Here is a 121896-nt window from a genome sequence, read left to right on the forward strand (position 1 = left end):
AGTGATAAAGATAGGGGACGCAGGACGCATGCGTCATGCGCCGATAGCTCCGCCTACCGACGGAGGAGCGGCAGGGGGCGGGGCTTAGCGGCGGCCGTGCGCAGGCCGTCGCTGCGCTCAAAAGCGCTAATGTGAAACTAGCCTAAGTCACATGCTGTTCATTTCCTTGGGATCCTCCTTGAGATGGTTCTACTCCTTCATTGGAGTCCAGCTGTGTGTAATTAAACTGATAGGACTTGATGTGTAAAGGCGCACACCTGTCTATATAAGGCCTCACAGCTCACAGTGCATGTCAGACCAAATGAGAATCATGAGGTCAAAAAGCTTGTGTGATGACTCTTGGAGTGGACCCTCACCCAGGGTGAGCTGGCCTAGTGAGGACCACCCCCTATACAGGGAGTGTCAGGGGCAAGCTGAAGGGGTAAGGTACCACGACTGCTGGAACCAGATGGCCGGCTCGCAGGAGACACGAAAGCGTGTGTCTGCAGGATGCAACTGGGAGTGTGCAGGAAAACAGGAGTGTTCAAATAGTGGACACAGGGGTACGCAAGGTATAGCCCAGTACAGGGCATGAGCACGGAAGTACGGAGGGTTCATGACAGTACAAGACATGTACACAATAGCACGGTGGGTACAGACCAAAGCAGAGCGCGTGTGGGAGAGCACGCCTGGGTACAAGGCTAGGCAATGCACGTGCTTGGAAGCACGCCTGGGCATAAGGCAAGGCAGAGGATGTGCTAAGAAGCACGACAGGACACAAGGCAAGACCAGAGCGTGTGCTAAGGAGCACGACAGGGCATAGTACAGAGGCTGAGCGCGTGCTAAACAGCATGGCAGAGCATGTTACAGAAACAGGGCTTGTGCTGAGAGAGCACGACAGAACAGAGTGCAAAAATGAAGCACAAGGCAGAGTACAGGCACGGAGGCATGGAGCTCGCCCTGGGTGGGTTGGTCCCATGATCCAGAGGGTCCACTCCAGGAGTCATCACAGTAGCGACTGAGCAGAGACCAAGCAGGCCCAGCAGGGAAGCACAACAATAATCAGGCGCCTCCCATAGGAAGAGGCGGCCTGATATAGGGCAAGGGCACAGGAACTTCTGGGTTCGGTCCTCCAGGACCACAGAGATGGCGTGGCTGCAGGCAGAGCAGAGAAGGGCACGCACACGCGCTGGGCATAGCCATCCAGCCAAAGGATTCAGTGTAAGAGGTGCACGTGCGCACTAGCAACAGCGTGCAGCCATAGGGCTAAGTGCGCGAGGTGCATGACAGCTCGAAGACAGAATTGTGGCAAGGCACAGATCTGGCCAAGGTTACAAAAGAATTCCTGTAGTACTAAGGGTCTGTGCACATGTTGCGGATTCTGCTGCGTTGTACAGTACCTTTATAGTCAATGGAAATTGAAAAACACAGTGCACATGCTGTGGATTTTCCCGCGCGGATTAGCTGCGGTTTTAAATCTGCAGCATGTCAATTCTTTGTGCGGAATCCGCAACGGTTTGACGCCTGCTCCATCACCAGGTGGCAACATGCAGGGGAAAACCGCAGGCTAATCCGCACTAAATCCGCAGGTCATTTGACCTACGGATTTAGCTAAATCTGTGCTGAGAAATCTGCAGCAGAATCCGCAACGTGTGCACACACCCTTAAGGTTCGTAAGAGCACAGTGGCCTCCAGAGTGTACATTAATGAGAAAAAATGAACTTTTTTGAATTTCCCAATTGGCTGCAATGAAGCAAAGAGTGAAAAATTTAAAGGGGTCTGAATACTTTCCGTACCCACTGTACGTCCTTCTAAAGAACCTAATCACTGTAAGATACAATATTGTTACGCTCCAGGAAGACATCCAGGCCTCTCTTGAACCCTTCGACTGAGTTCGCCATCACCACCTCCTCAGGCAGGGAATTCCAGATTCTCAGTCAGTCAAGAATCCTAATAAAAAACAGCATTTTGGTTTGGGCTCAATCTGGAAACCATACGTTCGCTGTGAGAATGCCCCGTTTCCTAATCAGAGTGCTTCCCTCCCTCCACAAAGCTCTGAGACATTTCCGTGACGAGGTTTAGGAATTCTTTTGTTACTCTTTATGTAATTGTATAGATCGTATTGTTCCCATTTTGTGTCATCTTTCTGGATTAAACACATACAATAGCTGTTCCTCTTGCTCTGTAAACTGCACCCCTGGTGGCAGCGGTGTCATCTGTGACAAACTGGTAACAGTGATGAGATCTGCGTGCCCCCATCCCCGGCTTTTAGTCTTGACAGCGGGCATTACATTGAGACTTATCGTCCATTCGGTAAGGGGTGGCAGCATTGAGCGTGTTGGGTGCGTGGACTGGTAGGAAGAACACTCTGCGCTCAGTCAGTAGCCTGAGTGAGGGGTGATGTGGACCCCATATCGTCACCCCAGCTTCATGGAGGCTAAGCACGGGCCAGATGGTGACAGATCCAAACAAACATTAAGGTAAACGTTTCTTCATGTTGTACAAGACCTGGTGAGGATTCTGATCACAACGTAGGGAGCCGATTTTATATCATTATCCGTAAGAGAAGGAATCCAGACAACTGCATCTCCCACTGCTCCAGAAACCTTAAATAACCAATAACTAAATTGTTCACCATTAACGTTACATCAGCTCATTACGAAGTTATTACTGTTCTTCAAATGAGCCATCATATCAGAACGACTATGTGACACACGGTTATCTGTCAGCTAGAGCCTAAGGCTGAGAAGTGACTGAGGTCTGGCCATTGCTCAACCCCACAGATGGAGGACGGTAACAATTGTGTAGACAAATGTCCGGAGCGCGGTCGGTTGTGGTAACAGCTGCAGCTATAAACTCTAGCCTTTAGTCTAACATTTCCATTAGAGGTCACTTTCTATTTCCACAAATTTTGATAAAATAAACTACATGGTCATCCCTTTTCTAACTTCTACCCCATAATTCTGCTTTGTTCCTACATGGGCGTTTCTTCCCGACGTTTGACAGGTGGCGTGACATCAGCCAATCTCCATGAGATATCACCTTACAGCTGTTCCTTGTGAACTAAGAGCCATGGCGCCTTTAAGACCTGTCCACAACATAAAACTGCAGCACAAAGAGTGTGAGAAAATATTTTATTAAAGAAATATTCAGAGCAGGAAGAGTCCATGGAAAGTAAAACAAATCTGCACATCTCGCCGTTTCCTACACTCATCCTACGCTCGGGTATGACGCCTTCAGGGTTTATGGCCTCATTCACATGTCCATGTTTTACATACGTGTACCTTTTGGGTTTTTCAAGCACAGAACATGTATCCATTATAGGTTATGGGGCTGTTCACATGTCTACATCTTCTATGTTTTTTTTTGTCAATTTTTGGTTCAAGTTAATTCTGCTAATGCAAATCAATGGGCATGTGAAAAAACCGCATATGTACACCACTCTTCTGTCATCTGAGTGATGTCCGGCTTTTAACAAGTATGAGAAGCAGCACTGATGGTAAAAAGACGGCGCACTGACCAAAAACAGAGACATTGAATGGAAAACACTGATGAAAACCAGTCTGTTTTCTCAAACTCAAAAAAAGGACATGTGAATGAGGCCCAAGTCTCAGACCAGGAGACCCTAGACCATTGTTGTTTTCACCCAATGAATAGCCCTTCACTACTTTTTATACTTTCCCATCCATGATTGACATCTGTAATATGCAAATTCCTCTTTCCAGGGTCTTGCAGCTGATGTGTAATGAGGTCCCTCAAATTTTTGGATTCCAAGCCATTAACATATGTGGACTTATTAATATTTGATCATCCTTCAAACCGTATGAAAAGATAAAGGAAATAGAAATGGGAAAAAAGTAGTAAATCTTCAATTACTACAAGAGAAGTCAGCACGGCGGCTCAGTGGTCAGCAGTCAGTGGTTAGCACTGCAGCCTTGCAGCACTGGAGTCCTGGGTTTAAATCCCACCAAGGACAACATCTGCAAGGAGTTTGTATGTTCTCCCTGTGTTTGCGTGGGTTTCCTGCGGGTTCTCCAGTTTCCTCCCACACTTCAAAGACATAATGATAGGGAATCTTGCTTGTGAGCCCCAACTGGTACAGCGCTGCGGAATATGACGGCGCTATCTACACTGTGTTCCAAATTATTATGCAAAAAATACTTCCTATTTTCTCTAAATTACCTTTATGAATTTCAGTCATTGTTATTTTCCAGTCATCTACTATTCTAGTATAATTGCAATGTTTTTGAACAATCTGCCTATGAAAACAGTATATTTTTAAAAATAAGAAACACTCACAATGCAGGTTCCAAATTATTATGCACAGCAGAGTTTTCCACCTTTTTATTTTGAACAAAAAATGGTGAATTGTGAAGTTATAAGCATTATCAGCTTATTACAGAATGAAATCAAACAGTTTTCAGGTCAAAACTTTCTTCTCGGTGATGTTACATTTGCACATAGGAGCCTTGTTGGAAAGAAGCTTCTGAACTCTCTCGTCCATTGAATTTGTCAGTTTTTGGATGGTTTGTGCTTCCGTTGTTTTGCCTGTGGACAGAATCCCCTCCCAGAGCTGTTGCTTAGATGTGAGCTGCCTCCCGCCATCATAGACGCTCCTTGTGATGATGCTCCAGAGGTTCTCAATGGGGTTGAGGTCAGGGGAAGATGGTGGCCACACCATAAGTTTGTCCTCTTTTATGCCCATAGCAGCCAGAGATGCAGATGTGTTATTTGCAGCAGGAGACGGCGCATTATCAGGCATGACAATGATCTTGCTGTGGAAAGCACGGTTCTTCCTCTTGAACCATGGCAGGAAGTGCTGTTTTAGAAACTCCACATAGATTATGGAGTTCATCTTTACCCCTTCAGGGATCCTAAAGGGGCCGACAATCTCTCTCCCCATGATTCCAGCCCAAAACATTACTCCACCTCCTCCTTGTTGGAGCCTTAGCCGTGTTTTCATGGGTTGTCCATCAACCAGCCATCCTCCACTCCATCCATCTGGACCATCGAGCGTTGCACGGCACTCATCAGTCTTCATGTCTCGTTTGGCCACTGGAGCCGTTTCTGCTTGTGTGCAGTGGATAGAGGTGGTCGACAGGATGGCTTACGCACAGCTGCAGACCTCTGAAGGACCCTGCATCTTGTTGTTCGGGGGCGTTGGAGGCACCAGCAGCTTCAAAAACTTGTCTGCTGCTATGACCAGGCATTTCTGCAGCTGCTCTTTTAACCTGACGCAATTGCCTGTTGGAAAGAGTCCTCCATTTTTCCTTATCAGCCGCACACGTGTGCTGGGAATCAGCGACATACTTCTTGATTGTGCGATGATCACGATGAAGTGTCTTGGCAATGTTTATTGTAGTCATGCCTTGACCTAAATACTCCACAATTTGTTGCTTCTCAGCAGCCGACACATCCTTTTTCTTTCCCTTTTTGGCAAAAAATGTCGGCTGCTTAATAATGTGGAACAGCCTTCTTAAGTAGTCTTGCCTTTATTTGGACGCATCGGCCAAACTAATCTGCACAGGTCTCTGCAATTGCTTTCAGTGATATAAAGAGCCCTGACACACATCACCAGCAATGAGTGTAAATGACAAAAAAAAATTCTAACCTTATCACTCCGAAACTCTCTGTGCATAATAATTTGGAACACAGTTTGTCAGTTAAATGAATAGGGAAGTCGCACTATTCACCTCCACAATGGGAATCCGGTGTGTCTGAGCAGCCAGCTTAGAATAGTGATAGGGTCGGGGCTCAGAAAGAGACAAGCAGCTTCTCATTCCTTACGGCAGTTCCCAAGTAATTATAGAGAATAAAACCACTGTTAAAGTTAAATAAACGATTAACCGTCTGGAAACCTTAGCGATCGGCACGATGCTGTAGGCTTCTCACTGCTGCAGTCACCAGGAGATGGGTAGAGCCTGAACCTTGCTAACATGCAACAGATTGCTGGCACAGTTTTCTGAAACTACAAATCTGTTCTACATAACGTCACAGGGTTGTTTCTGAACCATCCACAACATTTCTGCAAGCCCCATTCCGATGAAGGTAACAGATGTATAGGGCATACGGCTCAGGTTTGTTGGGTCAGCTTCACTACATCGAGGCCTGGGCAGCTTTTCATCAGAGGAACTACTCTATATTCATTATTGTTCCAGAGCCAGTGGAGATAATGTGAAGTGACAGTGAAAGAGTGAAGCTCAGCTCAAAGCAGATTCGGCAACATGGCAAAGAGCTCAAGCCTGCCAGTAAACCTGTCAAGAAATGGCTGGAGAATAAAAGAAACATTAGGCTCTCAATCCCATCAAGATGCATGATGTTCATGGAAGAGCGGAAATCCCACAGACTGCCGGCAGTAATGGTAGGCAGTGAGTCCTCATTCACACTTGTATATTCTGGCCGTTATCTTGCATTGTTTAATCCAATAGTGGAAACAGATAATAAACAGAATAATGGGGAGATTTTCACATATTACACATGAGAATACGGCCTCAGATGCTGAAGGGGAAGATCCAGGAATTTGAACTACAGGCAAAAATCACCGATCAATTCTGGAACATATTAAGATTCAGTTTTCTTCTCACCAACTGCATCACCGTTATCTTTACACATGTAATTGAGGATCTGATATTAATAAGTCCACGTTAGGCCTGTTAACATGGGGTGTTCTTACTTTTCATGGAGCCACTCTACAATGAGGGTATGAGTACAGTAATAAAAAGCAAGGTTCATAATGAAAATTCAGCGTCAAGGTTTGGAAAGTAGTTCTTTTCTTCCTAACGACCTGTTCACACCGTTTCTGCAGTGTGTTTGGGGGTTGCATATGACACTACCTAGAAATGGGATTCAGATGAACCCTCCATGGGGCATGGACTACTGTGACACAAATGCAGTTCAAATTATCTCCACTTGGGCTTTGTTTCAAAAGTGTTCATGTTAACAGATGGTCACAGGAAAGCAGATCAAGGTTCTGTGCCTGGCTGAAAAAACACACATGTTCAGAAAAAAGAACCAACTGAAGATATGTCACTGCAGTCTATGACTCTGTCAGGGGTTTGTCGGAATCCTGTTTAAAGGGATCTAGCGGGAACCCACAAATGCAGTGTGAACAGGGTCTTATAACCACAATACCTGGTCTCCAGAGATCACAGTTGATGTCAGGTAAATACACTGCTCAAAAAAATAAAGGAAACACTTAAACAACAGAATATAACTGTTATAATCTGTTCAGCTTGTGACTATCTGCCATTTTCTTGTATTGTTCTGACTGCTGGTCTTTTTCCCCTGGTGCTGGGTTTGTCTTGGATCAAGTGATTGTATAACCCTTTATTAGCTTGCGCCTGAATCCCATTCCTTGCTGGACAAGTGTTAATCTGCTTGAGTTCTGGCTTGGAGCCTTGCTTTCTGTGTATATAATTAGTGCAGTTCTGGGACCTCTGGTTCTGCTAGTCTTAGTTTCTGTTTTGTTTGTTTCTGAAGCCTTCTCTTTATTTTAGGAGGTGACCTGTTTTTGCACCCAGTCCTTAGATCTTTCAGGGACCCACTTCCCCCTATCTATAGGTCTTCGCTTGAGATTAACCTAGGATCATCGGTGGGTCTATTCCCAAGGAATGGGTCGTCCACTCCATCGTAGGGTATCGGCCTAGTTGCAGTGCAGGGTCAGTTTTCCCCCTCCTACCCTAGTCCTGTGCTGCAGATCCATAACAATAACTCGAAGTAAATTAAACTTCTGTGAAACCAAACTGTCCACTTAGGAAGCAACACCGATTGACAATCAATTTCACATGCTGTTGTGCAAATGGAACAGACAAAAGATGGAAAGTATTGGCAATTATCAAGATACCCTCAATAAAGGAGTGGTTCTGCAGGTGGGGACCACAGACCACATCTCAGTACCAATGCTTTCTGGCTGATGTTTTGGTCACTTTTGTAGGTTGGTTCTGCTTTCACACTCAGGGTAGCATGAGACGAACTCTACAACACACACAAGTGGCTCAGGTAGTGCAGCTCATCCAGGATGGCACAGCAATGCGAGATGTGGCAAGGTTTGCTGTGTCTGTCAGTGTAGTGTCCAGAGGCTGGAGGCACTACCAGGAGACAGGCCAGTACACCAGGAGAGGTGGAGGGGGTCGTAGGAGGGCAACAACCCAGCAGCGGGACCGCTACCTCAGCCTTTGTGCAAGGAGGAACAGGAGGAGCCCTGCAAAATGTCCTGCAGCAGGCCACAAATGTGCATGTGTCTGCACTAACGGTTAGAAACCGACTCAATGAGGATAGACTGAGTGCCCGACGTCCACAGATGGGGGTTGGCCTGCCTCCTGGTAGCGCCTCCAGCTTCTGGACACTACACTGACACAGAAAACCTTCTTGCCATAGCTCGCATTGATATGCCATCCTGGATGAACTGCACTACATGAGGCACTTGTGTGGGTTGTAGAGTCCATCTCATGCTACGAGTATAAAAGCACAACCAACATTCAAAAGTGACCAAAACATCAGCTAGAAAGCATTGGTACTGAGATGTGGTCTGTAGTCCCCACCTGCAGAACCACTCCTTTATTGAGGGTGTCTTGATAACTGCCAAAAATTACCATCTGTTGTCTATTCCATTTGCACAACCGCATGTGAAATTGATTGTCAATCAGTGTTGCTTCCTAAGTGGACAGTTTGATTTCACAGAAGTTTGATTTACTTGGAGTTATATTTTGTTGTTTAAGTGTTCCCCTTCTTTTTTTGAGCAGTGTATAATGTGAGCGTTGGTCTGATCCAGTCACATTTCACCCCACTCCTCAAAATAAACAGGTTAGTTAATAACCTAATGAATTGTTTGGACAGTGGTAAATATTATAAAAACACAATTCTCTACGGAAATTATGTGACGAGCTACCAAATTTGACTTTCTTGTAAAATATTTTCCACAACTCAAATACAGAAGATCAAAAGGCTTCTGCTCTGAGTGACTTCATTAATGAACCCCAAGGTTGGCTTTGGTGATCAAGCATTTAAGACCATTTACACATGAAAATCACTTCTGTTTGTGAATTTTCTGATGTCTACCAAGACCTGATTTAATTGTAAAAGATTTTCCACATTCTGCACATGAATACGGCTTCTTTCCTGTGTGAATTCTTTCATGTGTGACAAGATGTGATTTATTTGTAAAACATTTGCTACATTCAGAACAGGAATACGGCCTCTCCCCTGTGTGACATCTCTCATGTGTAACAAGATCTGACTTGTATATAAAACATTTTCCACATTCGGAACATGTAAATGGTTTCTCTCCTGTGTGAATTCTCTGGTGATCCCTAAGTTTAGCTTTAGTGATAAAACATTTCCCACATTCTGAACATAAATACGGTTTCTCTCCTGTGTGACTTCTCTGATGTGTAACAAGATCTGATTTACTTGTGAAAGATTTCCCACATTCTGAGCATGAATATGGTCTCTCTCCTGTGTGACTTCTCTCATGTGTGACAAGATTAGATTTATTTGTAAAACATTTCCCACATTCTGAACATGAATACGGCTTCTCTCCTGTGTGACTTCTCTCATGTGTAATAAGATGTGATTTATTTGTAAAACATTTCCCACATTCTGAGCATGAATACGGTTTTTCTCCTGTGTGGATTCTCTGATGTTTAACAAGATCTGATTTATTTGTAAAACACTTTCCACATTGCGAACATGAATATGGCTTCTCCCCTGTGTGAATTCTCTCATGTCTACTAAGATGTGCTTTATCTGTAAAACATTTGCCACAATCTGAACACGAAAATCGCTTTTCTCCTGCGTGACTTCGCCCATGTTGATAAAGACCTGATTTACGGGCAAAGCATTTCCCACATTCTGAGCAGGAGTATGGCTTCTCTCCTGTGTGAATTCTTTTATGTATAACAAGACCTGAGCTTTTAGTAAAGTGCTTTCCGCATTCACCACATTGAAACCTTTTACCCTCTTTCCGATCTTTACTTGCATGAAAAACCTGTGGCTGGTCCAAAGAAGATTTTTCATGTTTTGAAGGTTTGTATAATAAATCTGAACTGCGATGTTGTAGATGTACATTATCTACGAGGTAGTTTTCTACAGTAGAGTGCTTCATGACAACGTCAACTTCTGATTTATAAATTACCGATGACATGAAGATTCCCTCAGGGCTCTTGCCAACAAATTCTGTTAGGATAAAAAATGTTATCACAAATTATTGAAATTCATAACATGACTATTAATCTAAAAATTTTTTTAGAAACATTGTTCACCAGCTGAAAGACTGATTGCATTCAGTAAGGGAAACAAATTAATCTTGTAGATATGAGACCTTAACCAGGACAAAAACTGAAAGCAAGGATGAAGTCTCATCACCACACAATTACAGGCAAAAGACCCATCTCCCTGTGGTCAAACATTTCTGTGCCCCAGGACACAACATAATCCAGAAAGTTGTCATACTAAAAAAGCAGCTTTACATCACTAAGACATGGAAGGGTGTGTGAATACAAATCTATGACAGTAATTGATACATGTACCATGGGAATAAATGTGTTGCAAAGTTTTGTCATTCTACAACATGAGGAATCTGGCCCAAAAACAGCAAGGATGTCAGGTCTGAATCCTACATCAAATTAGAATCATATAATGTTAAGTTGGAAGGGACCTCCTGGGTCACCTGGTTCAAACCCTGCTGAATGCAGGAGTCACTAAACGATCTCAGACAGATGTCTGTCCAGCCTCTGTGTGAAGACTGCCATTGAAGGAGAACTCGCCACCTTCATCACAGCCTGTTCCACTCATTGATCACCCTCACTTTCAAAAAGTTTTTTCTAATATCTAATCTGTATCTTCTCCCTTTCAGTTTCATCCCATTGCTTCTTGTGTTTCCATGTGCAAATGAGAATAATGATGATCCCTCTACACTGTGACACCCTTCCGATATTTGTAAGGAGCTATTAAGCCTCCTCTTAGCCCTCTTTTTGAAAGCTAGCCATTCCCAGATGCTTTAACCGTTCCTGATAGGACATACCGTGTTTCCCCGAATATAAGACAGTGTCTTACATTCTTTTGACCCCCAAAAGTCCCACTATGTCTTACTTTCGGGGTATGTCTTATATTAGAAAAAAATCCCACAGCCTGCCATTGTACAGTATCCCACAGCCTGCCATTGTACAGTATCCCACAGCCTGCCATTATTGTACAGTATCCCACAGCCTGCCATTGTACAGTATCCCACAGCCTGCCATTGTACAGTATCCCACAGCCTGCCATTGTACAGTATCCCACAGCCTGCCATTGTACAGTATCCCACAGCCTGCCATTACGGTATGGTACAGTATCCCACAGCCATTGCTTACCGGATGGCGATTTCTCTGCGGTGCGGGACAGAGCAGGGCAGGCTTCTTCTTCCTCGTGCAGGGGGACACTGGCCAATGAGCGGTGACGTCAGGGCGGCGGCCGGGCTCACAGAAGCCGCTGGGCCAATCAGAGAGGCCCTGACTTCCGCCCGGGGGACACAGGGGGACACAGGCACCGGTACCGGTATGTTAAACCTAATGCATTATACCGGTACCGCACAACGTCTTACTTTCGGGGCACCGCTGATCCGCTATGTCTTATAAACGGGGGATGTCTTACATAAGGCATCCCCCATTATTCCCCTAGTACGTCTTACATTCGGGGGTGTCTTATATTCGGGGAAAGACGGTACTTTGCAGGCCGCTCATCATCCTGGTTGCTCTTTTCTGAACTTGCTCTAGTTTTTCAACGTCTTTTTCAAAATGTGGTGCCTAGAACTGGACACAGTATTCCAGATGAGGCCTGATCAAGGAGTAGAAGAGGATAATTTCCTCACGTGATCTAGACTGTATGCTTCTCTTAATACATCCTACAACTGTATTTACCTTTGTTGCTGCTGCATCACACTGTTGACTCATGTTCAGTCTGTGATCTCAAAGTACACCCAAGGCTTTTTCACACATGCTGTTGCTTAGCCCTATTCCTCCAATTCTGTAGATGTAATTTTCATTTTTCCTGCCCAGATGTAGAATCTTGCATTTGTATCTGTTAGGCTAGTTTCACACTAGCGTTTATTCAACGCAGCGCACGGCGCCGCTAAGCCCCGCCCCCTGCCGGCTCCCTGCCCGCCCCATCCGGTCATCGCCGCCTACTATCGCACATGGACGCTTGCGACCTGCGCACCTTCAAAAGTGCACAGCGCACGTCAAAATCCTACTAGCGCACGGCCAGCACACGATCTGCGCACCCTATGCTAAAGATAGGGTGCGCAGATTGCAAGCGTCCATGTGCGATAGTAGGCGGCGATGATCGGATGGGGCGTGCAGGGAGCCGGCAGGGGGGCGGGGCTTAGCAGCGCCGTGCGCTGCGTCGAACGCTAGTGTGAAACTAGACTTAAATAGCATTCTTTTAGTCGCTGCACATTGTTCAAGCTTATCTAGATCCTTCAGAATCCTTTCTCGGTCCTCTCTTCAATAAATTACTGCCTTCGCTGAACGTTTCACTTTCACAAGGAACAATAGGAGAAAACCGCCACATAGCTTCTAACGGAAGGTGTGGCCCTATACTGCTATTTGGGCACATGGCAGGGCTTAGATGCGAACAAAACAGAGGTTTTGGAGCATAAATTTTTAATGGAAACATTTTCAGGCACCAGATCACATCTGCAAAGTCCCTTGAGTACCAGCTCAGCCCCAGTTTGGAAGTTACAGGTGTTTTTTAATAACTCAATGGGTTCTGGGTGGTGCTGACTAAAAATCACAAACTTTTCACAATTATACCATTCCAGTGCTCAATATGTTGTACCTGCTTGTTCTATTGGAAACAAACTCCATTAACTGCTTTGGGAGTTAGTTTGTACAGTAATACCCAAAATGTGATTGTTATCTGCTCCTAGGACATAAAGTAGGAAGAAAATTCTAACCATGTGATGTTAAAACACAAATTTGGCTATTTTGATTTAATTTTACCATGATTAAAGAGGCTCACAGGTGTCAAAATATTAGAAACTGTATAATGTCCACAATGTCCAGCCTTGAATCTGTGTGCCCATCTTATGCCACCAATTACACACCCCATAAGTGGTTATGTGTGGCTGCCCGAGTTATGTGGCTAAGGCCAAGAGGGATGGATTGTCCTAAGCCCATTGGAGCTCAGACTTTGCAGGAATGTTTTTTGGGCACCATGTTGTAGCTGCAGAGTTCCTGAGTAGACCGGCAAATCAAATTTATATTGAACTTTGAAAGACTTGTCAAAGTTGGCAAATTTGAATACTTTGTAATTTACTTTTTAAGAATTACCAAAAATGGCTGATAGATGGAAGAAAATGGACAAACATCTCATGGCTTCAGGTGGGTTACAGCAAATGTGTCCTAGCCACTATACAAGTGGAGAATGTGAATGGGAGGCAGCTGCAAAAGTGACCTCAGATTATAATGTCCTGGGGAGAGACACGTAATACCGTGTTTCACAGAAAATAAGACAGGGTCTTACATTATTTTTTGCTCTGAAAAATGCTCTAGGCTTATTTTCAGGGCATGCCTTATACAGCAATCCACATTCTGCATTCATCATAACTCTCCAAACCCCGAATTCCATCATGGAACATATCCGTTTATATCTACAGTATATCTGTTTCTCATGTTTAACAATCCACATTAACCGGTATTCATGACCAAAAATCAACATTTATTCAAACAGTCATGTCATCATCTGTAACATCACAACTATATATATGTAGGATTAGACAAAGACAGGAGGGACCTGCTTTACTCTGCACTGATCACCTACTTATGCTACAGGAGCCCTGAAGTCCCAACCGGGGGAAGAAACGAGTCATGTGCACACAGGGAGGGTACAAAGCCTCCTTATTAGGGCTAGTTGTAGACTGCCCTTGTCAGGGCGGGAGCTTTTGGAGATTCTGGCTAGTGTAGTCCCTATAGGGAAACACTGTATGCCGTATATCCTGGATGGATTCTCACCGGGATTGAGATCGCTTCCCTCTACGTGAACGAGCATGCGTTGGGTGAGGACATTCCTATTTTCCTTCACAGCTTGGTTGTTACATGCCATAAACGGTTAATAGGCAGGCACTACTGTCATGCACGCTGTACTCACTTCTATCAGTCACTAGGATCTAACATGGGCGCTGTGGCTTGTTTCTCTACATGATGATTTGTGATTGCCAGAAAGACTCTGTTACTAGGATCAGCATCGACATATCGAAGTGTGTGGTCAGATGTCTCGCCGTTGTAACCCTACCTTGCGTGGTTTTTCGGATACTGGATTTCACTAGTGGATGATGGACCAGGATTTGAATTTTTTTTTTACTCTCGCATTTTATTATAAATGGGTGGGCCTCCATCTTATGGTAAAGGTCATACACCCTAGATAGAGCACGTTTTCCTTTTTTTCATTTTAGTGACCTAGTAAAAATTACATTTTAATATAAACTCTCACATTTTGCTGTATTGTACTTGACATTGTGAAGTCCTATGAATTTTCAGGATGGCATTTATTCCCACTCTTACTTTTTGTCACTTGTATGTGGTGCCATCTACTGAATATATACAGTATTTACAGCATATTTAAATTTCCATTTTTAAATACACTATTCTCCATCTACCGTTTAACACCCCCCCACAAAAAAAGGAGATATCCCCAAAGAATTGCATTTAGTGGACCCTAAACAATAGAATTGGCAAGTGAATTGGCTCTTACATACAGATCTGCACCGCTGTCAGGTCTCCCTGCAATCCACAGCAGTCAGCTTTGTGAGAGCAGACTGATAGTAACATAGTAACATAGTAATTAAGGTTGAAGGGAGACTTTAAGTCCATCTAGTTCACCCCATATCCTATCCTAACTTGCCCTAACATGTTGATCCAGAGGAAGGCAAAAAAAACCCATGTGGCAAACAGTAAGCTTCACATTGGGGAAAAAAATTCCTTCCCGACTCCACATACGGCAATCAGACTTGCTCCCTGGATCAACGCAATATTAAGGAGACTAGTGTATATACCCTGTAATATTATACTTTTCAAGAAAGGCATCCAGTCCCTTCTTACATGTTAGTAGAGAATCACTCATTACATCATATGGCAGAGAGTTCCATAGTCTCACTGCTCTTACAGTAAAGAATCCGCGTCTGTGAGTATGCTTAAACCTTCTTTCCTCCAGACGTAGAGGATGCCCCCTTGTCCCCGTCACAGGTCTAAGAGTAAAAAGATCATTAGAAAGCTCTTGGTATTGTCCCCGCATATATTTATACATTGTAATAAGATCACCCCTAAGCCTTCGATTCTCCAAACTAAATAACCCCAAGTGTAATAACCTGTCTTGGTATTGCAGACCTCCTAGTTCCCTAATACCCTTGGTCGCTCTTCTCTGCACCCGCTCCAGTTCAGCTATGTCTCTCTTATACACCGGAGACCAGAACTGTACACAGTATTCTAAGTGTGGTCGCACTAGTGACTTATATAGAGGTAACATTATGTTCTCCTCCTGAGCATCTATGCCTCCTTTAATGCATCCCATTATTTTATTTGCCTTTGCAGCAGCTGCCTGACACTGGCCACTAAATGTGAGTTTGTCGTCCACCCATACACCCAGGTCTTTTTCAGTGACTGTTTTGCCCAGTGTTTTACAATTAAGCACATAATTATACATCTTGTTTGTTCTACTCCAGTGCATGACCTTACATTTATCCCCATTAAAGCTCATTTGCCATTTATCAGCCCAAGCTTCTAGTTTACATAAATCCTCCTGTAATATAAAATTGTCCTCCTCTATATTGATTACCCTGCAGAGTTTAGTGTCATCTGCAAATATTGAAATTCTACTCTCTATGCCCCTTACAAGGTCATTAATAAATATGTTAAAAAGAAGCGGGCCCAATACTGACCCCTGTGGTACCCAATACTGACCCCTGTGGTACCCCACTGCTAACTGTGACCCAGTATAGTATCTCTTAGAAAACCCTCCAGGATTTTTCCCACAGTTGAAGTTAAACTCACTGGCCTATAATTTCCAAGTTCAGTTTTTGTCCCCTTTTTGAATATTGGCACCACATTTGCTATACGCCAGTCCTGTGGTACAGACCCTGTTATTATGGAATCTTTAAAGATTAAAAATAATGGTCTATCTATGACTGTGCTTAATTCCTGCAGTACTCGGGGGGATCCGATCTGTATGTGGGAGAGCAAACTGATACTGAGATCCAATCTGTGTGTGGAAGAGCGGACTGATGCTGGGATCCGATCTGTGTGTGGAAGAGCGGACTGATGCTGGGATCCGATCTGTGTGTGGAAGAGCGGACTGATGCTGGGATCCGATCTGTGTGTGAAAGAGCGGACTGATGCTGGGATCCGATCTGTGTGTGAAAGAGCGGACTGATGCTGGGATCCGATCTGTGTGTGGGAGAGCGGACTGATACTGGGATCCGATCTGTGTGTGGGAGAGCGGACCGATACTGGGATCCGATCTGTGTGTGGCAGAGCGGACTGATACTGGGATTCGATCTGTGTGTGGGAGAGCGGATTGATACTGGGATCCGATCTGTGTGTGGGAGAGCGACCTGATGCTGGGATCCAATCTGTGTGTGGGAGAGCGGACTGATACTGAGATCCGATTGTGTGTGTCGGTGTCATGGCTCAGGACAGGATTTCTTTCTCCGTCCTGGGCTTGTGAGGGTTAATTCTGCATGGCCTCCCTTTGGTTTGGGAGGGCTATTTTTACCCGCTCTGGAGTTGGTTCTTTGTCAGTGATACTTCCGTTCTCGGCTGAGCAGCTGTCCTAGTGACTCCGGTGTATACCGATTGTTCCTCTGTCCACACACCTGGTTACCGCGTTCCTGTCCGGTTTCTGACTTCGGCTTGTATTGCACCATCCTTCTGTCTCATCCCTAGGCTCCTGCGTTACCCTCCGGTTACAGCTGATCTCAGCTTGTCCGATCTCGCTCCCAGCTCCGACAGCTTCTGCTGTCATTCTCTCTCCCGTACGGGAGTTGGAAACACCTCTGGCCACTCCCCCGGTGGTCACGTGTCTCAGGTCCTGCTCTTGTGCGGCTCACACTTAGCGTGCGGCCGCACGCTCTGACTCTAGACTACTGCTCCCTCCTTGCTCTCCCTGGTGTTCGTCACAGTGGGAGAGCGACCTGATATTGGGATCCAATCTGTGTGTGGGAGAGCGGACTGATACTGGGATCCAATCTGTGTGTGGGAGTGCCAACTGATTCTGGCATCCAATCTGTGTGGGAGAGCGGACTGATAGTGGGATCCAGTCTGTGTGTGGGAGAGTGGCCTGATACTGGGATCTGATCTGTGTGTGTGGGAGAGCGATCTGATATTGGGATCCGATCTGTGTGTGGTAGAGCGGACGGATACTGGGATTCGGTGTGTGTGTGGGAGAGTGGCCTGATACTGGGATCCGATCTGTGTGTGGTAGAGCAGACTGATATTGGGATCCGATCTGTGTGTGGTAGAGCGGACTGATACTGGGATCCGATCTGTGTGTGGGAGAGCGGACTGATACTGGGATCCGATCTGTGTGTGGGAGAGCGGACTGATACTGGGATCCGATGTGTGTGTGGGAGAGCGACCTGATATTGGGATCCGATCTGTGTGTGGTAGAGCGGACTGATACTGAGATCCGATCTGTATGTAGGAGAGCGGCCTGATACTGTGATCCGATCTGTGTGTGTGGGAGAGCGGCCTGATACTGGGATCCGATGTGTGTGGTAGAGCAGACTGATACTGGGATCCGATCTGTGTGTGGTGGAGCGACCTGATATTGGGATCCGATCTGTGTATGGTAGAGCAGACTGATACTGGGATCCGATCTGTGTGGGAGAGCGGACTGATATTGGGATCTGATCTGTGTGGGAGAGAGAGGACTGATACTGGGATCCGATCTGTGTGTGGGAGAGACGCTTGATACTGGATCCCATCTGTGTGTGCCAGCTGCAGCGCAATGCAGCTACAACGGCGAGGGACCTGACAGTGACACAGATCTCTGCGGAGCCCATCCATCGTTGGCGCTTGCTTGCCGTAACTGTTCAGTGTCTGGTAAGGGTAATTTTTTTTTTTTTTGGAGGGGGGGGGGGGGGAAGAGGTGTCTGCTTTCTTTTCATGGTGAATGCTTTTTTTCCCATTAAGAGTCCTGATGAATTAACTTATTTAGCCGTCTAGACACTTCCTCATTGAACCGCAACTATGGATTATTTTTGAAGTAGGGCTTATATTTCAAGCCTACTCCAAATAGGCCAAAATTTCCTGCTAGGGTTTATTTTTGGGGTAGGGATTATTTTCAGGGAAATAGGGTACACAGAGTATACTACACAGATAGTGATTGAAAGCAGTGAGGAATAGTGTGTCAGCCTGGAGAAGAGAGTAATACAGATTTACTACTAGGGATAGATAGGATAGACAAAAAGGGTGCGTCTGACTCTCTGTTAGACAGTTGGACCAATAGCAGTAGTGAATGCTGTAACACAGCTGCTCACTTGGGAGCAGTTTCTATTGAAAAGTCTGACTGTTTTATTGTAGTCCTCACAAACCACAACATAGGAAACTCAAATACAGCCCTTGTCCAGCTCAACGTACAACATAAAGCAAAAGTCCATACAATAGTGCTGGTTAGCCTGCCTGCTTAGAGTCCAGCTTCTTACTCCTTTAGCAAAGGCACTCAATCCAGGAGATCTGCACACTTCCATACACACAGTCCTCTGTGAGGCAAGCAGGTCTTAATTTACAAATTGACCCATACCCAGGGGTGAAGCTTTGGTGAGCAGCTGTCTCTCCCAACTCTTCAGCTGCTCACAATCAAACTCTCATGGCCATTTAACCCCGTTTAGTCCTATATGCGCTAAAGCATTTCACCAGATTTACCTCCCATCCACTAGGTGTCCTACAGTCACTTTACATACCTCTCCCTCTGCATAAAGTGGTGGCCTTAGCACCTTCTACCACTAATCATGGAATTCTTCAGAGGATTGAGGTATTACCTTGTAACTCCTTGTTCCACATGGGAGTGGAAATTTTCCTCCCTCTTCCACATGAGTAGAATATGGTCTGACACCAATAAAATTTTTCGCCCTAATAGATAGTTCTGCAATGTGTCCACCGCCCACTTTATGGCCAAGCATTCCTTTTCAACAATGGAATATTTTTTCTCATATGCTGATAGCTTCCTACTCAGGTAGAGAACAGGATGCTTCTCTCAGTGTATCTACTGAGAAAGTACTGCTCCTAATCCGACTTCTGAGACCTCTGTTTGAAGTAAAAATTCTTTATTAAAGTCAGGAGCAACCAGAACCGGCTTACACAGAGCTACCTTCAGTTTTTGTAAGGCCATCTCCGCCTTCGTTTAGCTTCTAATAATCATTACAAAATCTTCATTTTCCATCGTGTTTTGTATCAAGGACAATCTGGTTAGACCACCCACTCTTAGATTCCTCAATGTCTCAAGCGATTCAGCACACGCTTCACTTGCTTGATGATCAGTTCTTGGCGGGCCTCTGCAATTCAGTTGGGCTGCGAATTCACCCGCATATGGGGTTCCGTCAGGATCTCGTGTTCTCTTACATCTGTATACCTTGGCAAATCTGAGAACAGGTCTTGGTTCTGCTGCAGCAATTCCTGAAATTGCTGTTTTCAGGCCTTAAAGAGCATCTTAACTATTGTGACGTCTTCAATATCTCCTTCTGCTTTAACCAGCAAACATGGAGTTTCAATGGGGTCTGTGTCTTGCGATCCCTTGATGGGTACAAGGGAATTTCGGAAGTGAACAGTGGAACAGAACTTGAACTACCTTAGAATTTCATGGTGACATCAGGGCCAATAGAACCCCCATGAATAGTTCTTGGGGTTTTTTCAACACCCAAATATCCACACAAAATATGTGAATGGGTCAAGTCCAACACCTTGCCCGTCTATAGTGTCCTGGTACCAACAATTGTTCCACTACTTCTTCTCTGACCTTAGTAAACCGGTACAATAAATCCCCACTCATCATAAAATAAGGAAATCTGGTGTCAGCCAATGGCAGCATCTGTGCTATTCAGATTATAATGGTCAACTTATTGAATACTTCAATGCAAGAAAGCGGACGGCACCGCTGTTACCGTGCTAAGGTCCGTGGCTGGCAGCAGGCGGAGAGCTCACGTCCAGGACTCCCGGGTGCTTGACCTCGTAGCAAGACGATTGTAGTTTCCAAGAGAAAAAGGTCGCACTCTGCGGGATAATGATGAATGTTTATTGACACTGAATTACATGTCACGCCGGAGACGTGAAGGAGAGTGTGTCAATGACTGACTACGGCCGTTTCACGCTACTCGAGCGCTTCCACGGGTCAAAGTGCAGGAGGAAATGACGGATACTTATGCACACCAGTCACTCCTCCTGCCAGCCACTACAAAAATAACAAGTGAAACAGACAAGTGTATGTGCAGACATATAAAAACATACAATTTACCGCCTCAGCGGGAACAATACCTTTACATGTAAAATTACAAAGATTACAAGGAACAATAAATCATTATCAGTGTTACTGGTTAACCCCTATAATTAAGTTAACTCTTCTGGATAATCTATTCCGGACCAAATATGTGCTCCCATTAAATATAATATAATTGTGATATATTGCGACTATGCCGTAGCTCCTGTCACCAGGATAAAAATCACTGACACCTATCTTATTGCCATTTATATTATAATAATATCCTAGAAAAACTATTTTCTCACGATCAAAACGGATTAAGACAAATGTAACTATGTAGTACAAAATTAAGCGAATAATAAACTGCCCCAATTTTATATAAATTTTTTATCAAGCAAAATACCACGCCGAATGTCATAAATTTATATACCTCCCAAACATGATTCTTGTGTTATAATCTCATAATATTAAGCAAAATACATTTATATGAATCCGTTATCATAAAAAAATGGCCATATCTACTTTATCATTGAAACCTGCGGGACCCGTCGCCCGTGTATCCATGATCCATTTCGATTCCCGCTGCAATAATAATTTTATATAGGAAAGACAATACGCCCGCTTTATGTTCGATTTCGGGAGCACTTCAAGTCGATAAAATCTGGGAAAGGAGTGCCACATCTCATTGACCATGTCAGGACTGTACATGGGACGGATCCGGGTGTCCTTACTTTTGCGGGTATTGAAAAAGTGATGTTACCCCCACAAGGGGGGAACTTGCATAAATTATTATTGCAGCGGGAATTCGCTTAATTTTGTACTACATAGTTACATTTGTCTTAATCCGTTTTGATCGTGAGAAAATAGTTTTTCTAGGACATTATAATATAAATGGCAATAAGATAGGTGTCAGTGATTTTTATCCTGGTGACAGGAGCTACGGCATAGTCGCAATATATCACAATTATATTATATTTAATGGGAGCACATATTTGGTCCGGAATAAATTATCCAGAAGAGTTAACTTAATTATAGGGGTTAATGATAATGATTTATTGTTCCTTGTAATCTTTGTAATTTTACATGTAAAGGTATTGTTCCCGCTGAGGCGGTAAATTGTATGTTTTTATATGTCTGCACGTTACACTTGTCTGTTTCACTTGTTAGTTTTGTAGTGGCTGGCAGGAGGAGTGACTGGTGTGCATAAGTATCCGTCATTTCCTCCTGCACTTTGACCCGTGGAAGCGCTCGAGTAGCGTGAAACGGCCGTAGTCAGCCATTTGACACACTCTCCTTCACATCTCCTACGTGACATGTAATTCAGTGTCAATAAACATTCATCATTATCCCGCAGAGTGCGACCTTTTTCTCTTGGAAACTACAATCGTCTTGCTACGAGGTCAAGCACCCGGGAGTCCTGGATGTGAGCTCTCCGCCTGCTGCCAGCCACGGACCTTAGCACGGTAACAGCGGTGCCGCCCGCTTTCTTGCATTGACTTCATTAGCATTTTTGTTTCTGGACTGAGCACGCTTGGTTACCGGATTGTTAGTTTGGATTATCCAGACGCAGCACATGAAGTAGTCTAACCATGTCTTTGGACATGGAGGCGGATACAGCTACACTGGGACAGAGCTTACAGGCTGGTCGGGAGGATGTTGATAATTACTTCAGAGTGTGAAACGTGTGATGAAGTGCAGGCTTTAAGCACTAAAGCTTTGGAATTTAAATTAATGAATTTGGCTGAGAGGGAAAAAGTTATTTTGGACCAATAATTCATTGAAGTCCTACAGAGACTGTGGACGAGTACCCCGCGGATTGAGAGTGTGGAAGGAAATTTCTGAGTTCAAAGGTGATGCTTCCTTCAGAATGGAATGGGAGAAAATTCTACTTAAATGTTCGCAAGATTTATTGCAATTGGTCTTGGATACCAACTTGCGTAATTATGACACAGTTAAAGAGGATTTAATGAAATCACAAGAAGAGTTAAAATCGAGAATGACAGATAATCAGTGGCTTATATTCAATAACAATGGAGGCAGAGATTAAGTCTAGAAAACGAGACAAATTTTTACGAGACAAACATGATTTTTTGAATGGCCAGATATTCAGTTGGAATAAGCGAAGAATGAACGTACATACTGGACAATCAGGACAAGGGAAATATAAGCGCCATTACCGTAAACAGAATCAGGCTCCACACAGGAGAGATTATTGAACAACGGATTCCGATTCAAGCATGGGAGAGGGGCCAGTTCATCCATGTCTGCAATTGGCCAGCAGATATCAGCAGAAGCCGGTGTGTCTGGACATAATATCCCTTTAGGCGGAGGATCAGAAGAGGAAGGAGGAAGGCCGTATGGACAAAACCGCAAGAGAAAGCAAGTCTCATGGAGACCGAGACGATAAGGGACACACTGTCGCAGGCAGTAATAAATTTAACTGATCATGTGTTGAATGATTCACATCATTCATTATTAGCCAAGGGTCTGAATTTTTGTATACCAGATAGTTTTGATTTGACAGAATTTAAGATTGATTTATTTAAATCCATTAGGAAGATGCATCTGCATAAGCAATTTTTACTACAAACCCCCATTAACACTCCATTATCAGGGGAGGTGCAATGTGAAGTGGGTCCTTTGGGATTTATGGCAGGAGTAGGTACATTGGCAGAAGTGCATGAAGATGCTGCCCTATTGTTGACTATCACTGAATCTAGGGGTGACTACCCACAAACGATTTATACACCTTTTTTAGGGGGGGGAACATCACAATATATGCCCCCTGTCTCCCCAGGAAATCTTATTGATTTATTTGAGACGTTAGTCATTAAAGATGTAGAGGCATTAGTATATCCCACAGCTCCCTCAAATTTGACAGTGGCGGAGAAGTCAGCATTGAGAGAAATTAGAGAATGGACAGACACAGTGGTGAGACCATCAGATAAAGGAGGGAATACAGTGTTATTGCCGAGAGATATGTACCTAGCAGAAGCCCACCGACATCTATCAGATACAGTCACATATACGAAATTGATGGGGGATCCTACCCACAAATTCATAAAAGATTTGAGGTCCTTACTCAGGCAATATGTCATAAAAAATATTATTTCTGAAAAAAAGGCAGAAAAATTGTTGCCTGACTTTCCTACGCGTCCCCATTGGTACCATGTACCTAAGATACACAAATCCCTATCCTGTCCTCCAGGTCGCCCCACTGTTTCTGGGATAGGATCAGTGACGGAGGCACTTTCACAAAATGTAGATTGGCTATTACGGCCAATGCTTATTCAGATCCCGTCCTATATAAGAGACACTGAAGCTTTTCTAGAAGTAATACATGGGTTTGGGTGGCAACCTGGTTTCTTTTTAACATCAATAGATGTAGAAAGTCTCTATACAAGAATTCCTCAACAATTGGGAGTTGACACTATTAGGGAAATTTTAGGTACGACAGGGAAAGAGCAAGGTTTCATAGACTTTGTTTGTGATGCATTGAGTTTTATCCTAACACACAATGCTTTTACTTTTGATTCGAAATGGTATTGTCAAAATGTGGGAACTGCGATGGGCACGCCGGTATCTTGCACGTTTGCGAATTTGTTCTTGGGAGCTTTTGAGGAGAAATATGTTTATAATATGCAGAGGTATTTCAGACATATCAGATTATACCTCAGATATGTGGACGATGTGTTCATAATCTGGGAGGGTACAAAAGAGACATTTGTTGAATTTGTTCACTATTTAAATGACATGAATCACATGAACATGGTGTTCACATATAATTTTGGAGGTACCAAATTGGAGTTTCTTGATGTCCTTTTGGAGATACTATATGTACATCGGTTTTTAGGAAACCTATAGCCACCAACTCCGTATTGCGGTTTGACAGTTATCACCCCACACATACTGTTAATTCATTACCATATAGTCAATTTTTACGAATATTTCGTGTCAATAATACAGTGGAGGGTCGGGAACGACAATCCAGAGAATTACATGAGAGATTGAGACAACGAGGGTACCCTGACCATTTATTAGATACTACACTTCAAAAAGTGAAATCACAATGGGATGACAACAGGAGATGCATAATAAATCAACAGAGTAAAGAAAGTAAGAAAGAAAAAAGATTTACCTTTTGTTTTCGTTATGGCCCCATGGATAGACAAATCAGATCCGTAATAAGGAAACATTGGCATGTTTTGGAACAAGACAGGGAATTGATTGATATAGTGTCCAGAGGACCTTTGATTTCCAATAGACGCAGTACAAGGATTAGGGACGTTTTAGTCCAGAATCGTTTAATAACTCAACGTGACACATGGTTAAATCAGGGAATACCTAAAGGTAATTATAAATGTGGACAATGTCCCTATTGCAGGTATCATTGTATTGTTCAACATCTTTATCAACGATTTAGATGAAGGAATTGAGGGTAAACTGATTAAATTTGCTGATGACACAAAGCTAGGAGGGATAGCTAATACTAGAGAAGAGAGAGAGAGGATTCAAAAAGATTTAAATAAACTGGAGAAGTGGGCAGCAACTAACAGAATGGTTTTTAACAGGGAGAAATGCAAAGTACTACATCTGGGCAATAAAAATGAAAAAAGCATATACAGAATGGGAGGAATAGGGCTAAGCAACAGCACATGTGAAAAAGACTTGGGTATACTAATAGATCACAGACTGAATGAGTCAACAGTGTGATGCAGCAGCAAAAAAGGCAAATGCAATTCTAGGATGTATTAACAGAAGCATACAGTCTAGATCACGTGAAGTCATTATTGCCCTCTACTCCTCTTTGGTCAGACCTCATCTGGAATATTGTGTCCAGTTTTGGGTGCCACATTTTAAAAAAGACATCAACAAACTGAAGCAAGTTCAGAAAAGAGCAACCAGAATGGTGACCGGTCTGCAAACCCTGTCTTATGAGGAAAGGTTGCAGGATTTGGGAATGTTTAGTTTGCAAAAGAGAAGACTGAGAGGAGACTTAATAGCTGTCTACAAATATCTAAAGGGCTGTCACATTGTAGAAGGATCAACTTTATTCTCATTTGCACAAGGAAAGACTAGAAGCAATGGGATGAAACTGAATGGGAGGAGACACAGATTAGATATTAGAAAAAACTTTTTGACAGTTAGAGTGATCAATGAGTGGAACAGGCTGCCACGAGAAGTGGTGAGTTCAACTTCAATGGAAGTCTTCAAACAGAGGCTGGACAGACATCTGACTGGGATGATTTAGCGAATCCTGCTTTGAGCAGGGGGTTGGACCAGATGGCCCAGGAAGTCCCTTCCAACTCTACGATTCTATGATTCTATGATCGTACACTGCAAATGGGTGCAGTTAGACATACGGTGTCCAGCTTTATTACATGCAAGACTGATCATGTGGTTTATGTTATCTTCTGTACATGTCGGTTTTTTTATATAGGAAAGACAATACGCCCGCTTTATGTTCGATTTCGGGAGCACTTCAAGTCGATAAAATCTGGGAAAGGAGTGCCACGTCTCATTGACCATGTCAGGACTGTACATGGGACGGATCCGGGTGTCCTTACTTTTGCGGGTATTGAAAAAGTGATGTTACCCCCACAAGGGGGGAACTTGCATAAATTATTATTGCAGCGGGAATCGAAATGGATCATGGATACACGGGCGACGGGTCCCGCAGGTTTCAATGATAAAGTAGATATGGCCATTTTTTTATGATAACTGATTCATATAAATGTATTTTGCTTAATATTATGAGATTATAACACAAGAATCATGTTTGGGAGGTATATAAATTTATGACATTCGGCGTGGTATTTTGCTTGATAAAAAATTTATATAAAATTGGGGCAGTTTATTATTCGCTTAATTTTGTACTACATAGTTACATTTGTCTTAATCCGTTTTGATCAGGAGAAAATAGTTTTTCTAGGATATTATAATATAAATGGCAATAAGATAGGTGTCAGTGATTTTTATCCTGGAGACAGGAGCTACGGCATAGTCGCAATATATCACAATTATATTATATTTAATGGGAGCACATATTTGGTCCGGAATAGATTATCCAGAAGAGTTAACTTAATTATAGGGGTTAACCAGTAATACTGATAATGATTTATTGTTCCTTGTAATCTTTGTAATTTTACATGTAAAGGTATTGTTCCCGCTGAGGCGGTAAATTGTATGTTTTTATATGTCTGCACGTTACACTTGTCTGTTTCACTTGTTAGTTTTGTAGTGGCTGGCAGGAGGAGTGACTGGTGTGCATAAGTATCCGTCATTTCCTCCTGCACTTTGACCCGTGGAAGCGCTCGAGTAGCGTGAAACGGCCGTAGTCAGCCATTTGACACACTCTCCTTCACATCTCCGACGTGACATGTAATTCAGTGTCAATAAACATTCATCATTATCCCGCAGAGTGCGACCTTTTTCTCTTGGAAACTTATTGAATACTTTGTTTAGCGTTAGATCCCTATGTTGGACAGACCCAAACTTTTCTCCGGTCACCCCTGTCTCAGGAATGTTAGCGTCAGATGATACTACCTCTTCATCTCGCACCATTACTCAGAAGGGAGACCCGTCAGGCTCTCTGGTTGGTGAGACTTTAGGGCCAACCTGTCACGAGTTTAACGTGACAGAGAGGAGCCAGAAGATGGTAGCGTCTAATTACTCCTACTCCTGCACTTATTAGAAGCACTTCAGCTTCAGCCCCCTCCTCTTCTCCTTGTACACTGCCCCTATTGGTCAAACAATCAGTAGATTTGGTTTCCAGTACCATCTCTATGCTGATGACACCCAATTATACGCTTCTTCTCCTGACATCACGCCAGCCTTTCTAGAAAACACCGGCGATTGTCTAAACGCTGTGTCTAACATCATGTCCTCACTATATCTGAAACTGAACCTGTCAAAGACTGAACTCCTAGTGTTTCCTCCCGCTACTAATGTACCTATACCCGACATTGCCATTTCCGTGTGTGGTTCCACTATTACTCCCCAGCAACATGCCCGCTGTCTTGGGGTCATACTTGACTCCGAGCTTTCCTTCGCCCCCCACATTCGATCACTGGCTCGCTCTTGTCATCTGCACCTCAAAAACATTTCAAGAATTCGATCTTTTCTTACTTTTGACTCTGCAAAAACTGTTACTGTTTCTCTTATTCATTCTCGTCTCGACTATTGTAACTCTCTTCTAATCGGTCTCCCTCTTACTAAACTCTCCCCTCTCCAATCTGTCTTGAATGCTGCAGCCAGGATCATATTCCTCACCAATCGTTACACCAATGCCTCTACCTTGTGCCAGTCATTACACTGGCTACCCATCCACTCCAGAATTCAGTATAAACTTATTACCCTCACCCACAAAGCCCTCCATGGCTCAGCACCACCCTACATCTCCTCGCTTGTTTCAGTCTACCACCCTACCCGTGCCCTCCGCTCGCTGATGACCTGAGGTTAGCATCCTCAATAATCAGAACCTCCCACTCCCGTCTCCAAGACTTTACACGTGCTGCGCCAATTCTTTGGAATGCACTTCCCAGGTCAATACGATTAGTCTCCAATCCACAAAATTTTAAGCGTTCCCTGAAAACGCATTTATTCAGACTGGCCTACCACCTCAACACATTAACCTAATCTATCCCTGGGTGGCACAGTCAAAAGTTTTACCATAACCAGGTTCCCCGCATCATGTTCCCACATGCTTTATGCATCCATTAGCCCTCTGTGTCTGTACTGATACACACTTAACATTATGGCTGGTCCATACAATCAGGGCAACTGTTACCACCCACCTTTCGTGTCTACCTCTTTCCTCATAGACAGTAAGCTTGCGAGCAGGGCCCTCACTCCTCTTGGTATTTGTTATAATGTATGTGATTATTGTTATGCTGTAATGTCTATTTTCTGTACAAATCCCCTCTGAAATGTAAAGTGCTGCGGAATATGTTGGCGCTAAAGAAATAAAATTTATTATTATATTAAATGGTGTAAGTTTTTTTGGGCAGTGCAGAAGTTAAATTGCTCTATTGAGAGCTCCAGGAAGCTTTCCTGCATTAAGCCTCTCAGCTGTGCACTGTTAAAACTCATGAGTCTGATGATGTGTCACACACCACATGGCCAGCTAAGGATGTTAAATGTTAAAATGACATTTCCCAGTGAATGCATTTGTCTTGGTTGAAAGCAATTCGAAAGTTCAAAAAAGCATCAAAAATGCTGCATGTGAACATAGCCTAAGTGGTGGAGGAACATTTTTGTTTGGGGATAGTTATTTTGCCTTATATAAAAGTCATTACCCTGAAAAGGATGAACCTTAACATATTTCCCAGCAAAATCCATTTTGTTTATGTATGTTTTATTGTGCACCTGTAAAAGTGGGGTAAGAAGACTCTGACAACATTGTTCACAGCAGTGACCTGGGAGTCAGAAATGCTTCCAGGGGTCTTCCCCATGATGTTCTCATGTCATTTGAACACTGTTCCCATCGCTTTCCGCCATTTTTAGACCCTAAAAAGACCCCCGGGGGCCGCGGCTAAAATGCTCGTATTTCCCATGGACTTACATTGGGCTAGTTGCTCGGGTTGAGCACCAGAGCATTTCACTAGTGGTCCTCAAGGTGCTCACGACTTCTGCAGAGCAGTCAGGTAATCCCTGCTGTAGATTTCAGAACTTTCTCCGATATGTAGTGGGTGGCCAAGGCCTCTTTTATAGAGTCATAGTCCCCATCTACCTGTGGTGAAAGGTCAGCAGAAACTTCTAAAGGCTCATACTCATATGCAAGAAACTCGGACGAGTCTCTCGCATCAATAGCAGGCACTGCCGCCCCCGTTACTCGGATCGGAGCGTTCAGCTGCATAGACATATATGGCTGCCATATCGGTAATTAGCCTTACAACAAATAAACAATATAAAATAAAACCAGGAAGGAGAAACTGCAGATAGGTCTGAGCAAGCACAGAGATGGACCTTGTAGAATCGGTGCACTCCTCGTAGGTTACCAGCTCGTTAGTACAAGGAATAATTGCACAAACCAAGTACTAATGATCTAATAGAAGTAAAAAAAAAATCTCCAGGCATCGTCTGACACAAAACTTCTTTTGGCCAGGGGTAACCTATGATGTTCGTCAGTACTGCCAGACCTGTGACAGTTGCCAGCACATTGGCAAGAGGGGAGATCGCTGCAAGGCCATATTACACCCCCTCCCCATTGGGGAGACATTTAGCCAAGTAGAAGTCAATCTGATAGGTCCGTTAGCCAAACCCAGTCCGTCAGGGAAAAAGACATATATTGACAGTGGTAGATTATGCCACACGGTATCCAGAGGCGGTTGCATTACCTAACATACTGGCAGAGAAGGTGGTGGCCGCCTTGCTCCAGGTTTTTTCACGGGTTGGTACCCAATTTACAGCAGAGGTGACCAACCAACTGTGGAAACTGTGCGGCGTAAAGTCCATTAGAAGCGCCCCGTACCTCCCGCAAACCAATGGGTTGTGTGAACGTTTTAATTGAACATTAGAACAACTCATTGGGACTTTGCCTATCGGGAGGTGCCCCAAGAATCCACGGGGTTCTCCCCGTTCGAACTGTTATACGGGAGGCGGGTAAGGGGACCCCTAGACTTAGTGCGAGAACACTGGGAAGGGAACCATGGAAGGGATACCTATTGTGCCCTATGTGCTGGAATTCCGGGACCGCCTACAGGAGCTGACTCAGGCTGTACGTGTGAACATGCAGGTGGCCCAACGGCGCCAGCGCGTGTGGTACGATCGGAGGGCCAGAGAACGCACTTTTGCGATAGGACAGAAGGTCCTGGTGTTAGAACCAACTAGGCAGAACAAGTTCAAAGCTGCATGGCAGGGGCCCTACCAGGTAGTGGGGAAAATAGCCGACACCACCTACAATGTCACCGATTGTGACGACCTCAGGGTTATCCGCGTGTTCCACGTGAATATGCTGAAGCCCTCCCGGGAGCGCCCTGAAGAGGTAGTGGCCATCTGTGCACCCGAAGCAGAGTATTTAGCAGGACTCCCCTTGCCTGATGTCGTAGGGGAGAGGACTCAGTCTAAAACATGGGAACAGTACACTTGGGAGAAAAACCTAGGGCCCCGGGAGAGACAGCAGGCGGAGGCGTTGTTGAGGCAGTGACAGAGGATGTTTTCAGAGTGACCGGGGTACACCCGTCTGGCACAACACAAGGTTGAGACGCAGGATCAGACCCCCCTGAGACAACCCCCCTTCCGCGTCCCTGAGTCTGTACGAGAAGGGATGCAACAAGAGATCTTGCGTTTAGGGGTCATTGAAGAGTCAGATAGTCCCTGGGCATCCCCCGTAGTGTTAGTACCCAAGAAGGATGGGACTACCCGGTTTTGTGTAGACTATCGCAAGCTAAATGAGAAAACGGTGACGGATGCGTATCCCATGCCGCGTGTGTATGAGTTGTTAGACCAGCTGGCGGGGGCAAAGTATTTGATCACCATCGATCTATGCAAAGGCTATTAGCAGATCCCCCTAAGTCCTGACGCTATTTCCAAGTCTGCATTTGTCACCCCGTTCGGCTTATTCCAGTTTCGAGTTATGCCATGCGGGATGAAGAATGCCCCTGCGACCTTCCGGAGGCTGGCTGACCGTGATTGTGCCTACCTGGATGACATCGCCATCTACAGCGCGACATGGGATGAGCATCTAAATCACCTAGAGACAGTATTGGACAGGATCCACTAGGCCAGAATCACCTTGAACCCCAACAAGTGTCACGTGGGCAAAGCAGAGGTTCAGTATTTAGGACATTGGGTGGGAAGTGGGAAACAGCGACCAGAACCAGCCAAGATTGAGGCCATAGCCAAATGGCCCACCCCACGCACTAAAACCCAGGTCATGGCGTTTCTAGGGACAGCAGGGTATTATAGGAAATTTGTCCCCAATTACAGCAGCATAGCCAAGCCCCTCTTTGATCTGACCCGTAAGAACCTCCCCTGCCAGGTAACCTGGACCCCCGAGTGTGAGGAAGCCTTCCGCCAGCTAAAGGACGCCCTCACAAATACCCCGGTATTGGCCACACCCGATCCAACTAAACGTTTCCTTGTTCACACAGACGCTTCTATGTTTGGACTGGGGGCAGTGCTGAGCCAAGTCGGGTCGGACGGCCAAGAACACCCGGTAGCTTACCTGAGTCGGAAACTACTGCCCCGTGAAGTAAGCTATGCGGACATCGCGAAGGAGTGCCTGGCAGTAGTATGGGCACTCAAGAAGTTGCAACCATATTTGTATGGACGACAGTTTTCCCTCCTAACGGACCATAATCCCCTAGTCTGGCCTAATCGGGTCTCCGGAGACAACGCCAGATTGCTGCGGTGGAGTTTAGCCCTACAACCTCTGGACTTCACCGATGGACTAAGTCGACAAACGGAACTTGTACCAACCCCATAGACTTCGGTCATCCCCAAGCTGATCCGTTAAGGATCAGACTGTGTATGCCGATCGCGTTGCTGAAAAGGGGGAGCTGTGTTACAGAACCCCCCAGCACCCCGAATAGGAGATGCATGTATGATAGGTGCAATGTGAGATGCATACCCCTAATGCAGCAGCCGACCGGCTGCGACCCCTGGGCAGAGGTAAACGAGATATCCCACTTCTGACCTCCCCCCACCTTTGTAAATCCCACGGTAAATGATCGGGGGTCGCTGGCCACCTGCGGCTATTGCAATGTACGTCTGGCGTCTTAGTCGTTACACCGATGCCTCTACCTTGTGCCAGTCATTACACTGGCTACCCATCCACTCCAGAATCCAGTACAAACTTATTACCCTCACCCACAAAGCTCTTCATTGCTCAGCATCACCCTTCATCTCCTCCCTTGTTTCAGTATACCATCCTACCCGCGCCCTCCGTTCTGCTGATGACCTGAGGTTAGCATCCTCAATAATCAGAACCTCCCACTCCCGTCTTCAAGACTATACACGTGCTGCACCAATTCTTTGGAATGCACTTCCCAGGTCAATACGATTAGTCCCCAATCCCCACAATTTTAAGCGTGCCCTGAAAACGCATTTATTCAGACTGGCCTATCGTCTCAACACATTAACCTAATCTATCCCTATGTGGCACAGCCAAAAGTTTTAACATAACCAGGTTCCCCCGCATCATGTTCCCACATGCTTTATGCATCTATCAGCCCTCTGTGTCTGTACTGTTACACACTTAACATTATGGCTGGTCCATACAATCAGGGCAACTGTTACCACCCACCTTTCGTGTCTCCCCTTTTTTCCTCGTAGACTGTAAGCTTGCGAGAAGGGCCCTCATTCCTCTTGGTATCTGTTATTATCTATGTGATTATTGTTATGCTGTAATGTCTATCGTCTGTACAAATCCCCTTTATATTTTTATATTAAAGCATAAAATCTTTAAGTTTGATCCTTGGATGCTCTAAAAGAACCATAGCCTTCAGAGCATGTGTGACCTTTTGATTGACTGGCAGTAACACATTTTGGGGACTCATCACCCACTGTTATTGATTGGTGGCAGCTTGATAAGTTATCGGGGTGGGCGGACTGTGTTGGGGTGTGATTTATGGTCCCTTTATAGACTAAAACAGAGGTTGAGAGCTAGATTAAGTGAGAAGAGATAAATTAACCCTTGCAGGTGCACACCACATTACATTTGACCAGCTTTGCTTTTTCTGAAATTGCCTGCACTCCCGATGACCAATGTGCAAAAATGTTTCACGGGCCAAGCTAGTAACTCCATATTCTCCTTATGAAATTCCCCTCTGACTGGACACAGCAGTTACACAGCGTGGGCTCCACAGGAGGGCATCTTGTATGAGCTTGGAAGATAGCTACACATGCTGAAGGAGGATTGAAAGCTGCCACTAAATTCCCAAATATTCTTCACAGCTCAGGTCACTGACGTGATAGTCATCACTATGTGAAGGTATCTTGGATATGGAGATATTTTTCTGAATATAAGGCATTATTCCAGGAAGCTAGCGTCCCTCAAACGTTTCACAGAATTTTAGACTTTGGTGGTGAACACAAAATAATAATAAAATCACATTTTCTCAAAAACACAGTTTCAAATGAAAATGTTTCATTTTTTAAAGGTGTACAGGACTAAAATCCCACAAACATTTTACGTAATCTGCTGCTTAGACATATGGCCAAAATTACTATAAATGTATAATTACTTACCGGTAGTATCATCTCCTGGACTCTCCTCCTTCACGTCACTCAGAAACGGCTGATCGTCCATCATCTCCATTTCCTCATCCTCCACTTTAATGATGGTCAGATCTCCGCCCTGATGTCACATATATAACAGCTCAGTACAATACAGCAGACATCACTAGAAGAAGCCCCCAAATCTCTGAGCACCCCCCATATAGATGTGGTGGAAGAGAAGCTTAATCTACCTGGACACTCTCTGGACAGTCCTGGGAATTCAGTGGAGCCAGACATCTATCCGGGGGATTTCTTATACCGAGTCCATCTGTAGGAAACAGCCGGACAAGAGAGTGTTACAGGAGATGATGGGAGTAGTATCTAGGTGACCCTCTAACAGACATGAATGTCCCCCTCCTTACACTGCTGCTCGGCCATGAAATCCGTCTCTTCTTCTTCATCTACGACCTCAACCTTAATATTAATCAGATTTTCACCCTAAAACAAAATGTGAAATGAGCCACAAATCAGTGATTTATTATTGTATGTGGTGTGAAAGGAACATGCATTTTTGTGATAACTCACCGTAAAATCCTTTTCTCTGAGACGCTCATCGGGGGACACAGGTACTGTGGGTGTATGCTACTGCCGCCTGGAGGTTGACACTAAGTGAAAAAAAGAGGTTAGCTCCTCCTCCGCTGTATACACCCTCGCCCCAATTGCAGGCGGAAACCAGTTTGGTGCAAAAGCAGTAGGAGATCAAACAAAAATCAGACAACATCAACCTTAATGCAGGTAACAACAAGTCTAGAAAATAACCACCCTAATTTCATACAGAAAGCATATTAATTAAATAAACAGAAGCCAGCTTGGCTCACAGAGTGGGTGCTGTGTCCCCCAATGAGCGTCTCGGAGAAAAGGATTTTACGGTGAGTTATCACAAAAATCCATGTTTCTCCTTCGTCTCATTGGGGGACACAGGTACTGTGGGACGTCCTAAAGCAGTCCCTGGGTGGGAAGTTGACTCACCGATCCAAGCTACATGCACCTCTTGTCTAAAGGTGCACCTCTTGTCTAAAGGTGCGCCACCACTGCTTGGAGAATCCTTCTACCAAGGCTCGCATCCGCCGAAGCCCGAGTATGGACATTGTAATGTTTAGTAAACGTGTGCAGGCTGGACCAGGTTGCTGCCTTGCAAACCTGTTCCGCCGAAGCCTGGTGTCGAAGCGCCCAAGAGGCGCCGACTGCCCGACTAGAGTGTGCTCTGGATCCCTGATTGAATCGGCGCGCCTCTGACGCGGTAGGACTCCTGAATAACCAAACGAATCCATCTGGCTATCGTCGATTTTGAGGCAGCGAGTCCCTTCCTGCAACCCTCAGGTAGCACGAACAGCGCGTCTGACTGACGAAAGGGTGCCGTCCACGACACGTACCTCCCGAGAGCTCTCACCAGGTCCAACATATGAAGAGCCTTTTCTACACGGTGCACCGGTGCTGGACAGAATGAGGGCAAGACAATATCCTCATTAATATGAAACGAGGAAACGACCTTTGGTAAAGGAGGAGCTGGTCTAAGAACCACCTTGTCTTTGTAAAAGGTCAGGAACGGGACTCGGCAAGATAATGCTGCCAGCTCTGAGACCCTCCTGATTGATGTTATGGCTACCAGAAACACCACCTTCCAGGAAAGGTATGACAAAGAGACATCCTGTAGCGGCTCAAATGGAGCTTCCTGCAGAACACTTAGGACCAGGTTAAGGTCCCAGGCGTCCAAAGGTGTCTTATAGGGAGGTACCAAGTGGGAAACCCCCTGGATGAAACCTTAACCTGCAAGTTGGTAGCAATCCTGCGCTGAAAAAGGACGGATAAAGCCGATATCTGTCTCCTGAGAGAACTGGGAGCCAAGCCTGAGTGTAAACCAGACTGGAGAAAAGCCAAGATATTAGGGATGGAGAATCTCAGTGGCGAACAACCGTTGCCCCGACACCATTCAAAGAAAACCTTCCAGGTGTGGTGGTAAACTCGTGCCGAGGTAGGCTTTTGGTCGCTAACCATCGTAGCAACCACCTTGCGCCCGAACCCTGCCTGCGTCAGAATCCAGGATTCAATGGCCAAGCCGTCAAACACATGGCCCCTGAGTTCGGGTGGCAGATCGGCCCTTGAGAAAGTAGATCTGGGCTCTCTGGCAGTCGACGAGCAGCTGCACTAGATCTTCGTTCCACGCCCGACGAGGCCAGTCTGGGGCCAGCAGAATCACTGGCACCCCTTCTGCCTTGATCTTCTTGATGACCCTCGGAAGTAGAGGCAGCGGGGGAAATAGGTATGGGAGGCGAAACTGATTCCATAGCAGAACCAGCGCATCCATGGCGATTGCCTGCGGGTCCCGGGACCGCGCGACGAACACTGACACCTTGGCGTTCACCCTGGACGCCATCAGATCCACATCCGGTGTTACCCACCATTGTCAAATCTCCTGAAAAACCTCTGGGTGTAGTCACCATTCCCTGGATGCAAGCCCCTGCCAGCTGAGGAGTCTGCCGCCCAGTTTTCTACTCCCAGAATGTGGACTGCAGATATCATCGAGCGGTTCCTCTCGGCCCAGCAAAGCACGTGCCCTACTTCGCGCATGGTTGCCCTGCTGCGGGTGCCCCCCTGGTGACTTATGTAAGCCACCGCCGTGGTGTTGTCCGACTGAATCCGGACGTGCTAGAAGGTGATGAAACCGTTGCAGAGTCAGCCGGATCGCCCGTATCTCCAACAAGTTGATCGGGAGGCGTGCCTCCTGCGGCTACCACCGTCCCTGGGTCGTGTGGTGGCGAAAAACCGCTCCCCAGCCGAGAAGGCTGGCGTCGGTTGTGACTACCAGCCACTGATCTGGGGGAAAGGGTTTCCTCTGAAGAAGGGAGGAACTGATTGTCCACCACTCTAGTGACTGTCTGACCTGAGAGGACAACCGGCACCGATGTTCGAGCGTGAATGGGTTCTTGTCCCAGGCTGACAAGAGGGAGTGCTGCAGGGGACGAAGATGAAACAGGGCGAACGGGATCGCTTCCATCGCTGCCACCATTTTCCCCAGAATCCTCATGCTGAAACGGATGGTGTGAGGGACTGGTTGGCGCAGTACTCGCACCCCCTGCCGGTAGGGCTAGGGCCTTGTCTCGAGGGAGACTTACCAACCCTCGGCAAGTGTCGAAGGTCATCCCTAAAAAGGAAATTCTCTGAGCTGGAACAAGGGATGACTTCTTTACATTGACCAACCACCCTAAGCGGGCAAGAGTATCTAGGGTAATGCTGACACTATCCTCGCATGCCTGCCTTGAAGGGGCCTTGACCAAGAGGTCGTCTAAGTAGGGGAATACGACTATGCCCCGGGAGTGCAGGATGGCCATGGGGACTGCCATGACCTTTATGAACACTCTGGGGGCAGTGGCTAGCCCGAAGGGCAACGCTGCAAACTGAAAATGCAGACCGTTGATGACGAAGCGTAGAAACCTTTAATGCGGAGGGAAAATGGGGATATGTAGATAGGCGTCCTGGATATCGATAGAGGCCAAGTACTCTCCCTTCCCCATTGCCGATATGACTGAACGGAGAGATTCCATCCGGAAATGTCTGATCCTGATAAATCTGTTCAGGAGCTTTAGATCCAAAACAGGCCTGACCGTCCCGTCCTTTTTGGGGACTGCAAACAGGTTGGAATAGAAGCCCTGCGTCTTCTCGTTTTCCGGTACTGGGATGATAACTCCGTTGTGGCTGAGCTAATCGATGGCTTCTAGTAGAGCCTTTGCCCGGGTATCCACTTTGGAAAGACGGGAAAGAAAAAAATCATCTTGGGGGGCACCTGACAAATTCTATCTTGTACCCTGTGGACACCAGCTCTCTCACCCATGTGTCGTGTGCAAAATTGAGCCAGGCGTGGTGAAACCGGAGTAGGCGGCCGCCTACCCTGCTGGTGCCGCCTGACAAATGCCCCGAGTCATTTGGCTGAAGATCTTTGGGACCTGGATCCTCTCGACCTGGCCTGGTTAGTACGCATCCTCCCCAATGGGTTGGCTCTATATGAGACCTGTCGGTCCCTATTGTGATTGAGACGCCCTGATGCGGCAGAATTAGCCGCTGTCGTCCACCCGGGGTTGCGAAAGGCCCGAAAACGTGCCTGAAACTGGTGACGAAACAGCGATTTGGCCTTTTGTTGAGGAAGAAAGCCGCTCTTGCCTCCTGTGGAGTCGGAGATGAGCTGATCTAACCTCTCTCCGAACAGGCGGCCACACTGGTATGGTAACGTTGTCAAGGACTTTTTTGAGGCTGAATCAGCCCGCCATGTCCTTAACCATAGCGCTCTCCTAATGGAGACTGCATTTGCTGCTGCAAGTGCCGTGCAGTTGGCCGCATCTAAAGATGCATTAATCAAGTAGTCCCCCACCATGGCTATCTGATTTGGGATTTCTGATACTTCCGCTGGTAGGTCTAGGTCCTGCAAGGCTCTATTCAAAGTTTCTGACCAAGAAATCATGGCCTTGGCCACCCATGTTGCTGCGAAAGAGGGAGAGAGCGCTGATCCTGATGCCTCAAACACTGAGTGTGCCAAGTTCTCGATGAGACGATCAGTGGGATCCTTAATAGAAGAACCACTAGGCACAGATAGTAGAGTTTTTGTAGCCAAGCACGACAACGGTGGATCCACCGTTGGGGATTCCGTCCACTTTTTACAGAGATCCGGGGGAAAAGGGTACTTCGCCTCGAGGTCCCTCTGACCCGAGAACTGCCTGTCCGGCCGTTCTCTGTGCCTTTGCACTATGTCCTCAAATTCAGGATGAGAGCAAAATACCCTATGGGGACGCTTGACACTCTTAAATGACACCTTATGGCCCGCAGCCAGAGTGGAATCATCCTCAATCCCCAGATTGGTTGACGGCTTCTATGAGACTGTCAACTGTTTCCTGACCACCTGGCGTATCTAGGTCAAGGGTTATATCCGAGTCGTAGTCCGAGCCTTGCTCGCTATCGAATGCTGGCGACGGGGAGCGAGAAGCAGAGCTCACGGATGCCGAGGCACCGGATGGACCTGGAGACGCCGTGAGTTCGTTTCCCATGCGCCTGCCTGGAGTGAGAGCGGCCCCTACAGGCCGGAGGCTCCTGTGAGGTAGAGGACCCCTCTAAGGCAGGAGAGCCACTGTCCCTGCCCCTATCTGGGGCCCGAAGGGACTCGATTGCTCTCGTAAGTGACGCCATAGATTGTGACAGTGATAACGCCCATTCCGGAGGACTTGGTACATTGAGCTAGGTCGCAGGGGAGGGATCCTGAGCGCGTTCGGACTCGCAGGCTTCGCATACCCGCTTGGTCTGCGCCCGTGGAAAAGCCGACTGACAGGAGATGCATGCAGCGTATAGGAAAATATGTGTCTTAGATTTTCCTGACATGTTGTACCTGTCAGGTCTCCGTGCTGACAAAAACCGCCGGGGGAGGGCACTCTTTGTTCTTGATAGCGTGGCCTCTCCGTGAGGCTGAGGGGCAGCACTTACCTCAGTCCTGTGTCATCAGCGTGCGAGGTGTCACTTTAATCTGCGCGCCAGTACTGCAGGCTGGCCCCCGGAAGAAAAAGAAGGATCCTGGGGGCGGTCTTCTCTTTGCGGCCTAGTTCGGGGCCTAAATTTCCTCCGGCGTCCGCCCTGGCCACGGGGGGCGGGGCCACCGTGACGCGATGCCGGGGACTGAAGCCGCGGCCTCGGTTTATTCCCCCATCCACCCTGGGGGGGGGGGCGGAACCGCCGGACCTCCAAAATCACGCCGCAACCGGATCCCCGGACGCTACAGGAGCCCTCCCTGGCCATCCACCTCCGTTCCTCAGGTAGAGGGGGGCCCTATTCGATAAGGACGGTGCAGGCACCCTAGCTCCATCTAACCCCTTGCAAGGGTGAGGAGTGGGACCGTTCACCACCTTGCCCCCCGCAGTCCTTAGCATTGGTGGGGCAGCGGGGGCCGCACGGACTACGCTTGTGCCTCTGTGCAGCCTAGGGCTTCAATACCAAAGGGTGGACAGGGCTAAGTCCGGCATCATGTCCCACGGTGCGGGAGAGGATACGTGGAGGGACACTCACACGTGCTCGCCCATTGTTGTTTTGGGGAGATCGGACCCCTTCCATAGGGTCCGTCGCCTGTATCTCACCTCCGTGGTCTAACAATATCCCACGTGGCGGGAGAGGATATGTGGAGGGACACTCGCACGTGCTTGCCCGTTGCTGGTTTGGGGAGATCGGACCCTTTCATAAGATCTGTCGCCCCTATCTCATCTTCATTGTGAAAAAATGGAACATCCGGAAAAAAATCCCCGTTGCGAGAGAGGATACGTGGAGGGACACTCACACGTGCTCGCCCGTTGTTGGTTTGGGGAGATCGGACCCTTTCAATAGGGTCCGTCGCCCCTGTCTTATCTTCATGGGGAAAAAAAAAAAAAAATCAGTCTTGAGACAGACGGACTTGTGCCTCCAACAGATACTAAGCAAAAAAACTGGTTTCCGCCCGCAATCGGGGCGAGGGTGTATACGGCGGAGGAGTTAACCTCTTTTTTTCCACTTAGTTTCAGCCTCCAGGCGGCAGTAGCATACACCCACAGTACCTGTGTCCCCCAATGAGACGAAGGAGAAAGAATCAATTTTGAGTAAGTGATATCCGGAATGTGTTGTAACTCCTGTGTCATAATGATCAAGTAACACTGATGGGCATGGAACTTTCATATTTCACATTTCTATTCACACCAATACAGTTCCTATTGGTTCATAGCCCAGAGGGAGCTTATCCTTTGTCTGTGGCACCTACACGTGCTAACAAGAAATCCTGGGTACACCATACAAGGCTAAACAAGAAATCCCGAGTACACCATACAAGGCTAAACAAGTACACGAAACAAGGCAAAACAAGAAATCCCGGGTACACCAAACAAGGCAAAACAAGAAATCCCGGGTACACCATACAAGGCTAAACAAGCAATCCCGGGTACACCATACAAGGCTAAACAAGCAATCCCGGGTACACCATACAAGGCTAAACAAGCAATCCCGGGTACACCATACAAGGCTAAACAAGCAATCCCGGGTACACCATACAAGGCTAAACAAGAAATCCCGGGTACACCATACAAGGCTAAGCAAGAAATCCCGGGTACACCATACAAGGCTAAACAAGAAATCCCGGGTACACCATACAAGGCTAAACAAGAAATCCCGGGTACACCATACAGGGCTTAACAAGAAATCCCGGGTACACCATACAAGGCTGTGCTGTAATGATTTTCTGAGCACTCATAGAACATATCTTATTTATTTGGAGTTGAAAGGCATAGAAGAAAGTGCATTTCACCCACAGTGAGGGAGACAATAGCATAATCTACCTGAAAATTCTCTGGGACATTGTCCTCTGGGCAGTCTTGGGTATGCAGAAGAGCTGCACATCTCTCTGGGGAATTTTTCCTCCTGGATCCATCTGTAGGAGACACACAGTGACTGATTACAGGACACCTGTATATCTACATACCAGACTCAGTGATAACATGACCCTTGTACATCTATATACCAGATGGTGACCGAGTACACGACGACCTTCGTACATCTATCCAAATAGGTGTCCGATTGTTGGATCAGGAGACACATGACCACTAATCACTGTCACCCCGTTCATCTTCAGAAATGTGATATATGTGTATCTTGTATCATTGTCATTTTGTAAAAGCAATGGTGGCATCTTCTCTCTCATTGTAGAGCAGCACGTCTTTGAATTCATGATCCCATCAATGACATGCAGCCCCACAAAGGACACGGCCACCACCAGGTCTCACTGTTCCATGCATTTTTCTTTGTATTCTTCACCTTAATAATGACAAACAATTTAGAAACCAGCAGATGCAATAACCTTTACCTTGGCCTCATCACTCCAGAGTACAGAGTTCCAGTAGTCTTCATACATTTCAGCACGGGCCCTGGCACATTTTAGGTGGATTTTTCGTGCATGGGATTTAGGAGCAGGTTCCTTCATGGACTTATAATCACCTGTCTGCTGGACACCAGGTTAACAAATAAAGGGAACTGAAGGTTTTATGAGAAATCTGCAGTGGGGTGGACTCATTTATCCTGAGCACTGTATGTAAAAAAGGCAATAGTCCTTACAACTGAGATGACATCATTACTTGGTACAAAAGTAATACAGTGTAACAAAACAGCTTGTACCTTTAAATAGCAATATAAAAAAAAAAAAAAACGTTCCTTCTCACCCCTAATGGGGTGGTTTTTATTGTCCTTTCTCATTCTTGGGTCCCCTACCAGAGACCTGCGAATTTGAAGGTTCTGCACATTGCGCTTTTCTGGACAGAGAGCTCAGATTTTGCTCCTGGGATCTGTTGTAGCCATTCTTCCAACTTAGGGGTCCCTGCTCCATGTGCTCCTATCACCACTGGAATCATAAAATCATGGAATGGTAAGAGTTGGAAGGGAGCTCCAGGGCCATCTGGTCCAATCCCCTGCTCAAAGCAGGATTCACTAAATCATCCCAGACAGATTTCTGTCCAGCCTCTGTTTGAAGACTTCTATTGAAGAAGAACTCACCACCTCTCGTGGCCGCCTGTTCCACTCATTGATCATCCTAACTGTTGAGAAGTGTTTTCGAATATCTAATCTGTGTCTCCTCTCATTCAGTTTCATCCCATTGCTTCTAGTCTTTCCTTGTGCAAATGAGAATAAAGATGATCCTTCTACAATGTGACAGCCCTTTAGATATTTGTAGACATTCCCAAATCCTGCAACCTTTCCTCATAAGACAGGGTTTGCAGACCGGTCACCATTCTGGTCACTCTTTTCTGAACTTGCTAGAGTTTGTTGATGTCTTTTTTAAAATGTGCCCAAAACTGGACACAGTATTCCAGATGAGGTCTGACCAAAGAGGAGTAGAGGGAAATAATGACTTCACGTGATCTAGACTGTATGCTTCTGTTAATACATCCTAGAATTGCATTTGCCTTTTTTGCTGCTGCATCACACTGTTGACTCATTCAGTCTGTGATCTATTAGTATACCCGTCTTTTTCACATGTGCTGTTGCTTAGCCCTATTCCTCCCATTCTGTATATGTTTTTTTTCATTTTTATTGCCCAGATGTAGCACTTTGCATTTGTCCCTGTTAAAAACCATTCTGTTAGTTGCTGCTCACTGCTCCAGTTTATTTAAATCTTTTTGAATCCTCTCTCTCTCTTCTCTAGTATTAGCTATCCCTCCTAGCTTTGTGTCATCAGCAAATTTAATCATTTTAACCTCAATTCCTTCATCTAAATCATTGATAAAGATGTTAAACAATACAGGGCCCAGGACAGAGCTCTGTGGTACCCCACTTGAGACATTCTTCCAACTGGATGTGCAGCCATTTACGACCACCATTTGGGTCCGATCACTAAGCCAGTTATGAATCCACCTAACAGTTGCCTTGTCCATTCCATACTTAGTCATTTTTTCAATGAGGATTGTGTGAGATACTTTGTCAAATGCTTTGCTGAAGTCAAGATATACTATATCTACAGCATTTCCCTGAGCCACCCAGTCAGTGATTCTGTCATAGAAGGAAATTAAGTTAGTCTCACATGACTTATCAGTTACAAACCCATGCTGACTCTGTTTAATCACTTCATTCTTATCCAAGTACTGACATACATGTTGTTTAATAATTTGTTCAAAGATCTTTCCTGGTATAGAAATCAGACTCACTGGCCTATAGTTCCGTGGGTCCATTTTCTTCCCCTCTTTGAAGATAGGAACATTTGCTCTGCTCCAGTCTTCTGGGACTTCTCCTGTTCTCCAAGAATTTTCAAAGATTATGGAGAGTGGTTCAAAAATTTCTTCTGCTATCTCCTTCAGTACTCTGGGGTGTAATTCATCTGCACCTGGAGACTTGAATTCAATTAGGTTAACTGTTTCCTCAATATCTTTCTGTTTATAGATATCCTGGAATCTTCTACTCCCTTAATTGAACAGTGACGATCAGTTGATGTTACATTTCCTTTCTGAGAGAGAACAGATGCAAAATAGGAAATTAAAATTTCAGCCTTGTCAACATCCTGTCTTACCATTTCATCATTTTCATCCTGTAAAAATCCTATAGCATCTTTGACTTTTGTTTTGACATATCCCCCAAATCCTTTTTTATTTTTTTTGACGTCTCTTGCAAGCGTTAATTCATTGTCAGCTTTAGATAATCTGATTTGTGCCCTGCAGGTTCTGCAGACAGCATTATATTCTTCTTTAGATATGCCTCCCTCTTTCCATTTTATAAACATTTCTTTCTTCCTTTTTAGCATGTGCTTAAGTTCTGTGTTCATCCATCCGGGTTTCCTTAAATGCTTCCTATTCTTCCTTCTTTTCGGAATTGTTATCGATTGTGCTTTGAGAATTATATTTTTCAAGATTTCCCATCCTTCCTGGACATTTTTGTCCTTAAGGATATCCAGCCATTGGATCCCTCCAATTCTTTTTCTGAGTCCCTTAAAATCTGCCTTTCTGAAATCTAACCTTGACGTCTGAGTCTTCACAGGTCTTCCTCCGCTAGTTACCCAAAATTCTAAAATAGCATGGTCGCTTCCTCCTAGGGTCCCAGTCACTTTTACTTCTTCAACCATTTCCTCCCTGTTTATGAGGATTAGATCCAAGGTAGCAGTTCCCCTTGTTTTCTCCCCTACCTTTTGGAAGATAAAGTTGTCAGCAAGAGAGGAATAAGAATTTCCTTGACCTGATAGTTTTGCCTGAGATTCCCAACAAATGTCAGGATAGTTGAAATATCCCATGACCATTATGTCATATTTTTGGAGAACTTGGCCATTTGATGCATAAAGAGTTCATCCATATCTTCAGCTTGCACAGGCGGTCTGTAGTAAATGCATACAATGGTGTTCTTTCCATTGTTCTATCCTTGTATTCTTACCCAAACAGTTTCCACAGAACTCCCAGTCTCTGAAGCTTGGATCTCTGTGCAGATATACGCATTTCTAACATAAAATGCGACACCTCCTCCTCGTTTATCAAGTCTGTTTCTTGCAAATAAGTTGTATCCTTCTAGCCTTGTATTCCAATCATGTGTATTGTCCCACCAAGTTTCAGTGATTCCAATGACATCATATTTATTTTCCTGTGTTAGATCCAGTTCTCCTTGTTTGTTGCCCATGCTTTGTGCATTAGTATAGAAACATTTTAGTTTGTGATTGGTTTCTCTTTCTCCAATATTTTTATTAGATTCTTTTGTCTTTGTTCTTCCTTTCCACTTCTAATAGCAAAGTTCTCAATAGCATTTGTCAGGTGTATGGCTTTTTCTGGTCTTTTGCTTCCCTTCCCACATTGTTCTAGTTTAAAGCTCTCCTGATGAGTGTAGCAAGGCGACTTCCAAATACAGGTTTTCCAGTCCTCGGAAGGTGCACCCTATCTCTAGCAAGTAGTCCATCGTATAGGTAATTCACTCCGTGATCCAGAAATCCAAATCCTTGCTGACAGCACCATCAACGTAGCCAGTTGTTCACTTGCAGAATCTTATTCCACCTCCTTGTTCCATGGCCATCCACTGGGAGGATGGAAGAGAAGACCACCTGCGCTCCCAGTTCTTTCACTTTCTTACCTAAGTTTTCAAACTCTCTGCAGATGGTTTCCAGCTCGTTTCTTGCGGTGTCATTTGTCCCCACATGTAGTAGCAGGAATGGGTAGTCATCTGTAGGTCTGAAGAGTCCTGATATCCTGTCAGACACATCTTTAATTTTTGCACCTGGAAGACAGCACATTTCTCGAGGTTATATCCGGCCTGCAGATAGCGGCCTCTGTTCCTCTCAACAGGGAATCCCCCATGACCACCACTCTGTTTCTTCTTCATAACATTTTTCTTTCTCCATCCAGGAGGACTCTGAAGGCGTACAAGGTTGGTGTTTGTGGGCAAAGTCTTAGCCTGATGTATTTCTTCATTGTTCTCCTGTGTAAGAGCCTGGTACTGGTTTCTGAGCAGTTTGGGCGCTGACTGCCTCCTGATCCTCCTGCTTCTCTGGGTCACATATCTCCATTCCTCTGTTTCTTCAGGTGCACTTCGAATTTCTTCTTCACATGTCGCTCGCATGTCGGTAAGGTTTAGGAGAAAGCATTAGAGGAGCTTTCTTAGTTTGTCTTCTTTATTCCCTTGTTCTTGCGGTTTTCTTTTCTCCTTTCTCGTAGCAATGTGCCGAAACCCTCGCTTGAGGTGTCAGTTCCGTCCTGAGGGCTTATTTCTCTTAAGACAGATCTTGATTTTTCATATGCTCTTTTATATGCACATTACCTGATATCGTCTTCATCCACTCATCTGTATACAAAGAAATTTATTCAGTCTCTCAGCTTCCGATTCAACCTATTTCTCCACCTCTCCTCGGCCCAAGTACTTACATGATGTCTGTGATCCCATGTATCTGAAATGCGTTCAATTTCCCCTGAAGTAGCAATGAACATTGAGAAACTACTTTACTCACTTTGCCTGATCATACTTCTCTTTAATCAGCGTTCTCTTCAGTCACAATCCACTTTTTCAATCTTCTTCAGTATTACAAATCGAAAATTGCAATAGATTTAATCTGTCAATAATATCAAGTCAAGGGGGGCGTGGCTATGTAGCAGCGAATGAGGACGTGTTTCTCGGGAGCTCCAGCCATCCTGTATACATCCGACCGGCAGACCCTTACCCGTGCAGCGTGTTTGCCTGTCCTCTGACCCCTCCGGACTTGGGGGCGCACCTGGACCCCCGCGGGAGAGCGGGGCTGGATTTTTGAGAGCCCGCGGCTGCAGAGGTCCGGGCGGCCGGCGGGGCCTGCACAGGGTGGCGGCCATATTGGAGGCGCGCGCTCAGCCCGTAAGAGACGCGGCGCCGGGCTCCCTCGCTGCAGCGCTGGAGGAGCAGCAGGACGGTGAGAGCACATTTTGACTGATTGAGGGGAGCAGGCGGTGTGCGCCCTGGAAGATTGGGCCCCGCGTTCCCCTCTGCCATATTGCCTGCCCTGCCAGCACCATCATTATAGGGACCTTGAACCCTTTTCTGGCTGTTGTCCCTGTGGGGTCCTGGGGGTCTCTCCCTGGGCTATAGTGGCCCTTGTCTGCCGCCTGGAGCTGGACACTGCCTTCCTGAGTGACGCTGCGGGTCTGTGCTGCTCCGGAGACCCTGCAGCCACCATTTCATCATTATACCCGTTTGTAGCCCTAACTCAGGGGGGCCTTGAGTGCACTGTTTCCACTGCCCGGCTGTGCCCTATTGTGCTAAAATGAGCCGCTCCAAGGGATCTGGAACAGCGGCCGAAAGGCTAAAGGAATATGCCAGATTAGACCATGCTGAGGGCTCAAGATCTAATAAAAATAATCCCTCACAAGCTCAGCGTAAGTGTCGCCCCTCTGAGGGTGGGAAGGAGAGTGAGCAGGAGGAATTAACCCTTTAGCAGGCGTCTGAACAACTCATGCAGGCCATCGCCCTAACCAGGACATCTCTGTGTGGGAAAATAGAGGATGTATACACCGAGGTGGGACGCCTCCGACAAGATATGCAAGCCATGAAGGGCCGCATTACAGAGGTAGAGACGCGGGTATCTCAGGAAGAGGACACCATCACACCCATGGAAGCTAAACTAACAAAAGTGGCGGGCTCCATGAACGCGTGGAGGCAGAAAGCTGATGACCTGGAAAATAGGATGCGTCGGAACAATATCCGAATTATCGGCCTGCCGGAGCGATCGGAGGGACAGCACCCGGAGCAATTCCTGGAAGAATGGCTTAAAACCACTTTGGGCGATGAGTTCTCCCCGATCTTTGCGGTGGAAAGGGGTCACAGAGTCCCTACTCGGCCTCTTCCTCCTGGAGCCCCACCTAGACCCTTTCTGGCGCGCCTCCTCAACTGCAGGGATAGAGACGTGGCTTTACGTCTGGCGCGGCAGAGGAGTCCTATCAAGTTTGACAATGCCACGATCTCGATTTTCCCAGATTTTTCAATGGAATTCCAGAAGCAGCGGGCACAGTTCACGGAGGTCAAAAGACATCTCCGGGAGAGAAATGTTGTGTACTCGATGATTTACCCGGCCCGGCTCCAGGTGGTCTACGGGGGTTCTACTTTGTTTTTTACGGATCCAGCGGAGGCGGCAGAGTGACTGCGATCCCATGGAGGGTCTGCTGGAAAAGAATCCTAACGCATCTATGCTAGTTGGTATTTTTCTATTAATCGGCGGATTGGAGCTTTCCTCGAAGACGTCCAGGTTATCAACAATACCAGACACTGGGCTCAGTGATGGTATCCCCTTGTTTGTTCTGTGATGGGAGTACAGAACTCTACTCCCATGTTGTTTGCTGTTTATTTACTTTGCTTTTTTCCGTAGTGGTTTTTGGTATTTTTTAGGTTATAATCGCAGTCGACACCAATTTCAGTCTCTAGGTGATGTCCTTAGATTTTGCCCGGGTAATACTATGCACCATGTCCAGTGGAGTAAAATATGGGGTCGGAGTTAATATGTATGACATGGAACGTGAGGGGAATAAACTCCTCGTAAAAAGATCAAGGTCTTCTCACAGTTCAGACAGTACCGTCCTCACATTGTGGCCTTGGTGGAGACGCACCTGACTAGGGATACGGCGCAGTGTGCAGAAGCCCTGGGTACAATGGTCTGCCCATACATTCTATACCAGCTAATCGAGAGGGGGTCTCGCTGTTGGTACATAAAGACGTCAGATGGGAAGCGAGAGTCGTTTTATTTTTGTCCATGCATTGATAAACACCAGGAAATATGTGGTCTTATGTATTTATAATCCTCCCCCGGCTCGTATATCCATTCTGCAGAAGGCAATAAGTTTTACCCTTAATTACCCAGACGCAGATGTTATTTGTATGGGAGACTTTAATAAGGTCATGAACAACCGCCTTGCAATTTGAGGTTGGATGATGAAGCGACTGGGGGGTCCTCTCCACCGACTACAACTCCGTTGTCATCATTTATAGGGGGTGGCGGGTGGTTGGATTTGTGGAGGGTGCGTCACCCTGAGTTAAGGGAATACACTTGCCACTCATCCACTAAACGCTCTCTATCACGCATAGACTATATATTTGGTTCTAGCGGTCTGGCAATGTGGGTTGCTGATATAGAGCATGGCAGTAGGGGGATCTCAGACCATAGTCCGGTCATTCTTAAACTCAAATATGGGCAAGTAAACAGTGGGATAGCTTGGAAGTTGAATCCTTTCTGGTTAAAACTGATAGGGTCTCCTGATAGAACGATTGATCAGTTGAATTGCTTCATTGCGTCCCACCCGGAACCTCAAGATATTAATTTATTTTGGGATGCCCTTAAGGCATACCTGAGGGGCTGTTTGTCCTCCACAATCTCTTATATTAAGCGGGTAACTGCAAGAAAGGATGACGAGGTGGAGCAACGACTGAAAGACGCAGAGGCAACATATGTATCTAACCAGACTAGCGGGAACAGGAGTGAGTGGCTGGCTGCCCAGAGGCTATATACTTAACATGTGGATACTAAGTCTAAGCGCAAATTATTCTTTACCTGACAATCCTATTTTGAATTGGGGAACCAGACGGGCAAATTCTTGGCCTATCTGGTGCGCCAACATAACACCTCTAATACAATATTACAGATTCGCAGGGTAGACGGCACACTGGTGTCTTCGACCGAGGAGATTCTTGGTTGGTTTCAGGACTACTACAGGTCACTACATGAATCTAAAAGTGACTGACACTTTGGGATGTGTAGACTATTTGTCAGATATATCATTCCCCACACTGGAGGAGCAACGGGCCCTTATGGACGCTGTGTTCACCGCAGAGGAGATAGATAATGCTCTAGCAGATAAGGCCTCTGGGAAGCCCCCTGGACCCGATGGGTTCCCTATTGAACTATATAGGAAGTATCGGGATATATTGACGCCACTTTTGGTGAAGGTATTTCGGGCAATATGGGAAGGGAATTCTATGCCTGAGTCCTTTTATGGGGCTAATATCAAAGTGCTTCGGAAGGAGGGGAAGGACCCTTTAGACTGTGGATCCTATCATCCCATTTCGTTAGTAAATGGGGACTATAAAATTTTCACCAAGATTACAGCTACCAGAGTGTATTCAATTATATTGAATCTCATACGTCCAGATCAAACGGGTTTTATGCCTGGTAAAAGCACTTCAATTAACATCAGAAGAGTCCAGTCAATAGTCCAATATAGCTCCCTGGTGCCAGATAATAAATGGGCATTGGCAACGTTAGATGCTGCCAAGACTTTTGACTCTCTTGAATGGCCTTTCCTCTCCGCATGTTTGCAGAGGTATGGTTTTGGCAGTAGATTTATAACATGGATCAAAATATTATATATGAAGCCTAAGGCCCGTATTATAATAAATAATTCTATATCTGAGTCTTTCACGTTGCATAGGGAAACCCGTCAGGGTTGCCCTCGTTCCCCGGCTCACTTCGCCCTTGCGAAAGAGGCACTAGCAATGCGTATAAGGTCCTTCCCTAATATCCCAGGTACAGATATAGCAGGTCGGTTAAATACCATAGGCCTACATGCCGATGACATGGTGATACTCTTGAATGATGTGGAGGAAACTTTGCCACAGGTGATATCCCTTATAGATAGATATAGTGAATATTCAGGTTTATACATAAATTGGGAAAAATCTGCCCTGTTACCCCTTTCCCATACCCCGATGCTCCAGCTGGATGCTCTCTCCTCGCTGCCTATTGTGTCTAGTTTTAAGTATTTGGGTGTCCACATCTCTAACAATAGTACGCTTGATCTACAACTTAATGTCCACCCGTTGTTAGAACTAGTTAAAGCTAAGTTTGCGTCTTGGAGTAGGATCCCATCATCTGTGGCTGGACGCATTAATCTGATTAAAATGATATTACTCCTTAAATTTAGCCATTCGCTCCAGCACAGTGCGGTAGCGGTGCCCAAGTCCTTTTTGTCAATCTTAATTCTTTGGTCACGTCCTTTATTTGGGGGAAAACTAGGCCCAAACTTAAATTGTTCACTTTACAAAGACCAAAGAGGGGAGGTCGGGCGGCGTTGCCAGATTTTTTCCTATACTACATAGCTGGGCAGGCTAAAGCTTTAAATAACTGGATGCCGGGTAACTGCCTCCCTAATTCTGAAAGCCACCTGCTTCACGCTGCACGAGCGGAGTGCCCATTAGGTTTCCTTGAGTTGGAAAAAACTAATGCTCCACGTCTGCTGCCCCTGCTCCGGCTGGCACGATTAATATGGAGACAAATCAAGAAGGTAATAGGGTTTAGGCTGTGTGCACACGTAGCGATTTTTAAGCGTTTTTGCCGCGATTTTCGACGCGAAAACGCTTAAAAATCGTGTACAGAACGCCCCCCATGCATTCCTATGGTATTCCGCACATGCTGTGCTAATGCTGCGCTTTTTTCCGCGGCGGAATCGCATCGCGGAAAAAATCGCAGCATGATCATTCTTTTGTGCGGAATCGCAAAGAATTGCCGCGATTCCGCACCCATAGGAATGCATGAGAATCGCTTACTTCCCGCATGTGGCTATGCCCACCATGCGGGAAGTTAACCGTCTCATGTGCGGTTGGTACCCACGGTGTGGAGGAGAGGAGACTGTCCTCCAGGCCCTGGGTACCATACCCCTGTAAAAAAAAGAATAAAAAATAAAAAAATCGGGGTATATTTACCTTCCGGCATCCCGCGCTGCATTCCCGGCCTAGCATTCCCAGTAATGCCTTGCGGCAAGGCCCTGTAATGACGTGGTCTCACGAGATCGCTATAGCAACGCGAGACTACGTCATCACAGGTCTCGCAAGGCATTACTGGGAACGCTGAGGCCCGGGAATGCAGCGCGGGACGCCGGAAGGTAAATATACCCCGATTTTTTTTTTTATTTTTTTATAATTTTTAACATTCTATCTTTTACTATTGATGCCGCATAGGCTGGAAAGAGGTGACTACACTACTGACGTCCCTGGTGCAGGCCCCTGTCCCTCTAGAGCCATTGGTCTGCTTGTTTGGGGTGTGGGAGGAGGAGATTTGGGATCGCCATGCTGGGGTCTTCTTGCGAGAGATGCTGTTTATGGCGCGGAAGGCGTTGGCACTGAGGTGGATGGGGAGCTTAGGTCCTTCCCTTAGATTTTGGATCAAGTTGGTGAATTCAATTGTCCCATATGAGCGCACGTTATACCAAAACAGGGGATGCCCGGGTAAATTTGAAAAGATCTGGGAGAGGTGGAATTCCTCTCACCTCACGTTGCAAGACTGAGACCTCACATGCGACATAATATGATAGAGGAAACCAGGCTGCGGAAATAGTGAGTATTAGTTGACGTAGTGGTAGTTGTAGTTTAGGAGTTTTAGTTCGTTCCTACTGTTGCATGATATGACAAGGTTTGTGAAATTGGATTGATATACATGTGGGGAAATACATAAGCAATTATCCTTTACATATGCTAGGAAGGAAATATACATGTTACCTTGTTTACCTATAAGAGTGTGCAACTTCTTTGTATTACATTTTACTATGGACGGAAACATGTGTGCCATGTATAATGCTTGTTATCAGAAGCCATTGTGTACGTTGTACATTCTTTGTACTCTGATGTTTAATAAAACAATTTAAAAACAAATATCAAGTCAAGACACCATTGCACATCAGACATCCAACTATATGTGCCCACTTGTGAGCCAACTCCCACCTAGTCTCGTGGCTGGTGGAGCAATTCCTGCTGGACCGCTTAATGAAGGCGTGCGCTCAGATTTACTGAATGATAAACAGCAGCCATTATTTCTCACAGAGAGGGGTGCCCACTCTACCAGCGAACACACGTGGAGCAGCGATTATGGACATGGATGTCACAGGTCATTAAGACTCACTAAGCTAATGTTTGGAGCAGCAGTGATGAACTAAAGACTAGGACATGTGGAGATGCCTCCACGGTTGGCATTAAGTCTGGTTCAAACACAAGGCAATGCTTACACACTTCCTCCGACATCACTCCTGCACACTCCTGATGGACAACTTCCCATCCCCAACAGGGCAGAAGACGGCTTCCACTCCAGGCCCTCAGACATGGAGTTCTTGTAAGCTCAAGCGCTCCCATGATACATTGCGGCTTTTGGGTGACAAGATCCATACAGTGAAGATGTTCTCTTCTGTGAAGCTGGATGGTCTAGCCCACATGGGCACGGTAGTGAGACTTGTCCACACATGATCCCGGCATGGGGCACACACTACACATGACCATACATCTAATCTACTGAGCACCATTGCTTCTTCACGGGCCATACTGTCTACGTGCAATGGGAAATACATTTTACAATTTCTACAACTAAAATGTTACTGGCGACAAAAAAAAAAAACCTTTCGACTTTGCGGTCATGAAATAAGCCAAGGCTTCTCCACTCATGTCACCCACCGAAAACGAACCTCAGGTAGTGAGGAGCCGGCCAGAATAAAATGTGCTATTTCTTATTTGTGGTCGTCACCGCCCCAAGATACTTCAAAGCTTTTCTCAAACAGCAACAAAAGCTTTTTACTGAGCGACTCTCCGTTAATTCTTCCATTCTGTCGTCGGAGGCCGATTATGAGCCATTGTTTCATCACATCATTTTTCTCATTAGTTTTGGTGTTTGGAAAGAAAAAAATAAATATTTTGTTACTCACCCCAAAAAATATATATTTCGGCGAAAAGCAATGGCTATAAAATGATACTGAGCCCCGGCTTCTTTATGGACCAGCTTCTCCACTATATAAACAAAAGTCAAACCACTTAGCGCCTCTCAAAGAGAACAACTAAGCGTTTACCATTCTTTATACATTATTTCACGGCAAACAGATCGGTGGAGGTTCAAGTCAGACAACAGACGGGAGAAAGATGGCAAGAAAACAACAAGGGCTTATCACAGTCACCAGAAAAATAGGGGTCCTAACACAAGTCACCATAACCCAGAGTCTCCTCTTACCTGATGACACAGGAGGCCGGCGCTCCGCCATCATTACCTCCTGGTAGAGATCCCCGTGTCCTTCCAAAGACTCTGACTCCTGCGCAAAGAAACAACCAATGACACCAGCACCACCAAGAATCCCCCAGGGTACACTGCATAACCTCCCAGAAATCTTCTCTCATCACCCAGAATCCCCCAGTGTACACTGTATAATCTCCCAGCAGTCTCCTCTCATCACCCAGAATCCCCCAGTGTATACTGTATAATCTCCCAGCAGTCTCCTCCCATCACCCAGAATCCTCCAGTGTACACTGTATAATCTCCCAGCAGTCTCCTCCCATCACCCAGAATCCTCCAGTGTATACTGTATAATCTCCCAGCAGTCTCCTCTCATCACCCAGAATCCTCCAGTGTACACTGTATAATCTCCCAGCAGTCTCCTCTCATCACCCAGAATCCTCCAGTGTATACTGTATAATCTCCCAGCAGTCTCCTCTCATCACCCAGAATCCCCCAGTGTATACTGTATAATCTCCCAACAGTCTCCTCTCCTCACCCAGAATCCCCCAGTGTATACTGCATAACCTCCCAGAAATCTTCTCTCATCACCCAGAATCCCCCAGTGTACACTGTATAATCTCCCAACAGTCTCCTCCCATCACCCAGAATCCCCCAGTGTACACTGTATAATCTCCCAACAGTCTCCTCCCATCACCCAGAATCCTCCAGTGTATACTGTATAATCTCCCAGCAGTCTCCTCTCATCACCCAGAATCCTCCAGTGTATACTGTATAATCTCCCAGCAGTCTCCTCCCATCACCCAGAATCCCCCAGTGTATACTGTATAATCTCCCAACAGTCTCCTCTCATCACCCAGAATCCTCCAGTGTATACTGTATAATCTCCCAGCAGTCTCCTCCCATCACCCAGAATCCCCCAGTGTATACTGTATAATCTCCCAACAGTCTCCTCTCATCACCCAGAATCCCCCAGTGTATACTGTATAATCTCCCAGCAGTCTCCTCTCATCACCCAGAATCCTCCAGTGTATACTGTATAATATCCCAGCAGTCTCCTCCCATCACCCAGAATCCTCCAGTGTACACTGTATAATCTCCCAGCAGTCTCCTCCCATCACCCAGAATCCTCCAGTGTATACTGTATAATCTCCCAGCAGTCTCCCCTCATCACCCAGAATCCTCCAGTGTATACTGTATAATCTCCCAGCAGTCTCCTCTCATCACCCAGAATCCTCCAGTGTATACTGTATAATCTCCCAGCAGTCTCCCCTCATCACCCAGAATCCTCCAGTGTATACTGTATAATCTCCCAGCAGTCTCCTCCCATCACCCAGAATCCCCCAGTGTATACTGTATAATCTCCCAACAGTCTCCTCCCATCACCCAGAATCCTCCAGTGTACACTGTATAATCTCCCAGCAGTCTCCTCCCATCACCCAGAATCCTCCAGTGTATACTGTATAATCTCCCAGCAGTCTCCCCTCATCACCCAGAATCCTCCAGTGTATACTGTATAATCTCCCAGCAGTCTCCTCTCATCACCCAGAATCCTCCAGTGTATACTGTATAATCTCCCAACAGTCTCCTCCCATCACCCAGAATCCTCCAGTGTACACTGTATAATCTCCCAGCAGTCTCCTCCCATCACCCAGAATCCTCCAGTGTATACTGTATAATCTCCCAGCAGTCTCCCCTCATCACCCAGAATCCTCCAGTGTATACTGTATAATCTCCCAGCAGTCTCCTCTCATCACCCAGAATCCTCCAGTGTATACTGTATAATCTCCCAGCAGTCTCCTCTCATCACCCAGAATCCTCCAGTGTATACTGTATAATCTCCCAGCAGTCTCCTCTCATCACCCAGAATCCTCCAGTGTATACTGTATAATCTCCCAGCAGTCTCCTCTCATCACCCAGAATCCTCCAGTGTATACTGTATAATCTCCCAGCAGTCTCCTCTCATCACCCAGAATCCTCCAGTATATACTGTATAATCTCCCAGCAGTCTCCTCTCATCACCCAGAATCCTCCAGTGTATACTGTATAATCTCCCAGCAGTCTCCTCTCATCACCCAGAATCCTCCAGTGTATACTGTATAATCTCCCAGCAGTCTCCTCTCATCACCCAGAATCCTCCAGTGTATACTGTATAATCTCCCAGCAGTCTCCTCTCATCACCCAGAATCCTCCAGTGTATACTGTATAATCTCCCAGCAGTCTCCTCTCATCACCCAGAATCCTCCAGTGTATACTGTATAATCTCCCAGCATTCTCCTCTCATCACCCAGAATCCTCCAGTATATACTGTATAATCTCCCAGCAGTCTCCTCTCATCACCCAGAATCCTCCAGTGTATACTGTATAATCTCCCAGCAGTCTCCTCTCATCACCCAGAATCCTCCAGTGTATAATGTATAATCTCCCAGCAGTCTCCTCTCATCACCCAGAATCCTCCAGTGTATACTGTATAATCTCCCAGCAGTCTCCTCCCATCATCCAGAATCCTCCAGTGTATACTGTATAATTTCCCAGCAGTCTCCTCTCATCACCCAGAATCCTCCAGCGTATACTGTATAATATCCCAGCAGTCTCCTCCCATCATCCAGAATCCCCCAGCGTATACTGTATAATCTCCCAGCAGTCTCCTCTCATCACCCAGAATCCTCCAGTGTATACTGTATAATATCCCAGCAGTCTCCTCTCATCACCCAGAATCCTCCAGTGTATACTGTATAATCTCCCAGCAGTCTCCTCCCATCATCCAGAATCCTCCAGTGTATACTGTATAATCTCCCAGCAGTCTCCTCTCATCACCCAGAATCCTCCAGTGTACACTGTATAATCTCCCAGCAGTCTCCTCTCATCACCCAGAATCCTCCAGTGTATACTGTATAATGTCCCAGCAGTCTCCTCTCATCACCCAGAATCCTCCAGTGTATACTGTATAATCTCCCAGCAGTCTCCTCTCATCACCCAGAATCCTCCAGTGTACACTGTATAATCTCCCAGCAGTCTCCTCTCATCACCCAGAATCCTCCAGTGTATACTGTATAATCTCCCAGCAGTCTCCTCTCATCACCCAGAATCCTCCAGTGTACACTGTATAATCTCCCAGCAGTCTCCTCTCATCACCCAGAATCCTCCAGTGTATACTGTATAATCTCCCAGCAGTCTCCTCTCATCACCCAGAATCCTCCAGTGTACACTGTATAATCTCCCAGCAGTCTCCGCTCATCACCCAGAATCCTCCAGTGTACACTGTATAATCTCCCAGCAGTCTCCGCTCATCACCCAGAATCCTCCAGTGTACACTGTATAATCTCCCAGCAGTCTCCTCTCATCACCCAGAATCCTCCAGTGTACACTGTATAATCTCCCAGCAGTCTCCTCTCATCACCCAGAATCCTCCAGTGTATACTGTATAATCTCCCAGCAGTCTCCTGTCATCACCCAGAATCCTCCAGTGTACAATGTATAATCTCCCAGCAGTCTCCTCCCATCATCCAGAATCCTCCAGTGTATACTGTATAATCTCCCAGCAGTCTCCTGTCATCACCCAGAATCCTCCAGTGTATACTGTATAATCTCCCAGCAGTCTCCTGTCATCACCCAGAATCCTCCAGTGTATACTGTATAATCTCCCAGCAGTCTCCTCTCATCACCCAGAATCCTCCAGTGTATACTGTATAATCTCCCAGCAGTCTCCTCCCATCATCCAGAATCCTCCCGTGTATACTGTATAATCTCCCAGCAGTCTCCTCTCATCACCCAGAATCCTCCAGTGTATACTGTATAATCTCCCAGCATTCTCCTCTCATCACCCAGAATCCTTCAGTGTACACTGTATAATCTCCCAGCAGTCTCCTCTCATCACCCAGAATCCTCCAGTGTATACTGTATAATCTCCCAGCATTCTCCTCTCATCACCCAGAATCCTTCAGTGTACACTGTATAATCTCCCAGCAGTCTCCGCTCATCACCCAGAATCCTTCAGTGTACACTGTATAATCTCTCAGCAGTCTCCTCTCATCACCCAGAATCCTCCAGTGTATACTGTATAATCTCCCAACAGTCTCCTCTCCTCACCCAGAATCCTCCAGTGTATACTGTATAATCTCCCAGCAGTCTCCTCTCATCACCCAGAATCCTCCAGTGTATACTGTATAATCTCCCAGCATTCTCCTCTCATCACCCAGAATCCTTCAGTGTACACTGTATAATCTCCCAGCAGTCTCCTCTCATCACCCAGAATCCTCCAGTGTATACTGTATAATATCCCAGCATTCTCCTCTCATCACCCAGAATCCTTCAGTGTACACTGTATAATCTCCCAGCAGTCTCCGCTCATCACCCAGAATCCTTCAGTGTACACTGTATAATCTCCCAGCAGTCTCCTCTCATCACCCAGAATCCTCCAGTGTATACTATATAATCTCCCAACAGTCTCCTCTCCTCACCCAGAATCCTCCAGTGTATACTGTATAATCTCCCAGCAGTCTCCTCTCCTCATCCAGAATCCTCCAGTGTACACTGTATAATCTCCCAGCAGTCTCCTCTCCTCACCCAGAATCCTCCAGTGTATACTGTATAATCTCCCAGCAGTCTCCTCTCCTCACCCAGAATCCTCCAGTGTACACTGTATAATCTCCCAGTAGTCTCCTCTCATCACCCAGAATCCTCCAGTGAATACTGTATAATCTCCCAGCAGTCTCCTCTCATCACCCAGAATCCTCCAGTGTATACTGTATAATCTCCCAGCAGTCTCCTCTCATCACCCAGAATCCTCCAGTGTACACTGTATAATCTCCCAGCAGTCTCCTCTCATCACCCAGAATCCTCCAGTGTACACTGTATAATCTCCCAGCAGTCTCCGCTCATCACCCAGAATCCTCCAGTGTACACTGTATAATCTCCCAGCAGTCTCCGCTCATCACCCAGAATCCTCCAGTGTACACTGTATAATCTCCCAGCAGTCTCCTCTCATCACCCAGAATCCTCCAGTGTACAATGTATAATCTCCCAGCAGTCTCCTCCCATTATCCAGAATCCTCCAGTGTATACTGTATAATCTACCGGCAGTCTCCTGTCATCACCCAGAATCCTCCAGTGTATACTGTATAATCTCCCAGCAGTCTCCTGTCATCACCCAGAATCCTCCAGTGTATACTGTATAATCTCCCAGCAGTCTCCTCCCATCATCCAGAATCCTCCAGTGTACAATGTATAATCTCCCAGCAGTCTCCTCCCATTATCCAGAATCCTCCAGTGTATACTGTATAATCTCCCAGCAGTCTCCTGTCATCACCCAGAATCCTCCAGTGTACAATGTATAATCTCCCAGCAGTCTCCTCCCATTATCCAGAATCCTCCAGTGTATACTGTATAATCTCCCAGCAGTCTCCTGTCATCACCCAGAATCCTCCAGTGTATACTGTATAATCTCCCAGCAGTCTCCTCTCATCACCCAGAATCCTCCAGTGTACAATGTATAATCTCCCAGCAGTCTCCTCCCATTATCCAGAATCCTCCAGTGTATACTGTATAATCTCCCAGCAGTCTCCTCTCATCACCCAGAATCCTCCAGTGTACACTGTATAATCTCCCAGCAGTCTCCTCCCATCACCCAGAATCCTCCAGTGTATACTGTATAATCTCCCAGCAGTCTCCTGTCATCACCCAGAATCCTCCAGTGTATACTGTATAATCTCCCAGCAGTCTCCTCTCATCACCCAGAATCCTCCAGTGTATACTGTATAATCTCCCAGCATTCTCCTCTCATCACCCAGAATCCTCCAGTATATACTGTATAATCTCCCAGCAGTCTCCTCTCATCACCCAGAATCCTCCAGTTTATAATGTATAATCTCCCAGCAGTCTCCTCTCATCACCCAGAATCCTCCAGTGTATACTGTATAATCTCCCAGCAGTCTCCTGTCATCACCCAGAATCCTCCAGTGTACACTGTATAATCTCCCAGCAGTCTCCTCCCATCACCCAGAATCCTCCAGTGTATACTGTATAATCTCCCAGCAGTCTCCTGTCATCACCCAGAATCCTCCAGTGTACACTGTATAATCTCCCAGCAGTCTCCTCCCATCACCCAGAATCCTCCAGTGTATACTGTATAATCTCCCAGCAGTCTCCTGTCATCACCCAGAATCCTCCAGTGTATACTGTATAATCTCCCAGCAGTCTCCTCTCATCACCCAGAATCCTCCAGTGTATACTGTATAATCTCCCAGCATTCTCCTCTCATCACCCAGAATCCTCCAGTATATACTGTATAATCTCCCAGCAGTCTCCTCTCATCACCCAGAATCCTCCAGTTTATAATGTATAATCTCCCAGCAGTCTCCTCTCATCACCCAGAATCCTCCAGTGTATACTGTATAATCTCCCAGCAGTCTCCTCTCATCACCCAGAATCCTCCAGTATATACTGTATAATCTCCCAGCAGTCTCCTCTCATCACCCAGAATCCTCCAGTGTACAATGTATAATCTCCCAGCAGTCTCCTCCCATTATCCAGAATCCTCCAGTGTATACTGTATAATCTCCCAGCAGTCTCCTCTCATCACCCAGAATCCTCCAGTGTACACTGTATAATCTCCCAGCAGTCTCCTCCCATCACCCAGAATCCTCCAGTGTATACTGTATAATCTCCCAGCAGTCTCCTGTCATCACCCAGAATCCTCCAGTGTATACTGTATAATCTCCCAGCAGTCTCCTCTCATCACCCAGAATCCTCCAGTGTATACTGTATAATCTCCCAGCATTCTCCTCTCATCACCCAGAATCCTCCAGTATATACTGTATAATCTCCCAGCAGTCTCCTCTCATCACCCAGAATCCTCCAGTTTATAATGTATAATCTCCCAGCAGTCTCCTCTCATCACCCAGAATCCTCCAGTGTATACTGTATAATCTCCCAGCAGTCTCCTCTCATCACCCAGAATCCTCCAGTATATACTGTATAATCTCCCAGCAGTCTCCTCTCATCACCCAGAATCCTCCAGTGTATAATGTATAATCTCCCAGCAGTCTCCTCTCATCACCCAGAATCCTCCAGTGTATACTGTATAATCTCCCAGCAGTCTCCTCTCATCACCCAGAATCCTCCAGTGTATACTGTATAATCTCCCAGCATTCTCCTCTCATCACCCAGAATCCTCCAGTGTATACTGTATAATCTCCCAGCAGTCTCCTCCCATCATCCAGAATCCTCCAGTGTATACTGTATAATCTCCCAGCAGTCTCCTCTCATCACCCAGAATCCTCCAGTGTATACTGTATAATATCCCAGCAGTCTCCTCCCATCATCCAGAATCCCCCAGTGTATACTGTATAATCTCCCAGCAGTCTCCTCTCATCACCCAGAATCCTCCAGTGTATACTGTATAATATCCCAGCAGTCTCCTCTCATCACCCAGAATCCTTCAGTGTATACTGTATAATCTCCCAGCAGTCTCCTCCCATCATCCAGAATCCTCCAGTGTATACTGTATAATCTCCCAGCAGTCTCCTCTCATCACCCAGAATCCTCCAGTGTACACTGTATAATCTCCCAGCAGTCTCCTCTCATCACCCAGAATCCTCCAGTGTATACTGTATAATGTCCCAGCAGTCTCCTCTCATCACCCAGAATCCTCCAGTGTATACTGTATAATCTCCCAGCAGTCTCCTCTCATCACCCAGAATCCTCCAGTGTACACTGTATAATCTCCCAGCAGTCTCCTCTCATCACCCAGAATCCTCCAGTGTATACTGTATAATCTCCCAGCAGTCTCCTCTCATCACCCAGAATCCTCCAGTGTACACTGTATAATCTCCCAGCAGTCTCCTCTCATCACCCAGAATCCTCCAGTGTATACTGTATAATCTCCCAGCAGTCTCCTCTCATCACCCAGAATCCTCCAGTGTACACTGTATAATCTCCCAGCAGTCTCCGCTCATCACCCAGAATCCTCCAGTGTACACTGTATAATCTCCCAGCAGTCTCCGCTCATCACCCAGAATCCTCCAGTGTACACTGTATAATCTCCCAGCAGTCTCCTCTCATCACCCAGAATCCTCCAGTGTACACTGTATAATCTCCCAGCAGTCTCCTCTCATCACCCAGAATCCTCCAGTGTATACTGTATAATCTCCCAGCAGTCTCCTGTCATCACCCAGAATCCTCCAGTGTACAATGTATAATCTCCCAGCAGTCTCCTCCCATCATCCAGAATCCTCCAGTGTATACTGTATAATCTCCCAGCAGTCTCCTGTCATCACCCAGAATCCTCCAGTGTATACTGTATAATCTCCCAGCAGTCTCCTGTCATCAACCAGAATCCTCCAGTGTATACTGTATAATCTCCCAGCAGTCTCCTCCCATCATCCAGAATCCTCCCGTGTATACTGTATAATCTCCCAGCAGTCTCCTCTCATCACCCAGAATCCTCCAGTGTATACTGTATAATCTCCCAGCATTCTCCTCTCATCACCCAGAATCCTTCAGTGTACACTGTATAATCTCCCAGCAGTCTCCTCTCATCACCCAGAATCCTCCAGTGTATACTGTATAATCTCCCAGCATTCTCCTCTCATCACCCAGAATCCTTCAGTGTACACTGTATAATCTCCCAGCAGTCTCCGCTCATCACCCAGAATCCTTCAGTGTACACTGTATAATCTCCCAGCAGTCTCCTCTCATCACCCAGAATCCTCCAGTGTATACTGTATAATCTCCCAACAGTCTCCTCTCCTCACCCAGAATCCTCCAGTGTATACTGTATAATCTCCCAGCAGTCTCCTCTCATCACCCAGAATCCTCCAGTGTATACTGTATAATCTCCCAGCATTCTCCTCTCATCACCCAGAATCCTTCAGTGTACACTTTATAATCTCCCAGCAGTCTCCTCTCATCACCCAGAATCCTCCAGTGTATACTGTATAATCTCCCAGCATTCTCCTCTCATCACCCAGAATCCTTCAGTGTACACTGTATAATCTCCCAGCAGTCTCCGCTCATCACCCAGAATCCTTCAGTGTACACTGTATAATCTCCCAGCAGTCTCCTCATCACCCAGAATCCTCCAGTGTATACTGTATAATCTCCCAACAGTCTCCTCTCCTCACCCAGAATCCTCCAGTGTATACTGTATAATCTCCCAGCAGTCTCCTCTCCTCACCCAGAATCCTCCAGTGTACACTGTATAATCTCCCAGCAGTCTCCTCTCCTCACCCAGAATCCTCCAGTGTATACTGTATAATCTCCCAGCAGTCTCCTCTCATCACCCAGAATCCTCCAGTGTACACTGTATAATCTCCCAGCAGTCTCCGCTCATCACCCAGAATCCTCCAGTGTACACTGTATAATCTCCCAGCAGTCTCCGCTCATCACCCAGAATCCTCCAGTGTACACTGTATAATCTCCCAGCAGTCTCCTCTCATCACCCAGAATCCTCCAGTGTACAATGTATAATCTCCCAGCAGTCTCCTCCCATTATCCAGAATCCTCCAGTGTATACTGTATAATCTACCGGCAGTCTCCTGTCATCACCCAGAATCCTCCAGTGTATACTGTATAATCTCCCAGCAGTCTCCTGTCATCACCCAGAATCCTCCAGTGTATACTGTATAATCTCCCAGCAGTCTCCTCCCATCATCCAGAATCCTCCAGTGTACAATGTATAATCTCCCAGCAGTCTCCTCCCATTATCCAGAATCCTCCAGTGTATACTGTATAATCTCCCAGCAGTCTCCTGTCATCACCCAGAATCCTCCAGTGTATACTGTATAATCTCCCAGCAGTCTCCTGTCATCACCCAGAATCCTCCAGTGTACAATGTATAATCTCCCAGCAGTCTCCTCCCATTATCCAGAATCCTCCAGTGTATACTGTATAATCTCCCAGCAGTCTCCTGTCATCACCCAGAATCCTCCAGTGTATACTGTATAATCTCCCAGCAGTCTCCTCTCATCACCCAGAATCCTCCAGTGTACAATGTATAATCTCCCAGCAGTCTCCTCCCATTATCCAGAATCCTCCAGTGTATACTGTATAATCTCCCAGCAGTCTCCTCTCATCACCCAGAATCCTCCAGTGTACACTGTATAATCTCCCAGCAGTCTCCTCCCATCACCCAGAATCCTCCAGTGTATACTGTATAATCTCCCAGCAGTCTCCTGTCATCACCCAGAATCCTCCAGTGTATACTGTATAATCTCCCAGCAGTCTCCTGTCATCACCCAGAATCCTCCAGTGTATACTGTATAATCTCCCAGCAGTCTCCTCCCATCATCCAGAATCCTCCAGTGTATACTGTATAATCTCCCAGCAGTCTCCTCTCCTCACCCAGAATTCTCCAGTGTACACTGTATAATCTCCCAGCAGTCTCCTCTCCTCACCCAGAATCCTCCAGTGTATACTGTATAATCTCCCAGCAGTCTCCTCTCCTCACCCAGAATCCTCCAGTGTACACTGTATAATATCCCAGTAGTCTCCTCTCATCACCCAGAATCCTCCAGTGAATACTGTATAATCTCCCAGCAGTCTCCTCTCATCACCCAGAATCCTCCAGTGTATACTGTATAATCTCCCAGCAGTCTCCTCTCATCACCCAGAATCCTCCAGTGTACACTGTATAATCTCCCAGCAGTCTCCTCTCATCACCCAGAATCCTCCAGTGTACACTGTATAATCTCCCAGCAGTCTCCGCTCATCACCCAGAATCCTCCAGTGTACACTGTATAATCTCCCAGCAGTCTCCGCTCATCACCCAGAATCCTCCAGTGTACACTGTATAATCTCCCAGCAGTCTCCTCTCATCACCCAGAATCCTCCAGTGTACAATGTATAATCTCCCAGCAGTCTCCTCCCATTATCCAGAATCCTCCAGTGTATACTGTATAATCTCCCAGCAGTCTCCTGTCATCACCCAGAATCCTCCAGTGTATACTGTATAATCTCCCAGCAGTCTCCTGTCATCACCCAGAATCCTCCAGTGTATACTGTATAATCTCCCAGCAGTCTCCTCCCATCATCCAGAATCCTCCCGTGTATACTGTATAATCTCCCAGCAGTCTCCTCTCATCACCCAGAATCCTCCAGTGTATAGTGTATAATCTCCCAGCAGTCTCCTCTCATCACCCAGAATCCTCCAGTGTATACTGTATAATCTCCCAGCATTCTCCTCTCATCACCCAGAATCCTTCAGTGTACACTGTATAATCTCCCAGCAGTCTCCTCTCCTCACCCAGAATCCTCCAGTGTACACTGTATAATCTCCCAGCAGTCTCCTCTCCTCACCCAGAATCCTCCAGTGTATACTGTATAATCTCCCAGCAGTCTCCTCTCCTCACCCAGAATCCTCCAGTGTACACTGTATAATCTCCCAGTAGTCTCCTCTCATCACCCAGAATCCTCCAGTGAATACTGTATAATCTCCCAGCAGTCTCCTCTCATCACCCAGAATCCTCCAGTGTACACTGTATAATCTCCCAGCAGTCTCCGCTCATCACCCAGAATCCTCCAGTGTACAATGTATAATCTCCCAGCAGTCTCCGCTCATCACCCAGAATCCTCCAGTGTACACTGTATAATCTCCCAGCAGTCTCCTCTCATCACCCAGAATCCTCCAGTGTACAATGTATAATCTCCCAGCAGTCTCCTCCCATCATCCAGAATCCTCCAGTGTATACTGTATAATCTCCCAGCAGTCTCCTGTCATCACCCAGAATCCTCCAGTGTATACTGTATAATCTCCCAGCAGTCTCCTGTCATCACCCAGAATCCTCCAGTGTATACTGTATAATCTCCCAGCAGTCTCCTCCCATCATCCAGAATCCTCCAGTGTATACTGTATAATCTCCCAGCAGTCTCCTCTCATCACCCAGAATCCTCCAGTGTATACTGTATAATCTCCCAGCAGTCTCCTCTCATCACCCAGAATCCTCCAGTGTATACTGTATAATCTCCCAGCATTCTCCTCTCATCACCCAGAATCCTTCAGTGTACACTGTATAATCTCCCAGCAGTCTCCTCTCCTCACCCAGAATCCTCCAGTGTACACTGTATAATCTCCCAGCAGTCTCCTCTCCTCACCCAGAATCCTCCAGTGTATACTGTATAATCTCCCAGCAGTCTCCTCTCCTCACCCAGAATCCTCCAGTGTACACTGTATAATCTCCCAGTAGTCTCCTCTCATCACCCAGAATCCTCCAGTGAATACTGTATAATCTCCCAGCAGTCTCCTCTCATCAACCAGAATCCTCCAGTGTATACTGTATAATCTCCCAGCAGTCTCCTCTCCTCACCCAGAATCCTCCAGTGTATACTGTATAATCTCCCAGCAGTCTCCTCTCATCACCCAGAATCCTCCAGTGTATAATGTATAATCTCCCAGCAGTCTCCTCTCCTCACCCAGAATCCTCCAGTGTATACTGTATAATCTCCCAGCAGTCTCCTCTCCTCACCCAGAATCCTCCAGTGTATACTGTATAATCTCCCAGCAGTCTCCTCTCCTCACCCAGAATCCTCCAGTGTATACTGTATAATCTCCCAGCAGTCTCCTCTCATCACCCAGAATCCTCCAGTGTATACTGTATAATCTCCCAGCAGTCTCCTCTCATCACCCAGAATCCTCCAGTGTATACTGTATAATCTCCCAGCAGTCTCCTCTCCTCACCCAGAATCCTCCAGTGTATACTGTATCATCTCCCAGCAGTCTCCTCTCCTCACCCAGAATCCTCCAGTGTATACTGTATAACCTCCCAGCAGTCTCCTCTCATCACCCAGAATCCCCCAGTGTATACTGTATAATCTCCCAGCAGTCTCCTCTCATCACCCAGAATCCTCCAGTGTATACTGTATAATCTCCCAGCAGTCTCCTCTCCTCACCCAGAATCCCCCAGTGTATACTGTATAATCTCCCAGCAGTCTCCTCTCCTCACCCAGAATCCCCCAGTGTATACTGTATAATCTCCCAGCAGTCTCCTCTCATCACCCAGAATCCTCCAGTGTATACTGTATAATCTCCCAGCAGACTCCTCTCCTCACCCAGAATCCTCCAGTGTACACTGTATAATCTCCCAGCAGTCTCCTCTCCTCACCCAGAATCCCCCAGTGTATACTGTATAATCTCCCAGCAGTCTCCTCTCCTCACCCAGAATCCCCCAGTGTACACTGTATAACCTCCCAGCAGTCTCCTCTCATCACCCAGAATCCTCCAGTGTATACTGTATAATCTCCAAGCAGTCTCCTCTCCTCACCCAGAATCCCCCAGTGTACACTGTATAATCTCCCAGCAGTCTCCTCTCCTCACCCAGAATCCCCCAGTGTACACTGTATAATCTCCCAGCAGTCTCCTCTCATCACCCAGAATCCTCCAGTGTATACTGTATAATCTCCAAGCAGTCTCCTCTCCTCACCCAGAATCCCCCAGTGTACACTGTATAACCTCCCAGCAGTCTCCTCTCATCACCCGGAATCCTCCAGTGTATACTGTATAATCTCCCAGCAGCCTCCTCTCCTCACCCAGAATCCCCCAGTGTATACTGTATAATCTCCCAGCAGTCTCCTCTCCTCACCCAGAATCCCCCAGTGTATACTGTATAATCTCCAAGCAGTCTCCTCTCCTCACCCAGAATCCCCCAGTGTATACTGTATAATCTCCCAGCAGCCTCCTCTCCTCACCCAGAATCCCCCAGTGTATACTGTATAATCTCCAAGCAGTCTCCTCTCCTCACCCAGAATCCCCCAGTGTATACTGTATAATCTCCCAGCAGCCTCCTCTCCTCACCCAGAATCCTCCAGTGTATACTGTATAATCTCCCAGCAGTCTCCTCTCCTCACCCAGAATCCCCCAGTGTATACTGTATAATCTCCCAGCAGTCTCCTCTCCTCACCCAGAATCCTCCAGTGTATACTGTATAATCTCCAAGCAGTCTCCTCTCCTCACCCAGAATCCCCCAGTGTATACTGTATAATCTCCCAGCAGCCTCCTCTCCTCACCCAGAATCCCCCAGTGTATACTGTATAATCTCCAAGCAGTCTCCTCTCCTCACCCAGAATCCCCCAGTGTATACTGTATAATCTCCCAGCAGCCTCCTCTCCTCACCCAGAATCCTCCAGTGTATACTGTATAATCTCCCAGCAGTCTCCTCTCCTCACCCAGAATCCCCCAGTGTATACTGTATAATCTCCCAGCAGTCTCCTCTCCTCACCCAGAATCCCCCAGTGTATACTGTATAACCTCCCAGCAGTCTCCTCTCCTCACCCAGAATCCCCCAGTGTATACTGTATAATCTCCCAGCAGTCTCCTCTCCTCACCCAGAATCCCCCAGTGTATACTGTATAATCTCCCAGCAGTCTCCTCTCCTCACCCAGAATCCTCCAGTGTATACTGTATAATCTCCCAGCAGTCTCCTCTCATCACCCAGAATCCTCCAGTGTACACTGTATAATCTCCCAGCAGTCTCCTCTCATCACCCAGAATCCTCCAGTGTATACTGTATAATCTCCCAGCAGTCTCCTCTCATCACCCAGAATCCCCCAGTGTATACTGTATAATCTCCCAGCAGTCTCCTCTCCTCACCCAGAATCCTCCAGTGTATACTGCATAACCTCCCAGCAGTCTCCTCTCATCACCCAGAATCCTCCAGTGTATACTGTATAATCTCCCAGCAGTCTCCTCTCATCACCCAGAATCCCCCAGTGTATACTGTATAATCTCCCAGCAGTCTCCTCTCCTCACCCAGAATCCTCCAGTGTATACTGTATAATCTCCCAGCAGTCTCCTCTCATCACCCAGAATCCTCCAGTGTATACTGTATAATCTCCCAGCAGTCTCCTCTCATCACCCAGAATCCCCCAGTGTATACTGTATAATCTCCCAGCAGTCTCCTCTCCTCACCCAGAATCCTCCAGTGTATACTGTATAATCTCCCAGCAGTCTCCTCTCATCACCCAGAATCCTCCAGTGTATACTGTATAATCTCCCAGCAGTCTCCTCTCATCACCCAGAATCCCCCAGTGTATACTGTATAATCTCCCAGCAGTCTCCTCTCCTCACCCAGAATCCTCCAGTGTACACTGTATAATCTCCCAGCAGCCTCCTCTCATCACCCAGAATCCTCCAGTGTATACTGTATAATCTCCCAGCAGTCTCCTCTCCTCACCCAGAATCCCCCAGTGTACACTGTATAATCTCCCAGCAGTCTCCTCTCATCACCCAGAATCCCCCAGTGTATACTGTATAATCTCCCAGCAGTCTCCTCTCATCACCCAGAATCCTCCAGTGTATACTGTATAATCTCCCAGCAGTCTCCTCTCCTCACCCAGAATCCTCCAGTGTACACTGTATAATCTCCCAGCAGTCTCCTCTCATCACCCAGAATCCCCCAGTGTATACTGTATAATCTCCCAGCAGTCTCCTCTCATCACCCAGAATCCTCCAGTGTATACTGTATAATCTCCCAGCAGTCTCCTCTCATCACCCAGAATCCTCCAGTGTATACTGTATAATCTCCCAGCAGTCTCCTCTAATCACCCAGAATCCTCCAGTGTATACTGTATAATCTCCCAGCAGTCTCCTCTCCTCACCCAGAATCCCCCAGTGTACACTGTATAATCTCCCAGCAGTCTCCTCTCCTCACCCAGAATCCTCCAGTGTATACTGTATAACCTCCCAGCAGTCTCCTCTCATCACACAGAATCCCCCAGTGTATACTGCATAACCTCCCAGCAGTCTCCTCTCATCACCCAGAATCCTCCAGTGTATACTGTATAATCTCCCAGCAGTCTCCTCTCATCACCCAGAATCCTCCAGTGTATACTGTATAATCTCCCAGCAGTCTCCTCTCATCACCCAGAATCCTCCAGTGTATACTGTATAACCTCCCAGCAGTCTCCTCTCATCACCCAGAATCCTCCAGTGTATACTGTATAATCTCCCAGCAGTCTCCTCTCATCACCCAGAATCCTCCAGTGTATACTGTATAACCTCCCAGCAGTCTCCTCTCCTCACCCAGAATCCCCCAGTGTACACTGTATAATCTCCCAGCAGTCTCCTCTCATCACCCAGAATCCCCCAGTGTACACTGTATAATCTCCCAGCAGTCTCCTCTCATCACCCAGAATCCTCCAGTGTACACTGTATAATCTCCCAGCAGTCTCCTCTCATCACCCAGAATCCCCCAGTGTATACTGTATAATCTCCCAGCAGTCTCCTCTCCTCACCCAGAATCCCCCAGTGTATACTGTATAACCTCCCAGCAGTCTCCTCTCATCACCCAGAATCCCCCAGTGTATACTGTATAATCTCCCAGCAGTCTCCTCTCATCACCCAGAATCCTCCAGTGTATACTGTATAATCTCCCAGCAGTCTCCTCTCATCACCCAGAATCCCCCAGTGTATACTGTATAATCTCCCAGCAGTCTCCTCTCATCACCCAGAATCCTCCAGTGTATACTGCATAACCTCCCAGCAGTCTCCTCTCATCACCCAGAATCCTCCAGTGTATACTGTATAATCTCCCAGCAGTCTCCTCTCATCACCCAGAATCCTCCAGTGTACACTGTATAATCTCCCAGCAGTCTCCTCTCATCACCCAGAATCCCCCAGTGTATACTGTATAATCTCCCAGCAGTCTCCTCTCATCACCCAGAATCCTCCAGTGTATACTGCATAACCTCCCAGCAGTCTCCTCTCATCACCCAGAATCCTCCAGTGTATACTGTATAATCTCCCAGCAGTCTCCTCTCATCACCCAGAATCCTCCAGTGTATACTGTATAACCTCCCAGCAGTCTCCTCTCCTCACCCAGAATCCCCCAGTGTACACTGTATAATCTCCCAGCAGTCTCCTCTCATCACCCAGAATCCTCCAGTGTATACTGCATAACCTCCCAGCAGTCTCCTCTCATCACCCAGAATCCCCCAGTGTACACTGTATAATCTCCCAGTAGTCTCCTCTCATCACCCAGAATCCCCCAGTGTATACTGTATAATCTCCCAGCAGTCTCCTCTCCTCACCCAGAATCCCCCAGTGTATACTGTATAACCTCCCAGCAGTCTCCTCTCATCACCCAGAATCCCCCAGTGTATACTGTATAATCTCCCAGCAGTCTCCTCTCATCACCCAGAATCCTCCAGTGTATACTGTATAATCTCCCAGCAGTCTCCTCTCATCACCCAGAATCCCCCAGTGTATACTGTATAATCTCCCAGCAGTCTCCTCTCATCACCCAGAATCCTCCAGTGTATACTGCATAACCTCCCAGCAGTCTCCTCTCATCACCCAGAATCCTCCAGTGTATACTGTATAATCTCCCAGCAGTCTCCTCTCATCACCCAGAATCCCCCAGTGTATACTGTATAATCTCCCAGCAGTCTCCTCTCCTCACCCAGAATCCTCCAGTGTATACTGTATAATCTCCCAGCAGTCTCCTCTCATCACCCAGAATCCTCCAGTGTATACTGTATAATCTCCCAGCAGTCTCCTCTCATCACCCAGAATCCCCCAGTGTATACTGTATAATCTCCCAGCAGTCTCCTCTCCTCACCCAGAATCCTCCAGTGTATACTGTATAATCTCCCAGCAGTCTCCTCTCATCACCCAGAATCCTCCAGTGTATACTGTATAATCTCCCAGCAGTCTCCTCTCATCACCCAGAATCCCCCAGTGTATACTGTATAATCTCCCAGCAGTCTCCTCTCCTCACCCAGAATCCTCCAGTGTACACTGTATAATCTCCCAGCAGCCTCCTCTCATCACCCAGAATCCTCCAGTGTATACTGTATAATCTCCCAGCAGTCTCCTCTCATCACCCAGAATCCTCCAGTGTATACTGTATAATCTCCCAGCAGTCTCCTCTCCTCACCCAGAATCCCCCAGTGTACACTGTATAATCTCCCAGCAGTCTCCTCTCCTCACCCAGAATCCTCCAGTGTATACTGTATAATCTCCCAGCAGTCTCCTCTCATCACCCAGAATCCCCCAGTGTATACTGTATAATCTCCCAGCAGTCTCCTCTCATCACCCAGAATCCTCCAGTGTATACTGTATAATCTCCCAGCAGTCTCCTCTCCTCACCCAGAATCCTCCAGTGTACACTGTATAATCTCCCAGCAGTCTCCTCTCATCACCCAGAATCCCCCAGTGTATACTGTATAATCTCCCAGCAGTCTCCTCTCATCACCCAGAATCCTCCAGTGTATACTGTATAATCTCCCAGCAGTCTCCTCTCATCACCCAGAATCCTCCAGTGTATACTGTATAATCTCCCAGCAGTCTCCTCTAATCACCCAGAATCCTCCAGTGTATACTGTATAATCTCCCAGCAGTCTCCTCTCCTCACCCAGAATCCCCCAGTGTACACTGTATAATCTCCCAGCAGTCTCCTCTCCTCACCCAGAATCCTCCAGTGTATACTGTATAACCTCCCAGCAGTCTCCTCTCATCACCCAGAATCCCCCAGTGTATACTGCATAACCTCCCAGCAGTCTCCTCTCATCACCCAGAATCCTCCAGTGTATACTGTATAATCTCCCAGCAGTCTCCTCTCCTCACCCAGAATCCTCCAGTGTACACTGTATAATCTCCCAGCAGTCTCCTCTCATCACCCAGAATCCCCCAGTGTATACTGTATAATCTCCCAGCAGTCTCCTCTCATCACCCAGAATCCTCCAGTGTATACTGTATAATCTCCCAGCAGTCTCCTCTCATCACCCAGAATCCCCCAGTGTATACTGTATAATCTCCCAGCAGTCTCCTCTAATCACCCAGAATCCTCCAGTGTATACTGTATAATCTCCCAGCAGTCTCCTCTCCTCACCCAGAATCCCCCAGTGTACACTGTATAATCTCCCAGCAGTCTCCTCTCCTCACCCAGAATCCTCCAGTGTATACTGTATAATCTCCCAGCAGTCTCCTCTCCTCACCCAGAATCCCCCAGTGTACACTGTATAATCTCCCAGCAGTCTCCTCTCCTCACCCAGAATCCTCCAGTGTATACTGTATAACCTCCCAGCAGTCTCCTCTCATCACCCAGAATCCTCCAGTGTATACTGTATAATCTCCCAGCAGTCTCCTCTCATCACCCAGAATCCTCCAGTGTATACTGTATAATCTCCCAGCAGTCTCCTCTCATCACCCAGAATCCTCCAGTGTATACTGTATAACCTCCCAGCAGTCTCCTCTCATCACCCAGAATCCTCCAGTGTATACTGTATAATCTCCCAGCAGTCTCCTCTCATCACCCAGAATCCTCCAGTGTATACTGTATAACCTCCCAGCAGTCTCCTCTCCTCACCCAGAATCCCCCAGTGTACACTGTATAATCTCCCAGCAGTCTCCTCTCATCACCCAGAATCCTCCAGTGTATACTGTATAATCTCCCAGCAGTCTCCTCTCAACACCCAGAATTCTCCAGTGTATACTGTATAATCTCCCAGCAGTCTCCTCTCATCACCCAGAATTCTCCAGTGTATACTGTATAATCTCCCAGCAGTCTCCTCTCATCACCCAGAATCCTCCAGTGTATACTGTATAATCTCCCAGCAGTCTCCTCTCAACACCCAGAATCCTCCAGTGTATACTGTATAACCTCCCAGCAGTCTCCTCTCCTCACCCAGAATCCCCCAGTGTACACTGTATAATCTCCCAGCAGTCTCCTCTCATCACCCAGAATCCTCCAGTGTATACTGTATAATCTCCCAGCAGTCTCCTCTCAACACCCAGAATCCTCCAGTGTACACTGTATAATCTCCCAGCAGTCTCCTCTCATCACCCAGAATCCCCCAGTGTATACTGTATAATCTCCCAGCAGTCTCCTCTCAACACCCAGAATCCTCCAGTGTATACTGTATAATCTCCCAGCAGTCTCCTCTCATCACCCAGAATCCCCCAGTGTATACTGTGTAATCTCCCAGCAGTCTCCTCTCAACACCCAGAATCCTCCAGTGTACACTGTATAATCTCCCAGCAGTCTCCTCTCATCACCCAGAATCCCCCAGTGTATACTGTATAATCTCCCAGCAGTCTCCTCTCAACACCCAGAATCCTCCAGTGTATACTGTATAATCTCCCAGCAGTCTCCTCTCATCACCCAGAATCCCCCAGTGTATACTGTATAATCTCCCAGCAGTCTCCTCTCAACACCCAGAATCCTCCAGTGTACACTGTATAATCTCCCAGCAGTCTCCTCTCATCACCCAGAATCCCCCAGTGTATACTGTATAATCTCCCAGCAGTCTCCTCTCATCACCCAGAATCCTCCAGTGTATACTGTATAATCTCCCAGCAGTCTCCTCTCAACACCCAGAATCCTCCAGTGTATACTGTATAACCTCCCAGCAGTCTCCTCTCATCACCCAGAATCCCCCAGTGTATACTGTATAATCTCCCAGCAGTCTCCTCTCCTCACCCAGAATCCCCCAGTGTACACTGTATAATCTCCCAGCAGTCTCCTCTCATCACCCAGAATCCTCCAGTGTATACTGTATAACCTCCCAGCAGTCTCCTCTCATCACCCAGAATCCTCCAGTGTATACTGTATAATCTCCCAGCAGTCTCCTCTCATCACCCAGAATCCCCCAGTGTATACTGTATAACCTCCCAGCAGTCTCCTCTCATCACCCAGAATCCTCCAGTGTATACTGTATAATCTCCCAGCAGTCTCCTCTCCTCACCAAGAATCCCCCAGTGTACACTGTATAATCTCCCAGCAGTCTCCTCTCATCACCCAGAATCCTCCAGTGTATACTGTATAATCTCCCAGCAGTCTCCTCTCAACACCCAGAATCCTCCAGTGTATACTGTATAACCTCCCAGCAGTCTCCTCTCATCACCCAGAATCCTCCAGTGTATACTGTATAATCTCCCAGCAGTCTCCTCTCATCACCCAGAATCCTCCAGTGTATACTGTATAATCTCCCAGCAGTCTCCTCTCATCACCCAGAATCCTCCAGTGTATACTGTATAATCTCCCAGCAGTCTCCTCTCCTCACCCAGAATCCCCCAGTGTATACTGTATAATCTCCCAGCAGTCTCCTCTCATCACCCAGAATCCTCCAGTGTATACTGTATAATCTCCCAGCAGTCTCCTCTCATCACCCAGAATCCTCCAGTGTATACTGTATAACCTCCCAGCAGTCTCCTCTCATCACCCAGAATCCCCCAGTGTATACTGTATAACCTCCCAGCAGTCTCCTCTCATCACCCAGAATCCTCCAGTGTATACTGTATAACCTCCCAGCAGTCTCCTCTCCTCACCCAGAATCCCCCAGTGTATACTGTATAACCTCCCAGCAGTCTCCTCTCATCACCCAGAATCCCCCAGTGTATACTGTATAACCTCCCAGCAGTCTCCTCTCCTCACCCAGAATCCCCCAGTGTATACTGTATAATCTCCCAGCAGTCTCCTCTCATCACCCAGAATCCTCCAGTGTATACTGTATAATCTCCCAGCAGTCTCCTCTCATCACCCAGAATCCTCCAGTGTATACTGTATAATCTCCCAGCAGTCTCATCTCATCACCCAGAATCCTCCAGTGTACACTGTATAATCTCCCAGCAGTCTCCTCTCCACACCCAGAATCCCCCAGTGTATACTGTATAATCTCCCAGCAGTCTCCTCTCATCACCCAGAATCCTCCAGTGTATACTGTATAATCTCCCAGCAGTCTCCTCTCCACACCCAGAATCCCCCAGTGTATACTGTATAATCTCCCAGCAGTCTCCTCTCATCACCCAGAATCCCCCAGTGTATACTGTATAATCTCCCAGCAGTCTCATCTCATCACCCAGAATCCTCCAGTGTATACTGTATAATCTCCCAGCAGTCTCCTCTCCACACCCAGAATCCCCCAGTGTATACTGTATAATCTCCCAGCAGTCTCCTCTCATCACCCAGAATCCTCCAGTGTATACTGTATAATCTCCCAGCAGTCTCCTCTCATCACCCAGAATCCTCCAGTGTATACTGTATAATCTCCCAGCAGTCTCCTTTCATCACCCAGAATCCTCCAGTGTATACTGTATAATCTCCCAGCAGTCTCCTCTCCTCACCCAGAATCCCCCAGTGTATACTGTATAATCTCCCAGCAGTCTCCTCTCATTACCCAGAATCCTCCAGTGTATACTGTATAATCTCCCAGCAGTCTCCTCTCATCACCCAGAATCCTCCAGTGTATACTGTATAATCTCCCAGCAGTCTCCTCTCATCACCCAGAATCCTCCAGTGTATACTGTATAATCTCCCAGCAGTCTCCTCTCATCACCCAGAATCCTCCAGTGTATACTGTATAATCTCCCAGCAGTCTCCTCTCCTCACCCAGAATCCCCCAGTGTATACTGTATAATCTCCCAGCAGTCTCCTCTCATCACCCAGAATCCTCCAGTGTATACTGTATAACCTCCCAGCAGTCTCCTCTCATCACCCAGAATCCCCCAGTGTATACTGTATAACCTCCCAGCAGTCTCCTCTCATCACCCAGAATCCTCCAGTGTATACTGTATAATCTCCCAGCAGTCTCCTCTCATCACCCAGAATCCTCCAGTGTATACTGTATAACCTCCCAGCAGTCTCCTCTCATCACCCAGAATCCTCCAGTGTATACTGTATAATCTCCCAGCAGTCTCCTCTCATCACCCAGAATCCTCCAGTGTATACTGTATAATCTCCCAGCAGTCTCCTCATCACTCAGAATCCCCCAGTGTATACTGCATAACCTCCCAGCAGTCTCCTCTCATCACCCAGAATCCTCCAGTGTATACTGTATAATCTCCCAGCAGTCTCCTCTCATCACCCAGAATCCTCCAGTGTATACTGTATAATCTCCCAGCAGTCTCCTCTCATCACCCAGAATCCTCCAGTGTATACTGCATAACCTCCCAGCAGTCTCCTCTCATCACCCAGAATCCTCCAGTGTATACTGTATAATCTCACAGAAGTCTCCTCTCCTCACGCAGAATCCTCCAGTGTACACTGTATAATCTCCCAGCAGTCTCCTCATCACTCAGAATCCCCCAGTGTATATTGTATAATCTCCCAACAGTCTCCTCTCCTCACGCAGAATCCTCCAGTGTATACTGTATAATCTCACAGAAGTCTCCTCTCCTCACGCAGAGTCCTCCAGTGTACACTGTATAATCTCCCAGCAGTCTACTCTCATCACCCAGAATCCTCCAGTGTATACTGTATAATCTCCCAACAGTCTCCTCTCCTCACGCAGAATCCTCCAGTGTACACTGTATAATCTCCCAACAGTCTCCTCTCCTCACGCAGAATCCTCCAGTGTACACTGTATAATCTCCCAGCAGTCTCCTCATCACTCAGAATCCCCCAGTGTATACTGTATAATCTCCCAGCAGTCTCCTCTCATCACCCAGAATCCTCCAGTGTATACTGTATAATCTCCCAGCAGTCTCCTCTCCTCACCCAGAATCCTCCAGTGTATACTGCATAACCTCCCAGCAGTCTCCTCTCATCACCCAGAATCCCCCAGTGTATACTGTATAATCTCCCAGCAGTCTCCTCTCCTCACCCAGAATCCTCCAGTGTATACTGTATAATCTCCCAGCAGTCTCCTCTCCTCACCCAGAATCCTACAGTGTACACTGTATAATCTCCCAGCAGTCTCCTCTCATCACCCAGAATCCCCCAGTGTACACTGTATAATCTCCCAGCAGTCTCCTCTCCTCACCCAGAATCCTCCAGTGTATACTGTATAATCTCCCAGCAGTCTCCTCTCCTCACCTAGAATCCTCCAGTGTACACTGTATAATCTCCCAGCAGTCTCCTCTCATCACCCAGAATCCTCCAGTGTATACTGTATAATCTCCCAGCAGTCTCCTCTCCTCACCCAGAATCCTCCAGTGTACACTGTATAATCTCCCAGCAGTCTCCTCCCATTACCCAGAATCCTCCAGTGTATACTGTATAATCTCCCAGCAGTCTCCTCTCATCACCCAGAATCCTCCAGTGTACACTGTATAATCTCCCAGCAGTCTCCTCTCATCACCCAGAATCCTCCAGTGTACACTGTATAATCTCCCAGCAGTCTCCTCTCATCACCCAGAATCCTCCAGTGTATACTGTATAATCTCCCAGCAGTCACCTCTCATCACCCAGAATCCTCCAGTGTACACTGTATAATCTCCCAGCAGTCTCATCACCCAGAATCCCCCAGTGTATACTGTATAATCTCCCAGCAGTCTCCTCTCATCACCCAGAATCCTCCAGTGTATACTGTATAATCTCCCAGCAGTCACCTCTCATCACCCAGAATCCTCCAGTGTACACTGTATAATCTCCCAGCAGTCTCCTCTCATCACCCAGAATCCTCCAGTGTACACTGTATAATCTCCCAGCAGTCTCCTCTCATCACCCAGAATCCTCCAGTGTATACTGTATAATCTCCCAGCAGTCTCCTCTCATCCCCCAGAATCCTCCAGTGTATACTGTATAATCTCCCAGCAGTCTCCTCTCATCACCCAGAATCCTCCAGTGTATACTGTATAATCTCCCAGCAGTCTCCTCTCATCACCCAGAATCCTCCAGTGTACACTGTATAATCTCCCAGCAGTCTCCTCTCATCACCCAGAATCCTCCAGTGTACACTGTATAATCTCCCAGCAGTCTCCTCTCATCACCCAGAATCCTCCAGTGTATACTGTATAATCTCCCAGCAGTCTCCTCTCCTCACCCAGAATCCTCCAGTGTACACTGTATAATCTCCCAGCAGTCTCCTCTCATCACCCAGAATCCCCCAGTGTACACTGTATAATCTCCCAGCAGTCTCCTCTCATCACCCAGAATCCCCCAGTGTATACTGAATAATCTCCCAGCAGTCTCCTCTCATCACCCAGAATCCTCCAGTGTATACTGTATAATCTCCCAGCAGTCTCCTCTCATCACCCAGAATCCCCCAGTGTACACTGTATAATCTCCCAGCAGTCTCCTCTCATCACCCAGAATCCCCCAGTGTATACTGTATAATCTCCCAGCAGTCACCTCTCCGGTCAGCAGCTCAGTGATCTTGGTGGTCAGCTCCAGGATCTTCTCCTTCCTGTCAGGTATCTGTGAGATCAGGGGCGGCTCTGTACGGTGGTTCGGGCCCCCCGGTGTCTTCTTCACCACTGTGTATTCCTGTGTGAGGAGATGCTGATTATTTTTCTCGAGTTTTGCACATTATGATTTCATTCTCCGGGAGACCTCACCTCTCGCATTATATTCTCTTCCTTCCTTATTACTCACCCTCCTGGGGTCCAGTGCGTAGTTTTAACAGCTTCTTTGGCCTTTATTGATTTGCTGCAGTACAGGTGTGACATTGACAGTGCTGCAGCCAATCACTGAGCTCAGTTCCTTATCAGGTCTACATTAGCACTGTAATGCCTATTACCCCCCCCACCCCCACCCCCGGATACTCTCCTTCCTCCATGCAGGGAAGCAGACTTACTCATCGACACAACCACGTGGTCACCTCCCTGCACACTGAAATTCGGCGGCACGCCTAGTGCATGGGCGCACTCCCTTGTTCATACATTGGCAGCCTGAAAATATGCCCCAGTCAATAGGTGGCATGCATCGTGTGTAAACAGCACCCTCCCCAATAGGGAGGTCTCCGAGCAGCCACTTTAGTTACTGAGTGGCAGTTTGTCTGCACCTGTATGTTGACAGGTCCCCTGTCCTTAGTCCATTATAGTTATTTCCTTATTCACTGCTGTCCCTTTAGGTTTGTGTAGTGTGTACGTGATCCTGAAGCCGCAGCTCCGGAACCTGGAAGCCACGTCGGCGGCACCTGAACCATTTTCCAATAACTGAGTGTGTGAACGAGAACCAATCTCCAAACTCCACATGGTCCAGACTGTCAGTCTCCAACTCCTGCCCTTCAGTGACTCCGACTGTCTGTCCCTATACAGCAAACCCGACCATTGGGTCCAGAAACTCCGGGTACCGAGGACTGCCTAGGAGGCTACCTGCAGCTGAAGCCTGACTTCACCTTCAGGAGCTTCAGTGAACACTAGGTAGCCGCTTAGCTAGGCTCTTCCTAGGCAACTCGAGCCCTGTGGCAAAAGGTGTTCATGAACCACATGCCTGTAACATCACTAAAAACTACCTTTACAAACCTCCTTACTCGGGTAGCGGCCAAGTGCTGGAAGTCTGCGGCACCTTATTTGTGCCCAACCCCATCACCATTAACTAGGGCATCAGACGTCATGGCTTTTGACTTAGCGAAACTTGTATCAAATGATAAATCACCCCTATTGGATCAGTTATATAAGGAGGGGACCATAATATCCTTTCAGGATATGAAGGAGCTTCCCACATTATCTAAGTACACCTCCATCCACTACGAATCTCTTAGGAAGAAGTTACGCCAAGTCATGATCAATGGTGAGCTAACACGACCATTAATCACTTTTGAAACATTATGCTCCCAAACAAAAAACCCCAATAAAGGTGCTTTCAGCCCTCTAAAATATGTTACTCATAAAACAAGTACCCCCGAAAAAAGCCTTTTTGCCGAGATGGGATAAAGAATTAGGACACTCTTTTACTGACTCCCAAATTCATCTCATTTACAAACCTTCATATGGCCCTTCGCAATGTGTGAGAGCCCAGGAAAAGTTATAAAATAACAACTCACTGGTATACAACACCTCTTCTACGACATCAATGGTTCCCTACTACACCGGATACAAGAAGGACAGAGGTTCATACCTTCATATCTGGTGGTCCTGCCACATCATGCAAAAAGTTTGGAACATCGTATCTCAAACTTTAGATGAAGTGATGCGTACCCATATAAAATTAACCCTAAGCTGATCTCCTTCATTCCAACAGCTGGTAAGCTTCGGATACCTACGTTATGGCCCTCGTCTAATATTCCAAACATAAATCAGCTATTACTTAAGATCGACAAACTGTTCCATACTGAAGAATTAGCAGCACTTTCCACACACAGCCTTTCCTCCTTTTCACGGGTCTGGAGTCTCTGGGTAACTTATAAGAATTCAGATAAATTCATGTTCCTATGTGTGCCTGATTCCACGCCCTGATTTTAGACATGACCAATACGTCAACGGACCTCTTCTCTTCCACCCCCCCATTTTCACTCCCATGATACCTCCCTCCGCTTCACCCACCCCCCTATGAGTTCTGGTTTTGTTTCTAGTTGGTTAACTAATCCACCAATGATCTACTGAGCTTCAGTTTCCCCACTATGCTTGATTGTTTGTTAGTACTAATCAAGAATCCTTCATTTTCTATATTAATGTTGTATCGACCGATGCGTTTACGTTTCCATTCTTTTCCATTTGGGTAATTTACTGGATGTTTTTTTTATACCTTCAAGGCCTGCGTGGCTTTTTGACCAGTGTATTATTTGCTTTTTCTGTCTTTCAGGTGTACCCTAATTGACCATTTACGCTGATGTCATCCAACCTATGATTCTCAATAAATAAAACATTGAAAACAAAGGGTCACAGATGCGTGGCTTACTGAATTAGTCGCTGTAGTCCAGCGATCCCCGAGGGTGCACAACGCCAGTCCTAATGAATCCTCCAATCCATGTAGGATAGCCGGGGAGCATATTCACCCTCCTTGGCTTTTTACAGAGTTTGTTACATTACAACCTGTGTAAATATTTTGTAATCAGACCTGTTTGTGATGCATCAGCACTAAAGAGTCTTAAATGAGAAACATATAGACATAAGTTACATTTGTGGAATCAAACTACGAAAAATTAACGTGTGCATAAAGGTGCTTCTCACAAAATTAGAATACCATCAAAAAGTGAATCTAATTTCTTCAATACAAAAAGTAAAACTCATATTATACAGTCATTACACATAGTGATCTGTTTCCCATGTTTATTTCTGTTAATGTGGATGATTATGGCTTAAATCCAAAATGTTGTCCTACTGAAATGTATGTTCAGTAAATGCACTCAGTACTTGGTCAGGGGTCCTTTGGCATCAATTACTGCATCAATGCGGCGTGGCATGGAAGCGATCAGCCTGTGGCACTGCTGAGGGGTTATGGAAGCCCAGGTTGCTTTGATACCAGCCTTCAGCTCGTCTGCATTGTGGGGTCTGGTGTCTCATCTTCCTCTTGACAATACTCCATAGATTCTCTTTGGGATTAAGGTCAGGCGAGTTTGCTGCCAATCAAGCCCAGTGATACTGTTGTGTGTACACCAGGTATTGGTACTTTTGGCAGTGTGGACAGGGGCCAAGTCCTGCTGGAGAATGAAATCTCCATCTCCAAAAAGCTTGTCGGCAGAGGGAAGCATGAAGCACTCTAAAATGTCCTGGTAGACGGCTGCGCTGACTTTGGTCTTGATAAAACACAGTGGACCTACACCAGCAGATGACATGGCTCCCCAAACCATCACTGATTGTGGAGACTTCACACTAGACCTCCAGCTGCTTGAATTGTGGACTCTCCACTCTTCCTCCAGACTCTGGGACCGCGATTTCCAAAAGAAATGCAAAATGTACTTTCATCTGAGAACAACACCTAGGACCACTGACAACAGTCCGGCTCTTCTTCTCCTTGGCCCAGGTAAGATGCTACTGGCGTTGTCTATTGGTCATAAGTGGCTTGACACAAGGAATGTGACACTTGTAGCCCATGTCCTGGATACTTCTGTGTGTGGTAGCTCTTGAAGCAATGACTCCAGCAGAAGCCACTCCTTGTGAATCTCACCCAAATTTTGGAATGGGCTTTTCTTAATCATTTCAAGGTTGCGGTTATCCCGGTGGCTTGTGCACCTTTTTCTACCACACTTTTTCCTTCCACTCAACTTTCTATTAATATTCTTGGATACAGCACTCTGTGAACAGCCGGTTTCTTTAGCAATGACCTTTTTGTGGCTTCCTCTCCTTGTAGAGTGTGTCAGTGACTGCCTTCTGGACATCTGTCAGTCAGCAGTCTTCCCCATGATTGTGGAGCTACTGAAACAGACTAAGAGACCTTTCTAAACACTTAGGGAGCCGTTGCAGGTATTTTTTTGTCAATTATTCTAATTTACTGAGAGAAGGACTTTTGGGTTTTCATTGGCTGTAAGACAATCATCAACATTACCAGAAATAAACACTTGAAATAAATCACTCTGTGTGTAATGACTCTATAATATACGAGTTTCTCTTTTTGTATTGAAGAAATAAAATAAATTCACTTTTTGAGGATATTCTAACTTAGTGAGAAGCACCTGTCAGTATTCACCTCTTGCTATGAAGCTCCTAAAAATTTCTGGTGCAAAGTAATTCCCTTCATAAATCCCATGCTTAGTGACAGGACGTCTCTGTGTGCAATCTAAGTGTCACATGTGTCAGTATATACACTTTACCTTTTCTGAAAAGCCACAGAGGCTGCAACACCATTAACAAGAGGCCCCACTAACCAAACAACACCATGAAGACCAAGGGGATATCCAACCATCACTATGAAGACCTAGGAGATCTCCCACCAGCACCATGAAGACCAAGGAGCTCTCCAAACAAGTCAGGGACAAAGTTGTTGAGAAGTACAAGTCAGGGTTGGGTTATAAAAAAAATCCCAATCTATGATGATCCCTCAGAGCACCATCAAATCCATTATCAAAAATATGGTACCACAATAACCTGTCAAGAGAGGATTACCCACCAAAACTGTCAGCCAAGGCATAAATGGCATTAATCAGAGAGGCAGCACAAAAACAAAAAGGTAACCCTGAAGGAGCTGCAGAGTTCCCAAGCAGAGATTGAAGTATCTGTTCATACGACCACAATAATCCGTATAATCCAAAGAGGTGGCATTTATGGAACAGTGGGAATAAAAAAGCCTTTGGTTACACACAAAATTGCAAGGCTCATTTTAAGTTTGCCAAAAGACACGTGGGAGACTCCACAAATGTATGGAAGAAAGTGCTGTGGTCACAGATGAGACCAAAATTGAACTTTAGGCCATCATGGTAGACACCATGTCTGGTGACAAACCAACACAGCTCATCACCCCAAGAGCACCATACCCACAGTGAAACATGGTGGTACCAGCATCATGCTGGAGGGGATGTTTTCAAACAGCAGGAACACAGAAAATGGTTTGAGTTGAGGGGTAGATGGCTGTTGCGAAATCGTGTAAATGGTCTGGAATGGCCAAGTCAAAGCCCAAAGCTTAATCCAATGGAGAATCTGTGGTCAGACTTGAAGACTGCTGTTCACCAGCGGAAACCATCTAACTTTAAGGAGCTGCAGAAGATTTGCCTTGAGGAATGGGCAAAAATCCCAGTGGCAAGCTCAGAGACTTATCCAAAGCAACTTGCAGCTGTATTTGCCACAAAAGGAGGCTCTACAAAGTACTGAATTGTTATGCACAAGTTTTCATTTTTTTGTCCTATTTGTTGTTTACTTCACAATACAAACAAAACAAGATGTTCAGTTGCAAGCTGCTGTATTCTGACATAGCCAGAGTCTCTGGCAGGCATAGGGGGGGGGGGTACACGACGGCTCAGGGAAAAGAGGTGCCTGGCTGAAAATCGATGGGGCAATCATAAGGTCTATGGGGTGCCAAGACCTCTCCCTTTTCATAAAAGACGTCTGCAAAATCTTGACAAGTGGGCAGAGAATAACAGTTCATAGGCGTGGAAGGCAAAGACTTGGGCAAGATCTTGGAGAAGCAGGTGGCAGCACATCCCCACTGAAGAACTTGACAGGAGGATCAATAACCAACGCGTGTAAACACAAACATGGCAGAACCAGCAAGGCAAAGTTCATAGATTTTGACAGCACGTAGAACGAAATCCAAAGCTCCAATCTGCAATGTGACGGGCCTAGTGATGAATCAGATGGACGATTCCTAGCTGAGCTAATCTATGGAAGCAATAGCCAAGGGGCTGATCAAGTTGTTGCGTTGGAAGTTGATGCTTAAGAGCGAGGCCCTGATGGATGAAGTTGGCAACTGAACAGGAATCAATAAGGGCTGCCATGGAGAAAAAAAAAAAAAAAAGAAAAAACAACTTCTCACCCCAGACAAGTGCGACTTCGGTCTCTAGCTTCGAAGAGCAATCTTTCTCACCTAGGGTCATCCCAGGTGCTGGAGTTTCCCGGCTTCATTCGGCACTGGCAAACAGAATGCCCTTTGCTTCTACAATAAATGCATTTGTTCTAAATGTACCTTTTCTGATGCTCCTGTGCAGAAAGATTGGCTAGCTCAACTAGCATCAACTCAACAGCAGGTGGTGCAGCAGGCAAGGGGACTGAAGGGCAGGGACCAGGCCAAGAGGTCCTTTGGTGTGGCATGGTACTTGGGCTTTTTCGTGAGCACACTTGTGAAAGCGGAGATCAATCTTAGAAACCAGATGTATAAGAGTATCTAGGGGAAATGGTAGATCACTGCCTGCCATCCATAATTCTATCAGACAGGCCCTGCCAAAAGGTTGCCACTATGGCTTCTTAGTTCCAGACTAGCTGGGCCACTGTTAGACACCAGGTACCACTCCAGTGCAGTTACCAGGACTGCAGTAGGTAACTGGAGCGTCAGAGACTCAGGTACAGGATATGTATTGGAGAGACAAAATCTATTTCACATGGTATGAGTTCAGCACAGGCAGCACAAGTTCAGAATTTGTAGCCAAGGTCAGTAGCAGAGAGATCAGGATACATGAGAAGGAAAGATGGGTCGATAATAGATAAGAAAACATGAATGAGCCAGGAACAAGAGTGACAGAGCTATTAAGAACCCGAGTTCAGGTGAGGAATCATAGAATGTTAGAGTCAGAAGGGACATCCAGGGTCGTTTCCAACCCTCGTAATCACTGAAGAGTTTCCCCAAAAAATCAATATAAAGCTACCAAAATTAACAAAGGTTCACGGACTGTGGTGGACAAACAATAACTAAAATCTAACCATTAATAATATAAAGTGACCACCAATAATTGTGTACAGTCTATCCACTTCTCTGTTTCAATAGTGGATATTAATAGATAACCAGACACTGGTGCAATGCAGGATAGATGATACTTAGTCCTCCAATCAAGGGGAGATTAGCCCCAAAGAAAACAAGGGAAATGAGGCGTATTTGTTTCTGAATATTGCACAAAGGCCCTAACTAAGATCCTATGTTAATACTGCACTAAGGCCCTATACCCAATCCCCAAATTTCCCAACAAAGGGTTAGCATGAATATAATGGTATTAAACCCTCGCTGGAGAATTCTCAACCAGCTTAGGAATACTAGATCGCACACTAGCCCGCTAACAAGTCAGACACGATTAGGTGTAGTTAGCCAGATTATCCATTGCTCATCATACACCCCATCTATACTGCTGACTTAGCAGCCAGCGTCACAGAACTAGACAGAGAAAGGATCAACACACACCGCTCTCACAGGACTGTGGCGAAACGTCCTTCACACACACCATTCCTTCTGTGCACATGCTGTCCTAATAAGTTATATCCAGAGGACAGCGGCCATACTGTGATGGGGTATAATGTAATTCATTCCCTTTTCCCATATACAGTACAGACCAAAAGTTTGGACACACCTTCTCATTCGAAGCGTTTTCTTTATTTTCATGACCATGAAAATTGTAGATTCACTCTGAAGGCATCAAAACTATGAATTAGCACATGTGGAATTATATAATTAACAAAAAAGTGTGAAACAACTGAAAATATGTCTTATATTCTAGGTTCTTCAAAGTAGCCACCTTTTGCTTTGATTACTGCTTTGCACACTCTTGGCATTCTCTTGATGAGCTTCAAGAGGTAGTCACCGGAAATGGTCTTCCAACAGTCTTGAAGCAGTTCCCAGAGATGCTTAGCACTTGTTGGCCCTTTTGCCTTCACTCTGCGGTCTAGCTCACCCCAAACCATCTCGATTGGGTTCAGGTCTGGTGACTGTGGAGGCCAGGTCATCTGGCGTAGCACCCCATCACTGTCCCTCTTGGTCAAATAGCCCTTACACAGCCTGGAGGTGTGTTTGGGGTCATTTTCCTGCTGAAAAATAAAAGATGGTACAACTAAACACAAACCGGATGGAATAGCATGCCACTGCAAGATGCTGTGGTAGCCATGCTGGTTCAGTATGCCTGCAATTTTGAATAAATCCCCAACAGTGTCACCAGCAAAGCACCCCCACACCATCACACCTCCTCCTCCATGCTTCACGGTGGGAACCAGGCATGTAGAGTCCATCCGTTCACCTTTTCTGCGTCTCACAAAGACACTGTCGTTGGAACCAGAGATCTCAAATTTGGACTCCTCAGACCAAAGCACAGATTTCCACTGGTCTAATGCCCATTCCTGGTGTTCTTTAGCCCAAACAAGTCTCTTCTGCTTGTGGCCTGTCCTTAGCAGTGGTTTCCTAGCAGCTATTTTACCATAAAGGCCTGCTGCACAAAGTCTCCTCTTAACAGTTGTTGTAGAGATGTGTCTGCTGCTAGAACTCTGTGTGGCATTGACCTGGTCTCTAATCTGAGCTGCTGTTAACCTGCGATTTCTGAGGCTGGTGACTCGGATGAACTTATCCTCCGCAGCAGAGGTGACTCTTGGTCTTCCTTTCCTGGGGCGGTCCTCATGTGAGCCAGTTTCTTTGTAGCGCTTGATGGTTTTTGCCACTGTACTTGGGGACTCTTTCAAAGTTTACCCAATTTTTCAGACTGACTGACCTTCATTTCTTATAAAGTAATGATGGCCACTCGTTTTTCTTTGCTTAGCTGCTTTTTTCTAGCTATAATACAAATTCTAACAGTCTATTCAGTAGGACTATCAGCTGTGTATCCACCAGACGTCTGCACAACACAACTGATGGTCCCAACCCCATTTAGAAGGCAAGAACTCCCACTTATTAAACCTGACAGGACACACCTGTGAAGTGAAAACCATTTCTGGTGACTACCTCTTGAAGCTCATCAAGAGAATGCCAAGAGTATGCAAAGCAGAAATCAAAGCAAAAGGTGGCTACTTTGAAGAACCTAGAATATAAGACATATTTTCAGTTGTTTCACACTTTTTTGTTAATTCTATAATTCCACATGTGTCAATTCATAGTTTTGATGCCTTCAGAGTGAATCTACAATTTTCATAGTCATGAAAATAAACTCTTTGAATGAGAAGGTGTGTCCAAACTTTTGGTCTGTACTGTACATATCACTCCACTCACAACGCTGACTCCAATTATCATACTGGGACAAGCGTCAGGGTGAATCATGCTAGACCGTGATGTTAGGTCTAGGCACTATAACACCGCCTCAACGTGTTTCATCCAGCCTCCATCTACTGGACCCATCAGGAGGCTATTGTGCATATATAGCCAGTCATGCTACGTTATTTATGTGATAACAAGATATAATATATGGACAATAGCCTCCTGATGGGTCCAGTAGATGGAGGCTGGATGAAACACGTTGAGGCGGTGTTGTTATAGTGCCTAGACCTAACATCACGGTGTAGCATGATTCACCCTGACGCTTGTCCTAGTATGATAATTGGAGACAGTGTTGTTAGTGGAGGGATATGTATATGGGAAAAGGGAATGAATTACATTATACCCCATCATCTTCCACATTACTGATAGGAGCAGAGAGATTCTTATCACAGTATGGCCGCTGTCCTCTGGATATAACTTATTAGGACAGCATGTGCACAGAAGGAATGGTGTGTGTGAAGGACGTTTCGCCACAGTCCTGTGAGAGCGGTGTTGAGCCTTTCTCTGTCTAGTTCTGTGACGCTGGCTGCTGAGTCAGCAGTATAGATGGGGTGTATGATGAGCAATGGATAATCTGGCTAACTACACCTAATCGTGTCTGACTTGTTAGCGGGCTAGTGTGCGATCTAGTATTCCTAAGCTGGTTGAGAATTCTCCAGCGAGGGTTTAATACCATTATATTCATGCTAACCCTTTGTTGGGAAATTTGGGGATTGGGTATAGGGCCTTAGTGCAGTATTAACATAGGATCTTAGTTAGGGCCTTTGTGCAATATTCAGAAACAAATACGCCTCATTTCCCTTGTTTTCTTCTGGGATAATTTCCCCTTGATTGGAGGACTAAGTATCATCTATCCTGCATTGCACCAATGTCTGGTTATCTATTAATATCCACTATTGAAATATAGAAGAGGGGGCGTGGCCTAGCAGAGCATGTGCTGGTCACATAATCCAGGAGCTCTGACGACTTCAGGCGGTGAGGCGGCTCACACATCTTACCGGCAGTTCCTTCAGCGGTGAATCTCTCTCCAGGTACTTAGTGTCACCCTGGGATCAGATGAGGCGGTCCAAAACCGGGCTCCGGAGCTCCCCCAGAAAGGCATCTGACTTCTGTGCCAGAGGCTCCAGGCTGGAGAGGAGTTCTAAGATGGCTGCTGCCTCCCCTCATGCTGCAAAGCCTGCAGGATCAGCATCTACTTCCTCTGCCTCCAGCAGAGAAGGCTCCATGGAGACTGCGGGCACTGTGGAGGTGGCAAGCCCTGACCACCAGCCTGTCACAAAGGAGGAGATGAAATCCCTCTTTGCAGCTTTCAGGAAATCTATGCAAAATGCTATAAAGAGCATGTTGGCAGAGCTGAAGGGGGAAGTAGGAGCTATAGGGAACCGCACAGATCATTTAGAGAACAAAATGGAGGAGTTAACAGGGTCCCACAATGCACTGATAGAGGAGCATGAGGAGCTCAAAGCTGAAGTCCGTAAGTTAACATCTAAAATGCTGGACCTGCAGGACAGATCCAGGAGAAACAATGTTAGAATAAGAGGAATACCAGAAGAAGTACATAAAGATTTGCTCCCCCTGTTACAGGACTTTATTCAAGCTGTTGTGCCTGAAGCAGAAGGGAGAGATATCTTAGTGGACCGGATTCACAGAATCCCTAACCCTCGAGGACTTAACCCCTCGATTCCCAGAGATACTATTGCCCGCATTCACTTCTATAAAACAAAGGAGACCTTCCTGCTTGGATTAAAGAAGAAACCTTCCCTGCCAGACAGATTTGCTCGCCTTTCGGTATTCCCAGACCTCTCAGCTGGCACGCTTGCGAAGACGAGAGAATTCACCCCTTTTACAAAGATTCTACGGGATAAAGGCATTATATATCGTTGGGGTTTCCCTATCAAGCTCATTGTCAGTAAAAATGGTAACACTCGGGTTTGCTTCTCTACTGCGCAACTTGGGAAAGTATTTGAGGACTGGGATATTCCACCCCCTCCGCCATCTTCCTTGGATAAAGGTTCACCCCAAAACAGGAGAATTAACCCTGAACGCTTTAAAGCTTGAAGTTCCCATAACTTTCGCCTTTTGAGGTTGTGGTCTCCATTTTTCTGGATTTTTCTTTTTTGTTTCTGCAGAGGGTGCTGGCTACTAAATTTTGTGGCCGCATCCAGCCCACCTGCAGTTCCTGCCCCACGAGCGTCTTTTTTTCGCTCTTACTGCTTTGACTGCTTGTCAGTCCTTGTGTAGCTCCGTCATGTTATGTGAGGAGCAACTTGTTTCTCAGTTTTTCTTTAATTGTTATGTCATGTCATGCACCTCAATGGGGAGGGTGCAGCTGTGCTGGGGGAGAAAATGGCTAGAAGGTTGGAGGAGTGTTTAAACTAGGGACGGGGGGAGGGTATTCCTTTTAGAGGAGGGGAAGACAGTGCAGATAGAGACCTGGGCACAAATAACGACATTGGGGGTGGGGGTGGCATGGGGGGTGGGGTTAGAACAGGTAATAATTTCAGAAGGAATAGAGGTACAGAGAGATACATAAAGTGCTTGTATACTAATGCCAGAAGCCTCGCCAACAAGATGGAGGAATTGGAGTTAATGTTGTTGGAACTTAATTCTGCCATGGTGGGGATATCTGAGACATGGCCGGACGAGAGCCAGGACAGGGGGATAATATACAGGGCTATAGTCTGTTCAGAAATGACCGAACAAATAAGCGAGGGGGAGGCGTGTGTTTATATGTAAAATCATCCTTACAACCCATCCTGCGTGATAATACAGTGGGGCAAAAAAGTATTTAGTCAGTCAGCAATAGTGCAGGTTCCACCACTTAAAAAGATGAGAGGCGTCTGTAATTTACATCATAGGTAGACCTCAACTATGGGAGACAAACTGAGAAAAAAAAATCCAGAAAATCACATTGTCTGTTTTTTTTTCATTTTATTTGCATATTATGGTGGAAAATAAGTATTTGGTCAGAAACAAAATTTCATCTCAATACTTTGTGATATATCCTTTGTTGGCAATGACAGAGGTCAAACGTTTTCTGTAAGTCTTCACAAGGTTGCCACACACTGTTGTTGGTATGTTGGCCCATTCCTCCATGCAGATCTCCTCTAGAGCAGTGATGTTTTTGGCTTTTCACTTGGCAACACGGACTTTCAACTCCCTCCAAAGGTTTTCTATAGGGTTGAGATCTGGAGACTGGCTAGGCCACTCCAGGACCTTGAAATGCTTCTTACGAAGCCACTCCTTCGTTGCCCTGGCGGTGTGCTTTGGATCATTGTCATGTTGAAAGACCCAGCCACGTTTCATCTTCAATGCCCTTGCTGATGGAAGGAGGTTTTCACTCAAAATCTCATGATACATGGCCCCATTCATTCTTTCATGTACCCGGATCAGTCGTCCTGGCCCCTTTGCAGAGAAACATCCCCAAAGCATGATGTTTCCACCACCATGCTTTACAGTAGGTATGGTGTTTGATGGATGCAACTCAGTATTCTTTTTCCTCCAAACACGACAAGTTGTGTTTCTACCAAACAGTTCCAGTTTGGTTTCATCAGACCATAGGACATTCTCCCAAAACTCCTCTGGATCATCCAAATGCTCTCTAGCAAACTTCAGACGGGCCCGGACATGTACAGGCTTAAGCAGTGGGACACGTCTGGCACTGCAGGATCTGAGTCCATGGTGGCGTAGTGTGTTACTTATGGTAGGCATTGTTACATTGGTCCCAGCTCTCTGCAGTTCATTCACTAGGTCCCCCCGCGTGGTTCTGGGATTTTTGCTCACCGTTCTTGTGATCATTCTGACCCCACGGGGTGGGATTTTGCGTGGAGCACCAGATCGAGGGAGATTATCAGTGGTCTTGTATGTCTTCCATTTTCTAATTATTGCTCCCACAGTTGATTTCTTCACTCCAAGCTGGTTGGCTATTGCAGATTCAGTCTTCCCAGCCTGGTGCAGGGCTACAATTTTGTTTCTGGTGTCCTTTGACAGCTCTTTGGTCTTCACCATAGTGGAGTTTGGAGTCAGACTGTTTGAGGGTGTGCACAGGTGTCTTTTTATACTGATAACAAGTTTAAACAGGTGCCATTACTACAGGTAATGAGTGGAGGAAAGAGGAGACTCTTAAAGAAGTTACAGGTCTGTGAGAGCCAGAAATCTTGATTGCTTGTTTCTGACCAAATACTTATTTTCCACCATAATATGCAAATAAAATGAAAAAAAAAACAGACAATGTGATTTTCTGGATTTTTGTTTCTCAGTTTGTCTCCCATAGTTGAGGTCTACTTATGATGTAAATTACAGACGCCTCTCATCTTTTTAAGTGGTGGAACTTGCACTATTGCTGACTGACTAAATACTTTTTTGCCCCAATGTATATATGAATCTAATGAAAATGTAGAGTCCCTGTGGGTGGAGATAAGGGGAGGGGGAAAAATAATAAATTACTGATAGGGGTTTGTTATAAGTCTCCAAAAATAATGGAAGCAACAGAGAATATCCTCATAAAGCAAATAGATGAAGCAGCATCTCAAGGAGAAATCATTATTATGGGGGACTTCAACTACCCTGAAATACACTGGGGAACCGAAACCTGCAGTTCAGCAAAGGTGATAGGTGTCTGACAACTATGAGAGACAATCACCTTTCACCACTGGTTCAGGACCCAACAAGAGGGGGGGCACTGCTAGACCTAATATTAACCAACAGGCCAGACCGCAGATCAGATATAAGGGTTGGGGGTCACTGGGGGATGTTGAGAGTTCATTTTCCCCTTCACTACTGAGGCCCGAGGAACTCCCTCTTCTGGTGAAGAAAGGTAGTGAGCCTGATTGTCAAACACCTGGGGCTGATGATGATGACTGGCTGAGTGGAATTAATGACTGGATATAAGGCTGCCGACGCCCTTCTGGCCTGCGGGTGATTTCTCTGTGGACTTCTAGGAAACCAGTCTGATTCCTGCTCATCTAAAGCTAAGATTTCTGCTTTGCCTTTTTGCATTAGTGTTTTGTTTTCCTTGCTTTTCTGGATTCTGCCATTCCCTGCTGGGGTGAGCTGAATCTCCTTTTGCCTGTTGCTCTGTCTTCAGAATATTCCTGAGTACTGACATAGCTTTTTTGAAGCCTAGCGTCTTCAGGGCCTTTTTTACTGTCAGTTTGTTGGCTCTTATTTTCATAGGGTTTTTCACGGATTGCAGACAGCAGCCTTCCTGTCCTTTCCTATCTAAGCTAGCGTGGGCCCCATCTTTGCTCAGTCTATCTTTCTGTCTGTGTTTTGTTCTTTCTTCTTGCTTCACCGTCATTATATGTGGGGGGCTGCCTTTTGCTTTGGGGTCTGCTCTGGGGCAGTTTAGATTTCCCTTTCTGTCTTTAGGCTATGTAGTCCTCCGGCTGTGATCGAGGGGCCTAGGGCATCGTAGGAGCCCCCCACGGCTACTGCTAGTTGTGTTGATAGGTTCAGGGGTCTGCAATCCGATAGCTGCCAACTTCTCTGGTTTTCTGGACTTAGCTAGCATTTCTATTTTTGCCTCCTACGGTGACTCAATCATAACAGGGGGAATAGTGATCACAAAATAAGTTTTCATGTGTCCTGTAATAAGATGTGTAGTAGAGGGGTTACAAGGACACTAAACTTCAGTAAGGCAAATTTCCAACGGATGAGAGATGATCTTGGTGCAATTAACTGGGACGATATCCTGAGACATAAAAATACACAAAGAAAATGGGAGACGTTTATTATCCTCCTGAATAGGAGCTGTGCACAATATATACCGTATGGGAATAAACCTGCGAGAAATAGGAGACCACTATGGCTAAATAGAGCTGAAAGGGGAGCAATAAGGGACAAAAAGAAATCAGAGAATTACAGCATGTAGGTAGTGATGAGGCATTAACTAACTACAGAAGATTACATACATTCTGTAAAAAGCAAATCAAGACAGCAAAGATTGAGACAGAGAGACTCATTGCCAGAGAAAGTAAAAATAATCCCAAAATATTCTTTAACTACATAAATAGTAAGAAACTAAAAAATGATAGTGTTGGTCCCCTTAAAAATAGTCTGGGTGAAATGGTGGATGAGGAAAAAGCCAATATGCTAAATGACTTTTTTTCAACAGTATTTACACAGGAAAATCCCATGACGGATAACATGATCAGGGATAAAAATTCTCCGTTAAATGTCACCTGCTTAACCCAGCAGGAAGTACGGCGGTGTCTAAAAATCACTAAAACTGACAAATCCCCGGGCCCGGATGTGATACACCCCAGAGGACTGCAGGAATTAAGCACAGTCATAGATAGACCATTATTTTTAATCTTTAAAGATTCCATAATAACAGGGTCTGTACCACAGGACTGGCGTATAGCAAATGTGGTGCCAATATTCAAAAAGGGGACAAAAACTGAACTTGGAAATTATAGGCCAGTAAGTTTAACCTCAACTGTGGGTAAAATCCTAGAGGGTTTTCTAAGAGATACTATACTGGAGTATCTGGAGAAGAATAACCTTATGACCCAATATCAACATGGGTTTACAAGGGACCGTTCCTGTCAGACTAATCTGATAAGCTTTTATGAAGAGGTAAGTTCTGGACTGGACCAAGGGAATGCAGTGGACGTGATGTACATGGACTTTTCAAAGGTTGGTACATAAAATGAGAACAATGTGGATAGGGGAAAATATGTGTAGGTGGGTTAAGAGCTGGCTCAGGGATAGGAAACAAAGGGTGGTTATTAATGGAGCACACTCGGACTGGGTCACAGTTAGCAGTGGGGTACCACAGGGGTCAGTTTTGGGCCCGATTCTTTTTAACATAATTATTAATGACCTTGTAGGGGGCATAGAGAGTAGAATTTCAATATTTGCAGATGACACTAAACTCTGCATGGTAATCAATACAGAGGAGGACAATTTTATATTACAGGAGGATTTAGGTAAACTAGAAGCTTGGGCTGATAAATGGCAAATGAGCTTTAATGGGGATAAATGTAAGGTCATGCACTTGGGTAGAACGAACAAGATGTATAATTATGTGCTTAATTGTAAAACACTGGGCAAAACAGTCACTGAAAAAGACCTGGGTGTATGGGTGGACGACAAACTCACATTTAGCTGCCAGTGTCAGGCAGCTGCTGCAAAGGCAAATAAAATAATGGGATGCATTAAAAAAGGCATAGATGCCCATGAGGAGAACATAATTTTACCTCTATATAAGTCACTAGTGCGACCACACTTAGAATACTGTGTACAGTTCTGGTCTCCGGTGTATAAGAAAGACATAGCTGAACTGGAGCGGGTGCAGAGAAGAGCGACCAAGGTTATTAGGGAACTGGGGGGTCTGCAATACCAAGACAGGTTATTACACTTGGGGTTATTTAGTTTGGAGAATCGAAGGCTTAGGGGTGATCTTATTACAATGTATAAATATATGCGGGGACAATACCAAGACCTTTCGAATGATCTTTTTACTCTTAGACCTGTGACGGGGACAAGGGGGCATCCTCTAAGTCTGGAGGAAAGAAGGTTTAAGCATACTCACAGACGTGGATTCTTTACAGTAAGAGCAGTGAGACTATGGAACTCTCTGCCATATGATGTTGTAATGAGTGATTCCCTACTAACATGTAAGAAGGGACTGGATGCCTTTCTTGTAAAGTATAATATTACAGGGTATATACACTAGTTTCCTTAATATTGCGTTGATCCAGGGAGCTAGTCTGATTGCCGTATGTGGATTCGGGAAGGAATTTTTTCCCCAATGTGAAGCTTACTGTTGCCACATGGGGTTTTTTTGCCTTCCTCTGGATCAACATGTTATGGCAAGTTAGGATAGGATATGGGTTGAACTAGATGGACTTAAAGTCTCCCTTCAACCTTAATAACTGTGTTACTATGTTATTTGTTGATAGGTCTTGCCTGTTTGTACAGTTTCTTTCTGCAGGGTTAATACTCCAAAGGAAGCAGATTCTTGGCTATCACAGCCACTTCTGGCCTTACATACTATGGGTTTAAAGCTATTGTCTCTAAATGTAAAGGGATTAAATTCCCAGAATAAAAGGTCATGGGTCTGGAAGGAGGCAGGGAAGGCGAGTAGTGATGTTTTGTGCATTCAAGAATTACATTTATTAGCCCAGGATAATGGTAGAATGAAAAATGTTAATTATCCTCATCAGTTTTTTGCCAATAATGTCCACAAAAGGGCGGGTGTGGGAATCCTCATTAAAAGCTCTGTAGCCTTCCAGCTTGAAAGGGTTGTGGGGGACATTGAGGGGAGATATGTCATTTTAATTGGTCTACTAGACAATGTGCAATTTACTATTGCTTCAGTGTATGCTCCCAATGTGGGCCAGTTGAGATTCATACGTAAATTTTTGGAGACTTTTAGGGGAATAGCAAAGGATTCCTCGGTGATATGCGGAGACTTTAATGTCCCTATGTGTAAATTCCTAGATTGTTCCCACTAAGCCCCGGCCAGAAAAGAGATGGGCCACCTGATCCGTGAGTTTCGTTTTCATGATATATGGCGATATGCTCATGCAGGAGAGAGAGACTACTCTTTTCACTCCCTAAGGTTTAATACCTACTCTAGAATAGATTATATCTTAGTAGATGATTCGTTACTGTTGGGTTGTGACCAGATTAACATTGGCCCCATTACGTGGTCGGACCACGCGCCCGTTATGTTAACAATTTCAGACGGGGGTCCTACCCGGTCTCCTTCCAAATGGAAACTGAATGATTATATCCTCACTAACCAAGATACCAGCAATGAAATCGCTTGGCAATTAAAAGAATTTTTTGCCATTAATGATAATCAAATGGTCTCGGATGAAACTCTTTGGGCGGCCCCATTCCTATCTCTAGATGCGGACAAAGCGTTTGACAGGGTACACTGGGGCTATGTGGACGCCGTTTTTGACACATTTGGTTTCTCTGGTAATATAAAGGGTGCTAGTATGGCCTTATACAAAAAACCAAATGCTTCGGTCTGTGCAGCTGGCTTCTATTCTGATAAATTTGACCTGACTAGTGGGACCCGCCAGGGTTGCCCCCTTTCCACTATAATTTTTGCTTTAGTCATGGAGCCCCTGGCAGAGTCCATTAGGCTCAACCTGAAAATCTCTGGAGTTAAAATAGGCCCTGTAGAGCATAAGATCGGTCTATATGCAGACGATGTAATTCTCTCTTGCACTGGTCGTGAAAGATCATTGATAGGGATCAAAAACGCTCTCCTTGAATTTTCTAAGATTTCATATTATAAGCTAAACGAAGGAAAATCGGTTCTCTTCTCGGTTAATGTTCCACCATCTGTTAGAAATAGAATCTCCTCACTTGTCCCAAATACTTGGGCCCGGGACGGCTTTTCGTACCTAGGACTAAGGATTTGTAAACTTTCCAATATTGTTAAGCAGAATTTTAATACTCTGCTTGATTCCATTCGAAAGGACATAGACAATCAAATACATTTACCCCTTTCCTGGATGGCGCGCAATCAGATAGTTAAGATGATGTTCCTACCAAAAATTATTTATTTATTCCGTTGTCTTCCCTTGAGGTCCCCCAAGAGGTTTCTCCCTCTTCTGCAGGCGGTTGTGAGCAGATTTATCTGGGCAAGAAAGAAACCTAGGGTTGGTATGTCTACCTTATTTTATAGTTATTCACATGGTGGTCTGGGGGTCCCGAATTTTTATTTGTACTATAAAGCAGCAGTTCTAGAGGCGTTAAGGGAGTGGTATGATGATTCTAGTACTCACAAATGGGTGCTTGTGGAGAAATACTTGGCCCCGTGTGGGACTTTGAGATTTCTACTGGAGGCCCGAGTGCTTGGTTCCTTTGCCCCCTCTCTTCCCTTGCACACAATGGAAGTGGCATTTTCTTACTGGTCTGATCTGGTCTCTTCTCGTCAGGTGATTAAATTTGAGTCTCTCTCTATTAGAGCCTCGGAGCTTCATGTGGATGGCCTCACGTTAGGCAATTGGGTGAGGAATGGTATTGTGGTCATGAAAGATATCCTCTTAATTCAGGAGTTGAAACCTTTCTCTGTCCTAATGGATGAATTTGGCCTTCACAGAAATAACTTACCAGTACCTGCAAATTCGGCATTTTTTAAAGTCATGTGCATTTCCCTTATCCTGCCATAATGCTGTTTGCTCACCAATACAGCGGTTTTTTAGTTCTTCCTCCTCTCAAAAACACGGCCTCTCGGTAGTATATAAAGTGTTTAATTCCCCCGGTAATGGTCCTAAACAAGCGTATATGAGGCGCTGGGAAGGGGCTCTTGCTTTCTCCTCAACCCCGGACCAATGGTGGTCCGCTTCTGGCGACTTGCAGAAATATTCCTCCTGTATCAATCATCTTGAGCAGCTTAAGAAAGTTCACTTTGACTAGATTTCCAAATTCCGTGGTTCCTATCCCCGATCCTGCTGGAAGGGCTGCTTGGGTGTTGGTTCCCTAGGGCACGTGTGGTTGGATTGCCCGCTCATCCGGCCTTTTTGGGAAGAAGTGTCTAATATTATTACCTCAGTTACAGGCCTGGCTGGAAGTTTGAGCGGTCAGCTAGCGGTTTTGGGGATCGGTTTACATATATTCCCTGGCGATTTGAGACCAAATGTATCACACATTCTAATAGTAGCACGTATGTGTCTGACAGACCACTGGAGAGAAATAACTATCCCCTCTAAAGTGGATATTATCCAAAAAATCAATAAACATTACCAATACGAGCTCCTTCTGACCTCAGATATGTTTACCAAAAATAAAATAAGGAATCGCTGGTTCCCCTGGGTGGTGTCCAAATTCTCGTCCTTCCAGTCCTGATTGGTGGACGTGTGATCTTATTACCCATCATCCCTACCCTTCCTTCCTATGTTGTATCCCCTAACCCTACTATGCAGAATTTTCAGCTGTTACCTGTTTTTACTTTGAATTTTATTGTCCTGCTGTTATAGGACAAATTTTTCAACTGTCCGCATGTTTGTTGTGGTGTATAATCTGTTTTATATAAAATCTTAATAAAAATTATTGATATAAAAAGAAATATAGAAGTGGATAGACTGTACACAATTATTGGTGGTCACTTTATATTATTAAAGGTTAGATCTTAGTTATTGTTTGTCCACCACAGTGCGTGAACCTTCGTTTCCAACCCCCTGCTCAATGCAGGATTCACTAAACCATCTCAGACAGATGTCTGGCTCTGAAGACTTCCATTGAAGGAGAACTCATCACTTCTCGAGGCAGCCTTTTCCACTCACCGATTACCCCCACTGTCAAAAAGTTTTTTCCAATATCTAATCTGTATCTTCTCCCGTTTAGTTTCATCCCATTGCTTCTCGTATTTCAATGTGCAAATAAGAATAATGATCCCTCTACACTGACAGCCCTTTAGATATTTGTAGACAGCTAGAAAGTTTCCTCTTGGCCTTCTTTTTTGCAAGCTTAACAGTCCCAGATCCTTTAACCGTTCCTCATAGAACAAATTTTTCAGTCCACTCACCATCCTGTTAACTCTTCTCTGAACTTGCTCCAGTTTTTCAATGTCTTTTTTTCTTGTGTTCGCTATCCCTCCTAATTTTGCATGGTCTGCAAATTTGATCAATTTACCTTCAGTTCCCTTATCTCGATCATTTCTAAAAATGTTTAACACTGGGGCCAGGACAGAGCCTTGTAGAACCCCACTTGAAATGCTTTTTCAATTAGATAGGCAACCATCTATTACCACTCTTTGAGTATGTTCACGGAGACAGTTATGAATCCACCTAACCGTAGCCTTGTCAATACCATACTTGTTCATTTTTTCAATAAGGATGGTGTAAGATACTTTATCAAATGCTTTGCTGAAGTTGATATACCATATTTACCGCATTTCGCTGATCCACCAAGTCAGTGATTCCATCATAGAAGGAAATTAGATTAGTCTGACATGACTCATTAGTTACAAACCCATGCTGACTCTGGTTATCACTTCATTCTTATCCAGGTACTGACATACATGTTGTTTAATAATTTGTTCCCCGATCTTTCCTGGTATGGAAGTAAGGTTTTCTGGTCTGGATAGTGGATCTGCAATTTCCTCTGCCAACAATGTCATTATCCTAGGATGTAATTCACCTGGACCAGATGTAAATTAATGTAAATTGGCTAAGCGTTCCCTCACCATCTCTCGGTTTACTGTGTAGAGACGGGCGAACCCGAACAGTAAAGTTCGGCATCCGTACCGAGCACCTACTGTTCAGGCATGGACACCGAACAAGGACGTCACCAGGAAGTCTGTGTAACCGATCAGGTTTGGCTGCCCGAACACCGGGTGTTTGTCGCACTGTTACGTGCATGACTGCGCGGCAAACACCGCTTCTGATTAGCGGTGAAATCATCCCTGCCGGACAGAGAGCCGCAGTTCCTACGCTGTCACTAGACAGCGTGAGCACTCAGCTGTGATTGGAGGTATACAGTTTACGGTCACTGGTGTCAGCTAATGGGACTACAGCAAGGCTAGGTATCAAGAATACAGGGGTAAAAACGCTGTTTTATTAAATAGTTTAAAAAAAAAACGGCGTGGGATCCCCCCCCATGTTTGACAACCAGCCTTGCTAAAGCTCACAGCTGGGGGCTGGTATTCTCAGGCCGGTAAGGGGTCATGAACTGACTCCCCCAGCCTAAAAATAGCAGACCGCAGCTGCCCAGATAATGCACATGTATTAGATGCGCCAATTCTGGTGCTTTCCCCGGCTCTTCCCACTGACCCTATATAGCTGAAGCAGACAGCTGAGGGTTACAGCAACCAGCTGCGAGTTCTGCCTGGCTGGTTAGCAATAATATAGGGGAAACCACACTTTTTTTGTTTTTATTTAACAGTGCAGGAGCGGCTGATGAATACTCCCATCCGCCGCTCCTGCTCTCAGTTATTAGAAGCAGCAGGTGTCAGATGATGGGAGCTGTAGTCCCATCAGCTGACACCAGTGAGCCGAGGTAAACTTTATACCTCCGATCACAGCTGAGCGCTCATGCTGTCTTTTGACAGCGTGGGACCCGCAGCTCTCTGAGCATCAGGGATGATTTCACCGCCGATCAGAAGCAGTGTTTGCCACGTTGTCATGCACATTCAGCTCAGAGAGGGTCACGAGCCACAATCAGCTCTGAGAGAGGGTCACAAGCCACATCCAGACTTGAGAGAGGGTCGCGAGCCACATTCAGCTCCTGCCTCCCTCACAATAGTGGAAACCAAAGCCCCCATTACAGTCATAATGGTAACCAAACATTTACCACAGAAACCACCCCAAAGCAGTATATCAAGATCCAGGGGTTCCCATTCAATTCTCTCTCATCAAGCACTCCCAACACACTGTCACATCAAGCTTCAAGCACCTCCTTATCTCAAAACCCCTAAGACCAGTATATGGGCATCCAGATCAGGTCTTCTGTGCAGGGCTGCTCACAATATTCACCATTTTGAGATGTGCTCTTCATACCTGTTTGCTAGATCTGGAGCTAATGAGCCAATCTGGCAGACAGTCGCGAGCCACAATTCATGAGCCCACGAGCCACATGTGGCTCCCGAGCTACAGGTTGGGGACCCCTGCTTTTGACATACCCTCCAAATCCTTTTACTGCTTTTGGTCTCCCTTGCAAGCCTTACTCATTACTGGCTTGAGCTCTTCTAACCTTTGGCCTTCATTCCCTGAAAACAGCATTATATTCTTCTTTAGATATGCCTCCTCTTTCCATATTATATATATATTTCCTTTTTCTTTTTAACAGGTGATTAAGTCCTTTGTTCATCCACCCTGGTCTCTTTAAATGCTTCCAATTCTTCCTTCTTTTCGAGATTGCTACTGATTGTGCAGTGAGAATTTCATTTAGTAAAATCACCCATTCTTCTTGGACATTTCTGTCTTTTAGAACATCCAGTCACTGGACCTTTCCTAGCCGCTCTTTCGGAGTCAAAAAAATCTGACTTTCTGAAGTCCAACCTTATAGTCCAGGTCCTCGCTGGTCTTCCTCCTCTTATAGTTCAAAATTCAAGGATAGCATGATCGCTGCTTCCTAAATTCCATGCCACCTTTACTTCCTCAACCATGAAGGGTGGAGTCGTCTGATATATCCCGTTACCAGGTGGTAGACTGGGGAAGCAGATTTCTGCAGGACAGAATAGGTACAATTCCTGCAGAGTTCAGCTGCATCCCCCTATGACTCACAACCAGCTGAGCTGCAAGTGAAGCGTAGCGCAGCTCAGGGCAATGGAAAAGTACAGAGTGGAGCACAGCGAAAAACGCGTGTGAAGACAAAGGGTGGGGTCAGTGGGTGCTCTAGTCCGTTAGCCGAAACTGCATGGACCAAGGATCATCCCACCGAACTTCCACTCTCTCCTTTCACCGTGGGTGAAATACTACTCAGACAACACAGGGTAAGGGTAAAACAGTGTGGCAACACTTTATTGAACCAAAAAACAGGCAAATAACACATAGAACAGTCCCAGTAAAATGCCCAAGATGGTGCACATTACAGAGTCTCACCCTTCCGCTGACTCACCGGGGTTAGAGCCACTTCCATTGCTGACAACCCCCACATATGGAACAAACAGAGAGGAGGTAAAGACAAGCTTAGGAAGTGGACAGTCCATTAAGATACATGGCCAGGCGACCGAAGGGTCACATCCTGGCTTCTCTGAACATCTCCATGGGGCTCACGTGAGCGTTGAGTCCAAATCTGACTAACCCAAACATATTCACTAGTTCAGTGCTGGTCAATGGAGCAGACCTGTCTGTATCGTGGTCCCCTAAGCTGGCATTCTGTAAAATGTCAAATCTATGTCCCTAGTGATGGAGCCTGGTTGTGGTTTTGTAAAAGGTTTCTCGTTCTTTGGATTTCTGGATCTCCTGGCTCACTGGATGTCTTGGAAATTTGGAACTGTATTGTTAGAGGCAAATCCCTCTTATACAGTTCACAACTGTTGTCCTTCAAGCCAGCATCCAGAGGTCAAGATGAAGATGTGTTGACGTTAACTTGCATTTGGCTCCTTAATCAATTTGCATAGTTTTTACTTCTCTAATTTGCAAGTCAACAAGTTAGCTGGCATGACAATATGTAATCAACATATAAGCAAAAATTATTGTTTAATTATTCTGCATGTCCATCATCCAGGATAACAGCACAATATGTTACAACAAAAGTCAACTTAAAAGTCAATATTACAGGCTGATACGAAGAAAAGTCTGTATTTTCTTGACCAAAGAACAAACACAAATTCAAAAGTCGAAAAATAGGTAACAGTCTCTTCCTCTTCGCTACTAAAAACAGATGTCTGGTTAATTAAGATACAATGCTGTGTTGTCACAACGCAATGAGTGTGGCAGCACTTAGAAAGCATGGAAGTGGCTGGCATAGCAAGAAACAGAAGAGTTTACCTCTCCGTTCAGAAGATGATACATATACACAAGGGTTTACCTCTAACAGATAATAGAAATACATGGGTATTACTTAAATGGTAATGTGTTGTTTCGTAGCCCATGACAGCACCACGAGAGAGGGGATCTGCCCTTCAAGGACAGGAAACCTTCAAGATAAAAAGGGTGGCTCCTCTCTCCGCATCAGTTGTTTTACAGAGCACGAGAGGAACTCGGCAGATTAGTGTACACACAAAATAACATCCATATCTATATTTAATTCTAACTACCAGCACCCAAGGGAGTGCCTAACAACGAAGATTCACAGAACCGAAAGGAGTGATGAAAAGGGGAGGGAATAAAAGGGTGCCGTCATGGGTTACGGAAAAATACATTACCAGGTAAGTAATACCCATGTTTTTCAGTCACCCATGACGGCACCACAAGAGAATTTCAGAGACTTATACTCTTAGGGAGGGACCACAGCCTTTAGAACCCTTCTCCCAAATGTGAAGTCAGAGGAGGCAGACAGGTCTAACCTATAGTGTTTGAAGAAAGTGGATGGAGAGGACCATGTGGTCGCCTTAAAAATCTGGTCAATGGCTCTCGTGGAATGGGTCTTCAGACCTTCAGGAATAGCCCTACCTGCACTGACATAGGCTAGCTTTATGGCCTCTCTAACCCACCTTGCTATAGTCTGCTTAGACACTGTAAGGCCCTTCCTTGACTCCTGAAGGGAGACTAACAGGGCCCACTGCTTTCTCCAGGGCTCTGTCATTTCTAGATAAAGCAGAATGCACCTCCTAAGTTATGTAGTCTTTCTTCCTTCTGTTTACTCGGATTATGACAGAAGGATAGCAACACTATTTCCTGGGCTCTATGAAATTTTGTAACCACCTTAGAGAGGCAAGGTTGGGTTCATACTGCGTTAAAGCAGTCCGTTTAACAGATTGCGTTACACCGCGGCATAACGCGATGTAACGCAATCGTTTAACGCTGCCATTCACTCCCATTATCGAGCGCATCGCTAATGCATGCTGTTGTGAACACTTTGGACCTGACTTCTGAGTTTGGGCTCCCTTTGGTGGTTGCTGCGGGTAATGGAGCTGGTCGGGTTGACTGAAGTCAATTCCCTGAAAAGGATGATTGGAGGTCAGGTGTTACAGACTGGGAGGATTTAAGTGAGCAAGCTTCCCTCAGTTGTTGATGGTGATTTGGTTTTCTTCCTGTGCATTTTGAAGTCTGCTTGCCCCTTGCTTGGTCATGCATCGTTCAGATAAGTTATTTGTTTGCTGGAATCATCTTGCATTTGATTCAGTTTTTGCCTTTCTCTGCTTTCTGCTTTGCTGTGTGGGTTCAGCAATGTTCCCTGCTGGGACCGGTACTGGAACCCGTTCTATATGCCACAGCTTATGTCAGTCTTGATAATCCCCGGTTATATCAGTATCTTTTGCTTTCTTCCAGTTCACACCAGAATTCTGATCTAGTGGGGTAGAGGTCGTGTGGCCTCAGGATTTTTGCATATCAGACGTGTTGGGTTTCTCTTAGGGTTTTTTGCGTGATTGCAGACAGTATCTTTCCTGTCCTATCTAGACAGTTTGGGGCCCATCATTTGCTTACTCTATTTTCTGCCTGTGTTTGTGCCTCATCTCGTCTCACTGGCAATATATGTTTGGGGGCTATCTATTCCTTTTGGGTTCTACTCCGGGGCAGTTTAGCTTTCCCCTTTGTTGCTTTAGGCTTAGTTAATTCTTTGGCTGTGCAGAGGCGTCTAGGGCATCGTAGGTATGTCCCACAGCCAATTCTAGTTGTGTTAGTTTTAGGGGTCTGCAATCCAACCTTTCTGGTTATCTGGTTGCCCAGCTTATTCCCCGGCTATCCTCCTCGGTCACCTAATCATAACAGCATGCCATAATCGGCATGTGCTAGCGTTGTGCCTTCATTCCGTGACAGACCCGCGGACGCGGTCTGCAGCGTCCAGGGTCCGTCACTGCTAGCGCAGATGAAGCATCTGCGCTAGCGGTATAGCATAACGCGATAGCGTTATGCTATAGCGTTAACACAATCCGCCAACGCTTTGTGTTGAACGGACTGCATTAACGCAGTATGAACCTGGCCTAAGCCGGGTCTAACCTCAAGACAATCTTATCCTCCATGATCTGCGTGTAAGGAGGGTCTGCTGACAAAGCCTGCAAATCGCCTATCCTACAGGCTGACGTGAGAGCTACAAGTAGGGCTGTTTTTAACAAGATCACCTTCTCCGAGATCGAGGCTGATGGTTCAAATGGCCTTTCTGCAAATGCTGACAATACCAAATTTAGATCCCACGGAGAGGGGCTAAGTGATGGAACTGAGCTGGACATACTACACGCCATAATGAACGTGGCCACCTATCTATTATTTGCCAAGTCACAATTGTATAAGGCCCCTAAAGTTGAAATCTGTACCTTAAGAGTGCTAACTGCCAGGCCGAAATCCAACCCCTTTTGAAGGAACTCAAGTATAGATACTAAAGGGCCTTCCCCTTCACACACTGCCCCCACAAAGGGTAGATATTTTTTCCAGGTCCCTCCATAAATTCTGGAGGTCACTAGCTTTCTGCTACTAAGCAGGGTGATTAACCAAGCCAAAACCCCCTTCTTTTCTAACAGGGACGTCTCAAATTCCAGGCTGTTAAATGTAGTCCAGACATCGGAGGGTGGAGAAAAGGCCCCTGGAATAGGAGAACCTGGTCTCCTAGAAGGATCCACAGATCTGATACAGCCAGTAAAATCAAGGCCTCCGTGGCCAAAACAGAGCTATCACGATCACTGTGGCTCTGTCCTCCCTGATCTTCATAAATCCAACGGGATGAGGCATATCGGTGGAAAGGCATAGAGCAGCCCTGGTGTCCATTTTATTTGGAAAGCATCTACTAAGTAAGGTCTATCTGCTGGGTTCAACGAACAGAACCTTTGGATTTTCCAGTTGTCTCTTGAGGCAAAGAGGTCCATCTGGGGGCGACCCCACATGACCACAATCTGATCGAACACCGACTCCTTCAGGGACCATTCTCCCTGTTTTAGCCGATTGCGGCTTAGGAAGTCTGCTCCTAGGTTTTCTGCTCCTCTGATATGCTCCACTCAGCAGATAATAGAAATATAGAGGAGTTTACCTCTCCACTCAGCAGATAATGATAGAAATATAGAAGAGTTTACCTCTCCACTCAGCAGATAATAGAAATACAGAAGAGTTTACCTCTCCACTCAGCAGATAATAATAGAAATATAGAAGAGTTTACCTCTTCACTCAGAAGATAATAGAAATATAGAGGAGTTTACCTCTCCACTCAGCAGATAATACTAGAAATATAGAGGAGTTTACCTCTCCACTCAGCAGATAATACTAGAAATATAGAAGAGTTTACCTCTCCACTCAGCAGATAATAGAAATATAGAGGAGTTTACCTCTCCACTCAGCAGATAATGATAGAAATATAGAAGAGTTTACCTCTCCACTCAGCAGATAATAGAAATATAGAAGAGTTTACCTCTCCACTCAGCAGATAATAGAAATATAGAAGAGTTTACCTCTCCACTCAGCAGATAATAGAAATATAGAAGAGTTTACCTCTCCGCTCAGCAGATAATAGAAATATAGAAGAGTTTACCTCTCCACTCAGCAGATAATAGAAATATAGAAGAGTTTACCTCTCCACTCAGCAGATAACAGAAATACAGAAGAGTTTACCTCTCCACTCAGCAGATAATAATAGAAATATAGAAGAGTTTACCTCTCCACTCAGAAGATAATAGAAATATAGAAGAGTTTACCTCTCCACTCAGCAGATAATAGAAATACAGAAGAGTTTACCTCTCCACTCAGCAGATAATACTAGAAATATAGAGGAGTTTACCTCTCCACTCAGCAGATAATACTAGAAATATAGAAGAGTTTACCTCTCCACGCAGCAGATAATAGAAATACAGAAGAGTTTACCTCTCCACTCAGAAGATAATAGAAATATAGAGGAGTTTACCTCTCCGCTCAGCAGATAATAGAAATACAGAAGAGTTTACCTCTCCACTCAGCAGATAATGATAGAAATATAGAAGAGTTTACCTCTCCGCTCAGCAGATAATGATAGAAATATAGAAGAGTTTACCTCTCCACTCAGCAGATAACAGAAATATAGAAGAGTTTACCTCTCCGCTCAGCAGATAACAGAAATATAGAAGAGTTTACCTCTCTGCTCAGCAGATAATAGAAATATAGAGGAGTTTACCTCTCCACTCAGCAGATGATAGAAATATAGAAGAGTTTACCTCTCCACTCAGCAGATAATGATAGAAATATAGAAGAGTTTACCTCTCCACTCAGCAGATAATGATAGAAATATAGAAGAGTTTACCTCTCCACTCAGCAGATGGTGATAATATAGAAGAGTTTACCTCTCCGCTCAGCAGATAACAGAAATATAGAAGAGTTTACCTCTCTGCTCAGCAGATAATAGAAATATAGAGGAGTTTACCTCTCCGCTCAGCAGATAGTGATAATATAGAAGAGTTTACCTCACCACTCAGCAGATAATGATAGAAATATAGAAGAGTTTACCTCTCCACTCAGCAGATGGTGATAATATAGAAGAGTTTACCTCTCCGCTCAGCAGATAACAGAAATATAGAAGAGTTTACCTCTCTGCTCAGCAGATAATAGAAATATAGAGGAGTTTACCTCTCCGCTCAGCAGATAGTGATAATATAGAAGAGTTTACCTCTCCACTCAGCAGATAATAGAAATATAGAAGAGTTTACCTCTCCACTCAGCAGGAAGATGATCTCCAAGGCAAAGTCTACGATTCTTCTGGTGATCTTGTTCTGGTCTTTGTTCATTCTTGGGGGGGTCATTCAGGAGAGGAGGTGTTTTGGATGTGCAACGATCTGGTCTTGCAGGCGTCTTTATGATGGCGGGAGAAGCTGGAAATCACAGCGAGGACATCATTAGTAATATACAGACACGGGCTGCCGGTGCCTTCACCCACTTATCTCTACAAATGTGATGGTAATCTTGATTCCTCCAATCACAATTTCCACATTAGAAGAGTAAAATGAGGACAATTCCCCAGAAATAAAGACAATGGAATAAAAGTATAAAAGGTACACAGTGAATTTTGCGTGTTCCCTACCAGCAGCAATGAATACTACAGCGCAGTATCAGGCCCTGGGAAGGGAACCCTGGGGGAATTTGGTAACAAAAAACTGATGTTTTATTATGGAAAAAGTAATAAAACTCCAAAAATTTAGAAATATTGTGATGATACCGAGTCATTGACGCTGCATGATGAACATCAGAATACAGTGGCGTCTTCATCCCTCACCAACAAATGAGGACGTTTCTGCTCTTCAGTTTCTGAGATTAGCAGTTGAAAAGTTCGACTTACTATGACATGGGGCCGAGGTTGGGAGAGATATCTCCTGCAACTAGGAGAATGATAGAATGTGTGAGCAGATGGTTAAGTGAATTGTCAAAGCGTCTTGGGTGTTGGATGGTGTGAATGAATGGATCTGTGCTGTTTAGCAATGTGAAAAGAGCGTGAGTGCTATACATAGGAGGAAAGGACAGAGGGGCCGATATGGATAGAGTTTGAAGAGTCAATGCAAGGGCGGTGGATGTGGGTGAATGCAGCAGCCAGGATATAAATTATACAAATGCATATGGTGTATATTTGTTGTAATCTAAATGTACAGGGAATAGATTTGTCTTACCCGTCTCTTGCCCTGTCTAACTGCCATGGAATGCCCGCCAGTACTTTGATCAAATGTACTTTGATTAAATGTACATAAATGCCCCCTGATGAGAAGACAGCCCTGATAATACTGAGCAGGAAGTGATGTTGCTGCACAGCCATCTAATGTGTACAAGGGCATCAAGACTCTGCCGTTGTAAGGGAACACAAAGATCACACTGTTAGTGACATGCCCGACCCTTTCTTCTTAGTATGGAAAGTCATTGCCAGATGTGCCGGAAGGTTACATGCCCCTTGTGCATACGAGCCAAGGGGTCCAGAGGAAAAGACAATTGCATGAAGAGAGGAGTCCGACCTGCGCCCAAAATGACCAACTGCGAGCCAAAATAAAAGCCCACAAGATGTCCTCACTGTCCGACCAGGCAGATATCTGGTGGGCTGCAGATCTGAAATGCATAAGGGGCCACCGGATCTTTAGTATTTTGCAGAGACACAAAGTGGGAACCCAAACACACAGCAATCAGAAGGAACAGCGCTGCGGCACACACAAGGCTGGACTAAGTCTGACACCATAGCCACTATCAGGAAGTTCTACATGGAGAGAGTACATGCTCTGCTCAACTGTTCTGCTCCCGCCACCGCCGGCAACTACAGTATGAGCTGACCCGGCTCCTGAAGATGGACTGCAGTCCGAAATGCCAACACCGCTAAGTGATGTGGCCAAAGTGACGTATATACAGTGGCCCCATGTGATGTATAGACAGCAGCACCAGTGCCTCCATGTGATGTATATACAGCACTCCTAGTGGCCCCATGATATATATACAGCGTTACTAGTGGCCCCATGTGATGTATACACAGCAGCACCAGTGCCCCCATTTGATGTATATACAGCAACCCCAGTGCCCCATGTGATGTATATACAGCATTCCTGGTGGCCCCATATGATGTATATACAGCGTTCCTAGTAGCCCCATGTGATGTATATACAGCATCCCCAGTGCCCCATGTGATGTATATACAGCATTCCTGGTGGCCCCATGTGATGTATATACAGCGTTCCTAGTGGTCCCATTTGATGGATATACACTGTGTGCAGAATTATTAGTCAAGTTGTATTTGATAGGATTCTTTTTATTATTGAATAACAACTATGTTCTCAATCAACCCAAAAGTGTTGTGAGTTCATTTTCCCCTTCATTACTGAGGCCCGAGGAACTCCCTCTTCTGGAAAAGAAAGGTAGTGAGCCTGATTGTCAAACACCTGAGGCTGATGATGATCATAGAATCGTAGAGTTGGAAGGGACCTCCTGGGCCATCTGGTCCAACCCCCTGCTCAAAGCAGGATTCGCTAAATCATCCCAGTCAGATGTCTGTCCAGCCTCTGTTTGAAGACATCCATTGAAGGAGAACTCACCACTTCTCGTGGCAGCTTGTTCCACTCATTGATCACTCTAACTGTCAAAAAGTTTTTTCTAATATCTAATCTGTGTCTCCTCCCATTCAGTTTCATCCCATTGCTTCTAGTCTTTCCTTGTGCAAATGAGAATAAAGATGATCCTTCTACAATGTGACAGCCCTTGAGATATTTGTAGACAGCTATTAAGTCTCCTCTCAGTCTTCTCTTTTGCAAACTAAACAATCCCAAATCCTGCAACCTTTCCTCATAAGACAGGGTTTGCAGACCGGTCACCATTCTGGTTGCTCTTTTCTGAACTTGCTCCAGTTTGTTGATGTCTTTTTTAAAATGTGGTGCCCAAAACTGGACACAATATTCCAGATGAGGTCTGACCAAAGAGGAGTAGAGGGAAATAATGACTTCACGTGATCTAGACTGTATGCTTCTGTTAATACATCCTAGAATTGCATTTGCTTTTTTTGCTGCTGCATCACACTGTTGACTCATATTCAGTTTGTGATCTATTAGTATACCCAAGTCTTTTTCACATGTGCTGTTGCTTAGGCCTATTCCTCCCATTCTGTATATGCTTTTTTCATTTTTATTGCCCAGATGTAGTACTTTGCATTTTTCCCTGTTAAAAACCATTCTGTTAGTTGCTGCCCACTTCTCCAGTTTATTTATATCTTTTTGAATCCTCTCTCTCTCTTCTCTAGTATTAGCTATCCCTCCTAGCTTTGTGTCATCAGCAAATTTAATCAGTTTACCCTCAATTCCTTCATCTAAATCGTTGATAAAGATGTTGAACAATAAAGGGCCCAGGACAGAGCCCTGTGGTACCCCACTTGAGACATTCTTCCAACTGGATGTGCAGCCATTTACGACCACTCTTTGGGTCCGATCACTAAGCCAGTTATGAATCCACCTAACAGTTGCCTTGTCCATTCCATACTTAGTCATTTTTTCAATAAGGATTGTATGAGATACTTTGTCAAATGCTTTGCTGAAGTCAAGATATACTATATCTACAGCATTTCCTTGATCCACCCAATCAGTGATGCCGTCATAGAAGGAAATTAAGTTAGTCTGACATGACTTATTAGTTACAAACCCATGCTGACTCTGTTTAATCACTTCATTCTTATCCAGGTACTGACATACATGTTGTTTAATAATTTGTTCAAAGATCTTTCCTGGTATAGAAGTCAGACTCACTGGCCTATAGTTGCCTGGGTCCACCTTCTTCCCCTTTTTGAAGATAGGAACAACATTTGCTCTTCTCCAGTCTTCTGGGACTTCTCCTGTTCTCCAAGAATTTTCAAATATTATGGAGAGGGGTTCAAAAATTTCTTCTGCTATCTCCTTCAGTACTCTGGGGTGTAATTCATCTGGACCTGGAGACTTGAATTCATTTAGGTTAGCTAAGTGTTTCCTCACTATCTTTCTGTTTATAGATATCCTGGATTCTTCTATTCCCTTAATAGGACAGTGAAGAACAGTTGATGTCACATTTCCTTTCTGAGAGAAAACAGATGCAAAATAGGAATTTAAAAGTTCGGCCTTCTCAACATCCTGTCTTACCATTTCATCATTTTCATCCTGTAAAAATCCTATAGCATCTTTGACTTTTCTTTTACTTTTGACATATCCCCAAAATCCTTTATTATTGCTTTTGACATCTCTTGCAAGCCTCAATTCATTGTCAGCTTTAGATAATCTGATTTGTGCCCTGCAGGTTCTGCAGACAGCATTATATTCTTCTTTAGATATGCCTCCCTCTTTCCATTTTATAAACATTTTTTTCTTCCTTTTTAGCATGTGCTTAAGTTCTGTGTTCATCCATCCTGGCTTCCTTAAATGCTTCCTATTCTTCCCTCTTTTCGGAATTGTTAACAACTGTGCTTTGAGAATTTCATTTTTCAAGATTTCCCATCCTTCCTGTACATTTTTGTCTTTAAGGATATCCAGCCATTGGATCCCTCCAATTCTCTTTCTGAATCCCTTAAAATCTGCCGTTCTGAAATCTAACCTTGACGTCTGAGTCTTCACAGGTCTTCCTCCTCTAGTTATCCAAAATTCTAAAATAGCATGGTCGCTACCTCCTAGGGTCCCAGCCACTTTTACCTCCTCAACCATTTCCTCCCTGTTTATAAGGATTAGATCCAAGGTAGCAGTTCCCCTTGTTTTCTCCCCTACCTTTTGGAAGATAAAGTTGTCAGCAAGAGAGGATAAGAATTTCCTTGACCTGTTAGTTTTGCCTGAGAGAGATTCCCAACAAATGTCTGGATAGTTGAAATCTCCCATGACAACTATGTCATATTTTTGGGAGAACTTGGCCATTTGATGCATAAAGAGTTCATCCATATCTTCAGCTTGCACAGGTGGCCTGTAGTAAATGCCTACAATGGTGTCCTTTCCATTGTTCTGTCCTTGTATTCTTACCCAAACAGTTTCCACAGAACTCCCAGTCTCTGAAGCTTCAATCTCTGTGCAGATATACGCGTTTCTAACATACAATGCGACACCCCCTCCTCGTTTATCAAGTCTGTTTCTTGCAAATAAGTTGTAACCTTCTAGTCTTGTATTCCAATCATGTGTATTGTCCCACCAAGTTTCAGTGATTCCAATTACATCATATTTCTTTTCCTGTGTTAGTAGTTCCAATTCTCCTTGTTTGTTGCCCATGCTTTGTGCATTAGTATAGAAACATTTTAGTTTGTGATTGGTTTCTTTTTCCAATATTTTTATTAATTAGATTCTTTTGTCTTTGTTCTTCCTGTTCTTCCTTTCCACTTCTAATAGCAGAGTTCTCAATAGCATTTGTCAGGTGTATGGCTTTTTCTAGTCTTTTGCTTCCCTTCCCATGTTGTTCTAGTTTAAAGCTCTCCTTACAAGTGTAAGGAGTGTGATGACTGGCTGAGTGGAGTTACGGACTGGATATAAGGCTGCCGACGCCCTTCTGCCCTGCGGGTGATTTCTCTGTGGGATCCTTGGAGACCAGTCTGAATTCCTGCTCCTCTAAAGCTAAGTTTGCTGCTCGGCCTTTTGCTTTTGTGCTTTGACTTTGTTTTGTTTTTCTGGATTTCTGCCATTCCCTGCTGGGGTGTGCTGAATTCATTTAGCTCTGTCTTCTGAAAATACCTGAGTGCTGATTTAGTTTTTGAAGCCTAGCTGCTTCAGGGCCTTTTTCATATCAGCTTGTTGGCTTATGTCTTTGATAGGGTTTTGGCAGATTGCAGACAGCAGCCTTCCTGTCCTTTCCTATCTAGGTAGTTTTGGGCCCCGTCTTTGCTCAGTCTATCTTTCTGTCAGTGTTTTCATCTTGCTTCACCGTCATTATATGTTGGGGGCTGCCTATTGCTTTGGGGTCTGCTCTGGGGCAGTTTAGATTTCCCCTTTCTTTCGGCCTATGTATTTCTCCGGCTGTGATCGAGGGGTCTAGGGCATCGTAGGAACCCCCCACGGCTACTGCTAGTTGTGTTGATAGGTTCAGGGGTCTGCAATCTGATAGTTGCCAACTTCTCTGGTTTTCTGGACTTAGCTTGTATTTCTGCTTTTGCCTCCTACGGTGACTCATTCATAACACAAAAGACTGATAAATATCAAAGCTTAATATTTTTGATAGTTGGAGTGTTTTTTTTATTTTTGGCTATCTTAGGAGGATATCTGTTTGTGCAGGTAACTATTACGTGCAGAATTATTAGGCAACTTAATAAAAACCAAATATATATATATACCCATCTCACTTGTTTATTTTCATCAGGTAAACCAATATAACACAAAATGTGGAAATAAACATTTCAAAAATCAGTGACCAATATAGCTTTCACCTTTCTTTACGATGACACTCACCTTCCTTCCATCCATAGATTCTGTCAGTTGCTTGATCTGTTTACGATCAGCATTGCGTGCCGCAGCCACCACAGCCTCCCTGACACCGTTCCGAGAGGTGTACTGTTTTCCCTCCCTGTAGATCTCACATTTTATGAGGGACCACAGGTTCTCTATGGGGTTCAGATCAGGTGAACAAGGGGGCCATGTCATTATTTTTTCTTCTTTTAGACCTTTACTGGCCAGCCACACTGTGGAGTATTTGGATGCAGGTGATGGAGCATTGTTCTGCATGAAAATCATGTTTTTCTTGAACGATACCGACTTCTTCCCAGACCACTGCTTGAAGAAGGTGTCTTCCCGAAACTGGCAGTAGGTCTGGGAGTTGAGCTTCACTCCATCCTCAACCCGAAAAGCTCCCACAAGTTCATCTTTGATGATACCAGCCCATACCAGTACCCCACCTCCACCTTGCTGGCGTCGGAGTGGAGCTCTCTGGCCTTTACTGATCCAGCCTCGGGCCCATCAAGAGTCACTCATTTCATCAGTCCATAAAACCTTAGAAAAATCAGTCTTAAGATATTTCTTGGCCCAGTCTTGACGTTTTATCTTATGTTTCTTATTCAAAGGTGGTCATTTTTCAGCCTTCCTTACCTTGGCCATGTCCCTGAGTATGGCACACCTTGTGCTTTTTGATACTCCAGTAACGTTGCAGCTCTGAAATATGGCAAAACTGGTGGCAAATGGCATCTTGGCAGCATCACGCTTGATTTTCCTCAATTCATGGGCAGTTATTTTGCGCCTTTTTTTATCAACATGCGAAAAGGAGATGAATCCAGCAAGCCAAGTTTGAAGTACATAAAAAATCTTTTTCTTTATTTCAAACGTAGATTAAAAAATATTTATCCATAGCAGCATATTATAGATATAGGCAGAGATAGGAAAAATTACTGCTGTAAAGCGCACGGCAAGACGTGTTTCGGCTAAACCTTTATCATTGCCATAATACACATTGCTATTTTTCTGGGATATAAGAAGGAAAAGATCCTAAGATAGGTGGTGCTATAGTTGATTAAGCGTTAATAGATCACACTTGTGAGCATCCACCTATAAGATTAACTATTTAAAAACAAGTGTTAACCCTAACAAAAGCTAATACGCTAGCAGTAATTTTTCCATATATTTTACAAATATTTTACAATACATGATATAACAGAATATATAAACAGAGATTTTCTTCTCATGTTATCCTCCACAATACTTCTATAATATAATTTTTGCTCAAAAAAGTATATTTATAAACTTAGGACAGATCAGGTTGTAATTATTAACATAAGAATCATAATTTTAGGATTTTTAATAAATTCTAATTTTTTTTATCAACACGCTTCTTGCTACCCTGTTGGCTATTTGCCATGAAACGCTTAATTGTTTGGTGATCATCACGCTTCAAAAGTTTGGCAATTTCAACACTGCGGCATCCCTCTGCAAGACATCACACAATTTTTGACTTTTTAGAGTCCGTCAAATCTCTCTTCTGACCCATTTTGCCAAAGGAAAGGAAGTTGCCTAACAATTAAACACACCTTATATAGGGTGTTGATGTCATTAGACCACACCCATCCTCATTACAGAGATGCAAATCACATGATTTACATAATTGGCAGTTAGCTTGGATTAGGACAACGTGTAAAAAGGATGATGTGATAAAAATACTCATTTGCCTTATAATTCTGCACACAGTGTACAGCAGCCCGTGACCCCATGTGACGTATTTACAGCAGTCCCAGTGCCCCCACGTGATGTATATACAGCAGTCCCAGTGCCCCCACGTGATGTATATACAGCAGTCCCAGTGCCCCCACGTGATGTATATACAGCAATAGCAGTGCCCCCATGTGATGTATATACAGCAATAGCAGTGCCCCCATGTAATGTATATACAGCAATAGCAGTGCCCCCCATGTGATGTACACACAGCAGTCCCAGTGCCCCCCATGTGCTGTATATACAGCAGCCCCAGTGCCCCAATATACAGTGGTCGTAGTGGCCCCCATGTGAAGTAGATCCCAGCCGGCCACAGCACATACAGGGGGAGAGGGGTCTCAGGCCTCACAGAATACAGGGGGAGGGGGTCTCCGGCTTCACCGTATACGGGGGGGTCTGCGACCGCACCATATACATGGGGGAGAGGGGGTCTCCTGCCGCACCGTATACATGGGGGAGAGGGGTCTCCGGACGTACAGTCTACAGAGAATGGAGTCGCCAGCCGCACCGTATACATGGGGAAGAAGGTCTCCGACTGCACCGTATACAGGGGGGGGGGGGGGGGAGAGGGGTCTCCGGCCGCACCGTATACAGGCGGGGAAAGGGGTCTCCGGCCGCACCGTATACAGGCGGGGAAAGGGGTCTCCGGCCGCACCGTATACAGGCGGGGAAAGGGGTCTCCGGCCGCACCGTATACAGGCGGGGAAAGGGGTCTCCGGCCGCACCGTATACAGGCGGGGAAAGGGGTCTCCGGCCGCACCGTATACAGGCGGGGAAAGGGGTCTCCGGCCGCACCGTATACAGGCGGGGAAAGGGGTCTCCGGCCGCACCGTATACAGGCGGGGAAAGGGGTCTCCGGCCGCACCGTATACAGGCGGGGAAAGGGGTCTCCGGCCGCACCGTATACAAGGGGGAGAGGGGGGTCTCCGGCCGCACCGTATACAGGGGGGGAGAGGGGTCTCCGGCCGCACCGTATACAGGGGGGGGGAGAGGGGTCTCCGGCCGCACCGTATACAGGGGGGGGGAGGGGTCTCCGGCCGCACCGTATACAGGGGGGGGGGAGAGGGGTCTCCGGCCGCACCGTATACGGGGGGGGGAGAAAGGGGTCTCCGGCCGCACAGTGTACGGGGGGGGGACGGGGGGTCTCCGGCCGCACCGTATACAGGGGGGAGAGGGGTCTCCGGCCGCACCGTATCCAGGGAGGGGGGGGGGGGGGGAAGAGGGGTCTCCGGCCGCACCGTATACAGGGGGGAGAGAGGGGTCTCCGGCCGCACCGTATACAGGGGGGAGAGAGGGGTCTCCGGCCGCACCCTATACAGGGGGGAGAGAGGGGTCTCCGGCCGCACCCTATACAGGGGGGAGAGAGGGGTCTCCGGCCGCACCCTATACAGGGGGGAGAGAGGGGTCTCCGGCCGCACCCTATACAGGGGGGAGAGAGGGGTCTCCGGCCGCACAGTGTACGGGGGGGGGGACGGGGGGTCTCCGGCCGCACCGTATACAGGGAGAGAGGGGTCTCCGGCCGCACCGTATACAGGGAGAGAGGGGTCTCCGGCCGCACCGTATACAGGGAGAGAGGGGTCTCCGGCCGCACCGTATACAGGGAGAGAGGGGTCTCCGGCCGCACCGTATACAGGGAGAGAGGGGTCTCCGGCCGCACCGTATACAGGGAGAGAGGGGTCTCCGGCCGCACCGTATACAGGGAGAGAGGGGTCTCCGACCGCACCGTATACAGGGAGAGAGGGGTCTCCGGCCGCACCGTATACAGGGAGAGAGGGGTCTCCGGCCGCACCGTATACAGGGAGAGAGGGGTCTCCGGCCGCACCCTATACAGGGGGGAGAAAGGGGTCTCCGGCCGCACAGTGTACGGGGGGGGGACGGGGGGGTCTCCGGCCGCACCGTATACAGGGAGAGAGGGGTCTCCGGCCGCACCGTATACAGGGAGAGAGGGGTCTCCGGCCGCACCGTATACAGGGAGAGAGGGGTCTCCGGCCGCACCGTATACAGGGAGAGAGGGGTCTCCGGCCGCACCGTATACAGGGAGAGAGGGGTCTCCGGCCGCACCGTATACAGGGAGAGAGGGGTCTCCGGCCGCACCGTATACAGGGAGAGAGGGGTCTCCGGCCGCACCGTATACAGGGAGAGAGGGGTCTCCGGCCGCACCGCATACAGGGGTCTCCGGCCGCACCGCATACAGGGGGGAGAGGGGTCTCCGGCCGCACCGTATACAGGGGGGAGAGGGGGGTCCCCGGCCGCACCGTATACAGGGGGGAGAGAGGGGTCCCCGGCCGCACCGTATACAAGGGGGAGAGGGGGGTCCCCGGCCGCACCGTATACAAGGGGGAGAGGGGGGTCTCCGGCCGCACCGTATACAAGGGGGAGAGGGGGGTCTCCGGCCGCACCGTATACAGGGGTCTCCGGCCGCACCGTACACAGGGGGGAGAGGGGGTCTCCGGCCGCACCGTACACAGGGGGGAGAGAGGGGTCTCCGGCCGCACCGTACACAGGGGGGAGAGAGGGGTCTCCGGCCGCACCGTACACAGGGGGGAGAGAGGGGTCTCCGGCCGCACCGTACACAGGGGGGAGAGAGGGGTCTCCGGCCGCACCGTACACAGGGGGGAGAGAGGGGTCTCCGGCCGCACCGTACACAGGGGGGAGAGAGGGGTCTCCGGCCGCACCGTACACAGGGGGGAGAGAGGGGTCTCCGGCCGCACCGTACACAGGGGGGAGAGAGGGGTCTCCGGCCGCACCGTACACAGGGGGGAGAGAGGGGTCTCCGGCCGCACCGTACACAGGGGGGAGAGAGGGGTCTCCGGCCGCACCGTACACAGGGGGGAGAGGGGGGTCTCCGGCAGCACCGTATACAGGGGGGAGAGGGGGGTCTCCGGCCGCACCCTATACAAGGGGGAGAGGGGGGTCTCCGGCCGCACCCTATACAGGGGGGAGAGAGGGGTCTCCGGCCGCACCGTATACAGGGGGAGAGAGGGGTCTCCGGCCGCACCGTATACAGGGGTCTCCGGCCGCACCGTATACAGGGGGGAGAGAGGGGTCTCCGGCCGCACCGTATACAGGGGTCTCCGGCCGCACCGTATACAGGGGTCTCCGGCCGCACCGTATACAGGGGTCTCCGGCCGCACCGTATACAGGGGTCTCCGGCCGCACCGTATACAGGGGTCTCCGGCCGCACCGTATACAGGGGTCTCCGGCCGCACCGTATACAGGGGTCTCCGGCCGCACCGTATACAGGGGTCTCCGGCCGCACCGTATACAGGGGTCTCCGGCCGCACCGTATACAGGGGTCTCCGGCCGCACCGTATACAGGGGTCTCCGGCCGCACCGTATACAGGGGTCTCCGGCCGCACCGTATACAGGGGTCTCCGGCCGCACCGTATACAGGGGTCTCCGGCCGCACCGTATACAGGGGTCTCCGGCCGCACCGTATACAGGGGTCTCCGGCCGCACCGTATACAGGGGTCTCCGGCCGCACCGTATACAGGGGTCTCCGGCCGCACCGTATACAGGGGTCTCCGGCCGCACCGTATACAGGGGTCTCCGGCCGCACCGTATACAGGGGTCTCCGGCCGCACCGTATACAGGGGTCTCCGGCCGCACCGTATACAGGGGTCTCCGGCCGCACCGTACACAGGGGGGAGAGGGGGGTCTCCGGCCGCACTGTATACAGGGGGGAGAGGGGTCTCCGGCCGCACCGTATACAGGGGTCCCCGGCCGCACCATATACAGGGGGGAGAGGGGTCTCCGGCCGCACCGTATACAGGGGTCTCCGGCCGCACCGTATACAGGGGTCCCCGGCCGCACCATATACAGGGGGGAGAGGGGTCTCCGGCCGCACCGTATACAGGGGTCTCCGGCTGCACCGTACACAGGGGGGAGAGGGGTCTCCGGCCGCACCGTATACAGGGGGGAGAGGGGTCTCCGGCCGCACCGTATACAGGGGTCTCCAGCCGCATCGTATACAGGGGTCTCCGGCCGCACCGTATACAGGGGTCTCCGGCCGCACCGTATACAGGGGAGAGAGGGGTCTCCGGCCGCACCGTATACAGGGGGGAGAGGGGTCTCCGGCCGCACCGTATACAGGGGGGAGAGGGGTCTCCGGCCGCACTGTATACAGGGGTCTCCGGCCGCACCGTATACAGGGGTCTCCGGCCGCATCGTATACAGGGGTCTCCGGCCGCATCGTATACAGGGGTCTCCGGCCGCATCGTATACAGGGGTCTCCGGCCGCATCGTATACAGGGGTCTCCGGCCGCACCGTATACAGGGGTCTCCGGCCGCATCGTATACAGGGGTCTCCGGCCGCATCGTATACAGGGGTCTCCGGCCGCATCGTATACAGGGGTCTCCGGCCGCACCGTATACAGGGGTCTCCGGCCGCATCGTATACAGGGGTCTCCGGCCGCACCGTATACAGGGGTCTCCGGCCGCATCGTATACAGGGGTCTCCGGCCGCACCGTATACAGGGGTCTCCGGCCGCATCGTATACAGGGGTCTCCGGCCGCACCGTATACAGGGGTCTCCGGCCGCATCGTATACAGGGGTCTCCGGCCGCACCGTATACAGGGGTCTCCGGCCGCACCGTATACAGGGGTCCCCGGCCGCACCGTATACAGGGGGGAGAGGGGTCTCCGGCCGCACCGTATACAGGGGTCTCCGGCATGACAGACCCTTCCTGACCCTCCTCAGCGCCTCTATGACAGCACGTGACCTCGGAGCGCGCGGATTGGCTGCAGGGATCACATGGCTGCCTCCAATATCGGGCGATCCTGCAGAACTCTCGGCCGATGTCACCGCAGAGAACCGTCGCCCGTGAGGAAAGATCCAGAAGATCCCGGTCTGCTCCTCCCACCATAACAAAAGCGTGCGCCGCCCTCACCTCACCGCGGAGCCGCCACCGAACACCGGAGCCCGCAGCCAGCGCAGCCCACAGCGGGAGGAAGGCTGGTGACGTCAGCAGCATGTGACTAGAAGGGGCGGGGCAACGAAGAAAAGTGGCGAACAAGGACCTGAGTGACGTCGGTAACACGTGCCCGGCAAAGGGGCGGAGCTTCTCCGTGATATGAGGGGAGGGGAGGGGAGAGCCGCTGACAGGAGCGGCTCCTCCCCCTACACTGCTCTCCGTGCTCCTGCTCCCTTATGCCCCCTGTCGGCCTCTTTCTCCTCACACTAGTGATGGGTAAAATGCGATTTTTTTGGTGAGCCGGCTCTTTTGGCTCCGAAAACGGCTCTTCATTTCCTATTACCTTTGGCTTTAAATTTGAAGCCAACTTCTGGTATGTGTTAACCCATGATTGTATACCTTTTAGTAAAAATCTACACATGAGCCAATTTATGACATAAAACAGAATAGTTTCCAGAATAACCAGATTTTATATTATTTGCTGTAAAAACTTTAACAAACACAAAATGAACATGCAAAATAGCAACAAGACCCTAATTATCAGTGCCACATTTTAAAGCTCCCTTCACACTTCGCAAGTTCGCTGTGGGCTGCTGCAAACAGTAAAACTGCAGTGTCACATGTCGCATCCAGGCGGCTGTAGATCAGGACTTTGTGCCGTTGTGGGTCGGGCGGTGACAGCGCGGAGGCCGATCACGAGTTCTGTGCGCAGGTCGCATCTCCGGCCCCTGAGGCAGAAGAGAAAAGGCAGCGCTGGAGCCGGGAAAGGTAAGAATTGAGCCTACCCCTTTACCCCTGATCATTTCCAAAATAACAGCGTGTGTGTTAACTTAAAAACAATCACAAGAGGGCAAGGAATGCTTGTCACAGATTGGAGGGGGCTGTCAGTGCTGTGTGCGGCAGCAGGAGGCGCATTCTTCCTCAGTCTCCTGGATAAGATCAGAGTGACTACTGCCGGGAGGGGCGGGGCAAGAGGGGCTGACTGTGGAACGTGAACTGGCAAAGAGCCGTTTAAATTTCAATTGGCTCCCTGCCAGGAGCCGGCTCATATGATTCACTATAAAGAGCCGGCTCTTAGAGCCGGCTCCTTCGGGAGCTACCCATCACTACCTCACACACTTTATG

General features: G+C 46.5%; 1 protein-coding gene across 1 annotated transcript; it reads right to left on the reverse strand.

Annotated features, from left to right (window-relative positions):
- Positions 1-8673: 8673 nt before the first annotated feature.
- On the reverse strand, positions 8674-120906 carry LOC141065429 (uncharacterized). The gene is made up of 9 exons (XM_073557926.1): positions 120748-120906; positions 107930-108091; positions 78577-78711; positions 53576-53654; positions 40971-41062; positions 34005-34080; positions 33834-33910; positions 33613-33721; positions 8674-10152 (listed from the first exon to the last, which is right to left on the reverse strand). Exons 2-9 carry the CDS (start codon positions 108020-108022, stop codon positions 9005-9007), a joined length of 1809 nt encoding a protein of 602 aa, XP_073414027.1. The 5' UTR covers positions 108023-108091; positions 120748-120906; the 3' UTR covers positions 8674-9004.
- Between the last annotated feature and the right edge of the window lie 990 nt (positions 120907-121896).

This window comes from Dendrobates tinctorius, unplaced genomic scaffold (genome assembly GCF_039654945.1).
Source record: "Dendrobates tinctorius isolate UK_male_01 unplaced genomic scaffold, ASM3965494v1 ptg000251l, whole genome shotgun sequence".
Lineage (NCBI taxonomy): Eukaryota > Metazoa > Chordata > Amphibia > Anura > Dendrobatidae > Dendrobates > Dendrobates tinctorius.

Excerpts from the sequence above, each read along its gene's own strand:
- LOC141065429 (XM_073557926.1), bottom strand. The coding sequence starts at position 108,022 with ATGACCCCCCCAAGAATGAACAAAGACCAGAACAAGATCACCAGAAGA. Across the intron at positions 78,712-107,929 it reads TCTTCCTGCTGAGTGGAGAG|GAATACACAGTGGTGAAGAA; the intron begins GTAAACTCTTCT and ends CTCCTCACACAG. Across the intron at positions 34,081-40,970 it reads ATGTCCCAGAGAATTTTCAG|GGTGAAAATCTGATTAATAT; the intron begins GTAGATTATGCT and ends ATTTTGTTTTAG.